Raw genomic sequence first — 125,280 nt, 5'->3', positions numbered from 1 at the left:
CTCGGGAAACGGCCAAGTTCGCCGAAGAATGTCATCGAGGATGAGTCAACCGAACTTATTGCGTCAATTCGGCTGGCGTCTCGACTCTCAAGTAAGTCGTTGCGCCCGGACTCGGTGCGGCGGATGCGGGGGTCCCATCTGTCGCCTCAAAGCGCCCGTCCCGTCTTGGGGAAAAGGTGCAGAAAAGAGCGCTTTTCAAGCCTCCTCTCTCTCTCCCCCCCGCACCGCTTTATCGGTTGGAGGCTGCGTTTTGCCAGGGATGAAGAATTTCCTGTGGCTGAATGCAGAGTATCGTAAACGTATTTTCCCGCAGCGAAGAAAAAAAAAACCACCCTTGCCCGCTGGTGGTGTGTCACACAGGGCTTGGCTAATTTTTTTTTGTTGCTTCTTGCTTGCTTGTGTCGGATGCTTTACCGACGCGACCTCCCGCGGGCGGTCTCTGGTAGAGGGTGTGCGTAATAGCTTCCATCCTCAACGTATGGTGAATGGCCATGGCCATATGCACTACCTTCATAGAAGGGACTCTCGTGGTCCGGGTAGCCTGGAGTACGCTGGTCGTAAGGTGAATCGGTGACAGTTGTGGTCGTGAGGACGGTAGGTCTTATGGCGTACGACGTAGACTCGGAGCGCTTGGTACGGGGACGGGTCGGCTCCACGATGGAAGCGGGCCGAGGAGCGCTGGGGCCCATGGGCTCAATGTAGCTGCCCTGCTTGCTGCCCCTCGAGCTTCCGCTGGAGGTGCTCTTGTCGTCCTTGTGCTCGAAGCGGCGGCCGAGGCGCTCCTTGTCTTCCTTGCAGCGCTTCGCAAGCTCCTTGTCCTCGGTGGGCTTACGAACCTTGCTCTCCCCGCGGGAGCGGTGCTTGGAGTCGCTGCGACGCAAAGCCTTTGACTCCTTGGGTTCCTTGTGTTCTCTGGACTCCTTGTATTCTCGGGGCTCCCTGTGTTCTCTGGGCTCCCTGTGCTCTCTCTCCTTGTGTTCTCTTGGAGAGGGCGGTTGGCTGGGAAGTGCGCCCGACATCTTTGTCGACTCTCGAGAGGGGCTGTGGCGTTGTGCCTTGCGGAGATCCTCCCGTAGGACCTGGTTTTCGGTGCGCAAGTTTTCCTTTTCGCGCTCCCAGGCTTTCTTGTCGATCTTGAGAACCTCAATGTTGTTCTCCAGGGCAGCGTAGCGAGCTTTAGTTTCGCTCTTGAGCCGGTTCATATCGTCCAGCAGCTGATTGTACTTCAGTTCAAGGTCGAAGTAGTCCTGGGCGGAAGGGCTTGAGCTGATCACGGAGATGCTAGAGTCGCTCGATTGGTGACGGTGGCCCTTTGTGGTCTGAAAGGTGACGCGAGCCTCTTTTTTGTTGGCGGTAGACATGGTTGGTGGTTATTGGGCGGCGCTGGGCGGCCGGGGGATTGTCGATCAACGGTGGGGTTTGTGAGTTGACGGTGTGAACCAATGTCCAAGGCAAGGAGCCTTTTCGCCGTAGACAGGCGCGACGAAAGTGAGAGCGATATATTCGTTGTGAGCGATGCGATTGCGATGTATGTATTTGGAAAGAGTAGAATTGAAATTTTTTGAAATTCGATGTGGGTGGTGTGGTGGTAGGCGCGGGTTAATACTTGTCGTATGTGTGTGCCTTGTCGAGATGAGTCAAGTCGGGTATATAAGGGGTTGAATGCTGCCCAAGATGGGACCGGGTGTTATTTTGGTCTGGGATAGAGAAAATAATAGCCGCACCCTGAAATGAGCAGGTCAGGTAATAACTGAGGGATGAATAGGGAGGGGGGAGAAAAAGGCAGAAGCGGCGTCTTTTGACATTTTATTTATCCAGATTTGCAAAAGCAGGTATTGCAGCCTTGACGGAGAGGAAAAGTCGCAGCCGGAGGCGGAGGGAGAATGACAGATGGGATTTGGTGTGGGTGACTGGCAGTGGATTGCATTACTGCCTCCGGAGCTAAGAGAGGCAGACAGCAAAGTTGCGATGCAAAGGGAGAACGAACGAATACCTGACCCCTGCAACCACAACCACAACCGCAACCGCAACCGGGTACGTAGCCACACTGAGATACCTACCTTACCTACTCAATACATGCCGTACATTGACATGTCCATGCCATAGGCATAGGGTACGGGAACGGGTACATTGGTAGTGAGGTAGGGTAGGCATGGCATGTACTGCGTAGGGTACGGAGGAGGGAACTCTTGGACGCTCCGAGGCACAAGGAGATTAGCAACATTCCAAAAGTATTCCTTCGGTAGTGGCCATGTAGGGCTGGAGCTGCTTAGCCCAGTTTGGTTGCCTCTTGGCTGCAGACTTTTGCGACTGCTGCGATTGCGCAGTGTGTGAGTGAGTGCGTGTGTCCGAGGTGAGGTGAGGTGAGTAGGAAGAGTCATCGCGGGTCACCAAATCCCCTCACCTCACAGGCTCACTCGCACACTTCAAGCCTTCCATCCTTCTCCTACTCCGTACCCGCAGTAGTTCGCTAGGCAGGACGGACGGCGGAATCGCGGGTTCACCCTTCGAGCAGGGATGTCATGACGGGAGGGACTGGGACTGGGCTGTGGTGCCGTACAAGGGGATACAAGGGGGGACACTGACAGGGGTATAGGGTCAAGAAGAGCGTGTGGATGGGAACGGGGACGGGAGAAAAAGGGGAGCGGGACTCGGGAAGAGACTCGACGGTGACAGTGACAGTGACAATCCAGTGGTGACAGTCAGAGAGAGGTGTGAGTGAGTCCGTCCGGTACCTAGCCTAGGTGAAGCCAGAAAGCAAAGTGGAAAAAGAGGTTGACCAGGAATCAACTCCCATTTCTGCTGACTGTTCCCAAGATGGTCCCCTTGAGCCAACCACAGGCCACCTCAGTCCCAGCCCAGACAGAGTCTGACAGACCGAAGAAAAAAAAAAAGGGGGGGGGGGGGGCATTGCTCGAGTTCAATTGACCAAATTTCTCGGTGGCAGCCGTTGCTCTCATTGGCGTACTTTTGGCAGATGGGCGGTGCAGGTGCCAGCAGGGCCAGCAAGCCAACAAGGCAGAAATGCACTTTTTCCCCGTTGCCTCGTTTTGCTGGATTTTCTTGTGGGACGCCTTATTTTCCCGTGTGTCTGTCGCTTTTGTGTGTGCCAATGTGTCTCCGGAATGGTTCGCAAATGCGGCCTGCCACGCCTGCGTACCCGGGAGACTGGTTCGCCCGAACCCACGTCTCACTCAGTCTCTCTCTCTCCCTTTCCCGAGGCAGGCTGCGTTGCCGCTGCGTTGTCCATACAGCGTTTGGCCTCCCGCATCTTTGCTTTTGCAGTACCAGGGTCCAGTAGGTACAAGGGCAGAGGGCGAAGCTCTCGTTTGCGTGCGTCGCTAGTCGAATCCGGTCGCAGCACCGTAAGGTGAGGTGAGGTCAGGACGCAGCTCGCAGCGCGCAGCACGCAGTCCAGAGTCCTCACGACTGAGGCCTCAAGTGAGGGGCCTGCCGCAGACGGAGCCCCTCCGCCGCCAGAAAACATCGCCGTTGCGCACGACAAAACACAAGGACGTCAACGGGTCAACGGTCGATGGGTTTCCTCTTGGCGCTGTGCGGTCCTTTCCTGCGGGCCCTTTCTGCGTCTGCATCTGCGTTTGCGTTCTGCGTCCATGTATGTCTGCGCCCCCGAACCTGTTTCTTTGCTCCCTCGTCCGATCCCCAGGATAATGATGTGCGTATCTCGTCTTCATTCCTAACCTCGCGGCCAATAGCTTCGCCATGATCGTGGGAGAAAAGTGATCGTCGTATGTAGGCTACTGTGAGGCCATCGCGAAAGACCCCACCCCACCTCGCAGACGGAGGGAAGGTCATGGGGGGAGGAGGGACTCGAACGCAGAAGTCGAAACTCGCGTCGTGAGTCACCCCGCATCAGAACGCGACTCATTCGTAACCTTGTTGATGATTGTTTGGTGGCTGAGGCCAACGTATTCCTTTCATGGGCTCGATGTAGAAAATGGCCAGCAATTGCGTGCTTCTTTTTCGCACATTTTTCTTCCGATGATCGATCCTGATCATGAGAGGGCACCAATAGACGACCTGACCATGAACCGATCAAATCCGATACGATGAACCGTTCGCTGATGGACAGGAACGTCGCGAGCCGTACCTCCTTGCCATACGGTGGTGATCAGGCTGTAGGCTGTAGGTTGTGGTGCAGGTGGTGTTGACTGAGTGACGAGATGATGAAGTGAGGTCCAGTGGGGAAAGCTGCTGCGGTTTGTGGAAGTCCAAGTAACTAGGTACTGCGTAAAGCACAGACTAACGGAACACCGCCCCACGGGCTAACCAACGGAAGGTAGCCCACAGGGCAAGCAGGGCAGGCAGTCCCCTGCCAAACACAATCTTGACAGCCCAGCATCGGACGACGACCAATGAAGCTTAACTGTTCTTGCTGCCCTCCAAAAAGAGTGGTAATGTAATTGCTGACAACCTCAGTCCCTCAGGGCAATGTACCTTGGCCACCTCTCTGTCTATGATAGGTACGTGACTTAAGGTAAGGTACTCCGCGATCAGGACTCCCACTGGTACGTATACTATACTACCTTACCTTAGACTCCAGGCGCCAGCCGCCCAGAACCCGGCCGCCATCCTGTCTTGGCAGAAGGTGGAAGAAGCCGGACGCATCTCATGCCTAGGCCTGTCCGTATCCGTAGGCAGAAATCACCAACCTTAGTCTCGGTCTCCAGTTATAGGGCTGCGAGACACGATATTGCTAAGCCCAAGGGAGGTAGGCCAGATCACGATACAACCCCCCCCCCCCCCAACACACCCCTCAAAAGCGTACATCAGGTTTCAGTCAAAGACTCGAAGGATGAAGAATGCATATTTCAGAGGGCATGTGGCGTACTTTTTACACTTTCCCATGAACTGAATCTACTAGCTTCAACGGGATAGGCAGTTACCCCTTATCCACGATCTCGAGATGTTCCTAGATAGCGATATCGTTCCCTTGGCGGCAAGGCAATTCTTGGCCTTTTTTTGTCTTTCTGAAGCAGGACTAGATCGGGATGAAGCCCGTACAACCCGTACAGGAATACTGAACGCCAACTACATCACTGGAACGAGAGCTTTGTAAGCGCGCGCGCAAAGGTCACAGGAAAAGCCTTCCCGTCCAATTGAGCTTCCGCACCTCCCCATGGCAGCGGGCCCAGACAACGGGCCGCCAGCCTTGACTGAAGGGTGTCCCTGAGTTCGCCGACTACGTAACTCTAGCGTAGGATTCCTTCCTTCCGTTCATGCTGGATAGTCACCTGCTTGTGCCTCGTACCTCGCTCACGCTCAGACGCGGGATATCCAGGGCGGATTTGTGCTCTTCGAACAAAAGAGAAGAGAAAGCATTGCGTGTTCTGCCAAGGCATGTTGATCCTCTTTTGAGTCTCTCCAAGTGCCAACAAGACATCCTCACTACTCGGGTTGGATCCGGTCGAATCCACTTCCCCCCACACCGCGTGTGACTCGGCTTTCGGGGAGATATCGGGCATGCATAGGTACGACGCGTTGGTTTGTGCTGCAGCAAGCAAGTTTCAAATCATCTCTGAGAAGTACGATTTGACAGCTTGGTTGAAATATGGATCGATCGTATTTGGGTTTACGAATCTCGCCTGAAAGGATGTATGCTTGGTACTTTTATGGCTTTGCCTCGGCAGACTGGGAACTCTGCGGCATTCTTGCCGCTCTAACCAAGGTGCACTTTCCCACTTGGAGTGATTATCAGCATCGAGATGTTGACATGAAATGATGAGCGACATTCGCGTCATCGTGTTCTTCGATGTTGAAGGCATACCCAGTCTGGTGTGATTTTCTCACCCCGGAAGACAATGAACACTTATTTAGGCCAATGAAGTAGACCTGATAGCTCACGAAAAGCCAGGTAAAAACAATAAGAGAGTTTATTCATACAGGAACAGTGTCATCCTCCTTCATGTCTGTATGCCAAGGTACCTACCTTGTCGAAACTCGTACGGAAGCGTCCAGTGCCTATTCTCATCCAAAAAGAGATTAGAAATCATTGGTGGACACAGGAAGGGAACCATCATGGGGAACATTGAGAATCGCCAAGTGCCGACAACATTCTCCCAGCACTTTGTAGACATTGGACTTTCCAATCCGCTTTGGAACTCCATGGAAGTGGAGGGGCAGAGGAGACGGAAGAAAGGAAAGGTGTAAGTTGATTTGTCGACGGAAGAAGAGTGGGGTACGGGGCATGGGAAACCCTTGACGGTACGTATCCGAGGTATCCACCCAAAACGTTCCCCATCCGCCAGCGACTGAACGGTGGTGAAAACGGCTGCCGGTTTTGCCTTGGTCACGCTTCCAGCTTCATCCGTCTTCGGACGTAGAAATTATCGTCCGTCAGCTTCAAGGTATATGCCACCTCGGTTCTCAGCGGCTGGCGATACTGCCTGTGTCGAATGTCATCGAATGAGAGATCGTGTCTAGCAATAGCATCCCCCTCGGTTGTCCGTCGTTGACATGGGAGGTAAGCGGGAGGGAGCCCAGCTGAACGTCTGCTTGTCAATACCTCCCAGGAACAAAGACAATACAAACCTAGAGGAACGTGTGGAAGAGTTTGATTTCCTCAGCCGCAGAAGCATGTTTTGGGTGCTTATCTCACTCAACCGCTCCCATCCCTGTCGTTTCTGTGCCTCGCGGATAACTTCCCTCTTCTGGTCCTTTGCGCGCTTGCTGAAGCGAGAGACGAGCATGAGCAGGTCATTTATTGGATTCCACGGTTCCGATTCACGGCTGCAGCTGCGGCTGAAGTCCCAAGGATGATGACCGTGTCCCGCTCACCTCGGTGTTAGCACTCTAGCGACAAGGTGAGAGGGCACAAGGCATTCACGACCGCCCCGACCTTGGGCACGTTAGTTGAGGAACTGGGATACGCAACCCCGAACACACTCCATCAAGATAAGGTGTTAGTTATCTTCCGTTATCTTGCTATTCTTCCTCCCCTTGTAAACGGAATTACTGAGCCGGAGAAACAGTCTGTTGACTGAAAGAAAGAAAAAGGTGGCTCAGGTGAGGCCAACAACATGGGTTCCGATCCTGCGGCCGTGGCCCGTTGCAGACGCGCATACCTGCTTGCGCGCAACACTTTTCTTGCGCAATCGCGCGTTGGCGCGCTGTCCACAGCTTGTGTAACGCCAGTCTCTCCCACTCGGTGCCAAGACGATGGCTGCAGCCTTATGCTGCACACCATTACGTCTGATTTGACGTGGCCATGGGGGTAAAACGGAATTGGCACAGCGACGGAGTACACGAATGAAGAACCCTTGTATTTTTGACAGAAGTATTCGTATCCCCAAAATGGAATCCTGGGCTGCTCGGTTCGCTTTACCTATCCATGTACACCGAACTGCGGTGGAAAGTGCGAGTACCAAATTTGGAGGTGCAGAGTTTTGGAGAAAGGACGAAAGGACGGGATGGCGTCATGAGGCCTGGCCCGACCAATGTCTGAGTTCGGAGACAGCTGACTTGGTGACCCGGTGCCGACGCTTCGTCTCACCCCTCTGCTGACAGCCACCACCGCACAATGAGATTGTTTGTGTGTGAGAGACTCTTGGGTTTTGCTTCATTTTTTCCGAAATTTTGGTGGTTTCTATTAAAGCTTGAATGTGAACATAATGTTGAAACTGATACCAGTTGGATTAAGGCGAACTCCTTGATCCCATGCGCCGATACAGAGAAAGACCAACTCCAATTAGAATCTCAAAGATTCTCAACCAAGAAATCACCAGTTCAAAACTAGGTAAGAGCGGTATATTTGAATGCATGCGCATGTTGGGTTACGTCAATGTCTTCACCGAAGAGTGCTCTATTACCTACTTTCTCCACGCCAATTTGGCGCATTCAAGTGCAAGCGATAGGAGGGCCTTTGAAAAGCAGTTTATCGGTATTTCCAGTTGAACACATGATCGAAGGCTTGGAGGATGATTGAGTGATACAGCTAGTACGAGTAATGACTACCAACATGAAGGGCAACGTAGTATGAGATGACAATCTCTATATCAGTCCATCACTTCGCCCTAAAACAATAACCTTGATAAAACATTCCAAAGCCCAAAGTCATATAAGATTGCCAGAGAAGTTCATTGTTGACAAACGAAATATGTCGTAAACGAAGGTCAGGGCTGCGATGCTCCAAAAAGAAATGTCGTGCCCAATGATCGTCACGCAGTGCCTTGCATGACGGGGTATCCAATGAAGCATCGTCAGCAAAAGTCTATCTCAAATCGAAGCCAATGAAAATGATGCCCTGCAATTTCTGACGAGAGCCTATGCCGATGCTAATGTCAGTTCTCATATCCAAGGCATGATATCTGGAAAAGAAAGGGGGAGAGAAACTCACGCTGAGGCTTGCCCATGCAATATCATCCAGCCAAACGGGTTCCCTCCTACCAAAAAAGAGACTCTCTCAAGCAGCTGTCGAAGACACTTATCCTCAACCGCGCCGAAAGTCCACATCTCGTAGAGAGATATAAGAGAGGAAAACAAAGAGAAAAACGTATATCCGTCATATCCATCCATAACCCCTCTCATTCATACCGTATAAACCCATGCCTCCTCAAAATCCTCTCATACTCCCTAATCCTCTCATCCCGTCCCGCAACAACACACCGCTGCTCGTGCAACTCCCTCCTCAACCGCCGATTCTGCTCCTCCACGCCATCATATTTCCCCTCCCACGCACGCACAATCCTCCTCAACTCCTCAATCCTCTCCGCCACCCCGTGGCCCAACCCATGTCCAAAGTGATGGTGATGCCCATGCCTCAACCGCGCCGCCAGTTCTCTCTCGACCTTTTGCAGCTTATGCCTCAGCCTCTCCACCTCCTGCAGATACTTCCCCGCGTTCCCGCCCGAGCTTTCGATAGTCCGCCGCAAACTGGCGTTGTCCTCGCGCAGGAGCTGGTTCTCCGCCTGCGCGGAAATAAGCAGGGCCGAGAGGCGGCGGCCCTCAATGTCCGAGGCTCGGAGGTCGCATTTTAGGGTGTAGTTTTCGCGGGCGAGGGCGTCGTTTGCTTCGCGGAGCTTGCGCTCGCGGTCTAGGAGGTCGTTGTATTCGGGCGCGGCGATGTGTGCGCAGTCGTCGCGGCAGCAGTGGTGGACTGGTGGTGGAGGTGGAGGTGCTGGGGTCGGAGTCGGACAGGGGGCCGGAGCCGGAGCTGGGTCTTCATGGTGGTGATGATGGCGGTGATGATGGTGGGAGCGGGAGCGTTTGAGGGAGACGAATTGGTATTTGCCGTCTGGGGAGGTTTCGAGGTACCACCGGCGGGTGGCCATGCGGTCTGGAGGGGGTTGTGGTCGTGGACTAGGTGGTATGTGATTTGTTTCTCGAGATGTTTGGCGAGAGGGGAGAGACTGGAGGTGGTGGTGGTCGTCGTCCGTATAAGTCGAAAAAGGTTTGCTGTGAGGCTGTCTAAGCTTGAAGTTGAACTGAGAGGTTTCGCAAGAACAGTATTCAGAGTTTTCGGTTCAGGATATTGGACGAAGACGAGAGAGGGCCGGGAACCGACAGGAGTTCAACAAGGGGCGGATCGAGGCCTTGATATGGAGATCTGAGGGATAAAGACAGCAGACCACGAGAGCCCCGGGGCTGATATGCAGGTGATCAGCGCAGAAGACTACCCCGTCTCGCAATACCAACAAGGGCCCATAAGACGGGGGCTGCATGGCGGAGCGGGAGCGGGTAGGGCTTCGTCTTGCATTTTCTCTAGGTTTCCTAATCTGTTCTACCTTGTTTGATAGGATGCCTCCCTAATCCTAAGGGGGTGTTTACTGTGTAAGTGTGCCCTGGCCTAAGGAGGAACTTGGGATCCCAGAGCTCTGGGTACGTTCGTCACTAGACTGGAATCTCGCCGTCTTTCGTACATTTCACGAGGGAAAAGTAGGCGCAGGAACGGCTGCGAGTCATCGGAGGATGAGGCAACAGGGCACGAGGCTCAAGCGCGTGGGCGGGAGAAGGGATGGGCGCCGACTCGGTGGCTGACGCGCTGCCGTTGGAGGTTGCGGACGGATGAGGGAACTGGTACGAACTGGACCCTGAAGGGTAGTAAACAATACAGATAGACTATATTCGTGCCTTAGCTATAGATGGACACCTATTTTTCCTTTCTTCCTCTTGGCTGCTCATACTAAGGCAAGGTACCCTGCAAGGCAGATGGTGGGTGGAGCCGGGGGAAAGAGGTCGGGTGTGGTGTACAAAGTTGAGGCGCCCTCGACATTGAGGAGGATTTAGGTTGTCGGGTGCCCGTTTGGCTGACCTAGTTGTGAGTCCGAAGGCGAGGTCATGTAGACGGCCTCACAAGTTGTGCGCGGTGAGACTTGGGTGGTCGTTTGTGGTGAGCGCATGAGTGGCATGTCTCACGAGCCAGAAGGGGGGTGGAGGGGTCATTCGGGGCCAGCTCCGGGGGGGACTGAGCTTTGAACCTGGCGGCGGTTCATCCCGGGAGGTTTGCTTGCGGGCCTCGCGGGATTAGCTGTTTAGTCAGAGGTCAGGTTTGGTCTAGGCTGCTTGAAGGCTGCGTGAAACGGAAAAAAGGGCATAGAATGAGGAGAGTACAAGGGCGGGGTTGATTCTTTGTGGTCTAGATGTTGGTCCGTGAAGATGTCGAAGTTGGAGGTGTGACAGTGGACAGTTGGGGTGGAATTGGAGATCTCAAGGGTACCTTACCTTAGGTACGTACAGCCTGGTTACGTTTTGGCACGTGGAGCAGGCGCATTGCGGTAAGCAAGCGCCGCCATCGGAGAATACAGTGCCTAAAAGCGCCTTTCTACCACCATAATCCAGTCACAACACCGTACAACCCTTGCTGTTCACCGCGGCTGCGCTTGGGCTGCCTCTCCACATCCCGGTACGTATCTATTCTTCATGACCACCACCACGAACAACATTCTTTGGCAATGGCCCTTTTGTCTTACACGGCCGAGTACACCGCCTCCACGAGGCTGCCATATTGAAACTCGCAAGTTCGGTCAGGCACACTCATATTAGGATTGTACACTTTAACCTTGGTTGGCTGGCTACTTGGATGACTTGCCCGTTTTCCAGTCATGTCATGTCTCAGAGGACTGGCAAGGGTGCTATTCCTATAAACCTTGGATGAAGTCGTTAGGTCATCTGCTACACTTCATCAAGCGAGGCAACCAGACAAATGTATTCTATTCTGTCGTCACGCTTTTGGATTCTCCTACTTCTTCGCGCCGATGCCCTCTGTAGTGAGTCTTGTTGCCTGGTACTGAGAATTCGCTATTCTGTAGCCTTGTGAGCGGTGGCGAATACACCATGACAAGTTCTGATATTTGGGGGCCATGAACGTCTGGTGTCATCTTTCCGAGCCTCCCAAATGTGATGACACCCAAACTGGCTCCATGAGGCGGAGCGAACATGTGGCCATTGCTCGCTTCCCAGGCATTTCCGGCAAGGAAATCAGACTTGACGATGCTGTCAAACCCTTTCTTACCTTTCTCGACCACTCTAGACATGACATTCTAGCGAACTAAGAAAGGATATGTGTCTTACTTTGCGTGGAGATGCCTTGAGCAGAGAAGTGATTTATTCCGGTTAGGCCGCTGGTGGCCTCTTCCTTCCTCGTAATACGCGAAACAAAGAGGACGTCAATACTTCTCGGCCACGGGAAAAGCGATAACCAACTTTCTAAGCACCGTAAGTTGGCTATTTCACTGTGTCGATGGAATGAGAATGGAGAGAGCGCCTGTGAGCACATCCCAGAGACTCGCCATATCCCGACTACACGACGCAGACACTACCTCTGTATACCAAATATGCCATCATTTTCCACAACCAGAAGCTCTCATCCCGTCAACCCCTAAACTTTCTGTCTTTTTGGGAATGCATGAAGCCACGATATGCAAATATTCACTTCACTCAATAAAAAAACAGTCTTCCATCACAAGGCCGACGCATGAAAACCTTTCTCCAACATTTCACATCACACCACGTTACAGCATCCGCAACCGCCAGATTCCCTAACTTAATCTTATTCAAGAGCTAGGTAGATGAATAATCCATACATGTAAGTTTCACCGTTCAAGCGAGCGTCGAGAAAAGAAAAGTAATCAGGTTTCATCCGCGGGAAACCCACAGGAATCTTTAGAACCCCCTTCTTCGGCTAAGGCCATCCAAGAAGCTGTCCTACTTCTTGCCAGCTTGCTGTCCTCCCTGACCAGCACCAGCGCCAGCACCGCCCTGTCCCTGTTCACCGACCCCGGCGTTAGCGTTTCTGTCGCCCGCGCCTTGGGCTCTGGCGGCGAAGCCGCCCGAGGACATGTCTTTGCCGCCCTTGTCCTATATTGAAAATCGTTGAATGTTAATATCAGTAGACCCAAGTCTTCACCGAATCTCGTCCAGCTAGCATCAAGACCCTGATTATCTCAGGCAGTGAGGTAGAGACCACGGGAGGAGGGGGGAGGGGGGAAGTGACGGACCTGGCTGGACTGGATGCGGGAGGCATCGTCTTTGGTCATCTGGTTAGGCATGATGACGGATTTCGCGTTGTAAACGTTGTAAAGTTGATGGAATATTTGAGGAGAGTGTGATGTCTGGATGATCTATCAAGAGGGCTGTCCACCGAGACAACAGACGCAGCTTCTTATAGACATTTCCGTCTTCCTCTTCTCATCACATGAAATGCAACAAATACCTCAAGCACGTAAAGCAAACTTCATCACCATCGCGCCGTCACTATCCCACCGTCACCTTCCCATCGTCACCATCATCATCGCCATCTCTTTCACCGCTTCATCTCAAACTCACAAACGCAACTAAAAAGAAACGAAATCAACGTCGTCCACCACTCCTCTCCAGCGTGACACTCAAATCAACCAACTGACTCCGGCGGCTTACCCTCCCCTCCTCTGGCGAGACATCGCTGGAAGGCCTCCGGCGCCTCAACGAAACGCCACGCCCGTTCCGCAAATCCGGTTGGCTACAACCTAAAAATTTAAGCACTCCCAAACGAATTTCACATCACACAAACAAAGCGCTGAGAATGACGCGGAGGGCGGGAGGCGGGAAGCAGCGGTCAATCAGTGGGGTGTGGCCCTCACGGGAAAACGGTTTGACATGTGCCGTTGCTTTGATGGTTTGGACGACAACTACTTCAATTATGGCCATCCAAACCTTAGTACCTGATTGTACCTTGCCCCAGCTTCCATCTCATATCCCCAGCGCGGGGTATGTTATCCGGCAAAGAGGTCATCCATCACTGAGTAAAGATCAAGTATCGTGTCATTCAATGGACGCTCGCCACTCTACAAAAGAAAGAGTGGTATAGGAGCAGCAGTACTTTGGTTTGCTTTTGTATTGTTCAACACATTCAGGGGGTGGAATAGCAATGACTTTCAAGCCAAGACAAACACCCATGCAATGCCTAGTAAGTGCGCCCTCTCTCCCTCTATCACTCTTCCGCCGAACCCTTTTGCCATCCGACGACATCATCGCACGCATGCCAGTCCCTAAAGCCTCCTCCTCCTCTATGGGCATGACGAAGGAAATCAAGACACCAAGGCCGTACCGAGGAGGCCTCTAATCGCAAACCACAGGTAAACCATTCCGGAAAGAAAAAAGCGCCCTCTCTTGTTTGGTGCTCTGGATTCCCTTCTCAACAAGACTTCTCGTCTTGTGGAAAGACGAAAGGTCCCGCATGGAAGCCAGGCCAACAACCTTTGCATGCTTCTAATGTTGTTTTTTATATGCTCCCACACTCTCATGGTATTCCAAAACCTTCCCTTCAGCTTCAGCTTCAGCTCTCGGCAGCCTTGAGCTCCTCGTCGACCTGCGCCCTGACAACCTCCCGCACCTTTTGCCAATCGTTGACAATCTCCGTCACCCTCTTCTCCTTGTCCTCCAAGCCGACGAATTCTGACGGCAGCACCTTGGCCTTGAAGTCGAAGCCCTCCTCGTCCTTGAGAGCCAGGTCGACGGCGCCGGCAAACTTGGCCGGGTGGGCCGTGGAGAGCGAAATGTGCGGCACCTCTGCGCCGGCGCGGCTGACGGAACGCTCCGAGGCGGACACGCCAATGGCGGAGTGGGGGTCGAGGACGTAGCCAATCTTGTTATAGTAGCTCTTGATGGTCTCGACGGTCTGGGGGTCGCTGACGCGCTCGCTCTCAAAGTCGCGGCGGGCCGAGTTGAGCACGTCCTGGTAGACGGGGCCGAAGCCGCCCTTTGTCTTGAGGTCCTTGAGCCACGAGGACACCTCCTGGCCGGCCTGCCTCTTGTTCCACTCGTCGTCCATTCCCGCGCTAGAGGCGAACTCGTAGGCCAGGAACCACAGCAGGCGCTCAAAGTTACTTGAGACGAGAATGTCCATGGCGGGGCTGAGCGTCTCCTTGACGCCGTCCTCGTGCGCCTTGACGCCGTCTTGGGCCAGGCCACCGGCGGCTTCCGCAGGCGGGGCGGGCTGCTTCTCGTACTTGCCGGTCGTCCAGAATCTGTGCAGGATGTCGTTCTCGTTGGTCGCGATGACGAGCTTGTCGACGGGCAGACCCATGCGGTAGGCAAAGTAGCCGGCGAGGATGTCGCCAAAGTTACCCGTGGGCACGACGAAGCGGACTTTGTCGCCGAGGTTGAAGGTCTCGGAAGACTTGACGAGGGAGAAGTAGGAGTGGAAGTAGTAGACGATCTGGGCCAGGATACGCGCCCAGTTGATGGAGTTGACGGCACCGAGGTTGTGGGTCGAGTTGATGTCGGGGTCGGCGAAGAGAGCCTTGACAATGTCCTAGGTGACTCGGGGTTAGGGAGTGCCGTTCGACAAGGGGTTATGTAGGCGCGCGAGAAAAGACTTACTTGGCAATCGTCGAACGTGCCAGTGACAGCCAGGTTGTGGACGTTCTCGTCCAGGACGGTAGTCATCTGGGCCTCCTGGATGGGGCTCACGCGACCCTTGGGGTGGAGAATGAAGACGGAGACATCCTTCTTGCCTCGCAGACCGTAGATGGCGGCAGAACCGGTGTCACCGCTCGTGGCACCGACAACAGTCAGATGATGTCTGTCTGCGCAACGTGTTAGCTAGTCCCCACATGTGCCAATTGCCATTGCATGGTATCTTTTGAGGCCGTGGCGGCCCGCAAGGTTCCGGAGACGAAGAGGCGCATAGCATACCCTTTCCAGTCCTGCCCTCGTTCTTGCGCACCAAGAAGTACTCAAACAGGTTGCCGAGGAACTGCAGAGCAACGTCCTTGAAGGCAAAGGTGGGGCCGTGGAACAGCTCGAGGAGGTAGAGGTTGTCGTTGAGGTGGCGGAGGGGGGTGGTCTCGGGGGCTCTAAAGGTGGAATAGCTTCGGTCGATGATGCCCTTGAGGTCGGCGGAGGGGATCTCGGAGGGAGAGATGTACAGAGACAGGATCTTGTGGGCGAGGTCGGGGAAGGCCAGGTCTTTCCAGGATTGCCAGTCATTGACCTGGGGGATGTGCTCAGGGATGAACAGGCCGCCATCGCTGGCGAGGCCCTTGAGAACGACCTCCTCGAAGGAGAACTGGAATTGTATGCGGTCAGCAGCTGCGTGGCCTCGAGCGTCATATCTAGCGGTGCGCGCGCGCGCCGAGATGAAGCTGGCTTTTGGAGGAAGGAGAGGTATGCGCAGGCGATGGAGGGGAGAAAGGGGCAATATCATACGCCGCTGTCCTCTCCGCGGGTGCTGAGATACCGCTGGGAGGTAGTGTGGGTGGTGTTGGCGGCGGCTTCGCCTTTGGTACCGTTGGTGGCCATGGTGATAGCTGCGTCTGCGTGTGCGTCTGCGATGTGCGGTATGCGGTGAAGGAGGGGGAGTTGAGGTGGAATGGGCAGAATGAAAGATGGGGGGCGGGGGAGAAGCCCAATGGCAGCACAGAAAAGAGGGAAAGAGAGGGGAGAAGACGGCAAGAAAAGCTCGTCTCTTGTCTGCCGAAAAATGCACGATCTCTTTGATTTAGAGGGAGAGAGAGAGAAAAGAGGATGGCGTTGAGATCTTGGAAGCATTCGGACGAAAAGGGCAAGAGAAAAAAAAAAGAGAGAGGGCGAGTCACACACACACCAGCGGCACTGCGGTAGCAACGACCTGGAGACAAGCGGCCGAAAGTCGGTCTCGACGAGTCGGTCACCCCTCAAAGGTGGCCCGGTGTTGTGGGCGGTCCCGTTCCTCCTCCGAGTTCACTGTGACTGTGTGACAGCGTCTGCCCCTGCCCCTCCTCTCTCTCAGTGACTGAGTCCAATGTGAAAAATTTGCCCCGCACCAAAAATGAAGGGTGCCAAAGAGGCGCGGGGTTGCCCATGTCCACCTTACACCTTGGACGGTGTACTACAAGTATGGTACATACTTAAGGTAGGTACTTAGCAAACTGACATAATTCAACGATGACGGGACGCCAAGGGGCTGGGATTGGTGGGTTATGGAATGCTCAAATCGCGCAGTCTCATTGGTCAATGACTGCCCTGGCGTTTCCTTCCAGATGGCGCCTTCATCTGTTCGTCGACAGGGGACCGACCGCTGACCGTGCGTGCTCCTGACCATCCAACATCCAACTTCCACCCTGCCCGTCACCACCATCTGCTTTCAGCTCGTCTCATCCTTGAAAGAGGCATGATAGCATTCGCTTTCGAGAAGTGGCACGTCGGCGCTGCAGAATTCATTCAGTCGTGCCGCCTCAGACATGCAAAAGCGTATGCCCGCCGACTGTCCACCAATATCCCTAGTGACTACCCCTCCATCACCCCTCTTTCCCAATGGGGCTCGTGGCATGTCAAAAGTCAATAGAACCATCGCGCTGCTGCACGGCGGCTGATGGTGCCATTTGCTTCCCATTCCTTCAGTATGACTCGGCTGGATTCCAAGCCACATGTGTTGCCAACTTGAATTTGCGAAAAAGAAATCTCAAAAACATCTGGAGAGGCCTTTGGAACCGCCCAAGCGCATTATCATTGTTTCGTAATGTGATACCGCAAGACATCCTGTCTCACTCGATGGTACTCGACTGCGAATGTGGTCTATGGAGGCGTGCCGCATCACCCGATAAAATAGCCAATCGGCCTAATTGACCTCGACGAATACCCCCGAAACATGAAGCATAAGGTACTGCGTGTCATCCGGATACCACCCGAATATTCCTTATATCGCTTGCCCTCTAACGCCTGTTGCCCATATCATTGGGTATCTTGTGAGAAAATGAGGTAAAAATATCACAGACCATGGCGCCGTCCATCCCTTGAAAACCGCTGCAAGGCTCAATCGATGCCCCTTCACTTTTTGAGCGACTTGAGCAACGGCGCAATCCTCGACCTCTTGCTCAGTCCCACCCGATAGATGGGCTTCGTCGCCGATAAAGACGCAGGCGTCGACAACCTCTGCTTTCCCTCTGTCTTACCCGACGTCCCAGACTTGTCGCCATCCGCCTGCGCAGGAGTCTCCTTCGTCGCCGCTCCTTTCCCCTCTGCTGCCGCGCTCTTTTGCGGTCCCAGTCCGTCGGAACCAGACTTGCTGAGCGCCGCATTAGGCGTCACTGGCTGCAGCACCCGATCGCTGCCGCCCTGTTCTCGGGGCCCGCTACCCGCATCTGCTGTGCAACCTTCCTGCTGCTGCGCATCGACGTGCTCGCCGCGGCCCTTGGAGCGCTTTGCCGCCTTGCCTGATGGGGCGTCACCCGCATGCTCCACTTCAGGTGCATGCGGCTTCTCAGTCGCTTGCTGCACGCTTTCTGATGCGTTGTTGTCTGCCTTCTTTGGCCGCCCGCGCTTCTTCTTGGTGGTCGTCGGTGTGGCTGCCGTTGCGGCCTCTGTTCCTGCGGCAGCATCCTTCACCGTCTCGCTTGTATCGGTAATCTGTGGCATAGTTGAGGTCTCGGCCGGTGCTGGGCTCTCTGATATAGCCGTATCCGACTTTCTCGGCCGTCCTCTCTTTTTTGGTTTCGTCGTACTCGTTGAAGCGGGCTCTTTTAGGGAAGCGGGCTCCTCGAGGGGCAATTGCGCGGCTGGGCCCATATCAGCCACGGGAATCTCAATCTTCCCTGGCATCTCAGCCTCGTCCTGTCGGCTAGAGTCACTACCTCTGCGTCGACTGACACGAGGCTTGTACGATTCTCGATGGAAACCAATGTCGTCGGAATCCCAGCCTTCGTCTTCCCGGTGAGACTCTGTCGTCTGTGGCGGTTCGTCCCTCACGTTTCTTCTTTTCCGACGGACCGATGCTGCAGATATGATATCCGGGGATGATTGTATCTCTATTGTTGCCTCTGGATCGACTGATGCCCCGAAACCTTGCTGAGTCTGCTCTTGAACTGTGTCCAGTGTAACATGGCTTTCGGCATGCGCTGGAGGCAAGCCAATCGCTCTCGTCTGGCTCGGCGTAGAGTATGCGATAGTCGTGGCCCCGCTGGACCTAGCCGCAGCTTGCATGGTCGAAAACGGCTGCGTAGGTGTAGGTCCTGGATCTTCCGGAGACGGGCCAACTGAGTGGTATTCATATTCCAACTTTTGGCTTGCGCTCAGTGTTTGAGACACGATGTACATCGAAACAGGCTTCTGGCCAGAGACGAGGTCGCCAAACGACGGTACCGCGGCTGCGTGTGGGACCACCACCATGTCAACGTCGTCTTCCTCGGCCGGTAACGACGAGTCCGGGTTCCTGAGTTTGGCCCTCTTCCCGTTCTCCATCCTCGCGGCGGCCGGGGTAGTGTCGAATGGCTGCGTGGAGCCCTGCGAAGGCATATCGATAGCCACCGGGGACGTGAACTCCACGTTGTTCACTCGCTTTCTTTTCGTCCCGCTGGTTGAGGTTCTGCTCTTTGCGAGACTGGCGAGAGGCGCTCGGCTGTCCCCGACGGGGCTGCTGGGAACATCCCACATATCGTCGGGAGTTGCATGAGCAACAGTCATCTTGGGCGACGCTGTGACTTCCGTAAGGTCCACCACCTCTGGTTCCCTTTCCTCGGCGCTGTCCAACCCCGTAATGAGATCGCTGGCTGAGGTGAGCGAGGAAGTACCAGTGTCGTTCCTCTCCAATTGCGGTCTGTCCGCTACTGGCATAGCTGGTATAGAGCTGGGCGCTGCACCGTTGGATAAGGAAGATTCGTCTGGTTTTCGCAACGTGTCGCTGGCCACTGCCGCACGCTGTTGCTCAGTGTAGATGGCCTGGAAGAACTTGGGGTCGGTAGAGTTGGTCGCGACACTAACGGGGTCGGAGGAGCGGCCTTGGCTCGGTATCGCGGAAGTCGTAGTAGGTTTCGAGGGACTGTTTGGTGATTCGAAATCGTCGTCGGAATCATCCGAGTCCGCGATGATTCGGGCCGGAGCCATTATCGCGGTGTGGCGAGAAGATCGCGACGTGGGGAGGGTCGAGGCACGCGCCTAGCTCGGGGGCGAATTATGAAAGGTACTGTTGTGTACGGAGTACATGGACAAAGTTCCCCTCAACATGCTAGAGTGCTATCGTTATGACGGAATACCCTTTTCGGATAACGCGATATCACGTGATACGTTATATACATATTATGCTGCTATATGATTTCTGTGAGTCGGGTGTACGGTCCCATGAGTCTGGCCGTTCTACCTAGCCCGGATCACTTTAACACTTCGTTGAACCCTTCAATAGGGTTCTTAGCTAGAGGAAGATAAGACCAGCCAGCAGGATTTCCAGAATTTGACTTCCTTTTTGTTCTCAATTAGGAGGCAAGTTACGGATTCGCTGACTAAACTACTCAATCTCTTCTATCCTAGGACGCTTCGTATTGACAGAAGGGAGTGATCGGTCTTGGTCGATGGTCAAGCCTGCCAGTCTCCCAATACTTGGTTCTCCCGTATTGTATCCCGAAGCGACCATGGAGGACAGTTGCCAATTCTCCAAACTCTCAATCACATCTCGAGCGTGCTGCTGAACTAGACCATCATTGTCTGTGACTGCAACGTATTTCAGAGTCCTCATAATGTCCTCCCGGCTCTGGTCGGTCAATCCGAAACCGAGCCTCCTACCTGATTGTTTGGCAGCATCAAGGGCCTTGACGAAGCCCAGAACAGCCAAGATGGCTGCACGCCGGATGATCCCTTTTTCGATTTCCCGCTCCAGCGCCAGCACATTGATGCAGAGGTCCACTGCGATGGACACGAGGTCAGGCCCAATGCCCGCAATATTGGTTTCGAGGCCGACGGAGAAGATCGAAAGAGCAGATGCTCGCATACGGACGTCTTCGCTGCCTCTCTTGCTCTCCCACCCCTCAACAATCTGAGTCAGTATCTCGTTCTTGGCCAGCTCTTCTTCGGTCAGATCATCACTGAGATCTGGAACATCCCCTCCCCACGCATCCTCCGCCTGCTTCTTCTTCATGTCCTGCAGGCGTTTCTCCCGGGACTGCTTTGCCTCCGTCTTTGGCCGATGACCTCGCCTTCCAGCAATCGACAGCAATGTTTCAGACACACGCCTCGCAACGTCACCGGCAAAAGTCTCGCCGAGGCGCTCAATCACTTGAACCAAGGCCTCTCCGAAGCGTAAGCGGACATCCGTTGACGAGATTTCCTTCGAGTCCAGGTAATGCTCAAGGATCTCCTGTGTAGTTGCTTTGGGGTGTTTGTTCGCCAGTTGGGTCAGAAGCTTCACAACCCGGAGATTGATAAAGTCTTCGCTGTCTTGAAGTAGAGACGAAAGGAGAACGAGGGTGGCTTGCACGTCCAAGACAGAACTATCAGAGGCCACTAGGCCCGATATCAAGTTGATTCCCTCGGAGCGGATCGGCGGAGGATTATCTGCTTGAGTAATGTACTCCAGCGCAAGCTTGTACGTTCGCCTGTCCTCAATTTGCTTATCGGTAGGCACAAAAGCGCCCTCTTCTGCGGGATCGATAGCCTCACGGTATCTTAGCAAGAGCGTCAGGTTCTTCGCTGTAGGAGAAACTTCAGGGCGTCCCGCTGCGCCAAGTTTAGCAAGGGACGTTTCAAGAGCTTGTAGGACTTCAGTCTTCAGGTTTGACTTTTTGAAGCTTGGGGCTGTGATGACTAAGTTGAACAAGCTTAAAGCAACCGCGATGATATCGTCAGACTGGTCTTGGAGGCCGCTGGGATCCAGGATCTGAGCCACCAGCTCAGTAACTTGCGTTACGCGGCTGATCAGCTTGTCTGGGATTTGTTCCAGCATCTTCTGCAAGATTGTAATCTCGAGAAGTTGCTTGATATCACCCTGATCCTGGCTGTCTTCCGCTTTGGTGAGAATTTCTGGCTTTTGAGTTGTGACCGTCGATTGGAACCATCGGCCAAGGAGGTCTAGAAAGAAGGTCGATGTTTCTTCGGGTGTGCAACTCGCCGTCAAGAGACGTATGAGAGCCTCGGAGCGTGTCTGGATCTCAGTCCAGTCTAGTTCTGGGGCTTGTGATCCCTGGCCCAGCCGAATGGCACATATTTGAAGATCGCCGTCAGAATTCGATTGATATCGCCACTGTGGTATTTTGGTATACTCTCCTTGATATAGCAGGTTTTCGACGACCTCATGTAACTTCGACACCGAAACACTTAGTTTCAGGAATGTGTGAAGCAATGATCTCGATGGCTTCGAATATCGGTCCTCGGTTCTTTTGTTGCCCTTGCTCTGACACGATATAGCCCATAGTTGTGCGAGAACCGGGTCAAGCATTCTTTTGGTCTGTGCTGGGTACGGTGTGGAGTTAATCATCGACGACATGCGGCGCAATGTGATGAAGAGATCGTCGGCAGTAACCAGGACGGCCTTTTCACTCAAATCAACAATCTCGGTTTCTTCGGTTTTGATATGCAGCGCAACATTGTTGCTTTTGCGAGATGGATCCAAGTTGCGCAACAGAGGCTCAACAAAGACATTCCACCCAGGTGTTCCTGAAGCAGCGTCAGCATGGCTTCTAGCCTCTGGATGAAGGCAAGGCTACTACCTGGTGCGCCAAATTGTTTCCTACCCAGTACTCCAAACATGATAATCTGTGCCGCTGCTACACTAAGTTCTGCCCCTTCGTTTCCGTCCAGCAGCACAATCAACTGGGGCGCAACCTTTGAGAACCAATCTTCAGGTGGTACAGTTGCTGGTGGGGAGGTGAGAATACGAGTGACGACAGCCATGGCTTCCTGGGTGATATTGGCGCCTCTTTTCTGAGGAGTGGCTGCCTCGGATGCTTTAAGGGTGCTGCTCGGGTGCACTGAGAAGATGAACTCCATGGTTCCTCTCACGCCGTCAGGTCGGAGAGGAACCAGGGTCAGTATCTTCATGAGCTCTGGTCGTAGCCATTCTGGCGCAATTTTCGGCTTGATCAAGGCGTTCAAGACAGGCAGTAAGTTCCAAGAGCCATTCCTAGTCCCTCGTCAGAAGGTTTCGCCTGACATGGGGCCTCACTGCACCCACGTACCCGTCGATGAGCTTTTGAAATTCTTCTTGGGCGGCTGTTCGAGAAGCAGCGTCGGATGACGGATTAAACGCCCGCTTACCGGTGCTGAGAATTTCGTCGACTAATTTGGAGCGAGGGTCCTTTTCAGGTGTGTTTGGTTCCATCTTTGCTGGATGCAGAGTTGAAGATACTGGATTTACACTTGCTTTAGTAATTCAGCTTCGGTAGCCAGTAAAGTGCATACAGTGCGGTTCTAACTTACACTGTATGTTCCTTCCGAGTGTCACGTGTCTGCGCGTGCGCGACTACACCATACGCGTCGTGTCAGTGCTCCTTCCCCTTCGTCTGGCACCCAGCGTGACCTTGGATTTCCACCTCACTTTTACAGCTCGGTTCCTCCTCAACACCTGCTGAAAAGCCAGCTTGACGCGTCTTCAACAGCAAGAATCACCACCGGATACGCAGCTTCCACCGGAGAATAATTCGAGATACGACCTTGGAAAACAGCTGCGTGCGCCTCGTCGCAGTCGGCAAAAGGAAGTTCTCTCGCCTGACATCCACTGCAACTGGACAAGGGCTCGCCTTCGCACGACACCTCTCCATCAGTTCTCCGACTCTCATTTTCCTCGGAATGTCTATCGTAGACCTCTCAGCCAGGGCTGACACCCCGTGATGCGTCGCATCTCTACCTGAATCAGGACATTGAGCTTGCCGCGGATGGAATCATCATGGCTTATGGTTGTCTATACCAGACAATTCAGTCCAGCTGAGAGAATGAGCTTCGGAACTTAACCCTAAGTATCCTTTTGGTTCAAGTCTTGCGCCCGCAGTCGTCGAATCTGTCTTTTAAATCCGCCCTGCTCCTCGATGCTACGCCGCTGAAAAGTGGTAACGCATTCGAGGGTCGTGGTGGATGGACTGGCAGGGAACACATTCCAGTCACCGTTTGGTGCGCGAAAGGGGGTTACTATGAGTCGTATGGGTAAGAGCCTCTGGTCTGAGGCCACTCGTCAGGACCTATCCGCTGGAACCAGAGCTCTGGCCAAGAATAGGTCGCCCGGAGAAGATGGCAGACTCGGCTTGCGGGGTCGAGCTGGCAACAGGCTATTGTCTTGGGGTGTTGCTACGGACAAGCGGAAGGAGCATTGCGTTTGCCACGAACGGTCAACATCGAAGTTTCAATCCATCTACAACCAGCCTTGGACTCCACTCGCCGGTCGTACGAAAGTACTGCGATGTTTCCAGGCCTACAAACAGAAACTTTTCGATCTGACGAATCTCATCGCCACGCCCAGCTCTCGGCACCCACTTGTTCAGTGCACCACCCCGGGACTCACTCAGCAGCCAAGAAATTGCCAGCATCAGACTCAGCAGCCAGTCGGCTTCTCTCCGAGCCACACCCACGGCAGTTGCCACGGATGTGACATGTCCGCATGTGATCTGGCCAGGCGCATCAGCCTCCAGTCGTGGGTTCTAACCCACGGCATCGGGGGACGCCAAGTCCACGTTGATCCCGCCGGGACCCAACAGTTGCCCGGTGATGTTGCTCTAGCAAGAAGCACCGGATGAGAGCGCGGTTTTTCATGGATGTCTTTTGTCCGCGCGGAATGCCCTCCATTGCGTTTCGAGCACGGAGAGGAAACAAAAACTAGTCCAAGGAGGTCGTGCGATTCAAACGGAGAGAGCTTCCGCCGAATGCCTGAGAGTACACAGACTGGGATCCAATTCGCCGAACTCTGGGTGGCTGTGTAAATGACGGTTGTGGCTCGTGAGTGGGAGACAACTCGGGCGACACACGCAAAGGCTCTGGGTGGGAGGGATGGACTGGCTGAACAGGTCTGAAGCGATACCGGGACCCATCTCGTGTTGGAGTCAAAGTTTTGTGCTTGTCCGGGATCGTGGAAGACCTGCATTGGTGGTCTATTCCCTGCCTCACCTAGGCCTCGGCACTCGTTGGACGAAAAAGGGCAGGCCTATGGACGGCAGTCCTGGTTGCCGTCTCTCCAGAAATGGCGAGATTGGCAACCCCCTTAACGCCTGGGGATAAGTCTAACCAAGATCCCCCAAGAGACAATTGATTCGGGTGCTAACATGGCTCAGGGCTGGGGACGGGAAATGAGTGGAGGGGAAAGGAGCTGGGTATACCATGGGTTGGTGCGTGCTATGCGCTCCGGGGTTTGATGACTGATAAAAAGAGAAACAGGAGATTGATCTAGGCCACGGCGTCCAGACCTGATTTGAGGAATTTTTGAAATATCACAGCAGAGGCTTCACGGACAATCCTTGAAACAGACGCTGTGCACCGAAGAGAAGCATTTTATCTGACCTCAGACCAAGGGGCATCCCAATTGTTCAGTGCCATTTCGATTGTGGCTCTGGGCTGCAGTAATCGCAGGTTACGCGGAGCTATTCGCTACAGCATGTGCTTATAGCCCCACCTAAGAAGCTTGATTCGCTGCCCCATTGTAGATCTGAAACCCACCAATGTGTCAATCCCGGACTATGCTCTTCCCAGCCACTTGACGTCACAATCTGCAAGCTAACCAGAACAGGCTTCATCTCACAGCCAACTCAGGGCAACTGGGAATCTGGGACAAGAGAAACAATGGGCTGCCACCTGCTATCTACGGAGTGCGGTCTACCTTAATTAAGCAGAGGTAAGCACGGTCATCACGCCTAAAGAGACTAGGTGGGAGACAACGACCGCCGATCTCAACATTCTCCCACCCATTCTTTTCTTTCTCTTCTCCGCGCCACAGCCGTTTCTTCCGAACAACCTCAGCACGGAGTAGTCGGTTTTGTTGGTTCTGGGCTGGTGCCTCGAGTTATTCTTCTGTGATTATCGTTGCCATTGTTGCATCTCTAGCTGCTGTCACCGCTCGGGACTGACATCATCGTCGCTACCTTACCAAACGCGGTGATCACAACATCGCAAACCACACAATCCCATTCCGCCATGGCCCTGTTCCGTGCAGCTCTGCTGCCTCTGGCGCTCCTCCCAGCCGTTCTGGCTGCACCTGCACCGGTCGATCCCGCCCACCCAATGATCACACCCCCGCCGACGCGTGTGAAAAGAGAGCCTAGCTTGACGGACGACATCGACAGCTATGTCCACAGTATCCTCGGTGATGCTTCCTCCTGGGTAGCTTCTGGCATTCCTGCATTCTTCCAGGGCTTCCCAACTGGCACCGCGGTCCTCAGTTCTCTTGGTATCAGCGATGGTGACCTGGATGCAAAGCCTACCCAGATCTTGAATCTGCCGTGAGTACCAATAACCTGTCGCTGTGTGTATGTTTACAAGCTAATTCTGGGTTTGCAGGGCCTACGGAAACTGGACCGATGAAGGTTGGAATGTCCGCATTCACGGCAACGTCTTCAAACAGCCCAATATCAGCCAGTCCAAGGTCGACGACTTGGCCAATGTTTTCCTTATCGATGTCGACATCAAAGACCTGCCTGCCGACCAACAAGCCCAGGCACGCAATGTCACCGAGTCCATTTTCGTCGTCCAACAAGATGACCAAAATGTCACCATGAACTTCGTCAACGACGTCTCCGTGAGACCTGGTGCCAGCGGAGGAGCCGTCAATGCTCGTGGCGGCGCACAATCGATCAACTTGCCCTATTTGACAACGGCCGAAGGTGACTTTGACGCGTTTGTCAAGTTGCGCAACACCACAGGCTCGACGGGCGGCCACATGTTGCCAGGCAATGCCACATCGTCAATCCAGACTCTCAACATGTACGCCAACGGCACGTTGACGGGCAACGCGACAGCCTATCTCGTCCCTCCCACGGGCTTCACCATCATCTCCGACATTGATGACATTCTCCGCGTCACCAAGATCTACGAGCCCAAAGAGGGCCTGCTCAACTCCTTTGCGCGCCCCTTCACCCAGTGGGAGAACATGCCCCAAATCTACGCCAACTGGTCGGCATCCATCCCCGACTTCCACTTCCACTACTTGACTACGACCCCCGAGCAGGTCACGCGCAACTACATGGAGTTCATCTACAAGACGTATCCCCTGGGCAGCTTCGACACTCGTCCTCTCAACTTCTCTGATGTCTCAGCGACGCTGTCCATCCGAAGATTCCTGCTCGACAAGATCTTCCAGACTTTCCCGCAGCGAAAGTTCGTCCTGGTAGCCGACACGACCAACTCCGATGTCATGAAGGCGTATCCCGCGTTGTACAAGGACTACCCGGGCCAGGTCCAGTGCATCTTCTTGCGAAACACCAGTGCCACCGACTCTGGCAACAAATTCCCCTACAACACCGAGGGCTTCAAAGATATCCCTCAGAACAACTACATGTTCTTCAGAGTGCCGGATGACTTGACAAACCTGGACATTGTAAATGGGCAGTGTTATAATGCCACTATCCCGCAGAACGTCACCTTCAAGACGCAGGGCCTGCCGTTCGGGCTGGGCAACGCAGCAGGTTCTTTGGCGCCACCGAGCACGTGGGCGGTGGCCGTCGTCATGTTTGGTATGAGTTTAGCTGCCTTGTTGTAGCGGTAAGAGGGAGAGGAACACAATGAACACACACGAGTAATGTTTTAAAGAGGAAAAAAAAGATTTCTGGTTTCACATCATGTTGCGGTCTAGGCCCTTTCACCGCCTGTGTATTGTCTTGAAATATAACGTTTTTGCAATATGCACCATCATGACACGAGCGCGGCATTTCTTTCCCACCCCCCAAGTGAGATCAAGCTAGACGGGTGGCCTATAGACGTTCATCTCACCGCCAATGCCACTCGTCGGAGTTGAAGCCGGGCGATGTGAGTGTACGGTTTTGTGTCGCGGCCCGGCTGAGGCTGTGCTGCAGATTTTGGGTTTTCTGGTAGGTAAGGAAGGGGTAGGAAAGGGGAAATTGGTGGCACTTTAGTGGACGGCATTGGAACTCCGTGGGGCTTCTGGCGAGAGGGAGTTCTGACGACTTAGCATCGGGCTGTCTGTCACTGCTAGAGAGGGAGGGATCTTCTGCAGGTCAACCAACGCATATAAGGTACATGCCTATCCAGTACGTTCATGTGTACAAACTCCGTAAACACACATGAGAAACCACGGCTGGAATACTGTTCGCTTTTTGCCTCCTTGCCTAAACATCTGCGCCACCGTGCTTCTAATCTAGGAGCAAAAGGAGATTCGATAAAACTCCATGTCAAACAATCACATTATTACAGCATATATTAATTAATGTTGAACACTACTGTTTTGAGACATGTGTCGAGGTATTAGGGGTATGGAACAACCTGTCTCCCTGCCTTTGAACTTGTACATTGGTTAGATGATGCTTATTTCCTTACTACGTACTCCCTCCCTTGGTTACTTACATACTGAGAAGGTGTACGTTGTCGCCCCCACCCTTCATAACAGAACCAATACATATGCATGCGCAACTCTTGAATCCATGGAAACCTCAACACTACTGCTTACCTACGTGCCAACAAACGCGGGTTTGTCACTGAACATTGACCAGGCTACATGTAATACGAGCAGTCGGGCATGTCGGTTCTTTGCCGCCTACCTCATTTTAACCGACATCTTTTTTTTCTAGGCAAGCCCCCATGTGAAAGAGGGGAAACTGGCCCGAAAGGGATGATGACATGACTTGAGGCGCATCAGGACGAGCACCGCCAGTACACAGTAGCCAGCAAGCCCGAATACAATGAGAACACCATAACCGTCGGAAACCGAAGAACTGCTTCTTCCTTTCCGATCGAGGTGCCTCGGTCCATATGCTCCGGGCCGATAAAATCGACCTGTACCTCCGGGGGCGAGAGTCGGGACGGGGAAGGGAGGGGGAAAAGACCAATGTGGACGCAGGATAAACGGCCTCGCATATCGGCTGCCTTGTCGCCGCCGCCACCACGTTATAACACGCAATGTGAAGAGGTGCTGCGCCCAAGCTTCCAATGTCAATGGGGAATCAGATTAGTCAGGTGGGGGAGAAGAATAAGGAGCGGTCGATCGAAAGAGGCTGACAGGCATCAGCTGGGTAAAGTGAAGGTACTGTAGGTGTAGACGACGAAAAAGGTGGAGAGCCCTTTTTTTTTTGTCAAAGGTTGGGGCGGGATAGGATGTCATAGGCTGGTGTGGAGGAGGGGATAGTCTGTAGATGTGCGTAGGGTTTGACATCAGATGAGATTGATTGTCAAGGACGATGAATGAGTCGGAGTTCGGATAGGTCCGTGGCGAAAGAGTCATGTTAGGCATCTGTGAGACTGTAGACTGTAGACTGTAGACTGTAGACTGTAGACTGTAGACTTTGTAGATGTATGGCGTATTGCATTCATCGCGTACACGTAGACAGCTAGCTAGTGGCAGCATCGTAAAGGAAGCCTCGTATAGAGCCGAAAACGACGTTGCCGTCATCGATAGCGTCAAGTGGCTGCTGGTCGTCGCATCTCACCTCACCTCGCCTCTGCCACTGTCTCTGCCTTGTGCCGCACAATAGCTGTGGTAGTCGTCGCGTGCGCCCGCCCCCCCTTCTTTCCCCTTATGATCCATCACAGCCACGATGCGTGCTGACATGGCTGTCTGCCTGTACTGGAAGAGTTCACCGCATCTTGGCAACCCACCTGACCTTATCGCGATTCAAGTGTGTGTTTGGATGCTTGGCCGCCACCCAGGGTCCTGATTTTGCTGCTATGTGCCAGATAGTATCCCAAATATTCGACAATGTCTGGGTACGGTACCTTTGATGTGAAGGTACTTACGAAAGGCGGATACCTGGTGTGGGACCATTTTCTAACGGTCGCGCCCAGATCAGACGGGATGCGCGCAGGGGTGAGGGGATGGTATGGGAGGGAGTACGTATTTGACGGAAAAGGGATATCAAGTCGCAACCGAAAGGGCGGGTTTCGGGGGTCTAGCGATGGTTGCGTTTGCCGTGTACGGTCAAGGTGTAATATTAGAAAAGTTGTGTGTGGGAAATGGAAATGAGAGACTTGGCTTGGGTGGTGAAGGTACGGAGTACTTGGAAGGGGGGAGGTCCAAGAATCTCGGTCCAATTGAGAGCTCCGGTGACATTGCGGATCCGGGTTGCCGACCCCACCCGGCCGCATGTGGTCTGTGTCACCTCAACTCCACAGTCCCACCGTTCCGTCTCGTCGTTTCTTGGTGTGCCGTCCATCTCCAGCTACCACAGTATGTACATACGCCCAAATGTTGAAACAAGCCACCAGCAACAACACCACCGAATCCTACACTATGTGCTTCTCTGATAGTTCAGTCCTGCAGTCCAGACTGTCCAGTCCACCTCGTCCACCACCCTCCACCGGACCAGGCTCCTGACTCCTCCCTCATCCTCGGCTTTACCTGCCTGCCCTTGCAACCCCCTTCCCTGTTCGGTTTCTGCCTGCCGGCGGATGGTGGGTAGTTACCAACTTGCGCGAGTCGATTTGCAGCATGTCTTGCGGAGCTATCCAAGCCGCACTTGGGGTCTTCTACAGCATCCTTGCTCCCTCACTGTTGACGATGTCAGTTGAGACATGAACCAGCATGAAAACGGATTGGCGCTTGGCTGTGGCGCTTAAGGCGATGCCGTTACAGCGTCACTGATACCTGCCAGAGGCCATGACCGCTATTGAAATAGGCTGAATTTTCTGACAGAGCCATGGAAATGAGCCCATTACCCCATTACCTAGCTATTCACGCTATTGTTGCTGGTCAGGCCTCTCCTCCTTCACTGCATTAGCACCTGTCGGTGTTCCCATATCCCCGTCTGTGTTACCGTGACCATGTTACCGCCTTGAGTGAAAAACAGCCCCCAAGACCCCAAATGACCCTTGGCCCCCTTCTCCAGAGTCCAGATACCTATCTAGCCACCTAGCGCATCGAGTGACATATCGCTAGTCGCCTTACCTAAGTCGCTCACGATCGGCTGTCTTTAGTCTGTGCTGTTCATGAACATCATGTCTTGGCATGACTAGATGGCTACCCTTACTATCATGAGTCGCTCTACTTCCTATGCTCAAGACGATTCATTTTGTTTCATGATATGCATTCTCAAAGTCCTGCGAGTGCCTCCTCTGATCTCAAATTGGGTTTCCTGATTTAGAAGGCCGGTGATACCTAGGCAGGTCTCACTCACAATACATAGTGCTTGCCTGTCTCTGGTCCACGAATACATTTGCCCCTTGATGTCTCCAATTTCCAATTCTACGTGGGCAAGCGAGACCGAGACGGAGACGTTAGCATAGCAATGGAAGGCAGCAAGGCTTATTGCCAGTTTCCTAAAAGGATACGGGTTTAAGACAATGGTACCTGAGGCCGCGCATGGCAAACATTCTGAGAAATGAGCTTGGCACCTTCCGTGCCAATATATCCTTGTCGTCTTATTGCATTTCTGTCATCCACGGATGCAGTGCAGTTCTTTCTTGTCCACTGCCCAACTCCAACTCCAATCCAACACCAACATCAATGCCTGACGTCGAAACGGTCAACACAAACCCGTATTGGCTCCGAGTCGTCTTCCATGCCCTCCCTTCCCTGCCTTGCCATATATCTCCGTTAGCAACAGCATCAGGCAGGCGACCTGTCACAATACATGACTTGTTAGCCACACCAGCAACCTCGGATCATCTTTCGCATACCATGCAGCTGCGTGAGGAGCCAGCAAGCTAACGAGCATCAGCATGACCTTGACCTTGTCGACAACATCCAAGAAAGAAAAGAAAAGTGGTAGCCTCGGAGGCAAAGTTAGTTTCTTTCATGAGCAGACAGGCTCGTTTACAGGTCGGCCATCTCCAATCACATCTTGGCGATTGAGCATATCCCATCGGCAGGACGACTTCCAACATCATAGTCATGCCATCGAATGACTTGCTTCATCCTTCAATACTGTGCCACGAGGCACACACCCTCGAGCTTCCGCTGCAGGTGTTCTGATGAGATCATCGAGCCGGACCAGTCCAACTAAGCTCGAGTCGTACAAACTTGTCGAATCCGGTACCAGCCTCAGCCCGTATTGGTAGACGAAAACGACAACTGGCTGTGCAACCCATGGTTCCCATGCGCAAGACCCTGGCTCTGCTAGCTTGCCGGCATGACTTGGGATCCTTCGCCTGCTACCTACTATCACCACCAACTCGTCTTAGGTAGTGCCCGCCAACGAACGTTGGTTGTGGTTTCACTGGCGATTTGGTTACCCATTCGCAAGGCTCGAGTCGGGCCAATGCAGGCGCCCGTTGACCGCTGATGGCCGTTTTGCGCTCGAGTCGCAACGGGATGCGCTGACCCCGGCCTGCTGACAACGACGCCGCCTACTTCCGACTTGGTAGACGACATCCGATTCCAGAACCCCGCTTACCCGCGAACCTGGGCCCATGGCATTGGCTGTCTTTGCGGTATTGGAGTAGTTCTTGTCTGTCCAATCAAGACCTACTCACTCCACAATCGTAGGGCCAGGACCACGATCACGATCGCTGCCCATGCAAGGCCACACCCCCAGTGCCTGCACGCATGCCCTTTCCTGGTCGTTGCCACAGCGTGGCGAGTTGCTGGCCTGCTACTCCTGGCCGTTAGTAGGAGTTTCAATCGGTCTCACCTAGCATCCAGAGGGCCAATTTGCCCGACACCAGTCCTTTGGCACTGCTTTATCGGTACAAGGCCGACTTGACAGGTCGTGGACTGCTGGGAAATGGCCTGGACTATTGAGGATACCCTCGGACGCTACCACATGGCTTTTTTCCCGACTCATGTTCGACATGGAAACAATCAGCCACAGGCCGGATCAGGCATACACATTTGCATTAGTCCCGTCGATCCAGGAAACATCCAAGAGAAAGAGCGTTTATTGCTGGCTACTGATGACCACTCGTTATGCTTTCAAGCCATGGGAACTCCTATCGATGCCAAAATTACCGCGAAAAATCCATATGGGCCAAAATCTTTGCCCGAGACCTGCCACGCCTGCGGTCACCCCGTCCTGTCAAGTGCCGATCGCTTAGTCCGTTCCATCGGCTCTGCGACAGCCTAGTCAATGGTCGAGACCGTCTATTCGGTTCCACATTCGGCGGTGGCAGACTTTTTGGCCTTTTTTGCGGCTCTATTCCTGAAATATCCCTTCTTCGTTGAAGTGTCCCGGACGGAGTGAAGCTTTCAACCGACTCGGAGTTCACCGTCTACCGGTTGTACTGAGAACCTGTTAGAAATTGTTCCCGCGTTTACGATTCCTGCTTGACTTACGACGACACAATCTTCGCAGCGTGCACCATGAACGTTGACCCAACCAGGGCAGTCAACGCCATGCTTGTATCTGTTGACGCAGGGGTATCGGTCCATATTGAATGGTTCTTCGGAAAGGTTCGAGTCTGAAGGTGTTCGCTGAACAGCTGAGCGTTGTTGGTATGAGAGTCTGGATGAAGCTCGAGTCGTATTGCTGGATGTTTGTCTGTGTTTCGGAACGGACAAGCCAAGTTCAGCAACGAGTTGCGAGAGGGCCCTCTTTATACTTTCGAGGTCGGCCTTCGGCTTCTGGAAATCGCACAAGTCCTTCTAGTTGCCTACGTCTGCCTTGCACACTTGCAGGACCATGTTTACAAGAACGTCGAAAAGGTTGCAGTCTGCATGCTTACTGCACGCAGACTGCTAATTACGGCAGATTCTCCTTTGGACATAGAAAAGTCAATGACCCTCGCCTTGGAGCAACTACTCCATACCCACTTGATACTATACACCCGCACGAGGCGAAGCATGACTTCAACCGTGGCCCATGCTTCCACTGAAAGCAAATGTCGCGGATTGGCTGCTTCATAGACGTGGCTTGGAGAGAGCAAAAGAGGAAAATGAAAACTGACAGCAGAGTTGCAATGTCAGTTAACAACTTTCGCTACCCGGGTTTCCCGGTGGAGGGTAGTCCTATCCCCTCCTCGGCGACGTGCTGGCCCCTCAACCTTCTGGGTGGATACGCCAAGTATGCCTCTCAAGTCAAAGTCAGACATAATACTTCCATATAGGCGAGCTCGAAAGGATCCTGGCCGCTGGATCTCAATTTTCGGCTTGCTGCAGGGTATCGTCCAGAACGGACCCCGGAAGCTCGTGCGACATGAGACGCATCCAGGACGCCCATGAGGCTCAAAGGGGTGCAGTGATGGGCATCGTGATCTGCAGGAGCCCGCGACCTGACAGGCGGGGAGGGACGGATGTGAAGCCGTTGACACCACCAAAGACGCGGGCCAAGGTGTACAAGAAAATCCGTCTTACCAAGCACTAAACCAACCTTCAACAACGTTCACGCGGTCATTCTAGGGGTCCTTTCTGAACTATATTCCATCAAAACTCAGCCACTGAACGCCGTCCCGAATAACCGCAGATTTGGATGGTATGCTGCGGTACGGTACCAGGACGATGCGGAGTGACGGGCGGAGGGGTACCGGCGGCATATGCAGAGACTAATGTACTATCTTCTCCATGGCACCACAGCAGCTGCATGCCGGCCTTTTCAGTCTCGCTGACCATCCTGGTTATTCAGCTAATGCAGAGTCGTCCCGAAAGAGTCGAGCCGTCGAGGATCCTTCGCAAGAAAACCACGCGCCACGTTGTATCAGACAAGGCAACGCCGCCGTACTTCCCCTCATTCAAGGTTTGGAGCACGCAAACGTATGCACCATAAACTTGGGATCGAGAGCGGACGTAAGAAATCAGGAGACTTGAGGACAAGTTATGGCCGATACAAGTTTTCTGGCCTCTGTTGCCATAATAAATCAACTCGTCTATAGAGTTGGCCTATACAGCTCCATGTTTCACCGACGGTAACCTCGATTATGTTTTCCGTAATTCGAATTGGCACGGGACCAAGATGCTGCCGACCAAGCGACGTCTATCCATGGCTAGGGGAGCTTACTGGATCATTCATCAGAGTCAACTCCCAATCAACATACCAGGTAGTCAGCTGCGCAAATCGGTTCGACAATCTCCATCGCGTATCTGTACCTGGGTTTAACACGATGATCCTCGTACGAGACGACCACGTCGCTACACATGGAACAGCGGATCCCCATGATAGTCTGGCGGGAAACAGTGGGACAGAGCCCGTTGAAGGTATGCGTGTGGGTGTGAACTGCCTCGAAGGATACTTTGGGTATCTCCAGCAAGTCGGGTGGGACGACTCACCTCCGAGTACTGCGCAAAGCATCACGAAGCATGGTCTCCGCTTTCAACTGCCCTCAGAAGCGGTTCCATGATAGACGCCCGGATTCTTCTCGGTAACGTAGCCTCTGGACGGGAACTAAGTTCCGGGGAGTCTAAGCCAGACCCGTCCTGAGTTGCTTTGAGCGCCGTGGAAACTCATAGACGGCCCCTGAAATTTACGATTCGCCCGTTCCAGGTGTGCCGAACCAGCATTGACAGAGAGAAGAATGTCTGCCCAGCCAGCCATGGCGGATCGGCCGAGGCGTTTTTGTCTTTGACTTACGGGGCGGATGGCCGGAACATTTCGCGGGGCGCCTCGACAGCTCGTCATCTACTGAGGAGCTTTCGAGGAAGCCTCCCAGGAATTGCTGATAAGAACGACTACATGAGGAAAGCCGAAGTCATCGCGCAATTCCCATGACACATCTCGGGATAGAGCCTGGGTAGCTGGCAGCTTCCCCACACGGGCTATTGCTGTGTCACTGCCACTCTGGCCACCGGAACTACCCATCAACGACGGAGGGAAGTGTGAGCTATCACCAATGTCTTTGCTGGCTCGGGGACAGAATGGAACGCTCTGTCGTTGAATGGCACCTTGATCCGTTGGCTCAAAGATGTGGCGGTCCCAATGTGCGCGTAACTGCATCAAGCAAGCTATCCTAGCGGTGGCGCCAGAGCAACATGGCGTAAGTCATTAACTTGACGGCAGGGTGACGCCCCCCGCAAGATAAGAATGCAGTCTTTTCTGAGTTGGGAAAAGAAACTGTGATCTACGAGACATAGCATCATGCAGATATGGTCTCGACATCTTGGCTAGCATGCCTATAGGCAGGCTCCTGCTCATTCCTCCCGAAGAGGATGTAGGAGCAAGTAGCACTTGTCTGCTGGAATGTCTGGCGAACTGGAGCATGGGGGAAACGGGCGCGATGACACTATTCCCATTCGGACTTTATTTATATCTCGGCGGTGATTCGTCGACAGCACCTCAACCCCTCTCGTTGAACGTCGCCTGGATGCCGAGCTCTTTTGTTTTCAAGCATGGGCAACGTGCGTGTTGTATGGGTTGGCCGCATACTCCGGGGCTTCCTGCAGATTCTCAGGCTGACGCGGTAGACTCGAATACCTCAAACTTGCCGACAAAAAAGAATTCGCGGATCGCCCCTGTACGAATGGGTCGCGAATGTCGGCAGACGCTCTGCTGAGCTCAGAATTCCTTAACCCAGTGGCCATGAAGACGGGATGCAGACGGCTTTACCCGAAAGCATGGCCGAAGGCTTCGACAACGCTAGTCGGGATGTCACAATGACATGGCCTAGCGTTGTGGCTCTGTGAAAGTGATAAAGAGCGTTCCTGGCGTTTCAGTGGACAACCATCAGGGATAACCTCTGCTTTGACTCGACTCCTCTCTCTGGCCCCGTTCAAGTTTCAACTCACGGGTCCACGACTTCGGTGCTAGGTGCGTGTGGAAACTTGAGTACTTGGGATACAGGAGCCTTGGGCGCAGTCGGACAGAGACGAGGGGCCGCCGTCGAGACAACAGAAGAGAGCCGACCTGGCGTCTTCTGCCTTCTTTCCAGAATGTCCAGCTGACGTTACATGTGCAGCAAGCGGCGGCATATTAGTGCCCACGGCTCGGCGAATGGACGGAACAACACTGGGTTGGTGTTATCCTTGGGACGAAGGTTGGGCTACCGGAGCACCGACTTCGTAATGTCCACAACCGGTAACATGCCCGTCGTCTCTTCTGGCCTCGCCAGCAATGGTCTCTGATTAACTTCTGGGTAAACTCGCCCACCCCTGAAAGCAGAAGCTCCATAGTCTTCGGCAAGTAGGCGAAGACGAAGCAAACAGCAAACGGTGGAGAGGTTCCCTTGCTAAACAGGGCGCCAAGCTCACCTGAAGAGTTGCCTTCGATGATACATCTGTGAAAGGTGAGCAACCGGGTTCACGGGGCTTCAAGTTACCACCCGTGGTCACGACGGGTCCGTCTGCGGTTGAGGGCATGGCCCAGGCAGGTCTAATGGCCAGCAGGTCGCCCTACAGTCCGTAGGAACCCGGGCGCGGAGACCCATGCATAGGCTATAGTACCAGCAGGACCTACCTTGGTGCGGCCCACGGCTCCCAGGAATCATCCAGCACGCACGATGCGCAGGACTGGAAATGGTGTCAAGAAAGACTTTTCACGCCCCTTCCCTTGCCTTATCCCCGCCGACTAGAGAGGATCCGCTCAGTCTCTTCAACCTCTTAGAAAGTCGACGGAGTATACCCCGACCCTGGTTTTTACCGAATAGAATTTGAGTTGCAAAGAGGCAAGAGACAAGCAGGAGACAAGAGCCTAGCTTCAACTAGAGCGGCTTCGTTTCTGCAACCCGCAAAGTATGTTGAGGTGCCGAAGCGACTTGGCCTGGCACACACCTACGGATACCCATTGCAGAGGATCACCGGGGCTGTTGGGTCGTCCGCTCGCCTGTCTGACTTGCAGCGGAGGAGGAGCAGCGTCCTTACCTAGGAGAAGGGGCAGAAAGGCTGAAGGGGCAAGGAGGGGCCCATTCGTCGACGACCCCGGGACCCGGGGCTATGTACTGCGTGCAGCCATGCTAAACGGGACCAGAGACTTCCTACTTTAGCGGCCGCTGCATCCTGGCCAAGATTTGGGACGACTAGGTTGGCGTTGGTATCTCGGATCCGGACGGACGACAGTGGATTCCAAGAGACATGGGGACTCCGCCGTCTCTATGTCGCAGTTGCCAGGAAAGGGACAGGTTGAGTTGATCATTGACGTGGGCAATCAAGAGATCGAAGAGTTTTGACACTATGGAAATTCGGTGGGGGCTTTGGAGAAAACCAAATATTGCCCATGTCTCCAGTACTGTCCAAGCGATAGTTTGGTGGCCTCTCTTCTTCAGCAGCAGGACTCGGAGCACAGTCTCTCTCTCTCAATCCTTCCTCGCCTAGCTGACTGACACCTGGATACCCTCTCGAATCTGCTCGGTACCTTTACGGCGTGGATAGCAGGCGTTTACGAGGCGTCGTGGCTGGCACTTACATCAACACTCGAGAAGGACCATCGAGATCCCCGCTCGCTGGCTGTTTTTTTCTTGTCTTCTGCAGGTTTTGCCCGGCAAAAGAGGGGAGAGGAGTCAAGTAGGAGGATCTGCAACGCAACTAGGGAGCGAACGCGGAAAAGGGGACCTTGCATCTGCCCAGAATTTGATGCGTGCTTTTTGGTGCGCTTCCGGCTTCCCTGGTGTTTCTCGCCTGAGTGGGTTACTGTGTATGTTCCAACGTATTATGGCCCGCCTCAAATGTGGCTCGACAGCGTTGGCTTCTTCCTCTGCTGGCTGTTCTTGGTCCGTCATGGGACGCCGGCCGGCGGGTGAACGGTAGACGCGGTTCCCTCGCTCACTCCGCCGCGCCCACGTCAGACGGTCAGACGCGGGCCGTCTCCGGAGCGCCATCAGGCCAGCCTGGAACGATGTGTCGCCTACCTCGCCTGCGCTATCGAGATGAAACGAGTTGTTGAGATGGTCACCTGCGATCGAGCACGTGTCTGAGCTCGAGGAAAACGATACAACAAGCGGGTTCTTGGCGTGATATCCACAGTTGCGAAAAGCCTCGTTTCTTTTTTATTTCATGTTCTCCCACGAAAAGACCAAGACACAGAGTGATACCGTTCTGCGAGTCAGACTGCGAACCGGGGGCAGATGTTCTGCCTTGTTCCGACCCGAGAGTCACCCATGGACGATGGACCTCAGGAGAGTATTGTGGATTTGTGCCAATTTCATCACAGTTTTCTCTTTTGACATTCTGGTCACCGAGGCTTAGCCAGGTGCCCCCATCGCCATTGCATGCAGAGACAACTGGTAGCTCGTCTGTAGTACGGAGACACATGTTGGCTGCTGCATCCACACGCTTCTGTTACTGCCTGCCGCACGAACATGGCTGGGAATTGGCTTGCTGTATCTGTACGGATACTGTCCCACATTCATTAGAGGTAACGACATGACGCTCTGATTCGCCAGGGCAAGGGGATTGGCCGGTCGGCACCCAATCACTCGGTGCCCCCAGACGGAGCGGTATGCTGCCGTACGGCGTGCCACACGGTTACACTCTGTCCCTGCGAGCGGATTCAACGACGGCGACGGTAATAGCTTTTTTTTGCCATCAGGAGACAAGGACCCAGAGGGAAAGTGGACTTGAGTTGACGTAGGTAGGTCATAGCCTGCCGTTGCATGAGGTGAGGAAATGGATCCTCACTCGTAGCAGCTGTCGGGTCTGACAAAACGGGCAACGAGAATAGCCCGGACGAGAGACGCCCGCCCACCGGGCAGAAACTTCCTCGGATTCTTGAGACTGCCGTGGGTGGTTCCTCAAGTCCTGATACCAGGGAGCGTGTTCTTTGACCGCTCGATATGAAGGACGCATGGTAAGGAGGAACGACGCGCGACGATGCCGTCTGATGGGCGTCTTCCTCAGCATCGGCATCGTTCCACATTGAATGTGGGCACCTTTTTTTGTTTGATTCAGTGACGATGGTGTATCATGTATGTCCATGTGCGTACAGATACATCGGCCTCGACATACCGTTTAAGAGCTTTACGTAAGTCCTTGAAACGGAAGGTGATACGATTCTCAACGTTCTAGCCTTCTCGGACCTTGAGCTTCTTTTCGACGAGTGAGCCTAGACTCTGCGGCGGTTGGCTTGATGGTTTCTTTTTTTGCCTTTTCCCGCATGTTCGTTCGTGTAACTGCCACGCGATGCGTGCGATGCAGTTCTCAATCCGCCGAACAATCCAGCGGGCCGTCTTGAAGATTGGTGTCCAGGTATCGAGCAGCAGCAGCCCAACGCCGAGTATGGCTGAATCAAGAGAGAAAAGCAGCAGCTTGCGGCATTGGCAAATCGCTTGGATGCCGTCAAAAAGCCCGCCGCGGCGGTCCCTTTGGTGAGATTTGATGCGCTGTCGTCCAACTCGAGTTTAGACCAGACGATGTGGGAACGGGGATTCGTCGGTCATTCCAAGTGACAGGCACGCTGGGCCTCGGGTACGTCACCAGCATTTCCATAATTTTCCTGTCTTGCTCGTTTCCGATTGCTTCCCTACGTGCCTACGGAGTACCAACTCCAACTTACCAAGTACACACCCCTCCCTCCCCTTACATGTACCCTCGAACCTCAACCCTCAGTCCCTCATTCCCTCATCTGCCCGTCCAGACTAAAGACTGGAACGACGGAGGTGGTCCGTTGAGATCCATTTCACTACGAAGAAGGGATCCTCTCGATGTAACCACTAACCAAGTAGCTTCTTGAACCGAGTTTTCGATGCAACTGGACCATCTTGCCCCCCCCCCCCCCATTACCTAAGTACCTACCTGTCTACCCGGCTAGATACCACGGTACGGGACGCATATGTGGGCAAACAACTGAAATCTAAATATTGCTTAGTCAGGTCGCAGTTCGTCAAGGGACTTTGTTAGCCGTACGGTCCGTACCAAGAACCGCGCAGAGTCTATCTGGTTTACCAAGCAGAGATGAAAGGTTTAACCAAGCGCATGGTACCTACGTTTTCGTCATGAGCTGGCCCCTCGATGGATGCTTGTGTAACCGAGACCCTCCCCAAAAGACTAAAAAGACCCAACCATAAGGTTCAACCGTTCGAGAGAGGGCAATGATGCAGGGTCGCAGGGTTGATTCCTGTCCCTCAACTCCCCGTGTGTCTCTCTCTCTCTCTCTCCATATCGTGCGCTGACATTCTCTGAAGCGGGGGGTGGGGGGATAATACAGCCAGCCGATACAGCCAGCCACTTCGGCCCCCAAAAGGTCTCTGGGTGATTCCAGAAAAAAGAGAATCTTCCCATGCATCAATGCGGACCATTATAGCGCCGCCGATGGATGGGAAAACGTGTGTATGTACACTACTTGACTACAGTACCTACGTCTGTCGAGGCCCAGCTGGGGGTTCCTGCTCACACCGATTCGATGCCGCTACTGCGGTGAAGAGATGTGCGCCCAGATCTTAGGTGTGTGGCCATGCTCTCATCCGTCATCATGGCGCGATTTCTCCTGCGATGGTTGTGTGGTTGCAGGGAAAAAAGAAGACATTTCTCCTTCAAAGTTTACACTACCACGACTACCTAGTGTCTTGTACGCCTTTTTCCCTTCCATCCATCCAATCCATCCATCCATCCTCTTGCCCACCCCTGTTCCCTTTCGCCCTGCAACACGCTCGACCCGACCTAGTCTTCTGCCCTGCCAGCGCGCCATGCCTTTCTTTGATACCAGCCTGCCAGGGGGTACTCTTGCACCCTTAAGGGTCCAAAGGCAAAAAAGTCCCTCGAAGGCATCTCCCTGTACCTACACCGTTCCTGTGTAGCGAGACAACGTCTCTCTTTCTCAATCTCTCTCTGTCTGCCGCTGCCGCTACCGCTGCTGCTGCTAAGCTGGTCTACCACCCTGGCGGTGGCAGCTCCGATGGTGTGGTCTAGACTCTTCTATTTCGCGCAGCAAGTGTGGCCACTACTGCGCGAATGGGTGCCACCGCGGGATCCCGGAAGAAGGGGCCCTGCTAGGCTCTCCGTCTCTTCTGGAATGGATTTTTTTTTCGTTTGGTAAGGTACTTGATGATGTGTATGGCGAAGCCAGACTGGATGAGAGTGTAGATGCAAGTTTGCATCATGATACATGATATGTGGCTTACGGGCTTTTTTTTTTTTCCTCTTCACTCTCACGACTCCACGAGTCACACTCACACTCTGTTCGCTCAGATCATATGCCATGCGGGCTGCGGACCTGCTATAGCCCACGCATACATACATACTGTAGATCAATTGTATGGAATCCTTCCCTCGCTCGAAATGTCTCAGTTGCTTTCGAGGTCTCCCTCCGGCTCTAGTCATGTCATGCTAGACGAAAAGCATCTTGTCTGGAAGGGGTCGCCGGCGTATACGAGAAGCGCCTGTGCTGCTGCTGTGCATGATTCTATTCCCCCCTTCCTCTGTTATTTCACTCAAACTTCTGATATACCGTCCCTCTTGGGGGTTTTAGAGGCAACTAAACACTCGTGGGCGCGATGTAAACGGCCGCCTGTCCTTACATCAGCCACCAAAACGCGGCCATGTGTCTTTGTCTTATCCCCCGCCGGAGGGCTAAAGCAAGCATACAAGTCAGTGTTTGTCGTTTCTCACTTTTGACGAGAATCGTCATATCACACCACACACTTCTTCACCCCCTTCCCCTGGTCAGGGCGGCGCCGCCAACTATTCCTAATATCGCTCTTCTTGCGGGATGAGATGGACGGGACGGGGACTGAGAGATAATTTGACCTGATTTTGCCCTGATTGAATAAACTGCCAGGGCAGAGAAAAACAAGAGTGCCGAAGCCTCGTGTAGTCTAGTCTATCAGACGAAGATGAAATAGCTTGCTGAATACCTGGATACCTGGGCAGCTGAGAAGCCCTGGGTTTTGACAACCAGAGAGACTACCTACGCAGTATGTAATGTAGTCTTACATCAGCATGTAGTAGATTGATACTATTACGCTATCGACGAGATGGGTCAAGTGCTGTTTTCCTTGGCTTTGCTCTTTTCGCCGCCCTCTGTTTCGCCCGTGCTCACACGCACCGTAAACGTAAACTTTCGTTGAGTGTTTTCCTTAGGTCCTTACCGCCGATGTGACCGATGTTCGGTTTTGCTTACCTTAGCTTTGCCTCACTTTCTGGTGAACCCCCAGTTTGACTAAAGGAACCCTTGCTTGGCGTGCGTAGTGTTTTTTCTTTCCCCCAAAGACGGGGGGATGATGAGTGCGACGGAGAGGCGCAGACATGCACACACGCACTCTTTCCCTTTTTCCTCTCACCGCGCTAGAATCCTGCAGAAGGGCGTTCTCTCCGAAACTCCGAAAGGTTGTTGAGTCTCCAAGGCGGGCGTTGGAGAAGAGTTAAGCAACTTTAGTGTACCAGAGAGAAGGGTGGTGGTTTGGCTCCTGCATAAAGAGGCTTTTGCTCGGCTGGCTAGCGGGTTAATTGGTGGTTTACGGTGTGTGTGTGTGTGTGTGTGTGCTCGGGAATCGGGATAATGTTCCTTCAAAAGGTGAAGACTTGAACCGACCAAGAACCATGGACTGCAGAGAGTCACAGACTGACTTTTTTCTGTCTTTTCTTTTTTGCATGTGTAGTTCTGTGTAGTGTCTGCGAGTGTGACTGTGCGTGGTCACGGTGGTGTGGTGGTGGTTGCTGGCTGAATTTATTCCCGATACGTTTCTAATTTGTGCCTGTGTAACCTCTCCCGCGACTAGCGATCGGTGGAACCGTCGAGACCACGCGCGTGACACGTGTGACGGGATCCGGGTCGGGGATCGCCTCGCATCGCCCGCGTACCGGATGCGACGCTCTCTTGGGGGAGGTTGTTTTGCTCACTGTGAGGTTTCGGCAGAAAGGATTATGTTTACCCAACCGAATACACTACCTAGGACAAAACATTAGATACATCTGCTACTGCAAAACACACCGCTCGTGTAATACTTCTTCTTTCCCTTGTTTTCACAAAAATAAGCGCTATAGCTGCTACGGTAAATTTTCTTTGCTTAGCGTGGTTTATGTTGTGTCATGTCGTTGTCTGTTCTCCCCATCTACCGTCTCAACTCATGATCGCAGATCGTAGAACTATGGAATCATGGAATCATAAGGATACCCTCTCACAACCACAGACGTCCTGGTATACGTCTTGACGCCTTAGTAGTTCTCGTGTTGGGGGCATAGCGTCCGATCGACGATGTGGCGTCCCCGTGTTCAGGGGTTTTTCCTCTCCCACCCAAGCCCTCTAACTTCTAAGAGTAAAACTACACGAATAGTGCACTGAAGGGTTTTTGTCTTTTGAATTTTCCTGGGACCCAAGGTCCCAAGCAGCGCCACGCACGACCACGGCAAGCCAAGGACAGGAGGGACAGGACCCAGATCCGGAAGCGCCGCGCCGTTGTGTTCAGTTTGCGGGAGCTTGCGCCGACAAGGTTTGGCGCCGTCTTGCGATCGTCTTACACGGCACGGCACACACGGACACGCGCCTGGCTCATTGACCCTGTCCCAAAGATACGGTCTGGCAGTGGTCGGGTGCTGCAGCGCGTCTGCTCGGACAAAAGTCCGGGCGTTTTGTGCCAAATGACAAATCAAATCCGAATGTGAGCCTGGAAAAAAAAAATCCCGTCTTGATGATCCTTGCGGTCCGATGCGGTCCAGTTGAGATCTCGTCGCAAACTTTCGTGATGAGCAAAAGTTAATGAAAAGAGGGCAAATAATCAGTGTGTATGATGATGTATGATGTACCTCAAAACTTGGACCTTCCAATTGTCGGGCGATCGGGATGTCTCTTTTTCCATGAAGCCTCGCAATTTCCCTGCCGTTTGGAGTCTGGAGTCTGGACCTGCTCTGACTCTCTTTCAACCACCACACCCTGGTTCATGCAATTATACCCAAAATGCTGCTGAGAAATGATGCTGGCAATGCTGGATTCAGAGCACACACATGGAATCCACACTTGATGACACGGCACATCTCCCACGGCACACCCAATGCTGCAGCATTTCGCGAAAGTGGGCTCTCCCCTCCTTTTCGATAACCGGCTACATCCGTCATGTTCTGCATCTGCACCCATCTGCCGGGACTACATACAACCACCCACGGATAATTTTGGCTCGTAAAGATGGATGGGTTGCAAAGATCAGAGGGGGCAGGGAGGGGGGGGACCGAGAGGGTGGTGACATGAGGCGGGGACAGACGACAGAGAGACAGACACAACGAACGAGAGGCTACTGCTGCTGAGTGGAGGGAACAAGAAAATGTGGTCTTCTATTTGGGCGCACACGATCACTATGTGCAGTTGATGATGCTTCTCTTTTGTCATACCTGGGACGCCATACCACCATGAAGAAGTAAAAAATAAAAAAAAATCCGGTCCCAATGAGCCCCTGCCAAGCCCGCCCACACACGTCTCTTCATGTCGGATCATCGGGTTAGAGAAGAGCGACTGACCATGACATCTTCTCCAAAGTGATTTGCCCGCTGTGTGCCCTGGTCCCAGGCTGTGTAACAACAGCAAGAAAAAAATTGCTGAAGTTCGTAGTCGCAAGACGGGGGAGAATTTCTCCCCATCACAACCGAAAAACTGAGCCCCAAAAGGGAGGCTTTCGAACAACACACGCACCCCCCCTGGTCCGGTAGGCCGGTGCCCCCGCCGCGATGGAGGCGACCCTCGCCAAAAAATCACGATCGAACTGGGGGAAGGGGGGGCCTTTCGGGCCTCCAAAATCCCAAAATCGGATCACTCTGAGTTTTTCTCTTCATTAGGTCCCCAGGGCCTTAGCGTAATCGCAACCTTGGCGAAAAAGGTAGGGGTAGGTAAGTGGGTGGTGGTGGGTGTAAGATTGTGAGAATTGAGCTCTTTGGGACTTGGGTTTGCCGTTTCTGCGCTCGAATCGAGCGGAGTGCATGACCGCGCGCTCGCGCACGCTGGCTGCTCACCGACCATTCTTCATGGCCTCCTTTCTGCGCTTCTTCTCCGAAGCCCGGATCAAGGCGGTCTTGACGATTCCGTCGTCGAACGTGTCAATGTCGTAGTAGACGGGTGCGATTTCCTGGTAACATCCATATTAGTTATGGGGTTCTCCGATGCAATGGATAGGACGAGGCAAGTGCCGAAGAATGCAGGACAGGGGGGGCTGAAAGAAGCAAGAGATCGATCGTAGGAATCCACATGGGAGTAAGCGGCAAGAGGAGGGAAAAGGCAAGTGGTATTGTTCGAATGGTAAAAGGGGCAGGGGCTTTGCTTACAAGTAGCCACTCTGGCCTGATTCCGGTGCATGTACGAATGTACTGCTTGGAGGTGAGGACGAATTCGTTGTAAAGGACCCATTCGTAGTCGGTCTTGAGGACCGTGGAGGGATGCATCATGACTGCCTGATCGTCCTTGATGGTACGGTAAACCTTGCCCGAGCTCTCCCTCATGGCAACCTGCATGAAGAAGCCCGAAAGGAGCGCACGCCGGATGTTGGTGTAGTAGTTCTTGTCCTCAAAGGGGGTCGACACGAGCTCGAGGTCAGACTTCTCCATGATGCGCTTCAGCTGCGCACGAACGTTGTCGGCACTGCTGAGGTGACGGAAGGAGAGGAAGTGCTCGTGACACCACCTCTTGGGGTCCACGTCGGGCTGGTTTGCCGTGCCCTTGAAGGCGTGGTACGCGTTGAGGAGCGTGAGATGATCGCCTTCAGGGTGCGAGAATTGCGCCTTCATCTCGTCGGCACGCTTACGCTGAGCGGCGGGGCGGACCCAGATCTGAGGAATAGAGAGGAGAGAGACGATAGACAGAATCTCGTTGGAGCAGTAGAATTCGGGCGAGGAGATAAGCATGACTGCCAAAGCCGGGTCCAAGGGGAACTCGGAGGCGAGACTTCCGAGGGTGGTCAGCTCACCATCATCGTCAAGGCATGCGAGGTAGTTCAGCTCCTCAAGGGCACGCATCATAGTCTCCGGCGCAGGAGGGTCCATGAGATCGAAGTGAACGAGATCCTGGACACCAAGCTTCTTCAGTTCCAGAACCGTGTTGGCCAAGTTGGAACGCAGAATCTCGGGATGTGTCTGCTCGATGAGCTCCTTCTTGAAGGCTTGCTCGGTGTAGAGACGGAAGCACTTTCCGGGCTTTGTACGACCAGCACGACCGGCACGCTGCTGGGCGGAGGCCTTGGAGATGGGAGAGACTAAGAGAGACTCGACACGGATGCGCGGGTTGTAGATCTTTTGCTTGCTGAAGCCGGGATCTACGACATAGACGATACCGTCAATGGTCAAAGACGTCTCGGCAATATTGGTTGCCACGATGACCTTGCGTCCTGGCCGGCCGCCCTTCTTGTACGGAGCCGGAGCCTTGTCGAAGATCTTTTGCTGCTGGTGCGGTGGCAGAGTACCGTAGAGCGGGTAAACCACCAACGGGCCCGCGTCTATTTCTCGTGTCATCTCGTCGGCCTCGAGGTTGATCTTCCGGCAGGCATCCTCAATCTCCTCCTCACCGGTCAAGAACAGTAGAATATCGCCCTCTCCTTCGGAGGCATGGATCTGCAATACTGTTCGAATGGCAGCCTCGACATAGTCCCTCTCGGGCTCGGGGGTGTAGAAGATCTCGACGGGATGGGTACGGCCGGGAACGGCGAGAAGCGGCGCATCGTTGAAGTAGCGCTGGAACTTTTGGGCATCGAGGGTGGCGGACATGACCACGATCTTGAGGTCGGGGCGGCGGGCGGCGATCTGCTTGAGCAGGGCCATCAGGATATCGGTGGCGAGAGTACGCTCGTGGGCCTCGTCGAGAATGATACAGCTGTAACGCGACATCTCGTGGTCGTGGATAGCTTCTCGGAGAAGCATACCGTCGGTCATGTACTTGAGAATCGTGTTGGGGCTGGTTCTGTCCTCGAAACGAATGCTGTATCCGACCTCCTCGCCAAGATTAACGTCCATCTCGTCGGCAACACGCTGTGCGACGGACATGGCGGCAACACGACGAGGCTGAGTGCAGGCAACCATCTTGCGGTTGAGCTGAGGGAGCTCGTCAAACACGACATATTGGGGGATCTGGGTCGTCTTTCCGGAACCGGTCTCACCGACGAAGACGAGGATTTGGGTAGAGTGGTACTTCTCGAGGAACTCTTCTCTGTTGGAGGGATGGTCAGTAAGATGGAAAGTTTTCTAGATAAGACTCCGAGATAGACGTACCTCTGCTTCGTGACGGGAAGATCGCGACGCGCTTCCAGGATCTGGAAGTACTTTTGCGAGTGAGGGCGACCGGTGAAGGCGTTGTCGTCGAGGTCTTCGATCTTCTCATGCTGCTTCGATGTTGTGGCGCGTGGTTTGAAACCGTAAAATGGTGAGCTGGCATCAATGGTGCCCTCCTCGGACTTGACGCCGTTCTCCTCCTTCATATGCGCCAAGTAGGGGTTGTACTTGGGCTCGTCCTCTTCCTCCTTCTTGACCTTCTTCCTGCTTCCTTCTCTGTCGGCGCTCAGGCGCTTCGATCCCTTATCCTCGAAGTCGGCCATTGTGGTCGCAAATTCCCCGTTTCGGTACGAAAGGGTGGTGGACGGGAAAGGGGTTGAGAGAGATGTTTGGTTGAAGTTGCGGCCCGTGAATTCGACGTCGACGAGGTCAAACTCGGGAGGCGATTCCAAGCGAGGCTCCCAGAAACTTTTTGTTGTCGCGGGAAAAATTTGGGTGGATATGAGCACGGGCCAATAAGAAGGTGGGATGATAAGATAAGCTAAACTCATGCATTGGACGTACCGTACGAAGGATCTCACACACTGATCATGAGACATTGAGTGACTGAGAGCGTGAGACTTTACATGGCTATAAACCTGACAAAGAATACCTTAATTTTGCTGGAACTCATTCAAAATCATCTCGAACATATTTGGTATGTAATATATCTCACTCTGAGTGATTTACTAGAAGTTGCCCTCTCAGAGAAGGTATATCATAAACTCATTGGATAGACCAAGATGCAAGAATGTAAAGTGTACTTTCCTGACAGCGGGCACTGTCTCCTCTCTCACTCTCTTCAGGGTCCAGAGTGCAACCAATGGCACCGGGTCGCATCTCGCAAAATCTGGTGCTTTTTTAACCTCTTGGGGGGGTAACCAACAGCCTGACTTCTCAAATCACACAACATCAGGTTGCAACTGCTCTGAGTGCAACTTCTGCGATCTCTCAGCCTATCGTTTTCCTGAGCACAAACAAACTATCAAGAATGATTTGCTGACCACAAATCGTCTTGTACTCCCTTGTCATATCCTCTCTTTACCAAAGCGCCAGGGTCTTGACCAGCTGGTAACCGCTTTTTGCACAACCGCCGCGTGGGGTATTTGTGCGCTGAGCAATTACACCATTCACAAGTCCTCCTTAGGCAACACAAGGCACTACAGCCTGAATAGTCTCAATATCTACCATGGACGGCAGCAACTTCAACCAAATCCGGCCTGTTTTCAGCCTTGGTCAGCATGATTCTCAGAGGGATCAGCCTCTTGATGATCTTCAGTATGGCCAGATTCTGAACGCTGGTGTAAGTCCATTTCTGAGACTCAAATTTCTTTCATTTTCAATTGTCACTCACTAAGCTTTGACTCCAGGTCAACTTTGTGACGGCACCCATCACCAACAAGCACTTCCATACACGGGTAAAGGACCTTGTTTCCCAGCATCTCGCCAAAGCGAAGAAGGGACTCGCTTCACTAGCGGACGCCGTGGTGCCTCCTTTGACCCCCAAGGACACCTCCCTCTTCCCCAGCCATGCCGTCACCACTTACATCGCCTACGCCAGTCCCTGGATCGACTTGGCCTCGGTCGATCCTGCTGTTGCCAGCATTTCTCGACAGGTCCTAAATCTCGAGATTGCCTACGCCAACTTTTGTGGTGTCCGAAGCATCATCATTCCCGGCCCCAGGAGAGACGCCTCCAAGAATGGCGGAAACCAGGGTCTGTCTCAATATGCCAGAGCTGTGCAAGAGGCAATGACCATTGCGTCGCGCCTCAACTTCATTATCCACTTCCCCATGTACCGGGAGCCGGGCCTGGAGGAGAGCGTAGAGCTCCTGTCGACTTTGTCAGAGGTGCCTCACCCCGAGAACAGCAAGGAGATCGACATCTACAGCGCATGGGACTCTTGGCACACTGTCCGCTCAGTCTGCGAATACAGCATGCGCCTGTATGTTGGTAAGACATCTTTTTCTCATTCTGTTATCCTAAAATTGGACACTAACTAGCATCAACAGCCATTCGCGTTCCCAGAGCTCTGCCTGAAAAGTCTCTCCAGGAGAAGTGGTTCGCCGAGCCCCTGCACTTCCTCTCCCTCAACGGGAACGCATTCTCCAAGAACAAGACCGGACACCCCGCCCTGCCCAAGGCCCATCAGGACATGATCTTCAACTACATGCGCCTCAAAAACGCGCCCTGGCTGCTACTTAGCGACGTCGGTCCGGATACCGCCTCGCTGACGGCAGAGGCACAGCTCCAGGCCGTCAGTCTCGGAAACCAAGTCCCTACCTCCGCAGACTTCCCTCCCCTGGGCGAAACTCCCACTCTCGCCACGGACTCTCTCAAGTCGTTCCGCACCTACGTGGTGTACCTCAAGTGGCTCGAGATGCAGCAGCGCCCGCTGTCCTACCTGGAGCAGACCACGCTCACCAGCTTCCAGGACTGGCTCCAGTCGCCCCTGCAACCTCTGTCCGACAACCTGGAGTCGGCCACGTATGAGGTGTTCGAGGGTGACCCGGTCAAGTACAACCAGTACGAGGCTGCTTGCACGGAGGCTCTGGCAGAGTGGCACCAGCTGGGTAGAGCTACCTCTTCCAAGGACGGCGCCGTAGTCATTGCCGTCGTCGGCTCCGGCCGCGGTCCTCTCGTGACGAGAGCCCTCAAGGCCAGCGAGGCGACCGGCGTCCCTGTCCAAGTCTGGGCCGTGGAGAAGAACCCCAATGCATACGTCTACCTCCTCAGACAGAACGAGATGATCTGGGGCGGCAAGGTTACCGTCGTCAAGACAGACATGCGCGCCTGGAAGGGTCCCCTCGTCTCGGGCACCCCCGAAAACAACCCGGTCTACGGCAAGGTGGACATTCTGGTATCCGAGCTGCTCGGCTCCTTCGCAGACAACGAGCTCTCGCCGGAGTGCCTCGACGGCGTCCAGCACGTCCTGGCGCCCGGCGGCATCTCGATCCCCGAGTCCTACACGGCGCACATGAGCCCCATTGCGACGCCGCGCATCCACGCCGACCTCCTCACCAGGGTCCCCACGGAGCCCAACGCCTTCGACACCCCCTGGGTGGTGCGCCTCTTCGCCCTTGACTTCGCCGCCATGCGCGTGCCCGGTCACCCGCGCTTCCAGCAGGCGTGGGAGTTCTCCCACCCGGTCTCCGAGGCCACGCTCAAGCAGATCGAGACGAGACGCGCCGGCGGCGTCATGGGCGGCGGAGGCGGTAGCATGGCGGGTGCTGTTGGCGCCAACGACCACAACTCGCGCTTCTGCCATCTCACGTTCGTATGTCCCACGAGGGGTGTCATCCACGGTTTGGCCGGGTACTTTGAGTCTGTCCTCTACGCGCCCCAGACCGGCGACAGAGAAAAGGTGGAAATCAGCACGCATCCCGAGCTGATTGACCGCAAAAGCAAGGACATGATCTCGTGGTTCCCCATCTTCTTCCCCATCAAGGTAAGCAAAAGACACAATTTCCCTCATGTAATTTGGTCAAATTTCACTGACATTCACAGCAACCGATCTACTATCCTGCCGACACTGAATTGGAGATCACGATGTGGCGCCAGACGGATGATTCGCGGGTGTGGTACGAGTGGCTCATCGAGGCGTACACGTGGGTGAGCGAGACACAGCGCATCAAGGTAGCGTCGTCGGATCTCTGCAGTAGTCGCAAGGTTGCTTGTCTTATGTAAGTATTTGCGGAAAAAAAAGTGGTGGTACCAAAAGGGGGCACTGGAGGCGCCGACAATGGTGTACGCCCCTTTTCTTCTTCTTCTATAGTTGCTGTGAAAGGGGTAGAGAGATGGTTCTTTCTTGCGCAGCGCGACCTGGCGGTATTCAACCTGACTTGGGGGGGACACTGCAAACTCCGTTCCATCGCCGGCCTTTTTGTGGATTCGTTTTGATTGCTCCAAGCTCATCGTGAAAATCAATATCCCTTTCCGCCCGCCCTTTTTCTGAGTCAAGACCAAAGTACGTGAGGGCGTTTTCCCAGGTTATGTCGATGTTTGTTCCGCTCGTGGTCTTTCCGCTCGTTGTGGGAGGGATGCTCTTCCCGCTCAACCGTCCATCTTGACGTCGCCGTTCTCGCCTTGTTTCGCGCCGCGGATCCAGAGAACGTTGTTACACCTGTCAGTGCGTTCAGTCAGTCAACACAACTTCGTCTCGAGGGGGTTATCGTATGTGACATGGGAAGAGAGGGGAAGTGGTTCGTGTGCTGTCGAATGATGGTCGCGTACCGAATCAAAACCTGGCCCAAAGCTCCCGTCATCTTCTGGTCAATGTACTCCTCGGCGCCGCTGAGCTGGACGTTCATGTAGCTGTCGATGCTGACCAACTTTCCCTTGTATTCGGTCTCGCCCCACTTGAGTCTGATGACGACGTCCTGGTTGACACTGCGCAGGTATGAAATGTTAGCACGCTGGACAAGCTTTGTCTATCGAGGAAAGAGGATGCCTGGCGATCGTGAAGGGCGTTGGCATTGGAGAGGCGCGTTTCGCAGACGTACAGGTCTTGCAGCATAGGCCGCGGGTTAATGGGCACGAACTGCGAGGCAGAAAAAGTTTGTTAGCTTATTGCATCCTATAGAATGTCGAAATTGAAGGGGAAAGGGGGGTTGCATACGCTCATGGTGGGCGATTCGAGGGTGAGATACAGCCCATGTAATGTGTAGATGGGGGGAAGTTTGCGCGAGAGTCGAGGCTGCGATGCGTGAGGCTCGTCCTTCTCTCAATTGGGGCCAATTTTTAGGCGGGCACAGTGCACCTGAGGTTGCTACAGTGGTGTGAGGCTGTCGGAAAATCATCGGGTCCACTGTAAGGGACCGCCTGGCGATCAAGCCAAAAAATCCGGGGGATTTTGGAGCACTGGCCTCATTTTGTTTCTCCTGTCGCAAGCTGTTTATTGACCAGAGTCTGATGGTCTCATTCGAGTCTTCGTGGCACATATCGAACCTAACACATCGGGCCATCTGAGATCAACCTTTGATCCTCACATGATCGAACGAACACCGTGTGAACGCTTACCTTTAGGCGTATGCTCTGGGTTTATGTGGCGATATCCTACCTCATAGCTTGACTGACGTCTGCTGCATCTGTATGTGGACATCAAATCAAAGCTAAGAATGATGATAGATCACGAGGTAAGTTGAGGTTTCGGATAAGGGTCGGCAAGATGAGATTTATCAGGGTGTATTCGAGACCTGAGCAATCGACGCCTTGGAACCATAATGCTCTCACTAAATGGTATCTTGTGAGAAATTTTCGTTGGCGCGTGGAAGCTTCTTCTTTCCATGGGCAGCTAAATTCATCGATGTTGAGTACATCTATCTTACCTGCGTAATGTGATCTGTGCCTTCGCCTGAGATGCATAAAGCAAATTGGCTTGATGAACTGAAATCGCGATGAAGGTTGTGAAAAGAAGGATGCTACAGTGTATATGTCTCGAAAAGAAAAACACCACCCTGGTCAGATGAGAAAATCTCAATCAAATCGCTGCGGGAAACTTGGTTGGTGAATGCTTTGAAGCTCATGAACTCCAATCCAGCATCGTCTCGTGTCCTGATGCTGCTATGAAAATTTCGCGGGTACAGCCGAACCTCAGTCAACCTCCGCCTTACAACAACCACACCCCCAGTGACCACACAAAATGGCCACACAAACATTTGAGACCAACGGCGTCCGAATCGCCGTTGAGGGATGCGTAAGCCTTTGCAATGAACACATCTTACACGCAAATGTTCTCCCACTGACAAATCCTGACAGGGCCACGGCACCCTCAACGCCATCTACGCTGCCGTCGAGGCCTCCTGCACGGCCCGTGGCTGGGACGGCGTTGATCTCCTCATCATCGGCGGCGACTTCCAAGCCGCCCGCAATGCCGCCGACCTGACGGTCATGTCCGTCCCCGCAAAGTACCGCGAGCTCGGCGATTTCTGGGAGTACTACGCCGGCCATCGCACCGCGCCGTACCTGACCGTCTTCGCGGGCGGCAACCACGAGGCCGCCAGCCACATGTGGGAGCTCTTCTACGGCGGCTGGGCCGCGCCCAACATCTACTACCTCGGCGCCGCCAACGTCCTGCGCCTGGGCCCGCTGCGCATCGCGGGCATGAGCGGCATCTGGAAGGGCTTCGACTATCGCAAGGGCCACCACGAGAGGCTGCCCATGGGCCCGGACGAGATCAAGAGCTTCTATCACGTCAGGGAGGTGGACGTGAGAAAGTTGCTACTGTTGAGGGAGCAGGTTGACGTCGGTATCAGCCACGACTGGCCACGGGCGATCGAGAGGTGGGGTGACGAGAAGGCGCTGTGGAGGATGAAGCCGGATTTCGAGAGGGAGTCCATGGATGGCACACTGGGCAACGTTGCAGCGGAGTATGTCTGCGATCGGCTCAGGCCACCGTATTGGTTCTCCGCGCATTTGCACTGTAAGTTTGCGGCGTTGAAGATTTACAAGGATGAGGAGGCGACTACGAAGGAGGCAGCAGAGGGGGCTACGGCCTCAGCTACGGCCCCGGCTGCGACACACGAGCCGGTTCAAGCACCGGATAATCCAGACGAGATCGACCTGGACGGAGACGAAGAGATCACGGACGCACCCGCCGTTTCGGCATCAGCACAAACAAATCCCAACGAAATCGATCTCGACGACGATGACGATGACGAGCAGCCTACCGCACCTACACAAACACAGCCCAGCAAAGAAGTAACAGAAAAAGCTCCCAACACCAAAACCTCCGTCCCCGAAGACATCCGCGCCCAACTCCCCGCCTCCTTCGCCAAGCCCAAGCCCCAGCCGAAAAAGACACCGGGCCAGCCCGTCCCGCCAACAATCACGAACAAGCAGGTCAACTTCCTCGCCCTCGACAAGTGTCTCCCGCGCCGCCACTTCCTTCAGCTCCTTGAAGCCCGCCCCCACGACATCCTGTCCGCCGACCAACCGGCCCCGACGCGGCCCTTCCGCCTGCAGTACGACCCGGAATGGCTCGCCATCACGCGCGTCTTCCACCCCACGCTCGTCATCGGCGACGAAGCGGCCCACCACCAGCCGAGCCCAGACCTGGGCGAGGAACACTACGCGCCGCTCATCGACGCCGAGCGCCGCTGGGTTGAGGAGAACATCGTTCAGAAGGACAAGCTTGACGTCCCGCTCAACTTTGAGATCACGGCGCCGCCGCATGTAGAGGGCGAGCCCGAGTCTGTGCCGCACCAGCCGTTTGAGTATACCAACCCGCAGACGTCGGCCTACTGCGCGCTCTTGGAGGTTGGGAACCTGTGGGATGCTAGCGAGGAGGAGAGGATGGAGAGGAAGGCGAGGGGTCCGCCGGCTGCGGAGTTCAGGGGACACCGTGGCGGTGGTGGTCGGGGCTTTCATAGAGGTGGTGGTGGTGGGCGCGGCGGTGGACGTGGTGGTAGGGGCCGGGGTAGGGGCCGTGGCAGAGGCAGAGGTTGGAACTGAGTTTTGTTGAAAGTGGATGCAAACATTTCATGGCGAATTCTATGGTCAAAAAGGTCACAGTTGCGAACTTTTGCCTAGAGCTGTCTCAAGGTTGCAAGATATCTCTGAGAACAATCCAACAGAAGGCTTCACACCATATGAGGAGCATTCATCCAAGATTAAAGAATTTGGTTTATTCAGCTATAAGTGTGAATTTGTGTGTTTACTATAGTTGATCTGTATCCCAACAGAAAAAGCGTAGATCTCAATGGTAGAAAGTTGAGTCGAGCAGAGTGAGTGGAATATAGTTCTTCTTCCATCTTTAATAGACGTTCAACCCACGGAAGAGTGAGGGGAGGAACGCATATGCTAAGATGGGGGTTGGTTTTTTCACATGTGGGGTGACAGCGTGGGTCACCATCGAGAGATCATGGCAAAGAACAGAACACATGCCTTTCTTGGCATGGGATTTCGTCATAGTGTCATAGCAATGGTATCGTGTCTGGTAGTACCACCCTGAACGCTCAACGCCCCAAACTCCGTCATGAACAATGAAGCCAAAATGCAAATGGTCATTAAGCGTCATTCAGACAGTGCCGGTATTTTTCTCTGTGAGAAACGCGTCAGAACGGCTGGGTGGTTCCCGTGAGACAGATGCCGTCGCTCTGGGATCAGAGGAGGTTGGGGATGTCTTACTGTCCAGACCCAGGAAGTCGGCTGCGACCAGCAGTTCCAGGCACAGCTCGACAGGAATGTCCATGTCAGGAACGTCCTCCCGCTCGCGGTAGCGGTACCAGTATTGGAAATACTCGCAGACTTTCTCAAGCACAACGCCACTGCCGAGAGAGAAGACGGTCAGACGTTTCCAGAACTTTTTGAACAAAAGAGAAACGAAAAGGAATGAGGATTAGCCTTGTGAAGTGGCTGGGAAACAAGTAGTGTGAGGAAAAAGAAAGAATGTTGCTTGTTTCAGATCAAGTGTAGTTGGGCAATCAAGCAGACCAGCCGTTAGAGCGGTGGTCTGTCAGTGAAACTCATCGATAAAATCGGAGTTCATCATGGCAACAGCCGTAGAGAACGAAAGGTGGCAGTGAGAGCGCTGGGTTGTGCTGGCTTACCTGATCTCTTCAAACACGCAGCGACCCAGAGCAGCCTCACGGAAGTTGTTGCGCGTGTCCAACATGCCTTTGATGGCAGGGCTGATCATGGCGGCGTCCCGCAAGACGACGAACTCGTAGCCATCACTCGAGACCAGAGTCACGTACTTGCTGTCGGTTGTGCCGTTGGGATCCATGATTGCGGACGTGTGAGATATGCTGCGTGTTCCGTCTTCTGAGGGCTGAGCAGATAGACAGACTGCTGCAAGTTGGAATGGTGGCTTCCGTGTGTCGGAGTCTCCGTGTCTCTGATTGTTTCGCAAGTCACAGCGGTGATGCTCGTGGCGAAATATGAGCCTTCGATGAAGGTCGACGACGCGTTCGTTGAAGACGGAAGTGAAAGACTGAAAAATTCACGTCGCGATTTTGAGGGAGGCGGTGGTGGGGTTGGAGCTTGGGCCACCTCTCTCTCGTCCCGTAGTCCTGCCGGTGAAGGAAAGAGCACCGGAAAAACTCTGACGGGAGCTGTCCGCTTTCAGACTGCAGGGGGGACCTTCCTTGGCCAGGCCACAGCCAGGGGTTCGATTGATCCGCCTTAGCGCACTTTCGTCAGCTCCACTTTTGCGTTGTCGTTGTGGCTCCTCTGGCGCCTGCCGTCATCACCCCGGCAAGAAGTGGCTGGTTGCCCCGTCGACTTGTTTACAATTGCCCTCCTTGCTCCCGCTCCTTCTCCTCAAGAACACAGCACAACCCGCCCATCCACCTCGCACACAAACCCACCCCCATACAATACACCATCCCAAGCCAGACCAAGCACCTTTCCAACATTCCTCAACTTCAAAACGCCGCAACGTGCCAACGTCTCTTCCCCGTATTGCATGCCTCGCACTTAACCATATCTCAACGGCATTCGACTGAACACGGCAAGTAGCTGAACACGAAGCGAGGAGGCTCGTTTGAGGAGAAGCGGCGATATCAGTATCGGCAGTATTCCTCCATCGCAACAAGAAACAAGCAGCATACACACACAACCCGGGAAACATCGCATAAAAGCACAAACCACTCAAGTCTCCCCAACAACCCCCCCCTTCCACCCCCAGACGAGCGCACGCACCGGCCCCCGGTATCTATCTTACCCATCATCACATCAACCCATCTCGCAAACACGCACGAGGGGCCACGCTGCGAATCGACCTCCCTCGTCATCGCATCACAGCACCTCAAACACAGCTCGAGCCTGCCGCATTATGGCGTCCTCATACCAATACCGCAACTCATACCACAACTCGTCTCAGAACATTAGCGAAAAGTACGACGACGGCCGCCCGGCCACTTCCCGCCGCAACACGCGCCTTAGGAGTAGCGACGGCACCGTCAGCACCACAATGAGCTCTTCAACAGGCCGCGAGAGCGCCGCAACCCACGTCACCGAAGGTCCTGCCTATTCCAAGAAGATTGTCGTCGTCGGCGACGGCGGCTGCGGCAAGACATGTCTCCTCATCAGTTACAGCCAAGGCTACTTTCCAGAGGTAAGCATCCAAGCAGAAAAAAAAAACCAACTCCTTTCGAGCGCAACATTTTCGTCATTTGCGTGTTGCTGGGGAGCGAAATGAGCCAAAACAATGCTGACTCTGGCGACAACAGAAATACGTCCCCACTGTGTTCGAGAACTACATCACCTACCCAACGCACCCACCGTCTGGCAAGACGGTGGAATTGGCGCTATGGGACACGGCCGGCCAGGAGGAATACGACCGACTGCGACCGCTCTCTTACCCCGAGACCGACTTGATCTTTGTGTGTTTTGCGATTGACTGCCCAAACTCGCTTGAGAACGTCATGGACAAGGTAATTTGACCACCGCCCCTCAGATAACATGCCCCTCCTTTTTTGGGGCAACGCCATTTGACACTAATGCTAATTTCTTCTCCTACCAGTGGTATCCCGAAGTCCTCCACTTCTGCCCCTACACTCCTCTGGTCCTCGTGGGCCTCAAGTCCGATCTCCGCTTCAAGAAAACGTGCATCGACATGCTCAAGACACAGGGCCTCACGCCCGTGACCCAGGAGCAAGGTCGCGCTGTTGCTCGCAAGATGGGCGCCCAGTACGTAGAGTGCAGCAGCAAAGAGATGACTGGCGTGGACGAGATCTTTGAACAGGCCATCCTGACGGTCGTCGCCAATGATCGGAAAAATCAGGAAGCCCAAGCTGCCGCCTCCCCGTCAACACCCAGTGGCCCGCCTGGAAGCAGCGCAGGTTTCCCTGGCGTAGCTCTTAAGAAGAAGAAGAAGAGGAATTGCAAGATCCTGTGAGATTCCCACCGAGGACCTCAGGGTTGTAAGGAAGAGGCATTGGACACCGGCGGAGGGCGTAATGAATGACTTTTTGTTTTATCTGCATGATCTCGTCACGACCTGCTACTATTACGATCTGGAGAAAGCATGCGCCACCATTAGCGAAGGGGGGCGTCTCCTGCTCTAGGGCTGGATGAACTCTAGACCGGAGACGAAGTTTTCCCTCCACCAGGGATGTTGAGAGAGATTTTCTTCTTGTTGTTTGATGAAGAAGAACGAATGGTATATAAGTGGGAAACGAAACAAAGGGAGTGGGAGGGGAAGTGAGTGGTTTTCTCATCCGAGTCTCTAGACTCATCCATACCCTTTATTTTTTACGCCAAACAAACACACACACACAAACGGAGCGGGTACAGGGGAGACTTTGATCGGTTTTTTTCTGTAACCATCAGGTAACCTCTTGGACCTTGAGGGGTAATTTTTCTTATTTTCTTATTTTCCTTTCTCTTTTTCCTCTCCTGTAGCAGCATGGGGTTTTCTGTCTTGATAGGGCATTCCTGAGGGATAGGAAACATGAAATGTTAAAAGCATCAAATCAATTGTTACGTTGTGCCCTGAATGTGATGTATGAGATGAAGTGAGTGAATGGGTAAATCAATATCGCCAAATCTGGCGAAACTACCTACGAAAACTGCACAGAATTTTGAGTTTCCCAGTGCCGTGGTTCAGTAGTTCTTGAGAATCAATTCAGCCAGCAAGATCAAGTTGGGATGCAGTCCAAACGAGGCATCGGAGAAAGGTCCGATGAGAGACTGATATGAATGGGATTCTCTAGAATGGGATGAACTTTTCATCAATCCGACTACCAAACCCAAAACCCCAAATCCTGAAAAAATTCCTCGAGTCAACCGGTTTGCAATAAATTGACACCAGCCGATCGTTACGCACCATGGACTCTTCTGCCCAGGCACGCCAGGTTCTGATCGCCGATCTCCCGCGAGAAGGTGATCTCGCGCATCACACCAACGACGGGCGACCCACCACACGGGTCCGAACCGAGAGCAACGTCGTTGGCAGCCCAAACCCAAACCCAATCTCAGATCGAAGCCCAAGCCCAGATTTAAGCCTACATCCCGAACATTCCGAACCCGAGCTGCTATCATCCGTCGACGTCGCAAGCCTTTATGCGCAGGTTGCTAAACTCAACGACGCGCTCGCTGCGCTGGGAGATGAGGTGCGCAGAGAGCCTTACGTAAACTCGGAGAAGGAGTGCCGAGGCGCTGCGGGTGATGTTGAGCAGCTTCTCGCGAGTTTGGCGCAGCGCGCTGCCGAGAAGACGGGGCTGGAGAGGTGGTTCCCGTGTACAGGGCGGAAGAAGAGGGATCTGCTTAGGAGGCATGTCTGTGTTGTGCAGGAGACGTGCGGGACTGTTGGTATGACGCATCTGAGGGCCGCTGATGCGTTTGCTGGGCTTTGTGGGAGGGCGGATGGTCTGGGTGAGGATGGGGAGAGGTTGCGTCAGGTTGTTGGTGAGGCGAGAGATGGGTTTGAATGGGAGATGGTGAGGTGGAAGGTGCTTGGGTGGCGGGAGGGGATTTTGAGGGATGAGTTGGAGGGGTTTGAGGCGCGGATGTCTGCTGTGAGCGGCGACAGCAGCAGTGGCGGGCTGGTTCTCAATGGACATGGGGGCGGTATTGTTGATAATGCGGCTACGACTACGACAAATGAGCGAGAGGCCACCGTCGTCGAGATGCGATTTGAGACGGAGCAGCTGGCGACGCTGCCGTCGGAAACGGAAGACTACGCACATAACCCCATAGAAGACGATCTTGGTAATCTTGTTGAGCAGCTCCAGCACATTGAAGGCGACCGCGACGCGAGGAGCCCCGGAAACGAGAGGGACGAGGTCCGCTTGGAGATCATGGCAGCTTCACTCGAGTCGTTGTTCCTGGTGGAGCACGGAGATCTCAGCGCCGATTTGCAGAGAAGGGTTGCAGCGCTGCGAGAGGGTGGGAATAGGTATCTCGACGTCGCCGAGAGGCTGGAGAAGCTTCGAGATGCGGATTATGGCGATTTGGTGGCTGGGCTGGGTGAGCTTGCGAAGAAGCCGGACGCGGAGAGTAGGCGCAAGGGTGTTAAGAAGGTTAAGGCGACTGGGCGTTTGGGTGCTTCTTATCGCGGGGTGACGACGGCTGAGTACCTTATGATGAGATGAGCCCGGCAATGTAGAAGTTGGCATCGTAATGCTGCGCGTGTAGAAATAACATCATCATTCATAAAAAGTAGGTATTTCGCTGCTGGTGGGTATCATGATCTCTGCTCGTTCTTCGTCTCGCCATCGCTGCCCTCCTCGGTATCGCCCTGCTTGTTTTCCTCGGGTTCTTTCGCCATTACGTTTTCGAACTGCGACCACAGCGCCTCGACGGAGGAGAACTCGTTTCCGACCTGTGATGCGGTGTCGACCCGCCCCGAATTAGTGCTCGAATCTATTGACGGCCGGCGTATTCGTAAAGGAGAGAGAGGAAGGCTGCTTACCGTAATGACTGCCTCAAGCGAACGATTCAGCTTATTGATGTTGGCGAGAACTTGCTCAAAGTTCTGGATTTCCCCGTCAGCATTCTCCTGTTGTTTGTTTTTGTTGATGCTCGTCGCTTCGGCGAACGAGAGGCCGACTGGGGGAGGGCTTTACCATTGCGATTTCGCCAATGAGTTCTTCGCGCTGTTGCTCAAAGTAGGTCTTTTCCCTCGTTCCCGATTGGGATTGCGAATGGGAAAAGGTCCGCTGATGTGACGACATGTCGTTTGTTGGTGGCTCTCTGTTTTTTGGAGGTTTAAGGAAGAGGTCGCGCGTCGCGTTGAGAGGAATTGGAGTTTTGGCGGTGATGGCGGGGTTTGGATGGAAGGTCACTGCGGTGGGGTTGTCTTTACAGTTTCTTGTGTGGGCATGACACTGTACGCAACACTGTGGGTGTCTCCAAGTATTGTTGATCCACGTAGCGTACATTTCTCACTCTTCACGTATTGCCATGTTATAAAGGTAGTGAAATTTAGATCAAAAGATGATTATATGTATGGACGATGCCCTAGACCACAGGGAAAGAGAAAGCCTGTATCCATGCCAAAATGTTCCAGCAAATGACCGTGAGGAAGGGTATCAAAAAAGGGTATCATAAACGAAAGCCAGAAGAGAGTCCATATCCCATCATCCGCCATAACCAACCTGTCTGCTGTATCCTTCAATCAGACGCTCTCTCTGGGCTTCACTGGCGAAGCCCCCATGACGCTAATGGCATCATCATCAATAGGCTTCGCCTGGAACGTCGACGCACTCTTGTCCACAGCAATACCCGTCTGCCCCTCGGCTCCCGATACCTCCCTTCCGTCACGCAGCTCCCAGCTCCCCTGGCGCTCGTGTCGCACTCCGCGCCCAGAGACAGCCAGGTCCGGGTCGCTAGCCATCTTCTCCGCGGCCTTGAAGCCTCCGAGCCCGGCAATCCGGCCATTGCCGTCCTTTCCTCCTGCTCCGCCTCCGGCACGATGAATCCGGAAACCGCCGAGAACAGCCGCCGAGACAACAACCAGCCCCAACACAGCGAGGACGATGATGGCGCCAATGATACCCGCGACAACGGGCTTCTGCACGGCCGAGCGAATGGCCTCGCCGACGGTCGGCGTCGTCTTCGTGGTCTGCCAGTCGCAGAACGACTGGATCGAGCCGCAGATGCTGCACCACGTCGCCGTGTCGATGCCGAACTTGGCCATCTCCTGCTTGAAGTAGCTGTACGTCACGCGGGTGTCGCCCTCGGCGAGGCCGAAGAGGGGATACTCCAAGAAGGGGGTGCCCGGCTCGGCGTTCTCGCGGTAGAGGAAGCGGACGTAGAGGTTCTCCTCGGTCGGGTAGGTGTCTGGCTCGTTGGGCTGGTCGCCGACGAGCTCGAAGACCATGGCGGCACCGTTTTCGGGGAGGCTCCAGAAGGGCGTCGTGGAGAGCGTCTGGTTCGGCTTCTGGAGCCCCGCGAGGGAGAAGAAGGAGAGGAAGGGCTCCTGGGAGCTGAAGAGGAGGGTCAGCTTGTTGGAGTAGCCGGCGAAATTGCCGTTGGCCTCGAGGGCGTCGACGACCCTGCGCGCAAAGGTCCGGCCGGCGATGGTGCGGATCATGTCTCCCTTTTGGAGGCCCGAGACGGCTTGGTTGGAGGTCATGTTGAGCTGCTGGAGGCGGGCGTACATTTCGAGGAACTCTATGCGCTGGGCGTACACGTCTTGGAGACCGTCGTAGACGGCCTGCTCGTGGGAGTAGCGGTAGCGGACGTAGTCGTAGATGTCGTAGGCGTTCCAAAAGTTCACATGTGCGAGGGAGATGTCGCCGTCGTTTAGTGGCGGCGTGCTGAAGAGGGATGTGTAACCGGGGCGGGAGGCTTGCTCGAGGGCCTGCATGTACGGGTCGAGCTGCATGACATACGTTGTCGAGATCTTCCACTGCGGGCATTCCGTGTTGCCCCGAACACTTTACGATGGCAAGTCAGTTCAGTCCCAAGGGGCATACTATGGTTAATGGAACTTACTCAATCGACCTATCGTCAGACAGTCCCAGCGTCTCAATGATAGGATATTGGTAACCGCCCAGGGGATACTGCGTGGTGTTTCCAGAGATTGTCGAGTACGAGATGTTCGTCCCGCCAGTATCGGCCGCAAAGGCCTGCGTGATGGGCGGGTAGAGGCCCTGCATGAAGGCAGCAGCGCCGGCGGCGATGTGGGCATCGGGGAGGGAGAGGATCGAGAGCTGCTCATGCTCATACACGTTGCGCGCAATTCCCTTGATCGCGGCGCGGGTCGTGATGCGACCCTCGGAGGTGTTTGTGGGTGTTCCGCTGGCCAGGTAGCGACTTCTAAAGGCATTTCCCTGGGCGTACATCTCCTGAGCACCCAAAGGAGTCAGGGTATCTTGGAGCCCGCTGCGCACCGGCGTGCGCTCACCGTGCATGATCATTGCGACGGACGCCCATACTGAAGGAGTCGAGGGCGCGGCCGAGGTCGCTGCGATCAGGGTCCCAATGAGGACAATCAGGGATAGGGTAGACATGACGGGCGAGAAGCCTGGGTTGCGTGTCATACGGTTGCAAGATTTGGGTGATTGAACTTGCAGTACGGGCTTACACAGGCAACAGAAAGCTCGAGGCAACGGAGAGATCAATCCGATACAGACGAACGGCTGCTCGGTACAGAGAATGGAGGGGAGAGCTCGGCTTAAAAGAACATGACCAGACCACCAGTCTAGAGGCAGAGGAGAGCTTGGAAGGACCGGAGCATGCAAGGCTCGCATGCAGCAAGGCGGCGGTGGGAAGCTAGCTGGGCTTACACCATCTTCACCTCAGAGGGGAACATGAGTGACAGCTTCTCACCGCATGTCGCCTCGATAAGCCATCGAGTGTCTTTCCTTCCTTCCTTCCCCCAAGACGCTTGTCTCGGAGGGATGATGTAGGCAGTACATGACGTGCTTGAGGCCCAGAGCGACAGAACGAGTCAGGGTACAAGGCCGGACATGGCAGACGGGCGGCATTGTCTTTCTTGGCTACCGTTGCGACTCCAACAGATGGGTGGTCGACGATGGCGGTGGTGACGGATGGGGCCGACGCGGGATGGCGTGGAAAGCGCAGCAAGGATCTACAATGTCTGCATGCTAGCAGAGTGGAGATGGCGGCACATGGCTGACTTTCAAGTAGGCCGAGCCAAGTAAGTTATCCAAATCAGGGAGAGGTGAAGGAAGTTGGAGGCAGTCGAGGTGATAAGGTGAGAGACTGAGAGAGTTGTGAACGGAGAGCCGAACTCAAGAGGCCAAGGTGCGGGGTGACTGCATGGCGCGATTGAGCTCCAAGCTACGTTATCAGCTATCCTCGATAGCTCCGGCCAATGATGGAGCAAGCCACTCATGCATTTGACGCTTGGAAGAGAAAAGGCGAGAGGGTGCGATGGGATGCCGCAATCGGCTGCATCGGCCAGAAGAAGCTGGTTGCAGCGGCCGTTTTTAACGTGCGGTAGCGACGATCAGGCGGGGGAATTGGGCTGGATTGAGACTGTCTGACATGATTGCCTTGCTCGTTCCTTGCTCTTACGCGACATGTCTTGGGTTTCTAGACGATGATCTGTAATTTGCCAACCAACATAAGGTAGCCAAGGTAGTCGAGACTGGGGCAGAAGAGTATGCGTATGACCCGACAACCTGGGTCTAGATGCCGCGAGAAACTAGAATAGTCCACATCAACGATCCGTTCTGCTTAGTCTGGAAAGATGAAGATGAAGAAGGTATCTGGGGTGGCTGGGAGCAGGCGATGGGGCAGTAGGAGTGCTGTTTAGCTTCCAGCATCAGTTCGTGCTATCAGCCACCCCCGGTCAAGTCTGTCCAATGGGCTTACACCAAAGTGTTCACATGCCTCGTCGACAAGGGACGGATAAGGAACTGTTTGGAGATGGTCCAGTAAGCTTAAAGTCTTTCGAGGCACCTTAGTCCAGCCGGGCGTCGTGGGCTAAAAGTTCGAATCTCAGACATCCAGCAAAGAACGGATCGAGTCGAGATCTGCGGCGAAGCCAGTGGCTTTGAGGAGCAAACGGAGTGCGGGTTCGTAAGGCAAGTCAGGAAGTCAAGGTGAGGACGGAAGAAGTGTGCACAGTGAACTGAAGACGAAGAAGAGGACTGAGGAGAACACCGCTGGTGGTTCAATCGAGCAGCTGGTCACAGCTGGCCGCAGCTGTGTATGCTTCTTTCGCCAGCTGTAAACCCACGATGTCTTATCTTATCATCAAGGTGGTAAGGTACCTATTATCTTATCTATATCTTATCTACATCTCACCCCAGTGTCCCAAGAGGTTTATAGCGAACTCTCCAAGTCAACCAAGTCCTTGAGCACCGCATCCTTTTCTCCCTCAAACTTTGCGCTCGCAACGAGGCCAAGCGGCCGCCTGCTCCGTCCGCCACCATACCCGAAGTACCTGTCCAGCGCAGCCTTCAACCCGGCAACGCCCAGCTGTACCAGCACCCAGTCCGCCCGGCTCAGCTTCGTCTGCAACTCGATCGCCTCCTTGAGCTTGCCGGCATCGTACAGCTCCAGCAGCTTGACGTGCACCTTGGGCGTGAAGTTGGCAGCCGCCGCGATGACGCCGTTGGAGCCCGCCACGAGCCCGTGCAGGAAAAAGTCCGACTTGCCCGCGAACGCGGCAAAAGGCTGAGGGACGCGCTCGTCGTGTGCTACGCGGTGCAGCTTGCCGAGGTTGCCACAGGTGAGCTTGCAGCCCACGACTTTAGGGTTCGAGGCCGCCAGGTCGGCGATGAGGTCTGAGTCGAGGTCGATGCCCGATGTCACGGCGGGGAAGTTGTATAGGAGGATGGGGATGGGCGATGCCGTTGCGACGTCGTCAAAGAACTTTTGGATCACGGGCTTTTGCATCGCACCGGCTATAATTATTCACAAAGCGGGTCAGTAATCTACACATCCGGATGTTCATCTTTGACAGCTTAGTGGCCCAAGAAAACTCACTCCAGTAACTCGGCGAAAGGACGAGAGCGTAGTCTGCCCCCGACTCCTTGGCTTCGGTGCAGAGCTGGATGGTTTCCCGTGTGCTCTGCGCGCCGCAGCCGGCAATGATGACGGCCTCGGGCTTCCCGTGTTGCTTGAGCACCTCGGCCGCCGTTGCGATGACCTGCTGTCTCTCCGAGTGGAGCAGATGCGGTGCCTCTCCGTTGGATCCCTGGATGACCAAGCCAGCCACGCCCGACTTAGCGAGCCGCGTAATGTGCGTCTTTAGAGCTTCAATATCGAGAGTCTCGTCTTCGTGGAAGAAGGCCACGACGGGGGCGTAGATGCCGCGAGGGGGTGCATGAGGGGCCATTTTGTCTGATCTGAGGTATTGTATGCAGTGAAATAAAATAATCTTAACAATACCAATCCATAATACCTACGAATTCCCTCATGGGAGGGATCGCTAGCTACTCTTATTTGGCCCATTCATCCCCATATCGTCCCTCCGCTGAAATGACATGCTTCGGTATTGACCCGTAAGTTTCGGAGCATTTGATAATCTCAAGATGGAGCACTCCATCAAAGTGGACTGCGACCCCGCGGGCCCCTCATCCGAGCTCGACTCACGCCGGTGCCGGACCCTTGACCGGGTTCCAACTCCGAGTCGGCTGGGGTCCCGAGATCCCTGGTCTACTATTCATACCTCGCCGTCGCGACTTTTCGTCTCTCGACGAGAGAATCGTAGCTTCACTTATTCGCATTTTCACATCGATTCTAACAACTAGCCAACAATGGGTTCAGTCAAGCAGCAAACGTCAGCTTTCGAGCAAGCAGAGTTCATCCCGCCCGACGCCATCTTCGATGTCACCAGGCGCTACGTCGCTGACACGGATCCGAACAAGGTCAACCTCGGTCAAGGCACCTATCGCAATGAGAACGGTCAACCGTGGATCTTGCCATCTGTGAGACTGGCAGAAGCATCCCTTGGAGAGCCTGGGCATGAGTATCTTCCCATCGCGGGATTCAAGCCCTTCCGCGATGAAGCCGTCAAGCTCGTTTTCAGCCCCACAAAGGCATTCGCAGAGAACCGTGTAAGTGTTTGCATCAAGCTACCCATTTCACCATCAACTGACCAACTTCACAGGTCGCATCATGCCAATCGCTCTCCGGAACAGGCGCCCTCCTCCTCGCCGGCCTCGCCCTGAAGAAGGCTGCCGCACACATCAAGACAATCTACATCACCGACCCGACGTGGTCCAACCACGAACTCCTCTTCGCCTCCCTCGGCTTCGAGGTGAAGCACCTGCCCTACTACAAAGACCGCGCCTTCGACTTTGACGGCTACATCTCGACCTTGAAGAGCGCCGAACCGTCTACCTCGGCCGTCATCCTGCACGCCTGCGCACACAACCCCACGGGCTGCGACCCCTCGCAGGAGCAGTGGAAGCAGATCGCCTCAGCCATCATCGAGAGGCAAATCTTCCCCGTCTTCGACTCGGCCTACCTCGGCTTCAACTCGGGCTCCGTCGACGACGACGCCTGGGCGATTCGCTATTTCGTCGACGAGCTCGGCCTCGAAGCCGCCGTGTGCATGTCGTTTGCCAAGAACATGGGTCTGTACGGCGAGCGCGTTGGCGCCGTCACGTTTGTGGCCGACACGGCGGAGAGGACGAAGACGGTCAACTCGATTCTGGAGAACGTGCAGAGGGCGACGGTGTCGAATCCGCCTGCGTACGGCGCTCGCATCGCGGCGGCGGTGCTGGGCACGCCGGATTTCAAGGAGCAGTGGGCAAAGGACCTTATTACCATGTCGGGCCGCATCCGCGCCATGCGGAAGAAGGTGTATGACGAGCTTGTTCGGCTGCAGACGCCGGGTGATTGGTCGCATATCGTGAAGCAGAGCGGCATGTTTGGGTACACGGGTATCACTAAGGCCCAGGTTCAGCACCTTGAAGGTTTGTCGTTCCCTCTTACAGAAACTATCGGTCTAGTTTGCGAGATACTAATGTTCGATTTACAGAGAAATACCACGTCTACATGGCCGACACATCACGAATCTCAATTGCGGGTTTAAATGAGAAGAATGTAGAGTACTTTGCAAAGGCTCTTGATGAGACGGTTCGGAGTGTGCAATGATCGTGTATTAGCCATGATGTAATGGAATTAGCATAGCTCATAATGATCACATTACACTGTTAAAGAATAATCTCATTTCAACGTCCGAAATCGCTGTGTGGCCGAGTTTCTCTGAATGAAATGCACCGAAATCACAATGCCGACGATCACTCAGACCTATAAGACCAAGGATAATGCTACCTAACACATACCGAAGGTACTTACAGCAGTGACGCCGCCGCCCTCAGAGCGGAGCTCCGCCCTTCGGCTGCCCCTCCCGAAGCTGATAAGCCGAACCACCGACCCCGCCGCCCGTCAATCATCTCTCCGCGGGGGACGCTGAGGGGCAGAAGGGGGATTCTCGCCCGCATCTCATCGCTTATCGGATCCCCAAATGGCAGATGACAAAGGAGCTCTCCATCCCTCCTTTACTCACTCCGCCTCCACTTCGTCCTTCTATCCGTACTTTTCCATCTTGACTATGAAAATGCACCAAGTGGAGCATCCGCGACCAATGTAGAACGGGGATAACTGAATTCAAGTCAACGACTCTCTGGCTTTCTCTCCGAAGACACCTGCCGAGGGGAGCTCCGGCGATGAAATTTTGTGGGGGAAGGCTTCGGGTGTTTGCCGTTTTGGGCTTATCGAGTGGTTGCCCGCGACCTTCGTGGGAACTTGTATAATCATCACGAATTCCAGCTTCACTGAATTTCATCTCAATCCGATAGTACTCATTTCCATTCCGTTCATCTTCACGAAACCCTTGACATCTCTGAGAATCTGAACTTAAGACTTTCAGATGCTTTCTTTTCACATTCAATAATACCATTATCAACTCAGAGCACTAATCATCATGGGTTCACTTCCGGGCCCTGTGGGGGGAATCAGGATTTCCATCGACCGCGGTGGCACCTTTACCGATGTGAGTCTTGGTCATTTGGAAAGGGCCTGAGGTGATGAAGTACTAACGTCTCAGTGTGTTGCATCTGTCCCCGGCCAAGATGATATCCTCGTCAAATTGCTTTCAGTCGACCCCAGCAACTACCCCGATGCCCCAGTCGAAGCGATCAGAAGAGTCCTGGAGAAAGCGACAGGAAAGGAGTATCCCAAGGGAAAGAAGATTTCTCTACGAGGTGTTGGTACGTGAAGGATGACTTCGCCGGGCTAGTGGCGCGTCCGCTGACAGTGGTACACAGAGTCTATCAAAATGGGAACTACAGTAGCCACAAACGCCCTCCTCGAGAGGAAAGGAGAACGCACAGTATTTGCTGTGACGAAGGGCCTCAAGGTAAGACCAAGATTCAAGAACAGAACCCTGGGGACTTTAGACTGACAATCGACTTTCAGGATCTCCTGCACATCGGCAACCAGTCAAGGCCAAAACTCTTCGACCTCGCCATTCGCAAGCCCGACGTACTATACTCAAAAGTCATTGAAATCCCAGAACGCGTGACACTGGACGCATGGTCAGAAAACAACAAGCCCGAACCTATCGATGTCTCTTCAGACCCCGCGCTCGTCACCGGCGTCACCGGTGAAGCAGTCCGGGTCCTCGAGCCTCTCGGTTAGTGGTCATCTCTTGAACAATCTCCCTCGCAAGGCGAGCACAAACTAATATATGCCCACATTTACAGACATCGAGGCATCCAGAAAGGCCCTACAAGAAGCCTACGACGAGGGCTACCGCTCCATCGCCGTCTGCCTCATGCACAGCTACACCTTCCGCGACCACGAGGCGGCCATCGCCCAGCTCGCCGCCGACATCGGCTTCACCCATATCTCCCCGAGCGCCGAGCTCTCCCCCGTCGTCAAGATCGTGCCCCGCGGTAACTCCTCCACCGCCGACGCCTACCTTACCCCTGAGATCAAGCGCTATATTGCCGGCTTCGAGTCCGGCTTCGAGGACCTCGCCAACAGCGGGTGCCGCTGCGAGTTCATGCAGAGCGATGGCGGCTTGGTCGAGTTTTCTGGTCTGTCTGGTTTGAGGGCCATTCTCTCTGGGCCTGCTGGCGGTGTCGTCGGCTATGCGAGAACGTGCTATGACGACGCGGATAAGACACCTGTGATTGGATTTGATATGGGCGGCACGAGTACTGATGTTTCAAGGTATGGCGGATTGAGAATCACTTCGTGAAGGCGATACTGACACATTGCCCTAGATACGCCGGCGAGCTCGAGCAAGTCTTCGAGACCACGACGGCCGGTGTCATGGTCCAGACTCCGCAGCTGGACATCAACACCGTCGCGGCGGGCGGCGGCAGCATCCTCAGCTGGCAGAGCGGCATGTTCAAGGTCGGACCCGAAAGTGCCTCCGCTCATCCCGGCCCGGCCTGCTACAGGAAAGGCGGTCCCCTGACCGTCACCGACGCCAACGTCGTCCTCGGCCGCGTGAGGCCCGAGTTCTTCCCCAAGATCTTTGGTCCCAACGAAGACTTGCCCCTGGATGTCGACGCCAGCAGACGTCTCTTTGAGGAGCTCACAGCGAGCATCAACAAGGACGAAGGCACCACCCTGACCGTGGAGCAAGCCGCAGCTGGGTAAGTGACACTATGATACCGAGTCTCATTTGCCGCCCCTGGACTGACAAGGTCACGCAGCTTCCTTGACGTCGCCAACGAGTCCATGTGCCGCCCCATCCGCACCCTCACCGAAGCAAAAGGCTACGACGCAGGCCTGCACAACCTCGCCTCCTTCGGCGGTGCCGGCGGCCAGCACGCCTGCGACATTGCAAAGACGCTCGGCATCTCCCGCGTCCTCGTCCACAAGTACTCCTCCGTCCTCTCCGCCTACGGCATGGCCCTCGCCGACGTCGTCAGCGAGGAGCGCAGCCCCTGCGCCCTGACCTACACCGAGGCCAACCTCGCCACCTTCGCCTCGGAGCTCGACAAGCTCGTCGAGAGAGCGGGAGACGTCCTCCTCATGCAGCGTATCCCCGAGGAACGCATCGTGAGCGAGCGATACCTCAACATGCGCTTCCAGGGCAGCGATACCCCGCTCATGATCCAAGAGACGGCGGCGGCGCCCGGTGGGGGATACCTCGAGGCCTTCAAGGACGCTCACCAGAAGCAGTTTGGGTTCCTGCCCGTCGGCCGCGATGTTATTATCGACGACTACCGCGTCCGCGCCATCGGCAAGACGACGGTGCAGCTCCCCGTCCCTTGGCCCAAAGAGCTTGCTTCCGCGGAGGCGACGGCCGCGCCGCCCGCCAAGACGACAAAGCAGGTCTACTTCAAGGGTTTGGGCTGGTCCGAGACGCCCGTGTACGGACTCGCGGGCCTGACGCCGCATACCAAGATCGCTGGCCCGGCACTCATCATGGACGACAAGCAGACGATTGTGGTGATCCCCGACGCCGCGGCGACGGTGCTCTCCGAGACGGTGGTGATTGACGTCGCGGTCGGGACAAAGGAGACCATCTCCACGACGACGATTGACCCGATCCAGCTGTCCATCTTTGGCCATCGGTTCATGGGCGTCGCGGAGCAGGCCGGTCGCGCGCTGCAGAAGACGAGCGTGAGCACTAATATCAAGGAGAGGTTAGATTTCTCGTGCACCGTGTTTTCGCCTGATGGCGGGCTTGTGGCTAACGCCCCTCACGTCCCTGCCATGGTAAGTTCCTCAAAGACAGCCCAGGTGATGGTAAATGGGAAGGCTAACATGATTTAGATCGGAAGTATGGCCTTTGCTGTGAAGTGGCAAATCGACCACTGGGGCGACAACCTCAAGCCAGGAGACGTCATCCTCTCCAACGCACCAGTCTGCGGCGGCACCCATCTCCCCGACCTCACAGTGATCACGCCCGTCTTCAACGCCGAAGGCAGCAAGATCATCTTCTGGACCGCCTCCCGAGGCCACCACGCCGACGTCGGCGGCATCCTCCCCGGCTCCATGCCCCCCAACTCCAAGGAGCTGTGGGAGGAGGGCGCCGTCATCAAGGCTTTCAAGGTCGTCGAGGGCGGCGTCTTCAAGGAGAAGGAGCTCACCGACCTGCTCATGGCGCCGGCGCACTCGCCCGGCTGCTCCGGCACCAGGTGCCTCCGCGACAACATCTCCGACATCAAGGCGCAGGCGGCGGCGAACCACCGCGGAAGCCAGCTGATCCACGCCCTGATTGAGGACTACGGTCTCGACGTCGTTCAGTTCTACAGCAAGTCACTTCTATTCAACCACAGCTTTAAAACTTCCCATACTGACACCCCAAACAGTGGAAGAGATCCAAGGCGCAGCCGAGCGCGCCGTCCGCGACATGCTCAAGACGATCCACGAGCGCACGGCAGGCAAACCCCTCGAAGCAATCGACTACATGGACGACGGCACCCCGATCCAGCTCAAGGTCACAATCGACCCCACCACCGGCGGCGCCGTCTTCGACTTCCACGGCACCGGCCCCGAAGCCTACGGCAACTGGAACGCGCCCATCGCAATCTGCAACTCGTCCATCATCTTCGCCCTCCGCTGCATGGTCGACGCCGAGATCCCGCTCAACCAGGGCGCCATCCGGCCCATCGACGTCCAGGTCCCCGAGGCCTCGTTGCTGAAGCCCACAGAGCACGCCGCCGTGTGCGCCGGCAACGTCCTGACTTCGCAGCGCGTCGTCGACGTCATCTTCAAGGCGTTTGGCGCGGCCGCGGCCAGCCAGGGGTGCATGAACAACTTGACCTTCGGCACGGATGACCCGGAGACCGGGTTCGGGTACTACGAGACCATCTGCGGCGGCGCGGGCGGCGGACCGAGCTGGGATGGTGTCAGCGGCGTGCATACCAACATGACCAACACGCGCATTACGGACCCGGAGTCGCTTGAGCGGCGGTACCCCGTCATCCTCCGGCAATTCTGCCTGCGCGAGGGAAGCGGCGGAAAAGGAGCTCACACGGGAGGCGACGGCATCATCCGCGATATCGAGTTTAATATCCCGATCAAGGTCAGCATCCTCAGCGAGAGGCGGGCGTTTGCGCCGTACGGTATGGCGGGCGGCGAGGACGGGCAGCGGGGCCGTAATGTGTGGGTTAAGAAGAGCGGGCGCGTCGTCAACCTCGGCGGGAAGAACACGGCCATGATGGAGGCGGGCGATCGCATTGTGATCATGTCGCCTGGTGGTGGCGGGTATGGACGGCCCGAAGACAGGGTCGAGGGGAAAGCGAAGCCGGCGGCTGCGTTTGTGGGTGTTGCGAATGGAACGGTTGATATGATCCAGAGCATGGGAGAGTCTGCATAAAGAGAGCATCTTGGGACGGCGTTGGGTTCATTTTTTATGGTAATATATGGGGTTATCTTTTGCCTGATGCTGTCACGAAATATTCTATCAAACATTTGCACGTTATTCGAACGTCCAATGATGTTTACATGAATGTCACCATTGGGTTCTCTGACTACAGTCTCAACATCTTTAAAGCTTCAAGTCAGGATTCTCAAGTCTCTTCAACCCAGACTTACGAGAAGCCTAGCTTTCGAGTTCATTTAGCCTTTAGTCACAAGGTGAAGTCAAGTCACTCAAAGTAGCAAATATCAAGCCTTGCAGTAAAACCCTGCTCTGTATTCATTCCTTTTTCGCTATGCAGTCAATTCTCTGTTCCGGGCGTACTAAAAACAAGGGCGAAAAACTCGCCACCGTCGCCTTAATCCTCTCGGTCAATCGTGGTATCATGAGCAAACAAAAAATCGCTTTTTGGTGCCGCCCCTTTTTCTTTTCTTCTTGCCTTGCTGTCCCGGTCCCTCCCGTCTCCCTTTTTTTTCTACTCCAGAAACTGCTCAGTGTGGACGGAAAAGCATGCCGCCCCATATATAACAAGTGATTTTCGTGGTCAGATTATCGACTCTCGGGTTGACAACCCTCTTATACACAAACCCCCGGCGGCTTTTGTTGACGACACCCTTGGTCTAATATAAGGCGTAGGATGGTGGTGTCGCGAGTAACACCCCCGGTCAGAGTAGCCATCCCCAAGGTGAAGCCTAATTCTCCAAGACCTGATCCTTCCTCACTGTAAGTCCTGGATGCCGTCGTGGTAGTAATTCTGGTGATAATCGTTGATAACGGCGGGTTGATGAAGATACGAAGCCATAATTAGGTCGTCACTCTATGATACGCTAGCGCTGGCGCTTTCGCTATATGCTTCAAGCTCCCTAAGACTCTGCATAAGAGCGGCTTCCTTGAGATCTTCGGTCTCTTGACTGTAGACCGCAGCTGATGAATCGGTCGTGTAATTGGGCGCAGTCTCAGCAGCCTGAGAGACCTGCGGCTGGATGTGCTGCTGTTGAGGTTGGTGCTGCGGCTGTTGAGCATGGTGTTGCGGCTGTGGCGTTCCCGGGTGAGAATGATGCTGGATGTGGGAATGCGTCGGCGTTTGTGGCTGAGTTTGTGGCAAGCTGTGAGATGTTTGTAATTGAGCAGCGGTTGCGGCATACGGTGAGGAAGCTGGCAAAACTCTAGCATGGCTCGGTGTTGCTTGTACTGGCGTGGCAGGCGGGCCCGCTGCAGCAGCATGCGTCGGTGTCGTCGCATGGGCGGCCATGTGATGCGAGACCTGGGCGGCAGACTGTGACGGCGTGCTCGGTGCAGTCGCTGGTGTCACGCTTGCTCTATTTTGCTGAAGGTGCTGCGCATGTTGTGCGTGTTGTACATGCTGTGGATGCTGCGGGTGTTGTGCATGTTGAGGGTGGTGGGGATGCTGAGGATGCTGTAATCCGCCCGCAAGTGTCATGATGCCCTGTACCCGAGCTTGCTCCTCCTCTGAGTTCATCCTAGCTCGCTCCTCAGCCTCCTTGCGGGCAGCTTGTGTAGGTGCCCTTGTCTTGAGCTCGCCTGTGACGGCTTGCAGATAATACGGCATCTCGGAGTTTGTCTTTAGGAAGAAGAGCTTCAAGTTGCGGGCCTTGTCTTTGAGCTGGACTTGCGTTCGATCTTTCAGTATGTTGGAAAGAGTGCCCTCTGCACCAAACAGAGACAAAATTTGGCTCCAGTGAGGTCCCTGGACCATATCGAGACCAGTCATGAGGGCCTTCTCCTCCTCTTGAGTCCATGGGCGTCTTGTCGAAGTGGTGCCTTCCCTTCTCTGCTGGTTATTGGTCTTGCTCAAGGCAGCTTGGCGGGCCCTGTCGTAAAGCACAGCACTAGGTAGGCTCTGACTAGGAGGCAGCTTTTCGTTACTCTCATGAGCCGTAGGCTGCGGTGGTTGTTCCACTGGTGGCGGGTATCCGTAGTATGGCGATTGTTGCTGGGTTTGTTGCAGGTGTGAGAGGTATGTCGTCTGCGTGACCGGAGCGGCGCCCGTCGGTGTGGGTACGGTTGGCTGATAGGGCGCTGGAGACAGGTTGTTTAGAGTAGTTCGAACGTACTCCTGTGTGCTCTGTGCAACAAGGGCGAGAATATCATTCGTCGCGTCTTGAGTTTCAGTTGTGGTACCATTTGTGGTTGGCGCCGGGGGAGCGGCTTCAGGGGCAGGCGCAGGTGGTTCGGGGGGCGGGACACTGCTCTCAGTCGTCGGAACTGGCGGCTGTTGTTCGGTAGGTAATCCATCGACCGGTTCACTGGGGAGATATTGCGCAACAAGTCCATCCGTAGCCTCCAGTAATGATGAGATTCCGAGGTCGTCGAGATCGGGTGGCATCGATGCGTCGAGGTCTCCGTTGGTCATAATCTGAGGAAGATCGATGCCGTGCCTCGAGGCCAGTCCAGAGACCGACTGTAGCTTTTGGCGCAGGTACACATTCAGTTGGTGAAATAAGTCTTCCTCCGGGTAGCCGATCTTCAGTAGAACTAACTCAATGTATCAGTCATGGGCCCCATCAGCCTTTGCACTCGACAACTTACCAGTATCTGGGAGTCCTGACGCGTAAGTAATCAGGGACGTTTTGCGCTCCTCCACAGATGTCACCAGGGCTCTCTCTTCAGCAGTCAAGTCAGATCCTTCGTGTCTTGCTTTTAGCTTATCTTCCAGGCTGGACGAGAAAGCCTGGGCAATCAACTGGTCAACAGGCCCAGACTGATTCGCTGATGTCACGGACTCGATGACTAGTTGTGTCTTGACTGCGAGGAAGAGCTCAGAGATATCATGCGAAATGCCCTCGGTGCCTGGCGGGAAGACGGTGAAAAATTTGTCCTCCAGAGCCAAGAGCTCGTTCGAGCCGAGTTGGTGTTCGCCGTCGAAGGTGAAAAGTTCGCAACAGAAACTGGCGAGGTTGGCGACTTGGATATCGGTGAGGTTATCCGGCGCAGTCAGATCAAGCACTGCGGGGTCCAAGATAAGGTCGGTCGTGGAGTAAATCGATCGAGTTTGCCGGAGCAGAGACTTGAGTGTGCTGAAGGACTTGCAGAGGTCTGATTCTCTGTCTTGTAACTGCTGATAAACGTCGTGGTAGACATGCTGCGACATGATTACGAGAAGTTGCATAGCCTGAAGATTGAGATATGATTAGCAGCGCCTCCAGAGCTGACGAGACCGCCACGTACAAAGTTTGACAAACAGGAGGTGGTGATGCGCCTCATCAAGGCCGAAGGCTCAGAGAGAACAATGGCATGTGTGTCAGTTGACGGGGCAGAGTCTTGCGACACAGACGCCAAGTGATCTGCCGTCATGTCGACATCCGTGACGCCGTCCAGACCCTCGACCTTTCCTATCTCATTGTTCATCTCGTTGCTGATGTCCATCATCACACCCTGGATCATGGCGTCCATGTCAAATCCGAGATCGAGAGCCGCATGGTCGTCGTGATTCTCCTCCTGAGGTTGCTCGTGAGTTTGCTCCTGTGGTTGCTCTTGGGGTTGATCTTGGGGCTGCTCTTGGGATTGCGCTTGAGATGGCTCTTGAGATTCTTCGAATGCTTGTTCGAGTGATCTCTCGATCGACTTCTCAATTGACTTCTCGAGTGATTCCTGGAGTGATTGCTCGAGTGATTTTTCAAGTGATTTCTCAAGTGATTGTTGCTCCGGGGTTTGTTGGGGTGGTTGATCGTCGTCAACTTTCAGCCTCTTGGACTCGGCCTCGGGGTCGTCTGCGCTCGAATCGCGGGGTCGCTTCAGTGGGAACTGAGGGGTCTCGCCCAGATTGGTGGTGACAGTCGGGGACTCCTGTTTCATTTCTGGTCCTACTACGGCAAGTCAGCCTGGTTTGCGACGCTTGCGAAAGCGTGCCTCGGGTGCGTGCAAGTTGGTTCGAGGCCGGGTGAAGATCTTTTGCTTGGTGGGATGGCGGGAAAGGCAAGCGCATACCTGTCGGCGAGTGCGCCTCAGGCTTGGCGGCCTGAGCCGACTCGGCAATAGCTTCAATGCCCTCCATGAGCATCGAGAAGCACGGAGACAGCTTTTTGGGGTCAGTCTGGTCGCCGTGCAGCTCAATGGCGGGGGGTCAGTCGTGATCTTGACGGTTCTTGGACTGAGGCGGAAAAACTTTTTGGGAGAAAATCCGAGCGCCGATGCCCTTATAATCTGCCCCAAAGAAGATGTCACTCCCGATACACAGGAAGGAGCGATTTCTCAAAAAAATTCACCGCTGCTTCCCAGTAAAGAATGACTACTGATTGGCCAGCGCAATCAAAATGCAACTTGGTCCATGCGTTCGGTCTCCACTCTGCCACTTTATCGCAACGATTTTTTTTTTCTTGTCCCCTGCCCCTCGGAGCCGCGTCCACCTGCACGCCGAATCCAGATGGCCATCCCAACCCCTCAATTTTTTCCGTTCTCGAGACGGGAAGCTCAAAACCTTCTAGGTTGGCTGTTGTCGAATTCTTTTCTGCCTCAGAGGAATGGGCCAATAGAACCACTCAAGCCTCACCCTATCTGGATAGTAAACCATATATCTTGTCTTTCACCGCATACTTTCTTTTGTAAATGCTCAAATCATAGAGTCTGTCACCCAGCAACGGACCTACCTTTTCTTAAGGGACAATCATGTTGCTGCCATCCCGCATGACGTCATTCCCCAGATTCACCCCTTTCAGTCTGGGGTTCTTGGAGATTGATGACCAGGGGATCAACATGATATGTCACTGGCCCATTCTGCCAATCACGACCGCCAGGGATGAGTTCCTTCTCACAGTTTGACGAGCCTTCTCAGCTGGATACACGTGATCATGTCAAGCATTCTCTTGAAAAGTGAGCGTTCATCAAGAGTATGGACTATAATTCTCATACTCGAGACGTGATGTACAGTACGTGTAGTCGGTGGCAGTAGCATCGAAGAGTCTTACTCCATCTCTCAGTTTGGAGCCTGGAGTCAGGCTCAGATGGCTGTCTGCTTCAATTAAGCAGGTACGAAGGTCATTTCAATGCTATGATTGATGCTTCACCCACTCGGTCGTTCCTTCATCAAGATGAAAGACCAGCCTGGCGTTCTTTCCTCCGGGCGCGATTCAAGTTCGGACCTCGTGCCTCCCACTTTTGCATCGTTTCGTTTCATTAGACAAGATACCTACCTACCTACTCTCGATCTTTCTCTTGCCGCTGACACACCAGTCCCTTCTCCTCCTTCGCGAGTGATCAAGGTACCTACCTATCTACCTAACTAAGCATCGGAAAGCACTTCGACATGTCGGCCAGAAATGGTGCTTCGGGCATCAGCAAAGAGGGTCCCGAAGCAGACAAGAGGCTGCTAGGCAAGCGTAAAGAAGTTCTGCTAGGAAGATTGAGGCGTTACCTGAACCATCCGGACACCAAGCATGATCACATCGACGCTTTACGGGATGCTCTCCTTCCCAAAATTTCTTATCTCAGCGACATTGACGCAAGACTTGAACTCGCCAAGTCTTGGTGCCGCAGTTCGCATTCGGCCTATTGCAAGCATCATAGAAGAGACTTTGAAGTTGTGGACAAACTGGCGTGGGCATCACTCATGATGGCGCCGATGGAGGCCATTCGCAAATTCCACGATGAAGAGTGTACGGACGATGGATGTCCTTCACAATCAGATACGTGCTACCTCGGAGAGTCTGCTATTTTCTCTCCAGGATGATTGGAGAGTGTGAGTTGCTCAAAACACCTTGCAAGAGATCAGCGAGCCAACACTGGTAAATTATAGTGTTTCCCAAACGTGGTTATCTTCCGGCTCACCATTACGAGCCCAAGGATGGCCTCAACGCGGTCGAAGTAAAGGACCATCTGAGAGGCGATATCAAACAAGCTATTGTAAGTTTCCGCACGGCCCACAAGCATATTTGTGCAGGTACTGATCTGTTCAGTCCGCTTCTTCACTCCGAGACGAGAGCACTTGCGTTGTCACAAAGTCTGCCGACCCCAGGGTTTGTCTGGTCCTTCCTTTTCCTACTTCGCAAACTGCTGCTTCGTTGGAGTATATCTTGCATAAAGATTCGGGAGACATTTTTGGCTTTGAGATTCGCAAGTATCTCGCTGTTTTACAGTCGCTGGCTACCGTCTTCTCTTTGGTGAACATGATCTCCCTCAACGAGATACTCTCGAAATGGTGGGCGAAGGCGTGGATTGCCCTCGAGCCTATCTCACAAACCGACTGCTCCATCCGGCTCCGGCTTAGATGGCTCCGAAAAGCCATGTTTGATCAGGAAAGGGATCATAGAGTTGGCAGGCTCGAATCTGTCCGAGGATCCTACGCCAAAGTGGTGTGCATCGACATGGACCCCCGCATGGTCTCTCGGGAGAGACTCACTCAGTCTGGAAAGTCTCTTCGCATGGTCCACTTTGAAACACGTGAGTACGTCGAGGACGGCTACGAGTTCGACATTACTGCGGCCAGGAAGGAAGACCTCCCAGACTTTGGACTGCTCAAGGTTCGGTACATCCTTTCGATAGCTTTGTCACTGACGGGCGAGGGGTTAGCCGAGGACGATCAGCAGTGAGTTGCGAGTCACAAACATGGGGAGGAGATACGGATAGCAACCGAAATGGATGTAACATCAATATTTATGGACAATAACGCTGGGGGTTACAAGGGAAGGCTTGCTCAAATTGACCACAGAATAGGAAATCCTGCTACTTCTCACGGCCACAATGTTCACTGACACTGACCGCGACAACTGACTCGAAGAACACTTAGTGCGATGAGCGTAAAGTTATACTCTGATATATGTCGATCCATTGCGACTTTAGTTCGAGCTCAACAGCCTAATCAGTCCGGATACTCGATGCGGTAGAGGAGATGCGGCAGAAGAGCATTGCTCGCCACTTAGTACCAAGCCCCAGCTTCCGCCAAGTGACCTGGACTCGCGAGTTGTATTCCATGTCAAGTATTAAAACGACCAGAACGACTTTCCATTGGCTACAAAGCTACGAGGATTCCTAGACAAAAGGTACCTGAGAGCCGCTTGAGTCCTTGGGAGCCAGCATGTCGGTACTCTTACCTACGGGGGGCGTGTCCGAAGACAACAAACATCCTGTCTTCAACCTGATTCGTTGGGCAAACTGCTCAGAAAGGACCCCTGAACTGACATTGTAGTTCAAGCTGCTTTGCCGTTGACGGTGTGAACCCTTGGCGAGGATCCTGCCTCGGCGTCTGGATCTTATCGTCCATGGTTCTTGGAGCAAGGACGGCGGCCGTCACGGTCATTGTCACGCAGCCATTATCATCAGATTGTATGAGAAGATGAGCTTCCCGGATTACTCCAGCTAACAGATCAATCAGTTACACTGTCTTCAGTTCATATGGCGGGCTCCGGGCGAGCGGTTCTGTGGAAGGGTCCCCCGCAGATGCCCGCAGATGGGGCCGGCCGGCTGCATAACTGACTTACACCACGAGCGCAGGGCTTGGTACGCCAACAGATGTCACAGTTCATTCAGCAAAACTGACGAGCATCACGCTGCTCTGGATCAATAGCGTTCAATGGCATCAAACCAGCATATCGTCAAACCCAACAACAGCTGACACAATAAGCTCACGTCCGCCCCGTACGGACAGAGGGAACAGACGGCGGTCACGGGGGTAATCTACGTATCCTAAAGGAGCCGCAAAAGTGCGGGGATCCGGGGATCAAGCAGATGGCCAAAACACCGCCCGGCGGGCTTGTGGAGGGCGGCTTAGCTTAGGACCATCCAAGTTAATCCCAAAAAACGCCAACGAGGGAAACAGTGAACCAGATCGCACCGCGTCTATTGGACCAAGAAATGAGAATAAAGTGAGTGGCGCCTAGCAACTTTGGACCATTGACAATTTGAGCAAGGGTGTAATTGGGAGCGGCAGCCCCAGAAAATAGAACTCGATGAGAAATCGCGGCCGACGCTTGTGGGAAATGCAAGTGCGGATCCGCACAGGTGAAGCAAGGCGGCGGCGGAGGCGGCGGGCGAGTTCGCAGCCTCACGGGACTTGGGATGGGGCCCATGGAAGATGGGGATGGAAAGGGGGGGGGGGGGTTCGAATGTCTCGGCTCTTGGCGTTGGCAAGTTGGGGAACGAGTTTCTCTTCCGGACACCAGGGCCCGGTTCGGGTTCCGCGCGAAGGAATTCCTTTTGGGTGCATACAGAAATGGCAACTGCTCTTCGGAACGAATTTGGGAGTTTTTGATGTTTGTCGGAACCGAGGGTGGAAAGAGTGATTCCGACCAGTTTGGGGGCGAGTGGTTACATAAGAGACTGGGGACTGTAGTTTATGCAGTGTAGGACGAATACAGTTACGTGCAGGGCTGAAGACATATTTTGGGACCTATTTCGTCTCAAGGGTCAGAAGGCTGACTTTGCGTGAGTATCTTGATTCATAGCTATTGACACGATACATGCGATTCAAGAAACTTTGATAGATGGGTTGTTACCTGATCTATTTGCGGTCCCGCGTTCAGCTGGAGTAAACGCTATAGAGATATGCCAGGGTACGATTACAGACAAAAGGCAATGAATAAGCTCCGTGTAGCCGCTGTGAAACTGCCATCAGACCGAAGAGACGGACAAAAGCTCACCCCACAAAATCCCCAACAGCAAAGCACTCAAGCAAGCGCTTCGGCCAAGAGGGTTCGTCGCTGTCGAATGATGTCGGGGACAAGGAAGGCAGCAAAGGAAGTGCGACAGGGGGATTCGGGTCGGGGGCGCGGCAGGAATTCGATGGAGGGGCAACGAAGGGAAAAGGGGGCGTGCATTCAATATCGGGGGATGTCGATATATCACTCTGCAAACGCCGCAAAATTCCCATCCCACTGTCCTGAGACCCTTTTGCGGGCTTAGCTAATAAATCTATATCCACCTTTTGGGTTTCTTCGGTGCGGGGGATCTCTGAGCAGAAGGGCTCGCTTGCATTTGCACCGAGCAGAGAGGCCCGGGGAATGGGCAGTAAAGACACCCCGAGAGAAGAGGAGTTTCAGTCTTTCAGACCTCAAAAGCTCGTGGTAATTAAGTACCGTAGTCTTCTCCCGAGTAAATGTTTAGTATTTCGAGCCCCGTTATCTTTACACCTAATGTCATTGCTTAACGCCGCACGACGGAGCTACCCTGCCCCCCTTTGGAGGTGTAGGAGTTAAGATGCCGCGGATGATCGAGCCAAGACACCGTGAAGAAAAAACTTGGAGATGTATGTACATGAGTGTGGGTCGGGGGGGGGGGGGGGTTAGGTATCCTGTGTCCGCGCCCCGGTATCCAGACTCCAGAGTGTGCAGAGCCCGGTATGGAGAAGTCCAAAGAAAAAGGTAATCTCAATCTTACCGGCAACCTTCAAGGTGGCAGGTCGGGGACCCGGGGCCCCAACATTTCACGGCCAGCCACCGAGTCGACGTAAGGTACGGCGGTACGTCTGTAGAGAACGCGTGCGTGTGTCGTCAAGGTGGGAATGAAAAGGTGGGGTGGAGGGGAAAGGTGCCAGTTATGCCAGGCGGAAGTTCTGGGGCACCCAACGACCAAGTCAAAGTGTGAGGAATTGTGTTTCGTCCCATACTGCTTATCCCATAATGCATATGCCGGGCTGGAACGGGACCGTCATTCTGACTCGATTGTCACGGAATGGTTTGGGTATCACAGTACGTTGGGGGTGTAGTTCAACTTGCTGACTGCAGGCAATCCGGTCGGAAAGCATCTGAAAACACGCGCCGGCGAACTTCCGCCCATCCATCCAGAGCTTACATACTATGTACGGAGTACAACTGGCAGCAAACAATGGAACGGGCATCCAATGGTTCATCGTCTGATCATCTCTTGGAGGATGGCTTAATGCCGAAAGAATCCGGGGTTATAGTAGTTAGACTTCTTTTGATTCGGCATTTCTAAGCGTGCTATGGCTACGACACATTGGTCCCGAGCTCGAATTCCGATGTGTTTGATAGCTGCTCAGCTACAGTAGCATAGTTGCACTGTAGCACGGTAGTTGGCAGGGATCGGCGAGGAGTAGCTGCAGCGCAGAGCCCGTCTGTTCCCTAGGTGATGCCATTTGTCATAGTATCCTAAGCAGGACCCTCGGGCAGATTCAATAGCTGTGGGATAATCATAGTAGAGAGACAAAAAAGAAGATGTTTGGTGTGTGTGATGAAGCGCTTTGAAGCGGGTGTGGCTGCTGCATCAAGACAAGACCAGCAATTTGGAATGTGCTGATTGGTTGGGTGCCCAATGGAAGACGCAACTTGTGATGGAGAAAATGCGGGGTCGACAAACTGCAAGAGAGGGGAAGCGGAGAGAGAGGGGTTTGTAGCTCTGGGGCGTGGCAACCTCTCATATTTATCTCAAGAACAAAAGCAAACAAAGCATGGTAGATATTCAAAGTATAGAGGCAAGAAGAGAGAAATCAAAAGATGGCAACAGACATATGGTCGAGCACAACTTACCTCAGAGCCATCTAGTCCAATATCATCACGACAGTTTCGCGATTCTTCTTCCTAACCTGGGGCCCCGGGGAATGGGAACGCGGAACTCAATTCCCACCGAACGGAACCCACAGTGACACACACACCCCTGGGTGGCATTCTGGTAAATTTGGGCCGAGTCGAACAGGCATCACCTAGTGGCAGTCTTGATCTACCTTACTGGTAGTCTCTGAGTCCCAGTGAAGACCTGCTGTCAGCCAGCACAGCACAGCAACGCACCGGTGGATAGCGTATTGCTCGTCCGGCGTAAAGGGAACGAGGGAAAGCAAAGGATAGGAAAGGAAAGGAAAGCCAGGCGTTGGCCCGAAGCGGCGCCCACCTTTCCCCGTTTACCTTAGCTCGAGGTCCCATCTTGCATCCATCCCTTGCAAGTTGCTGCCCCTCCATTTCTCCCCTTCTCCTTCTCCCCTCCAACACTAACAAATCGATTACTGTATGGGAGTCCACCCTAGCTTGTCAATATCTGGTGTAAGTACGAAGTACCCCCCCCCCCCCCCAACCCTGTTCATTGACAGCATGCAGATGCGTGTCTGGCCCCCCAGTGTGGAGATCTCAAGTCCAGTCCAGTCCACCGAATGACCGTGTTTGACGTTGCTCCGGCCCATGGGGGGGATTCTCTCACGTTCCCTTTCATCCCATGCCCATCCAATCTGCGGTTCCGATACCAAGTACGGATAGACCAGGCCTCGGTTTTAGTGTTAGGTTACTGTCTTGCAGACACTCCAGTCTCCCCTTCCCCTCATCCTTACGCAGTACCTACCCTACTCTGGGTCTGGAGTCTTCCCCTCCATCCGTACACCCTCCTGCCCCCCGGGCCCCACCGTCGTCGAGCAAGGTATCGCCTTCGCCTCCTTGACCCTTCACACTCCAGTCTCTAGGTCTCTGACATTTCGTCCCCTCCACTGCCTTTGCGCCGCGCGGTATACCGTATCACTTTCGGACTTCTCTCCCCCAGCTCTGCTCTGCTCTGGCTGCTCTGTGTGCTCTGTGCCCCCCCGGACCCCGCTTTATATACAGTCTGTGATCCCCAGCTTCGTCTTTCCAGTTTCTCTCCCTCCCTCTCTCACTTCTCACTACTCTCAACTCACAATCCCATCCCAATCCAAACTTTTTCTTCTTTCTTCCGTGATACCAAATACCCTTCCACGTTTCGTACTTGTTTTCCACAAAAATCACACACAATGGGTTTGTCCGTTGAGCTCAAGACCCCGGTGACGGGCGCCTACAACCAACCTACTGGACTGTGCGTATTTTCCACCCCTCAATCCTTATCCCGCCGCCGCTTACCCCGCGAGCAATGACGACCTCGAAATCACCAAGTCTAACATATCGTGATTCTCTAGCTTCATCAACAACGAATGGGTTGAGGGTGTTGACAAGCAGACTTTCGAGGTCATCAACCCCTCCACCGAGGAGGTCATCACCTCCGTCCACGAGGCCACCGAGAAGGATGTCGACATCGCCGTCGCCGCCGCCCGCAAGGCCTTTGAGGGCGAGTGGAGAAAGGTTCCCCCCAGCCAGCGTGGTTACCTCCTGAACAAGCTCGCCGATATTGCCGAGAAGAACACCGACCTCCTGGCCGCTGTCGAGTCTCTCGACAACGGAAAGTCCATCTCCATGGCCAAGGGCGATGTTGGTGCCGTTGTCGGCTGCTTGAGATACTACGGAGGCTGGGCCGACAAGATCGAGGGCAAGACCATTGACGTTGCCCACGACATGTTCCACTACACCCGCTCCGAGCCTGTAAGTCGCTGTCATTCTTGGTACAATCCAGAACCGCCAGCTAACAAACCCTCTCCAGATCGGTGTCTGCGCCCAGGTCATCCCCTGGAACTTCCCCCTCCTCATGCTCTCCTGGAAGATCGCCCCCGCTCTGGCGACGGGTAACACCATCGTCATGAAGACCGCCGAGCAGACTCCCCTGTCCGCCCTCGTTTTCGCCCAGTTCATCAAGGAGGCCGGCTTCCCCCCCGGTGTTTTCAACCTCATCAACGGTTTCGGCAAGATCGCCGGCGCCGCCCTCTCCGCCCACATGGACGTCGACAAGATCGCCTTCACCGGCTCCACCCTCGTCGGTCGCCAGATCATGAAGGCCGCCGCCAGCTCCAACCTCAAGAAGGTCACCCTCGAGCTCGGCGGAAAGTCCCCCAACATCGTCTTCAACGACGCCGACATTGAGCAGGCCATCTCCTGGGTCAACTTTGGCATCTACTACAACCACGGCCAGTGCTGCTGCGCCGGCACCCGCATCTTCGTCCAGGAGGGCATCTACGACAAGTTCCTCGCCGCCTTCAAGGCCCGCGCCGAGCAGAACAAGGTTGGCGACCCCTTCCACCCGGAGACCTTCCAGGGCCCCCAGGTCTCCCAGCTGCAGTTCGACCGCATCATGGGCTACATCAAGGCCGGCAAGGACGAGGGCGCCACCGTCGAGACCGGCGGCGGGCGCCACGGCGACAAGGGCTACTTCATCCAGCCCACCATCTTCAGCAACGTCCGCCCGGACATGAAGATCATGCAGGAGGAGATCTTCGGCCCCGTCTGCGCCATCGCCAAGTTCAAGGACGAGGAGGAGGTCATCAAGCTCGGAAACGACACCACCTACGGCCTCGCCGCCGCCGTCCACACCACCGACCTCAACACCGCCATCCGCGTCAGCAACGCCATCAAGGCCGGCACCGTCTGGGTCAACTGCTACAACATGCTCTCCTACCAGGTGCCCTTCGGCGGCTTCAAGGAGTCCGGTATTGGCAGAGAGCTCGGCGAGGCTGCTCTGGCAAACTACACCCAGAACAAGTCCGTCGCGATCCGTCTGGGCGGAGCGTTGTTCTAAGCCGTGGAAAGGCTTGGTTGGAAAGGTAATGAAAACTGGGGCTTATTCCGGCGCAAATGTGTACATGACCTTGATGTAACTTTTTTCTTCTCGTTTCAAACATCACGTTGAATGATACCAATAACACAAAAACAATCAAAATTCTCCTGTCCTATATGAATGCTGTGAATGTGATGAATGATCCGACCAAGTCCAAAGCCGACGGCCGGAACGGAACGGCTTGCTCACGACGCCTTGATCCACTTCCCCGATATACCGCCGGCCGGCATCCTAGGCGTATCATGCGCCCTACGGTATCCAAACGGCCCGCGAGCAATCACGTTCCATCAAGCCCTGGTTTCTGGGGCCCAAAATGCAAGTTCTTGTAAGTGTATACGCTGTTGTTCATATTTCCCAAGTATTACATTGCTCGGACAACAGTACTTGTTCCAATCGCGCGTCTAGTGGAACCAGCGAATGGCGTCGCTATATTCTCACTCGAACTCATAACCATCGGTAATCGATCTGGGTCTTCAGCACGACATGTTTACAAGACCTACGCAACCCACAACCGACACAACACCGCCTCATTCCGATCAACCGGGCTCCCAGGCCCACAAACCACCGTAAAATTATGCCAATCTCTAGTGGCATCAACATCCAACCCCTCCACAGCCTCATACCTCTGCACCATCCTCGCAATCACGTAACCCGCCTCCGTCAGCGCGAGCTGCTGCCCGATACAAATCCTCGGCCCGCCGTTGAAAGGCACGAAATGCCACGCCGCGCTCGCGGACCCTCTCTTCGCCTCCCATCTCTCCGGCACGAACTCATCCGCGTCCTCGCCCCAGAGGTCCTTGCGCCGGTGGAGCACGTGCGTGCTGAAATTGACTTCCGTCCCCGCGGGCACGAAGATCGGGTCGGTGCCGTGGGGGCCGCCGCCGGCGGGGAGGGTTGTGTCGATGAGGGCGCGGCGGGAGTTGAAGGGGACTACTGAGTGGAGGCGGAGGGTTTCGGAGAGGATTGCTTGGAGGTAGATGCACTGCTTTAGTGACGCGAACGTCATTGATGTTTCTGAAGGATCCATGGAAGAAGAGTAAGGTCCAAAGGTTGATGTTATCTCCGCGCGGAGCTTGGCGAACACGCGCGGGTTGCGAACGAGGCAGTACCAGACCCAACTCATCAGCGAGGCGGTGGTATCCCGCCCCGCGGCGAGCAACCCCAACACCTGCTCGCGAACTTCTTCGTCCCCTCCCCCGCCGGCGCATCGTTCTCGAAGAACATCTAGGAAATCGTACCGCGCGAGGGAGGAACCCTGTGCTTTCGCCGCATCTGAGGCGGCGACGGCGGCGTCGACGAAGGCGTGGAGCGTCGCTACGCAGGAGCGCAGGTCTTCGTTCCCGTAGAGCCAGTAGAAGCTCCGGAGACGCATGCGCGTGCCGAGCACGGCGAGGAGTTTTTCAAAGGCGTGGTTGAAGGCCGTTCCCGGGTGGGAGTTGTCGTTGTGAAGGCGGGCGGAGAGGGTGCGTGTGCTCTGGCCCAGGAAGAGTTCTGTTGCGGAGTCGAGGGTGAGGCAGGGGAACAGGGAGGCGAGGCTCACGGGGGCGGACCACGTTCCGTCTGCGGCGTTCGTGTTGGCGATGGTTGTCGTGGTGGTCCCCTTTTCGATGCAGAGGAACAGCGTCTGGACGTGCGCCTCGAGCAGATCCAGCCTGGAGACGTTATCGCGGCTGAAGAGAGGCCTCATCACCTCCCTGGCAGAGCGCCACGCCGGCCCGTCGGCCGCGAAGATGCTTCGGCCCAGGACGGTCTTGAGGTTCGTGCTGCGGGCGAGGCCCATTCCAAAGTCGCGGAATTGCGTGGCGAGGAGGGCTTGGATGTTGCGCGGGTCGGCGGTGACGACGTTTGTTGTGCCGAGCAGGGACATGCGGAAGGTGTAGACGCCGCCGTTGGCGTTGGTGTTGGGTTTTATGTTGCTGTTGTTGCTCTCACCGTTGCGACGGAGGGCCGCGAAGCGCGCGGCGACGTGGTCTGGCGTGCGCTGCTCGCGGTCGGCGCGGAGGGAGGCGAGGACGACGTCGAGGCCGAGGGGCCATTTTGAGGGCTCGAGGGGTGCTGGGTGACAAGAGAGGGTGCGGGCGCGTCTGGCGTGGGAGATATTGTGGTGGAGGATGAGGAGGAGGTGGATGATGAGCAGGAGGAGGGGGATGAGGGTATAGAGCGGGATGTTGTGAAGATGATGATGGAGTTTGAGACTTGGGAATTGGGCCATTGCGGTGATGGAGAATGTTCGAGATGCCATGTTACGTTGAGTTTCTATCTGGGGTCTGCGGGATGCTTCAGCTGAGAGACGTACAATTGGTCTCTTACAGGCACGATGACTTAGGATGATACCATCATCATCACCATCACAAAATTTCAGCTTCACGATGATTGCTGGCCATCTTGATGGGAAGCGTGTAATAAGACCCCTCCAGCGTCTGCGCAGTTTATTGGTCAAACGGTCAATATCTCTCAACGTCTCTGACTCCGATCGACCCTCGGCCAACGTGCTCTAGAGGATGCTTGGCATTGGTCCGACAGCTTGAGCTGGTGGAAACGACATGGGAATCTAAGCAAAGGCTCCATCGCGCAGTGGAAGACGTCCCTGATCCGAGGACAGGGGATTTTTCAGACGAGAATGAACGGGGGAATGACACATGGGTACACCCTGGATGCGGCCCGCTGACTCGGACGTCAACCATTCTGCTGGTAAGTGACAGCTCGGGGGGTCGACACTACGAGGCGATTGACTCGCTTTCATGAAGATGAACTCGTCCAATCATTTATGATGTGTTTGAAAGAGCATTTTGTCGTTGTGGTTACTCGATGGGTGCGGGTTCTGGTCAACGTAAAAGTGAAGATTGTTGCAGTAGGCTCCGAACGAACTGCATTGAGATGATTGCTGACAGAGTCATATCAATGATTGTTTGATGATGGAAAAGTGATCACCCTTGAGTAAAATGTCTGTATAATCAGACTCTACAATCTACAACAGCCTTCTCAGAATTCTATAAGTCTAGGCGACTTATCTCGAGCAGCTTTGTATATGCTCAAAACGATCAAGCAACTATTCTAGGGCGTAACTTAATCATCAAAGGAGTCTTCTCCCACATGATATACGTTCCTTGCTTACTCCACCAATCTTCAGCAGGATTCTCGAGTTCAAAGTCGAAGTTCCAAATCATCTTTGCCATAGTCAGGCTCATCTCGGCGTAAGCCATCCTGAGAGATTGTCAGCATTCACCCCGGTCTAATATCTCTTGGCATCTAATTTTGGGAGGACTCACGCTCTTCCAATACAAATGTGTTGTCCATAGGAGAACGGCTGGACTGCCGCCCGGTCATCGTTTGCGAACTCGGACCCAGGGCCCAGCTCAAGCCATCTCTCAGGAATGAACTCTTTAGCCCGGCGGAAGTTATGCTCAGAGTGTCCCGCCGCAAACTGGTTCACCGCAACAGCATAGCCGCCAGGAACCCATCCGCCATCAATCACCTCGCCCTCCCCCGGAACCCATCGAGGCAGGGAGCCGGGCGTGGGAGGGTACAACCGCATGCCCTCGTCGATACACGCGCGAAGGTACCTACAATTCTGCGCAGCAACCATCGTGATCTCCTCGTGCGTGCTAAACTTGCCGCGAATCTCCGCCTTTACCTTTTCGAGCTTCTCCGGGTTGTGAAGCAGCAGGTACGTGAGGCCAGACATACCGCCGGCGGTGGTACCGCTACCGGCGACAATGAAGGTGCCCGCCAGCATCGTCAGTTCGATGTTGGTGAGCTTCTCCTCCGTGTTTTCGAGGATGTAAGACATGAAGTCCTTGCCCGGGTTCTTGGCCTCGATCCGCTGTCGGACCTTGGCCGCCGTCATGGCGATGTGCTTGCGGCGGGACTCGGTCACGCGGCGCGGCGCGATCCAGGTCAGGAGGTCGAAGACGCCGTATTGGACTGTCAGTTGGATCCAGACGTAGGCTTTTGCGCGCGTGTTGATGAGGCGGAGCCAGGGCTGGTCGGCGTTGTTGAGGCAATTTTCAGAAGTGCCGAAGGCGAGATCTGCTTGGACAGCTTGTTAAATAGGAAACAGGGCTGATGGATCTTCACGAGGGTTCGAATGTGCTGTGAAGGCAACAGTAACGTACCATTGAGAATGTCGAAAGCGAGAAGATTAAACCAGGTAGAGATGTCCACGGCACCCTCTTTGCAAACCTTCTTGAGTTGGCTTACGAGAGTATCCGTATAATTCTGAAAGTAGTACTCCTGTTCACGCAACGCGCGCTCAGAAAACGCCGGGTTGATAGCGCGCCTGAGCTTCGCGTGTCCCGCCTGATCCTCCGTCATCAGCGTCTTGCGACCTCCCATGGTCGGCGGCGCGATACCGCGGCCGTCAAGGGCCTTTGGGAACTCGCTGGGCGCGCGCTGTCCGTAAATCTTCTTCCAAGCCGTGGAGCTCGTGTAGGAGAGCTCGTCGGGCGCGATGCGGACGACCGGGCCGTATTGTTCGTGGAGCTCGTGGATACGCCAGGAGATGCGGCCTTTCATGTTAACGTAATTCCATGGCAAGCGAGAGATGGCCCAGAGCTTGGGGCCTGGATAGTGGCGTAGGGGGCTGAGGTAGAGGTAGTAGAAGCTTCTGCAGAAGATGTATATCACGATCTGGAGGATTGGTGAGTTTTCATTCTGAGAGGATTGTTGGGTACTGAACTTACTAGGCAGAGAGAGGTGATAGCAATGTTGAAAGGCGAGAAACTTGGGAACTTGCTCAGGTGGGCTTGAACCTGCTCAGGTAAGTTGACCGTAACCATCGTGATGATTGAAGATCCCTCAGCTCGACCACGGTGTCAGCACTTGTTTGAGCCAGATTGTCTGCATCGCGCTTCAACATCAAGAAAGTATCTCGAGTCTTGACCACCGAGCTTGGCTCCTTTACTCATAGCTATGGTGGAGAGCTGGTCGGAGCGCGTTCCGCGGCAACACGAACACGACGAGGCTCTCCGCGTGTGACGGGACCAGGGGACTCATGAGATGAAGTGAGTAGTCAAAGCAAGCCTGCCAATAGGAAAACAACGTTGTTGCACGTTCTCAAGGACCCGCATCGAGTCATCGTGGGATCCATCGTAGAGGAACGCGATAAGAAGGTCGCTGCGGTTTCCGAGGGCTCGATTCATGCTGAGCGGGCCGCGATGCTAGGGACTCCCTGACTGCCACCTCTAACCCCCTGTAGGTCGGGCCGGGCTGCTCAATGAATGCCGAATCTGTCGTCCAGGAACGGAAGTCTTGTATTGGACTAGCTGCAGGAGAGAACCTTATATCCCGAGACATCCTGGAGCCGGCCCCACGAAAGAGCACGAGTCAATGCTTGTTTAGAAAACAAGCTCATTACCCCGGTCTTGGCCGTTGAGTCTAGGACCTCGAAGTTCGAGGGGTTGGGTTCACGTAGACCTGAGAACCCCAATTGGTTTCATCCACAGCACGTGGGAACGGTCTGCCAATGAGGAATCTTGCATCCTGAATCTCCTGCTCTGCGATAGTAGGAAAATTGCACTCTCATTGCGCCCGTAGGTGTTTCTATAGACCCTTGAGTTGGCGAGGGAGATGTTGGGAACTTGGCGGAATTAAGCCGACGGTTCCCTTAGAGAAAGGACCATGATTTACTCGAATTATGATGCGTCCGAAACCGGCTTCCAAGCCATGTTCAAGCAACCTGACGGACAATTGCCATCAAATTTGACAAAAGTTCTGGTCGCCAGCCTGGAGACGACTTCACGTCAGATTTCAAAACATTAGCACCATGATGAGAAGAACGAGCCCTGAGACCATCCGGGAAGAACTGAGGCCTAGACTCTCAGCCGGAGCCTGTATCCACCTTGCCGAATCCGAAGAGTTCGCGAAATCAAACCTGCGATTCACAGACTATGAGCGTCCGGTAAGGCCGGAGCAAGCATCGTCCAAAAGACTCACGCTGACTGCTGGTTTCTATAGACGTATCTTGCGGCTGTTGAGCCGGCTTGCGAAGAGGATGTGATCCAAGTCATGAAATATGCCCGAGAAAAAGGCATTCCGTTTGCGCCTCGGTCGGGACACCATGCTGTCACTACGTCGATGCGGCACCTGAAAGACGGGGTCCTCATCGACATGCGTCCGCTGAACAAGTTAGAATTTGACGCCGAAAAGCAGCAAGTCACCGTCGGTGGAGGCATCATAACGGACAACTTTGTCAAGTATCTTGAGTCGGTTGGGATGGAAGTTAGTAAGTAATTAGTCGTTGCTGAGTGTCACATCTTCAAGAGGCATGCTGATATCGTGGCAGACGTTGGGTCCTGCCCGACTACCGGTGTCATAGGAGTCGCGTTCGGAGCTGGCCTCGGCCGTCTTCAAGGAAAATACGGCTTCTTACACGACAACATGGTGTCTTGTAAAATGGTGCTCGCCGACGGTAGTGTCGTTCTGGTTTCCGAAGACTCGAACTCCGAGTTATTCTGGGCCATCCGTGGAGCTGGTCACAACTTTGGCGTCGCGCTAGAGGCTACGTTCCGCGTATATCCACAAGCAAACAAGGGCATCCACTATACTTGGGACCTGGAGTATACTGTTGAGCAGTGTGATTCTGTCTTTGAGACTCTCAACAGCGTTCATGAAGTCATGCCCGCCGATTTGGCCATCTTCGTGCTGTGGGTTCGCCAGAGTGAGGGTGGAAGAAAGGTCAAGAGTCTTCATCCTACCGCGGAAAATCAAGACTAACATGTCTGCGCAGCATCACATACTCGTCAATCTTGTTTGGTCTGGTCTCGAAACCGAGGCAGATCCATGGATTCAACGATTCAAAGGCCTAAACCCGGTTATCAACAGCGAGAAAGTAACGACAACCTGGGCTGACCTCCCGTGGAAAACATACAAAGGCATGAATAACGTTCTCAGTAAGCCAGAGGTCTGGTCTAAAGCGCCTTATAAGATGATGGGGGCTGCCTGCGTCGAGAAGTTCGACCTCAAAACCACTCGGTCATTCTTTGAGAGTGTGAGATCCATGAACGAAGAATGGGCGGGCAAAGGCTTCTTCGGGGCCATGTTCGAATGCTTGCCCCACCGAAAAGTACGAGAGTTACCCAGCGAAGCGACGGCGTTCCCCTGGCGCTGGGGATCGAATCATTTCCTGTGAGTTGATGCTACAATGATGTTGTTGCTTTGCCTCGTGACGAGAAGCGCTGACTTGCATCAATAGAATGCTCATGGCGACACCGTTGAAGCTTGAGTCTAAAGAAAAGTTCGAGGAGCACCTTGACCGGTGGAAGAAGGAGTTCATCGCAACATCGGGTTATGGTCGACTGCAGCAGTATGTGAACTATGGCAACACGACATCTACAATGAAGGATCCTCCAGAAGCGTTGTATGGTTATGAGCCTTGGAGGCTGGAGAAGTTGCGCGCCTTGAAGCAGCGTTACGACCCCGACAACGTGTTTTGCTGGTACCAGCCTTTGGTGGAGCCCGAGGCTTCAGATGTAGTAAATGTCGCTTGACATATCTTTATTTTCTTCCGAAGTCCTATGGAGATTAATCGGAAGGGTCTCCAAATTGATTGATGTGTGATACCCATATTTAGATGTGCAAAAACCAAGAAAACAGATAGCTGTCTGGCAACGAAGAGTAAGTAGGTGTCCGTAGTTCGAAGGTCAGCTACACGCTCTGCCATCGGACCCAAGGGTACGTGCGCAATCGGCCGAGATGATTCGCATTCTCTGAACGCTTCGGGGACGGGCCTGGGTTACTCCCCGCGTTCATTCATACCAAATTCGGCCGGCAGTACGCGTAATGAATACATTATAGCGATACCGGCGGCAACTCGTCCCGGAAAAGTCTCTTCACATGGACAAACAAAAGAGCCCACGTGCTGTGAGATTTGTTGTAAAGACTCAATTGTATCAGCATGGGTATATTTGTTTGCCAATCGCTCCAGGGTACAGCTCAGCTAGGATAACCTAAGACCCGAGTCAGCGGCACCGCAAGTGCTCCGCAATACAATATCAGATGTGAGACCCATCTATTAGGGATCCATTACAGCAACCCCTTGATGACTGGGGCCGGTTGCTGTTGAACCCATAAGTCCCCCGGATTCTTCCCGTACTTGGCAGGACCCTTGGCGATCAGGATGTGGAAACGCTCCGGCCAGAACATACACAAGTGTCTCTTCTATCCTGTCGGGCCATCACCGCTTTTGCGTAGTCCCGCTGCGCCCAATATCGGAGGACGGGAGGCCACTGACAACGTGTCTGTAGGATATGATGGTATTGGATGACTTGTATTATCTAGATGGAGCCCTTCGGACTCTGTTCGAGGCAAGCATCTTCGCTCTTATCTGATGGCATGGATGGACCTCACCATGAGATATTGCTATTGTGGAAGGAAATGCGGAATACTCCGATCAAGATCGTTGGAGGCAGACATATGACACCTTGACCTCTTGCTGTTTTTCTTCGTTTGCTCTTTGATTCTCCCTGACACTCTCGTTCTAGCCAAATACTTCCACAATTCTACCAAGATACCCAAGCGCTATACTCATTAGTAATTCTCCTTCTATTGTCCCCTATTACACGAAATGCCGTTCATCGACGAGCCCACCCGTGCTGAAAGCACATGTCAGCCCATTGCCATTATCGGTATTGGCTTGAGAGCCCCCGGCGATGCATCTGATCCGGAGAAGTTCTGGCAGATGCTCTTGGACGCTCGGTCTGCGCGATCCGAGATTCCCAAGGATCGCTACAACATTGATGGCTTTTACCATCCCGACCCTGAAAGGCTGGGCAGCATCCAGCCCAGGTAAGCCAGATCTCCTGAGAATCCCTTGAAACTCACCGTCTCATCGTTCTTTTAAGGCATGCGCACTTCTTAAAACAGGACTTCAAGGTGTTTGACGCACCATTCTTCTCTGTCACTCCTAAGGAAGCCAAGGCCATGGATCCGACGCACCGGATGCTCCTTGAAGCAACTTACGAGGGATTTGAGAATGGTAAGTCTACGGCAGTCTAGAAAACCTGAACGAACACCTCGCTTACTAATTTTGCGTTAGCTGGTCTGAGACTGGAAGACGTCTCCGGAACTCAAACATCATGCTACATTGGTACCTTCACCGGAGACTTCCCCAACCTGCAAGCTCGTGACAATGAAGGGCCCTCTATCTATCGTGAGTATCCGTTTCTGTCACGTCATGTTCTATTATTGCCGTTCTGATGCCTCATCAAAGATGCCACCGGTCTCTCCTCATCCCTTGCCTCAAATCGGCTTTCGTGGTTCTACAACCTGAGGGGCCCCTCAATGACCATCGACACTGCATGCTCGTCTAGTCTGACGGCCTTCCATCTGGCTTGCCAGAGCATACGTACAGGAGAGGCAGAGATGGTAAGTGAAAATTGAGCCCATGGAAGAATTCTCGCTCCAGAGCAAAGTAACTGCTGACACAAAACTTTCACGACAGAGCGTTGTCGCCGGTGCCAATCGCATGTTCGGACCAGACATGTCTATCCTGCTCGGTGCCGCCAAAATCCTCTCTCCCGAGGGAAAGTCCAAGATGTGGGATGCGAACGCCAACGGATTCGCTCGCGGAGAAGGGTTTGGTGTCACAATTCTCAAGCCCTTGGATGCCGCGCTTCGTGACGGCGACACCGTCCGCGCTGTTGTGCTGGCCTCAGCAGCAAATGAGGATGGAAGGACCCCTGGTATCTCGCTGCCAAACAGCGAAGCTCAGCAGGAACTCATCCGCACTGCGTACCACAAAGCTGGAGTTGATCCCGCGGAGACCGGCTACGTTGAGGCACACGGCACGGGAACGCAAGCCGGCGACCCCCTGGAAGCACGTGCTATTCTCAAGACGATAGGAGACCAGCCCAGCCGCAAGTCCGAGCTGTACGTTGGCTCGGTGAAGAGTACGTTTTTCTCCATTTACTGCCTCTTTTCCAACAACTGCTAAAAAATTTCTCAGCCAACATCGGTCATTTGGAGGGCGCTGCTGGTGTAGCTGGTGTTATTAAGGCTGCCTTGGCCGTCGAAAGGGGGTTGATCCCTCAGAACTTGTGGTAAGTTCTTCTCCCGGAGAACATCATATCGAACGTCTGACTGATGCATGTCTCTGCAGGTTCGAAGAACTCAACCCCCAGATCGAGCTGTCAGATAACGTCAAGATTCCCACAACTCTCACTGTGTGGCCTCATAGCGGCCCGAGACGTGCTAGCATCAACTCTTTTGGTTTTGGAGGAGCCAACGCTCATGTCATCCTTGAAGATGCCGCATCCTACCTCCTCCGTCATGGTCTCTCAGGACGTCATGCGACAGTTTCCAAGCCAAGACTACCTCAATCTACTTCCAGCAATGCCAGCGATATCGCCTCTGAAACCGAGACCACCAGCAGCATCAGCCCAGAAGAGCCCTGCTCCAAGCTCTTCGTGCTTTCCGCGAATGATCAAGAGGGTGTCAAACGCAACGTTGGAAGGATAATCGACTACCTTGCCACTAAAACCTCTGGCCAACCGCTCTCAATGACCGATCTTGCCTACACCCTCTCTTCGAAACGGACAACTTTACCCTGGAAGTCTTTCGCAATTGCTTCCGACATCAACAGCCTTTACCAGAGTCTTGAGACTATCCCCGCCGTTGTTCGATCGTCCAACTCGTCTGTGCCGGGTGTCGCCTTCGTATTCACTGGCCAAGGAGCCCAGTACTTCAAGATGGGCAAAGGACTCTCCGTGTACAAGGCTTTCAGAGACAGCATGCTGCGCTCTGAGACGATCCTCAAGTCTCTTGGCTGCACCTGGACCTTGACCGAAGAACTGGATCGCCCCGAAGCCGAATGCAACCTACGCCGGACGGAGTACAGCCAGCCAGCATGCACTGCCTTGCAAGTCGCGCTCGTTGATCTTGCCAAGGAATGGGGTGTCAAGCCTGTCGCCGTTGTTGGTCACTCCAGCGGAGAGATCGGAGCCGCCTACTGTGCAGGCTTCATCGATCATGAGGCGGCGGTGAAAATTGCGTGGCTAAGAGGTCAGGTTTCCCAGACTGTCTCCAAGAACGGCGGCATGTTGGCCGTGTCCGCAAGCGCCGAGAGCGTCAGCGAGTACCTTCAATCCCTCAAGCTCGGAAAGGCCATCGTTGGCTGTATCAACAGTCCCAAGGCTTGCACAATCTCTGGAGACGATGCTGCAATTGGCGAATTGCAGGAGATTCTGAAGGAAGCGCAGATTCCATGCACTCGTTTGCCCATGGATGTGGCATATCATTCTTTTCACATGGAAGCCGCGCGAGAGAGATATGAGACTGCTCTGGCTGGCATACCCCACCGGTCTTCTGACATTCCCATGTTCTCTTCTGTGACAGGAAAGCTTGTCACTTCTGAGAAAATGACACCTTCGTACTGGGTGGACAACTTGGTTTCTCCCGTCAATTTCGTGGGTGCCGTTCGTTCTCTCTTGCACCATGCGCAAGGTAAAGTCCGATCCCACGACAGATCTGCTTTTGCCAGTGTTTTTCTCGAGTTGGGCCCACATTCAGCTCTGAGAAGCTACCTGCTCGACACATTCTCTACTGAGGACAGGTTCTCAGACCTATCCTATGCCACAATACTACGACGCAAGTTCGACGGGGCTCACACTGCCCTGGAGGCGATGGGACAATTGTGGACTAAGGGGTGCGACGTTGATATCAACCGCGTTAACGAAGTCACATCTGACACCAACATGCTTGTGGACTTGCCACCGTACGCATGGAACCATAAGCTCTCCTTCTGGGATGAGTCCTACCTCAGCCGCGAGTACAGACTCAGAGAGAAGCCGCGTACGGATCTGCTTGGGTACCGAATCCCAGGTACTCCGGATCCTACCTGGCGCAACTTCCTTCGATGCAACGAGAACCCTTGGATCCGCGAGCACAAGGTCCAGGGCGACATTCTGTATCCTGGAGCGGGTATTGTTGTCATGGCTATTGAAGCAGCCCGTCAGCTTGCGGAAGAGAACCCCACGGAGGAGGTCTACGGATACGAACTTCGCGATGTTGCCATTGACACTGCCCTTAGAGTGCCGGACACCGACAAGGGTATCGAGGTGATGATCCAATTGCATCCTCGTCGCACTGGTACTAAGGCCGGTCCGTCTGCTACCCTCAACGAGTTTGCTGTCTCTTCTTGGTCTGAAGACATCAAGGAGTGGACGGTGCATGCGCGAGGACTGGTCTCTGCCACCTACGAGTCGTCTCTCTCCCCGGCCATGCAACGCGAATTGGCCCTTGAGAACGAGCGCTACGCGCAAACCTTTGCCGAAGCCAAGGAGATCTGTCAGAAGCCTGCAAGGAGCTTTCTTTACGACACCGTTGAGACCATCGGCATGCAGTATGGCCCGACTTTCCGCAACATGACCGAGCTTTTTGCTGGGCCTAGTGCAAGCTACGGCATCATCAGTGTACCGGATACCAAGGCCGTCATGCCCAAGGGTTTCGAATACCCGTTCGTGGTCCACCCTGCGACCCTAGACTCTGTGCTGCATCTTCTCTTCCCCTCTATTAGTGGCGAGGACCAGTCTCTTAGCGAGGCAGTCGTGCCATTCTCGTTTGACAGAATCTTCGTCTCTGCCAAACTCTCAACAGTCCCTGGAACTAAGCTTCACGGATGTTCCACGGCTCAGAAGACCAGCTACACCACTTGGAAATCTTCCATCACCATCTCCGAGAATCTCCCTGAACCCGCGATTATCATGGACGGGCTGTCTTTGGCTTCCGTTGGAGAGGGAGAAGCTTCTCAAGCTCAAGAGACGAGGGCCTCCTGCTTCGGACAGACTTGGCACGAGGACTCTGACTTGCTTGAGCCCTCTCAGATCAAGGAGCTTGTGTACAAACGTACTCTCAAGAGCAAAGATGACGACTCTGTCCTCGACAAGCTTGAGTACGTCTGTCTAGTTCATATTTACCGCTGCCTCGCCTGGCTTGAAAGTGAGGAGGGCAAAGCTTTTATGCCTCAAGATGGCTTCTGGAAGTCCTATGTCGAGTGGATGCACGACACTATCAAGCAATTCCCACCTCTTGCTGCCAGCGAGGAAGAAGTTGAAGCCGAGCTGGACGCCGCGCGCAAGAGAATCGTTCTGTCCGAGAGTGGCGACATCACAGTGCAGATGGTCGACCGCATCGGAGAGAACTTGAGCAAGATCTTCTCTCGCGTGGTAGAGCCGTTGCAGGTCATGACCGAGGGCGATCTGTTGTACTCCTTCTACCGCGGCGCCTTTGGAACCAGCTTTAACACCAACGTTGCGGAGTACGTTGGATTGATTGCTGACAAGAGACCCGGCATCAACATCTTGGAGATTGGTGCTGGTACCGGTGGCACCACGTATCACGTCCTGGAGCGCCTCCGCAATGCCGATGGAACTTCCAAGGCGGCAAAGTACTGCTTCACGGACATTTCGCCGGGCTTCCTCTCCAAGGCAGCCGATCGCTTCTCGACTGACGCATCCATCACGGAGTTCACTACCCTTAACATCGAAAACGAACCCACCGAGCAGGGCTTCACTCCCGAGAGCTACGATCTCATTGTCTGCGCCAATGTACTCCACGCCACCAAGAGCATCCAAGAGACCCTCGCTCACTGCAAGTCGCTCCTCAAGCCTGGCGGTCGCCTCGTGCTTTCTGAGGTTACGATCAAACGCATCTTTAGTGGCTTCATCATGGGCCCCCTTCCTGGATGGTGGCTTGGGGAAGATGACGGCCGCAAAGGAGGTCCTCTCCTGGATGTCGAGGAGTGGAACACTGCACTGAAACTAGCCGGCTTTTCGGGTGTCGATGTCGACATTCGCGGCGATCGCGAGGCTTCTATGGAGCCTGTCTCCTTGATCATCTCGACGAAGCCAGAGAAGCAGGTGTCTGGCTCCTCTCAATTCGTCGTCGTCAGCACAGGGTCCGAACTATCTGAGAAACTTGCAAAGGCCATCAAAGAGCAGTTCGTATCCGCTAGTCAAGATGTGTCAATTGCTCAATGGGATGGGATTTCGGAGAGCCAGGTCAATGGCAAGTACTGTCTCTGCCTCGCTGAATGGGAGGAAGCCATCCTGGCCAACCTCACAGACGAGAACTGGGAGAAGCTGCGCCAAGTCATACTGGGCTCTGCCGGGACTATCTGGATCACTGGTGGTGCCGCGATGGAATGCTCTGAGCCGATGAAGTCATTGATGGTTGGTCTGTCAAGAGCCATTCGTAACGAGGACGCAGGCGTTCGGCTGGCTACCCTCGACCTCGAGACCGCTAGCAACATCAATCTCGAAGAGGCCGCTAGGAATGTCCTCAAGGTGGCGCTGGGCCACAGTCGTGGCGACGGGTTCGACGGCGAATTCGCAGCTCGCGGTAGCACCGTCTACATCCCGAGAGTAGAGAGAACTCTCAGCGTCGACGGCTCCCTTCGTAAGTACGAAGCCAAGGGACAACCGGAGCTTGTCTCGTTCAAAGGATGCGGACGACCGCTCAAGCTCACCATCAAGACACCTGGTCTTCTCGACACCTTTAGATGGGAAGAGGACGAGACGTACTACCAGCCCTTGCCTGAAGACTGGATTGAAGTCGAGGTCAAGGCAGTGGGTCTCAACTTCAAGGATGTCCTCGTCGCTTTGGGCAACCTCGCCGAGAACAAGCTCGGTGTCGATGCATCTGGAGTTGTCACTCGCGTCGGCTCAGCGGTCTCGGATTTCAAGCCCGGTGATCGTGTCATGACTGCCTCTTGCGACACTTTTGCGACCTACGTCCGCTTCCCGGCCAAGGGTGCCATTGCCGTCCCTGGAAAGATGACTTTTGAGGAGGCAGCGTCGATGCCCCTGATCTTCCTCACGGCTCATTACTCCCTTGTAACCGCCGGAAGCCTGGTCAAGGATGAGAAGATTCTGATCCATGCCGCTGCCGGAGGTGTCGGTCAAGCTGCAATCATGATCGCGCAGCGCAAGGGCGCTGAAATCTTTGCAACTGTCGGCTCGGACGAGAAGAAGAAGCTCATTATGGAGCAGTATGGAATCCCTGAAGATCACATTTTCAGCAGTCGTGATACCAGCTTTGCCAAAGCTGTCATGCGGGCCACTAATGGCCAAGGCGTGGATGTTGTTCTCAACTCCCTGGCTGGTGAAGCCCTTCGTCTGTCGTGGCACTGCCTCGCTAAATTCGGTCGCTTTTTGGAAATTGGAAAGGCCGACCTCTTCGCCAACACGGGCCTCGATATGAAGCCCTTCCTCGACAACAAGAGCTACATCGGCGTCAATCTTCTCGATTTCGAGAACAACCCCACTCCCCGCGCAATAGCTCTCTGGGAAGAGACAGCGAAGCTCATCCACGATGGCTCCGTCAAGTCCATTGCACCGATCCAGCTCTTCTCCATGGCCGAGGTCGAGAAGGCCTTCCGTCATATGCAGGCTGGCAAGCACATGGGCAAGGTAGTCGTTCGGGTTGACGATTCGGACATGGTCCCCGCCATCCCCCGCATGCCGAGTGTGGACATTCAAGCAGACGCAACCTACGTCGTCGCCGGTGTTGGTGGTATCTGTAAGGAGATTGGACGCTGGCTTGCAGAGAAGGGTGCTAAGCATCTCGTCTTGCTTTCTCGCTCGGCCGCCAGCAGTGAGGAGAACAAGGCTTTCGCCTCTGAGCTTCAGAAGACTTATGAGGCCAACACCTATGCATATGATTGCGATGTTGGCAACAAGGCTGCCCTTCAAGAGGTGTTGGAGGACTTGAAGGCAAAGGGCGTCCCCGCTGTGAAGGGATGTGTGACCGGTGCCATGGTTCTCAGAGTAAGTCAAAGCTCCCAACCCCAGCAGGATAATTTCATTGCTGACAACTCACAACAGGATACCCTCTTTGACAAGATGACTGCGGACTACGTCCGCACAACTGTCGGGCCCAAGGTCCACGGAACCTGGAACCTGCACGAGCTCCTCCCGCGAGACCTCGACTTCTTCGTCATGCTCAGCTCCCTCGCTGGAGTCATGGGCCACCGCGGACAGGGCAACTACGGATGCGGCAATATCTTCCAGGACTACTTCGCGGCATACCGCCGCAGCCAGGGCCTGCGCGCCATGACAATTGACATTGGCTATCTCCTCAGCGTCGGCTTCGTGGCAGAGCATGATGAGTACGTAGACCACGTCAAGGCCATGGGCCTCAAGGTGATGCACAAGAGCGATCTCCACGGCCTCATGGCCACGGCGCTCGAGGGCTCCGAAGCGCATCCTCCGCAGGTTATGTGCGGACTCCCTTATAACGAGCACGACGACGCGTGGTACTGGATCCAGGACCAGCGGTTCGCTGGTCTCAGGAAGACTGCCGCGGGCTCCGGAGCGGGCGGGTCTGCCACTGTTTCTCTTCGCGAAGAGCTGGCTCGCTGTGGCAAGGCGGACGACGAGGCTGTGCATCTGATTACCTCTGCTCTGGTGCAGCGCCTGGCCAAGTTGATGATGATGCCCGAGGACGATGTAGACGCGGGCAAGCCACTGAGTGCTTATGGCGTCGACAGCTTGGTTGCTGTTGAGGTCAGGAATTGGATTGCAAAGGAGATTGCGGTTGAGGTTAGTGTATTCGACATCATGGCCAACATCCCCATGAGGCAACTCGCTGCGGATTTGGCTGGGAAGAGCAAGCTTTTGGTTCAAGAAGCTTCATAAAGTGCTTGATGAACCGTTCAGGTCGCAGGAGATGGGAGTTTGGAAGGGATCTGATTTAGCTTTCTTTGACTAAAGACACTGTAGGTAATTATGGTTCACCGTGTGCATGCCCTATGATCGGCTCTAAAAGATGTTCAGAGACAAGCCAAGCATAAATAGTCTGTTGTACGAAGAGAAACGTCAACGTACAAGTTCTTGACTGCTTCTGAATACTGCTTCCAAGGCCTAGTGTTCTCGTTCCTCAAACATAGGTCTTGAAAGACCGACAGATGAAGCATGACTTACTGCTGACACTATCGAAGATACATACTACGTTGAGCAGGGTAACTCACCGGCGTATTTCAGTGGTACTGATAGCATAACCCCATTGTGGTGATGCCCACTAGCTCCCATGAACTACTCGATACCCGAAAGATTGAGGGGAATACAGTGCTGAATGTGTCTATGAAGTAGAGTAACCTGGAAAGACAGGGTCCACTGGTAACAGGGGCTTATACTGACAAGCTTCGGCGAAGTTCATGACTCGCCCCCTGAAGACCGGGGGTCCCTCGGCGGAAACACTCTCGACAGCAGGACCTCAGCGCCTGTCACTTGTCCACGTGCTGGAAGCTGTCTATTGATATCAATGATCGTCTTTGCTTCTTATCTCAATGTTTTTTTTTCAGAGGAAAGGACATTGATTCGATTGAGATCGAGTTTTAATTGCCTCCTAGTTCAGTTATCAACTTCACACCGTAACCAACTCTTCTCGCTCTTAGTCTATCATTGCTCACAACAGAAGCTTCAAACGCTCGCCTTTGCTGTAAAATAATCCAGCAACAATGGCGGCCCAGACTCCTGGGCCAGCGGCTTCAGCGCCTCTGTCCGCTAAAGAGATGAAGGTCCTTTCGTTGGGAATGACACGGACTGGTTCGTACCCAAAGCGTTGTAACTTACACACGTCTCCAGTGGACTAAACAACGTCACAGGCTCTGCTTCCATCACTAAAGCTCTTACAATCCTGGGCTTTCAGGGAGTCCACCACGGTATCCAGGCCATCTCTTCGCCCCGCGAATGGGCGCTATTTTCTCGCGCTGCGGACTCCGTGTTTCCCACACTTCCAACTCATAACGGCGCGCCCTTTACACGCAAAGACTGGGAAGCTCTATTCGGCTCCTACGAAGCAGTCACTGACATGGGCTCGTTTTTCGCCCTACAACTCATTGAGGCGTATCCAGAGGCCAAGGTCATCCTCATTGAGCGCGATGTCGACAGCTGGTTCCACAGTATGGACGAAGCCATCTTCAAGACTACCTGGGGCTTGCGCGCGAACCTGATCATTGATTTTCTGGGGCCCGCATGGGGCTTGAACGGCGGCAGGACTCTTAGGAAGATCCTGCTGGGATTCTACGGCGTCCGAAACGTAAAGGGGATGAGAGATGTCGCCAAAGACCGTTACAGGCAGCACTATGCAGAGGTCCGGGCTGTGGTGCCCAAGGACCGGCTTCTGGAGTTCAAGTTGGAGGACGGTTGGGCGCCGTTGTGTGAATTCCTGGGTAAGGACGTCCCGAGCGGCGTCGATTTTCCCGTGGCGAACCAGAGGAAAGAGCACCTTGAGCGTGTGCGAACGAGGCAGAATCGGTTCTTCAAGCTCGCTTTCTTCACTGGCTTGCGGAAGGTTATGCCTTGGGTATTTGGTCTTGGGGTCGTTGCAGCGGGTGCGTACGTTGCCGAGCCGACTTGGAAGCCAACTCGGTTGGGATGGGATGAACTGAACCGGGTCTTCCAGACAATCCTGAAAGACCTTCAGCTTCGGCTGAAATAGGACATCGTCCCCTTTTCACTATATGTCTTTGTTCGGTCTATATCCTGGGATAAATTGAAGATATTGTCCGCAATTCGTCTACACATTGAAGTCATTTAGGGAGCACATATCGCAGGGATAATGCAGTTCGATTTCTAACAAGTGTTGTGGGGTCGTCTTATGTATATTGATTCCACCGCAACAAATTGGATGCAGGCTCACACCAAATGCAAGGTAGACTCTTCCTACCTCAAGTATCTAACTGAGCCAAAAGCCATTCGGCGACCCCTCCGGCGCCTAGAGCCGAGGCCAAGCCGTAATGGAGGGCGATAATCGGCAAGACTCACCCATTTCGGCCCCACTGCTTTCTCCGCCCGGGTCCGGCGTTTGGCGGTATCCCCCGCAACACGTCAGAATCCTCCGAATGACAACATCAACTCTAATCCGCTTCAATGCATGAGACCCCTGATCGCCACATCTTGGAAGGATATTTTAGGGCTTGGCAAGCCCGACAGAACGGTCATATCGCGGCGCGGTTCCTCAGCTCTACTCCTTTCCTCGATCGCGATTCCGTTTCAGGTTGCTGTATTCTCTGCGGTTAGGACTTTTGCGCAAATCATATCACTGAAGAGCTCTAGTCTCATTAATGGAGTCTCATCGGGAAACAGTTATTCACTGGCTCGGGAAACGACCATCCTCGAACCCAGGGGTTACATTTGGGGTGCCTTGGCGGCAAGGAGTCTGCCATCCCTCGAATACCGCATTCATTTGCAGAACAGAAAGTGGGAGCGAGATTCCACTACAGACCTGGCCAACCGCATTCTGGCCCGACGGATCTGTGAAATGGACAAGCCATGCGATTGCCTCATCAGCGACAGCAGAAGAGAGCTACCGCGTCATTGCAGCTGACTCGTCGGACGCCAAGCTACCATTTCTGGATGAGCTCAAAGCCGAGGAAGACTCCAACTTCATCTCAGTCAGCACTGGGAGCTTGAAGGTAACGTTTTCAAAGACCGGGAACGAGATCATCAAGGAAGTTGTCAATGCTAAGGGCATCACGGTTGGTGTACAAGGCAGATTGGTTCTCCTTTCCCAGGATCGTGTATATGATCCCGATAAACCAGACTCACTTGTGAAGCACCATAGTTTCCAGGGGAGCATAAGCTCGGTGGTAATTGAGCAAGTCGGTTCCATCCGCGCTGTCATCACCGTTCACGGAGTCCATGCCGAGGTGCCTCAAGAATCCGAGCCGACTATCAAGACCCACGAACCATGGATACCTTTCACACTTAGGTTCTATCTACATGCCGGATCTAGTCACATTCGAATACTTCACACCATAACATACGACGGCGGGAAAAACGACTTTGTTCGAGGGATCGGAATCCGCCTCAAGGTACCTCTCCAAGAAGAAGCGGCCTTCGATCGTCATGTACGATTTTCTGGAGCATCAGGGGGTGTTCTTGCCGAGGCTTCTCAAGGGCTGACTGGACTTTGGAAGGATCCTGGGCGAGAGATCAGGTCCGCTCAGGTGCAGGGCAAGCCTTTGCCGTCTCCTGATAGTTGGAACCCGGAGCTACCTCAAGCTTCTCTGCGCTGGGTGCCCATCTGGAATGACTTCAGTTTGCATCAACTCTCGCCAGATGGGTTTACGCTCGAGAAGCGACTGAGGGAAGGTCATCCGTGGATTAAGACCGCCAGTGGTACCAAGGCGGGAGGAGTTGTTTATGTCGGTGGTGCTAATCGCGGAGGATTAGCCATCGCGTCGAGACATTTCTGGGAACGATACCCGACCGGAATTGACGTTCGAGGCCTTGGCGCCTCTCAAAAAGACACCGAGGTAACACTTTGGCTATACGACCCCAAAGCCGGGCCCATGGACCTTCGGCCTTATCATGACGGCTTAGGTCAACAAGGTTTTGACGATCAGCTAGACGCCCTGAAGATCACTTACGAGGATTGGGAGCCAGAACTCGGGTCGCCTTACGGGATAGCGCGCACAAATGAGCTGATGATATCGGTGACGGACTCAACGCCAGATAGCAATGAGTTCTCATCACTCATAGACCTCGTCCGAGATCCTCCAAAGTTATTGCCTAGCCCAGAAGCCATTCACCTTAGTCAAGCTCTCGGTACATACTGGTCTTCATTGTCGAATACGTCTGCCAATGGCCTTTCAGCCACCGACGAACGCCTCGAGTTCCTGTTTCAATTCTACGAGAAGCAAGTACAACAACGGCGTTGGTACGGGTTCTGGGACCATGGCGATATCATGCACACGTATGATGAAGACCGACACACCTGGCGATACGATGTTGGCGGATACGCCTGGGACAACTCTGAGCTATCACCAGATCTATGGCTCTGGCTGTACTTTCTGCGGGCCGGTCGAGCTGATGTGTTTCACATGGCGGAAGCATTGACTCGTCATACTGGAGAGGTGGATGTTTACCATCTTGGGCGTTATAAGGGTCTCGGTACACGACATGGCGTGCAGCACTGGAGCGATAGCTGCAAACAAGCCCGTATATCGAACGCCTTGTATCGCCGCTTCTTCTACTACCTGTCTGGCGGTGACGAACGTGTTGGAGAACTTCTCGAAGAGACCCTTGATACGGATCAAAAGTTTCTGGTCCTCGATCCGTACCGAAAGGTCCGAAAGGACAGAGAAACCTACAGCCCAGATGCGCATGCTGTCGAGATCAGCCTGGGAACTGACTGGGCATCGCTAGCAGCCTCCTGGCTTGTCGAGGTTGAGCGACGAGGGCCACGATGGACTGAGGCCAAGAGTAAGCTATTCCGGTCAGTTGAAGGGATTGGCGCCCTTGCCAACGGCTTTGTTACCGGGAATGCGACTTATAATCCGTCAACCGGAGCCATCTCACCACCCGCCGCAGATCCTGACAATCAAGGGGTAGTGAAGGTTTCCCACCTATCAGCAATGTTCGGGTTGTTTGAGGTGGCGGTCGATATCCTGCAGCAGTTTCCAGAGAAAGCAGACGCAACTGGGTTCAGGCATGCATGGCTAGAGTATTGCATCTTCTTCAACGCTAGTCTAGAGGACCAGGAGAATCGATACAGCCAACCTGGCTGGGGCAGACTGCAGCTAAGACAAGGACACTCTCGCTTGACTGCCTATGCGGCGAAGGAGCTCAATAGACCTGATCTGGCTAAACGCGCGTTGGAAGAATTTGGGAATGGGGATGGCTTTCGGGACTATGGTCCGAACGCTGTCTGGAAAAGCACCCCGGTGAACAAGAACCACGTTCTAGAGCCCGCAGATGAGGCTCTTGGGGTTTCTACCAATGTCACCGCGCTGTATGGTCTGGCAGCTATTCAGAACCTGGCATTATTGTTAGATGAGGCAAAAACAAGAATTTAGAATGATGTTCAGGTTAGCGTAACTGTGCCAAAATGCACGTCCAAGTTTCTCATATGTTGTCGACCCCGCAGTTGTCCAGGAACCTGGCATCTCTATACGCGACGCGTATCGCTTGCAGCAGAGTGCGGCGAGGCTTTCTTGTTGATCCTGACAAGCGATACCGACTGTTCTACCACAGTAGAAAGCTTGTTGTGGTTGTGTGGAACAAATAAGGTTTTCAATGACAACTCAAGTTGAGTGGGATCAGAAACTCAGTCAAGTAGGGTCTTGGAATTCCCGGGTTCGTCCGGCCTAGGACACGGATGATCAGCTCATCGAGAAGCCTGAATTGGTGACAAATTAACGAATCAACAGAGCAATTTGCCGGAACATCCCAACTTTCAGCCAAACGCGAGTGCTCGCCTCGTCGGTTTCGGCTCCGTCCCGTGCGTTGGTAACCAGTAGGAGAGACGTCGATGGTTGCAAGGAGATGGCATTGAATTTGAGTTTGTCCCGCAACTTGATCGAAACTGTTTCGTCTAACAAAACTTGTCGATCAGTGCACTCTAAATTGCTAGTCGTCTTGTTCCCGCCGGCAGACTTCCCTGCAACATGGTAATGCTACCTTCCTGCAACAAACGCTATCCGGCATGAAGCTCCCACGGTCCAATCTCTGAGTGTCCACAACAACGATCCGCGTAACCCTCCACTACGAATAGCCTTTGAAACTGACCGAAATTACCGAGCTATATGAAGCTCATGTCTGCCCAGGCCTCTTGCAATAAGGCCAGTTTGTTCGTCTCAACGGTAGATTGGCTGCTTTATTCAGCCATACTGCGCTCGTCTGGTCACAACTTTCGAGACCCGGAAGATCGCACGATGCGCGTCTGGTGTTGATACCGTTGAGATGCGTATGCGCTCGAAGAGTCTACTTGCGCCACGGCGCCCCGTTCGCTTGGCTGTCTTTCTCGCCGCAGTTTTCGTCACAGTCTTCTTACTGTTTCCTCCATTCGAGTCTAGACCGATCCTGTTATTCCCCAGCACCAGCAGCCAGCCTGAGGAGATGACATTCCGCAAGAGTTCTTTCGACTGGGCGACAGTAGAGCAACACCACCCCGTCACTTCCTTCAAGCCTCTACCAACAGGCAAACCACTAAGCCTTCCTTCAATCCAGCACGAATTCGGCGTAGGCAATCCGCATCCAGAGGCCCCGAAGCGACAGAAAGCTGTCCGTGATGTATTCATCCGGAGTTGGAACAGCTACAAGAAGTTTGCCTGGGGTCGGGATGAGTTAGCGCCCGTAAGTGCTGGGGCCAAGGACACATTTGGAGGATGGGCTGCGACACTGGTGGATTCTCTCGACACACTCTGGATCATGGAGCTCAAGGACGAATTTCGCGCAGCGGCCAACGTAGCCGTGAAGTTGGATTGGGCCAACACAACAGCCACCAGCGTGAACATGTTCGAAACCACGATAAGACATCTGGGCGGCCTACTTAGTGCGTACGATCTCAGTGGCGAGCCTGCCCTCCTCGAGAAAGCGAAAGAGCTGGGGGACATGCTTTACATGGGATTCGATACGCCAAACCGCCTGCCAGGCTTTTGGGTCAACTTTGAAGACGCTAGGAATGGAACTCAGCTAGCTGGCACGCACGATCCGTCAGCTTCCCCGGGCTCGTTAGCTATGGAGTTTACCCGTTTATCCCAGCTGACGGGTAATCCGAAATACTTCGACGCCGTGGATCGCATTACGAGGTTTCTGGAAGGAACGCAGTTCAAGTCTAAGCTTCCCGGGATGTGGCCGAAGATGATTAATTTCAGAGAGGAACGAGTCGATACGGACAACAGTTTCACGCTGGGAGCCTTGGCGGATTCACTCTACGAATATCTACCCAAAATGTTTGCGCTACTCGGCGGCCGAGATCCATCCTACGAAAAGATGTACATTGGGGCCATGGCAATAGTAGAGCAACACATCCTTTTCCGGCCTATGGTACCAGATCGGGACGACATCCTATTCGCTGGCGATGCCTTCATCTATGCTGACCGAATCGAGCACGTATCCGATGGCCAACACCTCGCATGCTTTGTGGGCGGTATGCTTGGTCTTGGGGGCAGGCTCTTCTCCGTCGACAATCACGTTGCTCTCGGTGAGAAGGTCGCACGAGGGTGTGCATGGGCGTACGACGCGTTTCCTTCCGGCGTGATGCCGGAAAACTTCAATCTCATCCCTTGCGAGGCCCGGAAGACCGGGGACACCCAAAAGGACGACGAATGCCTCTGGGATGAGCCAAGATGGAAGAGCGAGGGGGATCCAAGGCTGAAGAAGGGTTTTCGGAATGCACGCGACCCGAGATACATTCTCCGTCCCGAAGCTATCGAGAGCATATTCCTGTTGTACAGGATGACGGGCCGACAAGATCTTCAAGATGTTGCCTGGCGAATGTTTGAGTCGATTCTGAAAGCAACAGAAACAGAGCACGCACATTCAGCTATAGCTGATGTTACCGTTCCGCCGGATCAGACGAGAAAATTGGATGAGATGGAGGTGAGCATTGGCAAACGTCCCGCGACAGATCTCTGCTTTGCTTGTTCTTCATGTTTGAGTGACACGAGTTGCTAATTCATTCCTCTACAGAGCTTCTGGCTTGCTGAGACCCTCAAGTACTTCTATCTCATTTTCTCACCACCGGATCTCATTAGCCTGGACGATTACGTTCTCAACACAGAGGCACATCCGTTCAAGATCCCCAAATAAGCAAAGATCGCAGAGATAAAAAAGGACTTCGGCGATTTAGATTCCGCACATACACATATTGGTTCGGATGATGATGCATGTCATGATAAGTATATTTAGAGGACCCTGTGTGCGACGGGATGGTTGTGAAATAGCTATAAGACTGAAAGATACAAGAAGTAAGATATAAACACATAATCCAGGCGACTCCTCCTAAGACAGTTGATGCAACAAGCTCGCAGCTTGATAGTGGCTCCGCTTAGACACGTGTCTAGATACCCTAGTAGGTAACCAAGGTATCGAACCATTGAGCAAATAACTCAATCTGGTCGTCCTTGGCGATAGGGAGGGCTTGGAAACCATCACCAAGCTCCATTACTGTCGCACTGGCATTGCTCGCAGGAGTCCACTGGTTCAAGCCATCTCCATTCGGATCGCCAGTCTTAATTAAATTGACCCAGTAACTGTTCATGATCTTGGCAATCTCGTAGTCCTCGCTAGTCCATGGTGAGTCGGTTCCGTAAAGATTGTTGTGAACGTAATTGATCTCGCTCATGTGGAACGCGCCCCGAGTCTGCCCAGGTGGGGCGTGATCCCAGATGTAGTTGTAGACCGACGACGTAGCATTGGCTTGCCACAACTGCGACCAAAAGAATGTTCCTACTTTTGAGCGGTCAGTCCATTGGGAGTTCTCAGCTGCCGAAGCGGTGGCCGAGTCGTTGGCAGGGTATGCGGCGAGGAACTTGTCCTGCCAAGTGCTGAATGTCTCGTTCAAGTCAGAGATGTATGTCGCCAGAGTGATGTTGAGGCCGTATTCCGCCCCGCTCTCGTCTTTCGTGTTGCCCGTCATGACAGGGACATCCTGGGCGATTCCCTTGTCCAGAGTATTGATGTAAGTGTCTGGCATGGCGTAGTAGTCGAGTGTGGCCGTGAAATCGAATTCGGAGTTGAGGAATTCGGTGACAAGATCTTCCATCGGAAGAGCGCGCATGCATGCGATATCAGAGCAGTTCATCGAGGCCATGTATCTGCTCGCCGTCTCCATGTTCACGTCCAGACTCCGGTAGTTTTCTGCCAAGCTAGTGCACAGGGGGTCGTGGGGGTCGCGGACACCAGACTGGATGATGGCACCATGGAGAGGAACGCCGTGTAGAGGGCCGTTAAGCATATGGTAAGTAGCCGCCGAGCCGGCGGACTGACCCATGACTGTGATGTGGTCCGGATCACCACCGAAGCTGGCAATGTTCTCATGAATCCACTTCAAAGCGGCGAACTGGTCCAACATGCCATAGTTGCCGGAGCTGTTCGACCCAGCGGTGCTAAGTCTTTCCTGGTTAAGCTCAGGCGTTGCAAGCCATCCGAAAGACCCGGTGCGGTAGTTGTAGTTGACGTACACAACGCCCTTGGCGGCGATGCCTGCTCCGTCGAAAAGCGGCATCGCTGCAGTCGAACCAGCCGGATAGCTCCACATGACAACAGGCAACTTGGCATCAGTCGAGTTTGCTGCGCTCCATACGTTGAGGTTCAAGCAATCTTCGCCAACGGTGTAGGCATCTGTTCCACTGCCCACGGCAGAAGGGCAGATACTGCCGAATGACTTGGCGTCGAGAGTTGAGTTCCATGCGACGATGGGTTGAGGAGCCTTGAAGCGATTGCTGCCTGCGGTAGAGGCAGCAAAGGGGATGCCCTTCCAGACGGTGATATCTGCCCAATTATCAAGAGACATATTCGCCGGAGAGCTATTGAAGGCCGGGTAGCCCTGAATCAGTCCATATTTTGTCTGAATTGTAGTATCGTAAAGAGCTGCGCTTGCGGCCTGAGCCAGTGCAGCGCCGATGACGGCTTTTTGCACCATTGTTGGTAAGTGGACGAAACAGTCCGGCAAGTCAGAAAGGGTGTAAGAGTCGAGAGTATGGATGGAATGGGTATTGGTGAATCGGGAACCGTGATTCAATATATGTTTCACAGCAGATAGTGCGGTTATACATATTTCATTCCAAAGCTTCTACAGCATTTGCGTACATGTATAATTATGGCCGCAAGACATGGCTTTTCGCTACGCTTGTAGCCAGGATCGGTGTAGCCGTCTAGGTTCAAAGCTCAGAACATGGCCTATGGGATGATGGTCCCCAACGGATATAGCGGCTTTACTAGCATTCCGTTGACCAGAATTATGGCTGAGTCTTGAACGCCTGGGGTTGCATTACGCGGCGACAGTGCTGGCGATCGTCGCCTCCCCAGCTTTCGTAATCCTCGTCTAAGTCGTCGTGGGGCTGTTCCGAGAAAATACCACCAAAATGTTCAATGTGCTCACCACAGAACGACCCATTCGGCCGCAACTACGGGGAACGCGGTGAAAATAAGTAAAATAGCACCGCCGAAACCGAATCCGAAGCTATTTCGAGATCCTGATGTGATTTTCATACCATAGTCGTCCTGGAGCCAGTGAGTGAGGTAGGTTGGGATTGCGTCGCCCAATGACATCATGTCGCGTCTAGTCGGCGTGAGTTGGCATTGAAGCAGCACAGACATTTGCTCCGAGACTTCTGGTAAAGAATCACACACATGCAAACGTTAGCTTGCGTGAGTTCAGGCCTGATCTGATTCCTGGTTTTTAGCCCACGGGGTTTCCCATCGACTTGTATGGTTCAACTTTTGATGGAGGTCGTTCGCGAGTGAACGGAATTTGAAGAACTCGTCCTTGCTCGAATGGGGTAAATGATGTGAGGACATTAAACTGAGCTCCTAAATCAGTTGATCATGGCTATTATAGTCCTAACGTCCGAGCGGTCTATTGTATGGTCGTTTACAAGAAGCAAGCGAAATGCTCCATGCTTTGGTGGTAAACTCCAGCATGTTTTAGTGCCTATGGTCCTCGTTGTGCAGACACAAAGACTAAGGTAGGTCAGCCGGGACAGGACATTTTGAAGGTCGTTCATCTCATTTTGGAGAATTACTTATTCGTGACTTTGAATCCTGTCCTCTGACTAGAGTGCTCAGGTCCTCCACAGTGATGTTGGCACTTACACCATCTCTACCCCTTGACCATCTTAGGGAATATCGTTGATAACGCTGAGTTCATGGGTAAGACGATCGAATGGAGTAGATGTCGTTCAGGCAATTGTGCTTCTAGAAAGTCAGTCTTCTATATACGATGAAAATTATATATAAGAACGATGGCAACACTAGCAATACGTGAGATAAGTAGGGCAGATAAGGTATCTAAGTAGTAGGGTAGTCTAATGTAGGTGATTTAAGTTTTGGTCCGGTCAAAAAAGCCCCGAAACCTAATTCCTTGTTTGTTGCTATGAGCAACTCAACATCGTCTGATGGGCAGACAAAACAAGAAGGCGTCAACCTCATTTAGTTTTCTCTTTCAGATCACATATGCATCGTATGTAAAGCAAAAAAGCATTACATCTCGATGGCCTACTTATTCGCGTTTCATTCGCATGTACCTTCAGTGCTTGAAGAACTTAGAAGTCACATTTTATCATACGCCCAGAGATATTTCCCCGAAAGTCTCTCAGTAGTGAACATAGCGTGCTGTACGATGGAAAATTGAAGACACATGTACATTACACGTACATCAGGCAGAGCAGGAAACGCAACCGATACAACCGAAATCCCGATCGACAGAGCTCTACTAGCTGCTGTAAAAGTTATTCTAAAGATATGGGTGTCTGGTAGCGTGCATCTGCCTGAACTTGTTTCCCTTCTTATCTACAAGAAGGAATTGAAATTAGGATGCATTACTTATAGGTAGCGTTACTAGCGTTCATAAAACAATACGCCAGGAACTGCTGTTCGTGTTCGACGTAATATAAAGCAGCACGGTTTTCTATCTTGTGTTTCCTTACTGCACAGAGCAGATTATTAAAACTACAGTTGTTCAAAGTATCCATGTTAACTGTTTCTTCTTTACGTATTTTCTGTAGAATTGTAACCGAGAGCCATGACGTGTTTTTCTCAGCGTCATGCCCAAAAGATCCTTCTCCCAGCCTTCTAAATGCAACTGGACTCTAGTTAGGTCTTATGTTCTCCATGCATCTGATCGGGAGGGCATTTAGGGCAACGAAGGCTGACATCACTGATCCGCTATCATGACCACCATCCTCAGCCTGCATGATTGAGCCCTTCCATGATCCATCAAGGGAAAGCAGTCAACATTCAACTATCTCCCGGTCTGCTTATCATGATAAACAGCTCATAAAATGGCAGTGGACAGATCGCTTCCAGAATCTCTAAGAGACCTTCTTCTTTTGTTGTGTGTCTCCGATGCACGAGCATGAGCTTTCACGTAATGGAGGGTGCGGTTTTGCAGAATACGAGCTGAACAGCACAACAAGACTTGCGAAATTCCAGCATCGTTGAGCTTGGCTGTTCGGAAAAGCGATTTGCCCGCGCGGGAAGCACTGTCGAGTCAGGAGCGGAGGTGAAGGTATTTATCGCCAAGAGGAAGCCAAGCAGAAGCCAAGAGACAATAAGAAATGAGCTGCAGCATTCACGTACCGCGCCCAGAAACTAGTTTGATTTCCACTGGCTTGCTGTTCCCCTCGCAGCTCAAAAGCCGAGCCAAAGAAGGAAGGTCTGTTGGAGTTCCCAGGCTAATATATGGGGAGAAGCACAGCATGGTCTGCTGTTTTCGGAAACCATTTGTCGCGTGTTTTTCTGATGGTTTGCCGAGCCAAGTCAAGGCACTCAACACGCGTGAAGACTTGTCAGGAGGGGCAAATTGAGGCCTGGGACATGTTGTACGTCGAATCTGCTGAACTGATCAGTCGCAGCCAGTCGGCACACGCATAGTTGCTTTCTCGGCAAAGCTACCTTAATGGCTTTAAGGTACCGAGCTTACCGACCACGCATTGGCAGCTCCCTCTTTGGGTCAACAGCTCACAGTCTTGCAGGTCAAATACAACTTTGGGGCGATAACTCAAAAGTAGCGAGCTCCACCAGCGTCCACATAATTCTCCTATCTGTTAACCGAAGTCATCCGACTGCATGTTCCGCTCCCCTCATCATTGGTCGGCAGGCGCGTTTTTTTCATACATGTCAGCCAGCTGATGACTTGACCATGGCCGACCTTCGTTAAGTCCAGAACTGCACCGGCAGCATTGGCAGCAGGCGAAGAAGTCGAGGTTTCATTCTTTTTTTCTCTCCTTCCTCCCTCGAGCTAGTCTCCGGCTTGTGCACTTGGCAACCCCTTGGCATCTCATGTTTGGCAATATCTTATTGGAGATTGGTACTTGACGTTGATTCTGGGCCTCAACGATCACCAGCTTTGGTTGCAGCCTTGGTGTAATTCAATTGGCTGCTCGTAAGTTGGGTTAGACTACCGAACGCGAAGAGCCCCTGACTTTGCGACTGGACACGGCAAGGAATCACCAACGGCGGAATAGCCCGTCCGGGGTCCCGGTTGATGATGTCCCAGTTGGCGGAGTTTGATCGCGAGGCCTCGTTGCTTCTATCACTTCTTTAGCTCAAGTGATTCTCCCTGGCGGATTTTGGTATCACTAGAACAAAGTCAACACGAGATAGCCGACCCAAAAAAAACACGGGGGTAACGCTGCACTTATTGATTACATTGAAGAATCCGCGATGGCAACGGAGATTTAGGAAGAAGCAACAATTTCACCAATATCACCAATATCACCAATGCCTCCTTGGTGCCATGTGCTGTCTACCTTAACTAGTGTCATGAAATCCTCGCACGACCAATGCGGGGTTGTGATCGGCAGGGCTGTCTGGATGTAGACAATAGATGAGGTCAATGCCGTCAGTTCTCTATCTACTGGACGGTTGCAGAAAGTCTTGACTACCGTCCCGGTTGATATTAGCTATCTTGGCATCGGTTAGGCTTGCCCGTTCCACCTTCCACGCTTTAGTCCCAAGTCCGTCTAGGCAGTCTGGGCGACGTTCTATCTTCCTTTTTCTGCCTAGCTCAGACATGATGAGACTTTGATGCAACTTTATCGACAAGCAGTGTGAGATATACTCAGAAGGAGACCAAAGATGAAGTCGAGGAAATCACTCAAGTATAAAGAGACGCAGCTCGACCTCCATCTAATATGCCCTTTTTGTCTCACTATCCACAACTCGATCCTCATCGACAGCCTCTGCTCTTGCTCTTCCGGTTCTTGCAACAATCATGAAGTTCTCCATTGGCGTTTCTCTGCTGGCGACCTTGGCCAGCGCCGTCAACGTTGACATGGCCAAGCGCGACACGTCCCCACTTGACGTCAAGCTTGAGGCTATTGGCAACTCTGGTGTCAAGGCTGCCCTCACCAACACTGGTGACTCTGCCATCAAGCTGTTCAAGACCGGCACCTTCCTTGACAAGGCTCCCGTTGAGAAGGTCGAGGTTTTCGCCGCCGGTTAGTCTTATGTCTATGATCTAAGGCTGGACCTACGCTGACTCAATACACGATAGGCAACAAGATCGACTTCGATGGCATCCGCCTTCAGATTGCCACCGCTGGTCTGACTGAGGAAGCTTTCCAGATCGTTGCTGCTGGCGAGACCGTTGAGGTTGAGTTCGATGCTGCCGAACTCCACGACCTTAGCACCGGCGGCGCCGTCGAGATCGTCACTCAGGGCTCCTTCCTCTATGCCGATGCCGACTCGACCGAGATTGCCGGCGCTGTTCCCTTCAGCAGCAACAGCATCAAGACTGAGGTCAACGGCGAGGAGGCTGCCTCTGTTCGCACCGCCTTCATTGAGAAGCGCACGGCCGTACAGGCTGACTGCACCGGCACCCGCCGCACTGCCACTGTAAGTCGCTTCTCCTTGCTCCGACCGATGCACGGACCAGCTCCGTGCCGGAGTCCACTTCGGGCCCGGATCCGATCCAGACTAACTTGCCGGAAATAGGTCAATGCCATCACCCGCTGCCGCTCCCTTGCCGTTGCCGCATCCTCAGCTGCTGCCTCTGGTCCGGCTGCCCGCATGACTGAATACTTCAAGTCCTCTACCACTGCTACCCGCAACACCGTTGCTGCCGTCTTTGGCAGAATTGTCTCGGAGTGCGGTAGCACTACTTCTGGTGTCTCTCGCCAGTACTGCAGCGATGTCTACGGCGCCTGCTCCAGCAACGTCATCGCATACACTCTTCCGTCTCAATCCTACATGGTCAACTGTAAGTCTCTTGCTCTGTTCAGACCCGTCTCGGGATTCTCGTCAGTCCACCAAGATCTAACGAAATTCTACCTATGACAGGCCCCACCTTCTTCACCATGCCTGCGGCCTCTTCAACCTGCCATGCTCAAGACCAACAGACTACGTGAGTCTAGTTGTCTCTAACGAAAAGAATGTGATACTAACCAAAGTAGTATCGTTCACGAGATGACCCATCTGACCCAGATCCGAGGCACCTCTGACTACAACGGATACGGATACAACTTCGTCCGCAGCTTGACAGCTGCTCAGAACCTTAACCACGCCGACACTTACAGTGAGTCTCAATCTCTTTTCTCACTTAAGTTTGATACTTTATCTCGATTGAATGCTAATGTTGCTCTTTAGCCCTCTTCGCCCAATCCATCTATGCTGGCTGCTAAGTGCCTGGCCTCTTTTAGCGATGAGAAGGATCCCGAAATGCCGAACTCAAGAGAGACAAGCACAACAGTGAAGAGTGGGAGCTTTCCTTGATGAATTTTGAGGATTGTTCCTTGGCCTAGGATGTATGATTTTGTCACAGGACAGAGGGCTTTCTTGTCGGTCTTTACCACATGTGTACCTACTTCGGTGTATCGTGTGGAGATGAGGATAATCGAATGCTTCAACCATTGACTTTCTTGACCCTGCTTTTGTGATATTTATGTTGGCATCGAGAAACTACTATTACGCAAAGCAGCATTTGAACCACTCGACGGAACGGGATGCCGGACTTGGTATTGAGCCAACTTCTTGGCACTTTAAGAATGACTCGTCTTTTCGCCCTCAATCCGACCTTTGCAAGGAAGCTCCGTGGTGGCTCGATTTCAATTGTTGACTAAGTACTATTGCCTTGGCTTTGGTGAATAAAAATGCAACCGCATCTAGGTATTCCAGGATGAGTGAAGCGAGGCTGCTTTAAGGTACATATCGTGAGAAATTCCAAGCTTGGGTTATTGGGCAAGGGGATCACGGGGTGACCCGGCGATCCGAGTCAGTTTTCAGTACTACTTCAGTTAGTACGAGGAAGAGTGGTTCGTTGGAGGAGCTCGTCGTGAACGGTAAATAGCACAATGGGATTCTCGTGTTGGAGCTTGGAAGAACTGCCTTGTGGCTTGTGAAAGGCTCGGCCAGTTGAGTCCACAAGCAATGGACACCTGGCGTGCCATTCAAATTTCTTACCATGGAGTCACCGGGATTCCTTGGAGACCCGGAGGTCGGCGAAGTAAGAACACAGCCAAGCTATGCACAGCTACAGATTTCAAGCCCCGTGAGCCACGATGCCTCATCCTGTCGCAAGTATTGTCGAGCAGCGCTCTTTCAATCGACGACTTATAGATGGCAGTAGCGGGCGCCCACAGTGGAACACTCTCTGTAAACTCCACAAGAACCACACTGATAGAACATCAAATTTTACTTCATAAATCTCCATGATCAAAATTTTAAGCATAAGAGTTGGAATGAACTCTGTCGTCACGTCACCAGACTGCAAGACTCCCTTTCTTCTTTCGGCCGCTTTTGTTTCATCCCTTTTCATCTGGATTGGGGCTGGACATTTTGTTCTTTGCTCGCTTGCATCCGAATTGATTGCGCAACGTGGATTTCTCCCAGGATCCTTGGACAGAAAAAGTAGAGCTCGGACCTATAAAGAGCAGCGCCAAGAATTAAGATTAATTAAAGTTGTCCTCTCCCGTCGGTCGGCTGGGCTTCGCTACCAGGGAGAGGCCTGTCTTTCCTGTGTTTCATGACCCGTCAACACTCGGTTCGAGTTGTCTGAAAGATGATGACGAGGCCCATGAACGCCACACCGTCGCAACGAGCTGCGGAAGGATGGCCGTGAACGCGAAAAATATTGAGGTTTCCAGTTTTGTTGTCTAGGTTCTTCGACTTGTCCATTCATCATCACAGAAGACCTAAACGGAGCAGTGCTCCGCGAGGAGACAACAGTATCCATCACTAAGCCCTGGGCCCGTCTCATGCGTCATGCAAGCAACTACCGGCCAAATTGGGCGCCCCCAGATCTTCCGTCACATTGGAATTTCTGCTCCCACTTCATTACCAAGTCTTGCGCCAACTCTACTTGATGGCTCGGTAGAACATCAAGTGAGACTCGACGAGTTCACAGTAGAGTGTCAAGTGCACGTTTTGAAAACACTACAACCAGTACCGGCAGCTGTAAACAAGCGGTCGAGACGTTGGTGCCACGACAGTATGCGACACCAACAAATGAATTAAGCCAAGCTTTTGAAGTATAGATGCGGCGCCTCCTTAAGTTTCGATTGCCGCTGGTCGGGGCCGCCGCCAGCACCAGGCGTTGGTCTAACATTCAACTTGAAGCGTCGGGGGGCTGCCCATGCGGACTCCCGGTAGATGATCCCGACTGCCGCCCAGGTCTATCAGAATGGCCCAGGCTCAGAATCAGACCCGTGAGCTGTCTCGCTCCCACCAATGTGGTCGTCCGCGTTCCTGTTCCGCCAACTAATCCAACCACGAGCCCCGTCCCCGATGTGACCGCCGATCCCGCCGAGACTTTGTTACCCACCGCCCCCGTGCGAAATAGATTGATCTGTCATCCATGTGGCCAGTCTCCGGCGCTCCGCCTTTGTGGTCCGTCCAATGTTTTCGCGGCCAACCTCAGTGGCCCGAGCCCACGCGTACGGGGGGACGTTCTCCGTTGTTCGTTATCGCCAAGACCTCAGCTTTCCTTTTACAAGAGAAAGACTTGTTTGAGCCAAATGGAAGACGCTGGAGCTCGGCAGTAAGGGGTTTGGGCGTCTGTCGAGTGACAAAGAAGCCTTCCGCCTCTCGCTGAGCTTCGCGATAGTGATGTCGACGATTTGCGGTACAAGCTGAAAGCTAGAAGTCAGAAGCGAAGCTCTCATAAGGGAATACCAAGACTTTAGACATCTTCTGAGACCTCTGCCACCTGTTTGGGATCTGATTTGGTATGTTTACTGGGATTATGCTGAACACGGGCTTTCATCGAGTGACATGGAACTACGGACTTGTTTGTCCACACCCTCGTTCCCCTTGACGGGACGTCGGGCCACTGCTCCACGATGTGGGATGCTTAGCATCTGAACTTTTGTCTGGACAGGAAGGTGTTGGACATGAGTATAAGAAACGCCTCGAATCCAGCTTCTATCTCTCCTTTCCCTTAACCAAGCTTTCCACTTCGTCCTTCACTTCACCCGCATTGCTCTCCAGCTCCTACCCTTCTTTGACCCAATTCATTCTTTGCTCTGTGAGCTGTTCATCCGTTCTTTCACCACTTGATCCACCTGTTTTTGACAAACAAACCCCAACAACCATTCAAGATGTACACCAAGGCTTTCCTCACTGCTCTGGTCGGCGCCACCGCCGTCTCTGCCCACGGCTACGTTGAGACCATCACCGCCGGCGGCAAGACCACCGACAACTACAACCCGACCACTGCCCCCTACCAAAACCCCGCCCCTGATGTCCCCGGCTGGGCTGCTCAGCAGCAGGATCTCGGCTTCGTTGCCCCTGACGCTGCTGGCCAGGCCGACATCATCTGCCACAAGTCCGCCACTCCCGGAAAGACCAGCGTCACGGTCGCCGCCGGAGAGACAGTCACCGTCAAGTGGAACACCTGGCCTGAGTCTCATAAGGGTCCTCTCATCGACTATCTCGCCAAGTGCTCCGGCGACTGCTCCAGCGCCACCAAGGCCGATCTCAAGTTCTTCAAGATCGCCGAGAAGGGTCTGACCGGTAGCAGCTGGGCCGCCGACGAGCTCATCAGCAACGGCCTCAAGTGGGACATCGCCATCCCCAGCGACATTGCTCCCGGCAACTACGTTCTCCGCCACGAGATCATTGCCCTCCACAGCGCTGGCCAGGCCAACGGCGCCCAGTTCTACCCCCAGTGCATCAACCTCAAGATCACTGGCAGCGGTTCCGCCAACCCCTCCGGCACTGCTGGTACCAGCCTGTACACTGCCAACGACAAGGGTGTTCTCTTTGACATCTATAGCGGTGCTACCAGCTACCCCATCCCTGGACCTGCTCTGTACAGCTCCAAGAAGCGCCGCAACCACGCTCGCGACCTCTTCCTCGTTGACTAAATGGTTCCATGCTGTGTGGAAATCATGGTATGAAAGACTCCAATATAAACATCACTGCAAAGGCAGACGGCAGGCCTGTCATGTTGATCAAGGGGAAGTCGAGCATTCTGGAGAGAATGCCTCATGGTCCGTCAATGACCTGCACTTGCATGGTTGTTCGGACAGTTTTGTTTCTTATTCACTGTACATCAGTTAGCCTCGACGATCGTCCCTCGGCACTTTGATCGAGGGGATGGGCTTCGGCTGGAGGCAACCCGTTAAACAGAGCATCGTCAGTGTATATACCCGTCTTTGGACGCATGAATAGATATGCTCTTAGACACCACCTGAAATCCTCTTCCTTTCTTTGTGAAACTTTCGCGCGGCTCTTAACATCCACGGCATTCCGGTACTTGTGGTTCTGGCGGCTTGGCACGACACGGCAGAGAAATTTAGCGGAGTTTCCATTGCGGCCACTGATATATGGCGGCACATATCCTATCAATCTTCATGAAACCTGGAAAAAAACAACTTGGTGTGCATGCGTCGCATTCAATGCTGCACCAAACAACCTCATCCCAGTTTCCCACGTTGGAATCCATTATCCACCATTCAATACAGATCTTGTTATTGGGGAGCAAGTGCCGCCAAAAGGCTTGGCATGCTGATCCAATCCGGCTTATGAAGCGCCTGCAAGTCATGAACTCTATCCAGGATCTGCTGGACCGCGGCACAACTGCCACGCGGAAGGTGAAGGCACAGGGCACGCTGAGCAACCTGCGGCGTGTGAGTTGATGCGAGAGTTTCGGACCGGCAGTAAGCGAAAGTTTGAATGTTCAATTCCGTCGTTCAAGGTCATGGGAAAGAGGTGCTCATTTGGCATGAACGTCATATTCTCATCGAACGTCTCTTCGATATATTAATCTCCAATTCTACTGAAGGCAAAATGTTAAATCAAGACCAGGCTCAATTTTCGTCACAATGGTGTACATTACTTTATTATGACCGGCCGTGATTGAGGGTGCACTGCCATTTTTGCGACAGATCCCAGGTGAATGAATTCTGGTCGAAAAATTGAACCGTCTACCTAAGGTACTGAGAGCCATGCATTCACTATGAAGCAAAGGTAAGAGAGTATCAGCGCGATGCAGCTCTTTACTTATGCTATACTCGGGCGAATCGAAACAGGACTGAAGGCCTTCAGTGTCTCTATTTGAACCAATCTATACATGCCTTCTTATCAGAGTGATGGTCACTCGATCGAGCCCGAAGCGGTTTACTACAAAGTCTTCTCTCACAAACTACCGCGTGGTCGCCCAAGCTGACATGATGGCGAAGAGAGAAGTCTCGGACTATGGTAGCCAATTTAGAGTGCACATCATATACCTAAGCCGCAAAGACTGCGCCTCCCCGAGCCTTATCGAAGCTTTGAGTGCTTTGCGTTGTCCAATCCTGAGAGACCAACGGGCATTCGAATTCCGTCGAGCTGGTCATCCATTCCGTCAAAATGGTGATGTATGGGTAATGCTGACTGCATACGAGGTAGCCACATTGGGGGCCATCATGTCTGTTCCCGAAGAACACCCCCTGCCTTGGGGCTGAGTGCCGTTTGTGTGATTGGTGATGTTACCCTTGTCCATTAGGCAGACACTTTCTGTCTGCCGATACGACAGCCTGATTGATTTCATTGATATGGCGATCTCGAGTAACCGCTGTTCGTGCCTTGGCCTGTATTACAAGGCTTTGAGCCTCCGTTTCCTCTATGGAATATTGGAGACAGCCTTCAAAACGCGGGACATGTTGGAGACTTTTTACCACAGCAGTGAGATTGGTAGTAGACACAAGAATGAAAACTTCAATCTCATGTATCACCCATCAAAACCTCAGGGTGTTACTATTGTGAGTCCATCTACTCGTTTGAGCTGCTACAAGAGCCTCATATTTGCCAGTGTTTCGCATCACTGATTTATCTGTAATCTTTTTGTTAAACAGCTGACGACAACCTGACTCTAACTCTTATCGTGGGGGCTTTGAAGGCACCAGAACTTGTCTTGGCTATATTTAAATAGTGGCTTGACATCAGGCTGCGTCTGCAGGGTGAGTGCATCCACTCCCAACTAGTATGGTCTGAGGGGGTGGTCATCTCAATTCTGATGGACGGGTCCGTCGGTAGCAGCTGGGTATGATTTATGGACTTCTTGCATATTTATGACTAGCAGCCATGATCCCAATCCAACCTTCTTTGTCTGATATTCTCATCTCTCTCGTCTCTGTTTTCGGTACCAAGGCGTGGTGGTCTTAACCGCGTATATTTGAAAACTTGTCGGCGCCGAGTACTTTCCTCCTTCGGATGCGATGGATCCAACCCAACAAGAATCTGAGCGGCATCGACGCCAGAGCATGTCGCAAAGGGCATGGAGTCGAGGAGTTCCACTCGATAACCAGCCCTCTCCTGATCTTCTAATCAGTCCACCACTAGACCACTATGAGATGTCCCCTCGACCAATCTCTACGTTGTCACGACTGACTGACGAAGATACATCGTGGGACAGGCCACTGCTATCTAGTCGAACCAAGAGTGTTGACGAAGAAACTCAGCGCTCGAGCGGCAGGCGAACGAGTGACTGGTCATATGCAAAAGTCACGGGAGATCTTCAAGGCCAATATGAAGGGGGCCTCGGACCTGCACAGCACCGAGGCAAACAGGATTCCAGGTCTACTTTACCCGGTATGGAAGGTTCAAAGATCTCGAAACCCATCACTCGAACTGAATGGTCACGCTACTTTAACGGATGGATCGTTCACCTCCCTGCTATACTGGTGACGACATCCGTCCTACTCATTGGTTCAATACAATTCTACTGGTATCCGGAGATAGGTCCGCTTGTGAGCGGTTATCGACTGGACACCGATATCATCAGCAATATTCTCCAGTTTGTAGCCAAACTGCACGAACTTCTAATCGTGGCATCATTGTCTTCGATTGCTCTTGCGATGTAAGTCAACATACCCACTTCCTGGCACCCCCCTGTTTCTGGCACCACAAAAACGATGGGATCACAACCCAACCTCCTCATTACTATTAACTATTGATCCTCAACCACACCCACTACAATACAGCTGCCAGCCTCACTAGGGCATTCAGAGTCGCTGGATTCAGCCGTGATAACCTCCTTTTCACCCGCTTCGATTTGAGCCCGATGGATATCCCTGATGTTCGCGAACTTCGTATTGGGATCG

General features: G+C 53.7%; 39 protein-coding genes across 39 annotated transcripts; 19 read left to right on the top strand and 20 right to left on the bottom strand.

The window, feature by feature from the left end:
• Nucleotides 1-410: 410 nt before the first annotated feature.
• Nucleotides 411-1,361, bottom strand: CTAM01_02145 (uncharacterized protein; the record flags this gene model as incomplete). The annotated part of the gene is made up of 1 exon (XM_060518184.1): nucleotides 411-1,361. One exon carries the CDS (start codon nucleotides 1,359-1,361, stop codon nucleotides 411-413), a length of 951 nt encoding a protein of 316 aa, XP_060386817.1.
• Nucleotides 1,362-3,190: 1,829 nt separating this feature from the next.
• CTAM01_02144 (uncharacterized protein) lies at nucleotides 3,191-3,487 on the bottom strand (the record flags this gene model as incomplete). Its single annotated transcript, XM_060518183.1, has 1 exon — nucleotides 3,191-3,487. One exon carries the CDS (start codon nucleotides 3,485-3,487, stop codon nucleotides 3,191-3,193), a length of 297 nt encoding a protein of 98 aa, XP_060386816.1.
• A 2,552-nt stretch (nucleotides 3,488-6,039) lies between these two features.
• On the top strand, nucleotides 6,040-6,344 carry CTAM01_02143 (uncharacterized protein; the record flags this gene model as incomplete). Its single annotated transcript, XM_060518182.1, has 2 exons — nucleotides 6,040-6,167; nucleotides 6,239-6,344. 2 exons carry the CDS (start codon nucleotides 6,040-6,042, stop codon nucleotides 6,342-6,344), a joined length of 234 nt encoding a protein of 77 aa, XP_060386815.1.
• A 2,199-nt stretch (nucleotides 6,345-8,543) lies between these two features.
• CTAM01_02142 (uncharacterized protein) lies at nucleotides 8,544-9,290 on the bottom strand (the record flags this gene model as incomplete). Its single annotated transcript, XM_060518181.1, has 1 exon — nucleotides 8,544-9,290. One exon carries the CDS (start codon nucleotides 9,288-9,290, stop codon nucleotides 8,544-8,546), a length of 747 nt encoding a protein of 248 aa, XP_060386814.1.
• A 2,872-nt stretch (nucleotides 9,291-12,162) lies between these two features.
• CTAM01_02141 (uncharacterized protein) lies at nucleotides 12,163-12,506 on the bottom strand (the record flags this gene model as incomplete). Its single annotated transcript, XM_060518180.1, has 2 exons — nucleotides 12,163-12,315; nucleotides 12,456-12,506. The coding sequence occupies 2 exons, from the start codon at nucleotides 12,504-12,506 to the stop codon at nucleotides 12,163-12,165; spliced, it is 204 nt and encodes a 67-aa protein (XP_060386813.1).
• Nucleotides 12,507-13,771: 1,265 nt separating this feature from the next.
• Nucleotides 13,772-15,738, bottom strand: CTAM01_02140 (threonine synthase; the record flags this gene model as incomplete). The annotated part of the gene is made up of 4 exons (XM_060518179.1): nucleotides 13,772-14,749; nucleotides 14,818-15,023; nucleotides 15,133-15,505; nucleotides 15,646-15,738. The coding sequence occupies 4 exons, from the start codon at nucleotides 15,736-15,738 to the stop codon at nucleotides 13,772-13,774; spliced, it is 1,650 nt and encodes a 549-aa protein (XP_060386812.1).
• A 1,506-nt stretch (nucleotides 15,739-17,244) lies between these two features.
• Nucleotides 17,245-22,498, bottom strand: CTAM01_02139 (uncharacterized protein; the record flags this gene model as incomplete). Its single annotated transcript, XM_060518178.1, has 5 exons — nucleotides 17,245-19,347; nucleotides 19,572-19,600; nucleotides 19,969-21,834; nucleotides 21,912-22,300; nucleotides 22,356-22,498. 5 exons carry the CDS (start codon nucleotides 22,496-22,498, stop codon nucleotides 17,245-17,247), a joined length of 4,530 nt encoding a protein of 1,509 aa, XP_060386811.1.
• An 805-nt stretch (nucleotides 22,499-23,303) lies between these two features.
• On the top strand, nucleotides 23,304-23,903 carry CTAM01_02138 (uncharacterized protein; the record flags this gene model as incomplete). The annotated part of the gene is made up of 1 exon (XM_060518177.1): nucleotides 23,304-23,903. One exon carries the CDS (start codon nucleotides 23,304-23,306, stop codon nucleotides 23,901-23,903), a length of 600 nt encoding a protein of 199 aa, XP_060386810.1.
• A 1,387-nt stretch (nucleotides 23,904-25,290) lies between these two features.
• CTAM01_02137 (uncharacterized protein) lies at nucleotides 25,291-26,851 on the top strand (the record flags this gene model as incomplete). The annotated part of the gene is made up of 2 exons (XM_060518176.1): nucleotides 25,291-25,595; nucleotides 25,654-26,851. 2 exons carry the CDS (start codon nucleotides 25,291-25,293, stop codon nucleotides 26,849-26,851), a joined length of 1,503 nt encoding a protein of 500 aa, XP_060386809.1.
• A 5,615-nt stretch (nucleotides 26,852-32,466) lies between these two features.
• On the bottom strand, nucleotides 32,467-32,626 carry CTAM01_02136 (uncharacterized protein; the record flags this gene model as incomplete). Its single annotated transcript, XM_060518175.1, has 2 exons — nucleotides 32,467-32,478; nucleotides 32,531-32,626. The coding sequence occupies 2 exons, from the start codon at nucleotides 32,624-32,626 to the stop codon at nucleotides 32,467-32,469; spliced, it is 108 nt and encodes a 35-aa protein (XP_060386808.1).
• A 527-nt stretch (nucleotides 32,627-33,153) lies between these two features.
• On the top strand, nucleotides 33,154-36,244 carry CTAM01_02135 (uncharacterized protein; the record flags this gene model as incomplete). Its single annotated transcript, XM_060518174.1, has 2 exons — nucleotides 33,154-33,257; nucleotides 36,079-36,244. The coding sequence occupies 2 exons, from the start codon at nucleotides 33,154-33,156 to the stop codon at nucleotides 36,242-36,244; spliced, it is 270 nt and encodes an 89-aa protein (XP_060386807.1).
• Nucleotides 36,245-44,979: 8,735 nt separating this feature from the next.
• CTAM01_02134 (helicase associated domain-containing protein) lies at nucleotides 44,980-47,823 on the bottom strand (the record flags this gene model as incomplete). Its single annotated transcript, XM_060518173.1, has 4 exons — nucleotides 44,980-45,096; nucleotides 45,293-47,162; nucleotides 47,225-47,692; nucleotides 47,810-47,823. 4 exons carry the CDS (start codon nucleotides 47,821-47,823, stop codon nucleotides 44,980-44,982), a joined length of 2,469 nt encoding a protein of 822 aa, XP_060386806.1.
• A 629-nt stretch (nucleotides 47,824-48,452) lies between these two features.
• CTAM01_02133 (PRMT5 arginine-N-methyltransferase) lies at nucleotides 48,453-50,950 on the top strand (the record flags this gene model as incomplete). Its single annotated transcript, XM_060518172.1, has 4 exons — nucleotides 48,453-48,566; nucleotides 48,634-49,216; nucleotides 49,276-50,711; nucleotides 50,771-50,950. The coding sequence occupies 4 exons, from the start codon at nucleotides 48,453-48,455 to the stop codon at nucleotides 50,948-50,950; spliced, it is 2,313 nt and encodes a 770-aa protein (XP_060386805.1).
• A 366-nt stretch (nucleotides 50,951-51,316) lies between these two features.
• CTAM01_02132 (LSM domain-containing protein) lies at nucleotides 51,317-51,887 on the bottom strand (the record flags this gene model as incomplete). Its single annotated transcript, XM_060518171.1, has 4 exons — nucleotides 51,317-51,386; nucleotides 51,497-51,652; nucleotides 51,766-51,803; nucleotides 51,882-51,887. 4 exons carry the CDS (start codon nucleotides 51,885-51,887, stop codon nucleotides 51,317-51,319), a joined length of 270 nt encoding a protein of 89 aa, XP_060386804.1.
• Nucleotides 51,888-52,904: 1,017 nt separating this feature from the next.
• Nucleotides 52,905-54,715, top strand: CTAM01_02131 (lariat debranching enzyme domain-containing protein; the record flags this gene model as incomplete). The annotated part of the gene is made up of 2 exons (XM_060518170.1): nucleotides 52,905-52,958; nucleotides 53,021-54,715. The coding sequence occupies 2 exons, from the start codon at nucleotides 52,905-52,907 to the stop codon at nucleotides 54,713-54,715; spliced, it is 1,749 nt and encodes a 582-aa protein (XP_060386803.1).
• A 565-nt stretch (nucleotides 54,716-55,280) lies between these two features.
• Nucleotides 55,281-55,988, bottom strand: CTAM01_02130 (Skp1 family protein; the record flags this gene model as incomplete). The annotated part of the gene is made up of 3 exons (XM_060518169.1): nucleotides 55,281-55,303; nucleotides 55,391-55,530; nucleotides 55,813-55,988. 3 exons carry the CDS (start codon nucleotides 55,986-55,988, stop codon nucleotides 55,281-55,283), a joined length of 339 nt encoding a protein of 112 aa, XP_060386802.1.
• A 778-nt stretch (nucleotides 55,989-56,766) lies between these two features.
• On the bottom strand, nucleotides 56,767-56,934 carry CTAM01_02129 (uncharacterized protein; the record flags this gene model as incomplete). Its single annotated transcript, XM_060518168.1, has 1 exon — nucleotides 56,767-56,934. One exon carries the CDS (start codon nucleotides 56,932-56,934, stop codon nucleotides 56,767-56,769), a length of 168 nt encoding a protein of 55 aa, XP_060386801.1.
• A 104-nt stretch (nucleotides 56,935-57,038) lies between these two features.
• CTAM01_02128 (Ras family protein) lies at nucleotides 57,039-58,103 on the top strand (the record flags this gene model as incomplete). Its single annotated transcript, XM_060518167.1, has 3 exons — nucleotides 57,039-57,320; nucleotides 57,436-57,639; nucleotides 57,729-58,103. The coding sequence occupies 3 exons, from the start codon at nucleotides 57,039-57,041 to the stop codon at nucleotides 58,101-58,103; spliced, it is 861 nt and encodes a 286-aa protein (XP_060386800.1).
• Nucleotides 58,104-59,034: 931 nt separating this feature from the next.
• On the top strand, nucleotides 59,035-60,300 carry CTAM01_02127 (uncharacterized protein; the record flags this gene model as incomplete). The annotated part of the gene is made up of 1 exon (XM_060518166.1): nucleotides 59,035-60,300. The coding sequence occupies one exon, from the start codon at nucleotides 59,035-59,037 to the stop codon at nucleotides 60,298-60,300; it is 1,266 nt and encodes a 421-aa protein (XP_060386799.1).
• A 92-nt stretch (nucleotides 60,301-60,392) lies between these two features.
• CTAM01_02126 (DASH complex subunit Dad1) lies at nucleotides 60,393-60,882 on the bottom strand (the record flags this gene model as incomplete). Its single annotated transcript, XM_060518165.1, has 3 exons — nucleotides 60,393-60,530; nucleotides 60,621-60,707; nucleotides 60,775-60,882. The coding sequence occupies 3 exons, from the start codon at nucleotides 60,880-60,882 to the stop codon at nucleotides 60,393-60,395; spliced, it is 333 nt and encodes a 110-aa protein (XP_060386798.1).
• Nucleotides 60,883-61,325: 443 nt separating this feature from the next.
• Nucleotides 61,326-63,195, bottom strand: CTAM01_02125 (uncharacterized protein; the record flags this gene model as incomplete). Its single annotated transcript, XM_060518164.1, has 2 exons — nucleotides 61,326-62,589; nucleotides 62,648-63,195. The coding sequence occupies 2 exons, from the start codon at nucleotides 63,193-63,195 to the stop codon at nucleotides 61,326-61,328; spliced, it is 1,812 nt and encodes a 603-aa protein (XP_060386797.1).
• Nucleotides 63,196-63,797: 602 nt separating this feature from the next.
• Nucleotides 63,798-64,013, bottom strand: CTAM01_02124 (uncharacterized protein; the record flags this gene model as incomplete). The annotated part of the gene is made up of 1 exon (XM_060518163.1): nucleotides 63,798-64,013. The coding sequence occupies one exon, from the start codon at nucleotides 64,011-64,013 to the stop codon at nucleotides 63,798-63,800; it is 216 nt and encodes a 71-aa protein (XP_060386796.1).
• Nucleotides 64,014-64,948: 935 nt separating this feature from the next.
• On the bottom strand, nucleotides 64,949-65,966 carry CTAM01_02123 (uncharacterized protein; the record flags this gene model as incomplete). The annotated part of the gene is made up of 2 exons (XM_060518162.1): nucleotides 64,949-65,532; nucleotides 65,615-65,966. 2 exons carry the CDS (start codon nucleotides 65,964-65,966, stop codon nucleotides 64,949-64,951), a joined length of 936 nt encoding a protein of 311 aa, XP_060386795.1.
• Nucleotides 65,967-66,387: 421 nt separating this feature from the next.
• On the top strand, nucleotides 66,388-67,732 carry CTAM01_02122 (aminotransferase class I and II; the record flags this gene model as incomplete). The annotated part of the gene is made up of 3 exons (XM_060518161.1): nucleotides 66,388-66,687; nucleotides 66,741-67,551; nucleotides 67,617-67,732. 3 exons carry the CDS (start codon nucleotides 66,388-66,390, stop codon nucleotides 67,730-67,732), a joined length of 1,227 nt encoding a protein of 408 aa, XP_060386794.1.
• An 832-nt stretch (nucleotides 67,733-68,564) lies between these two features.
• Nucleotides 68,565-72,926, top strand: CTAM01_02121 (hydantoinase B/oxoprolinase; the record flags this gene model as incomplete). Its single annotated transcript, XM_060518160.1, has 9 exons — nucleotides 68,565-68,633; nucleotides 68,688-68,850; nucleotides 68,908-68,999; nucleotides 69,059-69,275; nucleotides 69,346-69,817; nucleotides 69,871-70,248; nucleotides 70,309-71,320; nucleotides 71,378-71,834; nucleotides 71,917-72,926. 9 exons carry the CDS (start codon nucleotides 68,565-68,567, stop codon nucleotides 72,924-72,926), a joined length of 3,870 nt encoding a protein of 1,289 aa, XP_060386793.1.
• Nucleotides 72,927-73,785: 859 nt separating this feature from the next.
• Nucleotides 73,786-76,989, bottom strand: CTAM01_02120 (myb-like DNA-binding domain-containing protein; the record flags this gene model as incomplete). The annotated part of the gene is made up of 4 exons (XM_060518159.1): nucleotides 73,786-75,464; nucleotides 75,519-76,101; nucleotides 76,158-76,792; nucleotides 76,917-76,989. The coding sequence occupies 4 exons, from the start codon at nucleotides 76,987-76,989 to the stop codon at nucleotides 73,786-73,788; spliced, it is 2,970 nt and encodes a 989-aa protein (XP_060386792.1).
• Nucleotides 76,990-77,256: 267 nt separating this feature from the next.
• CTAM01_02119 (uncharacterized protein) lies at nucleotides 77,257-77,616 on the top strand (the record flags this gene model as incomplete). The annotated part of the gene is made up of 1 exon (XM_060518158.1): nucleotides 77,257-77,616. The coding sequence occupies one exon, from the start codon at nucleotides 77,257-77,259 to the stop codon at nucleotides 77,614-77,616; it is 360 nt and encodes a 119-aa protein (XP_060386791.1).
• A 615-nt stretch (nucleotides 77,617-78,231) lies between these two features.
• On the top strand, nucleotides 78,232-79,513 carry CTAM01_02118 (uncharacterized protein; the record flags this gene model as incomplete). Its single annotated transcript, XM_060518157.1, has 3 exons — nucleotides 78,232-78,580; nucleotides 78,721-78,827; nucleotides 78,881-79,513. The coding sequence occupies 3 exons, from the start codon at nucleotides 78,232-78,234 to the stop codon at nucleotides 79,511-79,513; spliced, it is 1,089 nt and encodes a 362-aa protein (XP_060386790.1).
• A 2,073-nt stretch (nucleotides 79,514-81,586) lies between these two features.
• On the bottom strand, nucleotides 81,587-81,736 carry CTAM01_02117 (uncharacterized protein; the record flags this gene model as incomplete). Its single annotated transcript, XM_060518156.1, has 1 exon — nucleotides 81,587-81,736. The coding sequence occupies one exon, from the start codon at nucleotides 81,734-81,736 to the stop codon at nucleotides 81,587-81,589; it is 150 nt and encodes a 49-aa protein (XP_060386789.1).
• Nucleotides 81,737-84,624: 2,888 nt separating this feature from the next.
• CTAM01_02116 (aldehyde dehydrogenase) lies at nucleotides 84,625-86,273 on the top strand (the record flags this gene model as incomplete). The annotated part of the gene is made up of 3 exons (XM_060518155.1): nucleotides 84,625-84,686; nucleotides 84,787-85,186; nucleotides 85,245-86,273. 3 exons carry the CDS (start codon nucleotides 84,625-84,627, stop codon nucleotides 86,271-86,273), a joined length of 1,491 nt encoding a protein of 496 aa, XP_060386788.1.
• A 535-nt stretch (nucleotides 86,274-86,808) lies between these two features.
• Nucleotides 86,809-88,524, bottom strand: CTAM01_02115 (cytochrome P450; the record flags this gene model as incomplete). Its single annotated transcript, XM_060518154.1, has 1 exon — nucleotides 86,809-88,524. The coding sequence occupies one exon, from the start codon at nucleotides 88,522-88,524 to the stop codon at nucleotides 86,809-86,811; it is 1,716 nt and encodes a 571-aa protein (XP_060386787.1).
• Nucleotides 88,525-89,353: 829 nt separating this feature from the next.
• On the bottom strand, nucleotides 89,354-91,090 carry CTAM01_02114 (cytochrome P450; the record flags this gene model as incomplete). The annotated part of the gene is made up of 4 exons (XM_060518153.1): nucleotides 89,354-89,516; nucleotides 89,582-90,341; nucleotides 90,428-90,941; nucleotides 90,995-91,090. 4 exons carry the CDS (start codon nucleotides 91,088-91,090, stop codon nucleotides 89,354-89,356), a joined length of 1,533 nt encoding a protein of 510 aa, XP_060386786.1.
• Nucleotides 91,091-92,076: 986 nt separating this feature from the next.
• Nucleotides 92,077-93,799, top strand: CTAM01_02113 (FAD binding domain-containing protein; the record flags this gene model as incomplete). The annotated part of the gene is made up of 5 exons (XM_060518152.1): nucleotides 92,077-92,211; nucleotides 92,268-92,535; nucleotides 92,596-92,987; nucleotides 93,040-93,437; nucleotides 93,505-93,799. The coding sequence occupies 5 exons, from the start codon at nucleotides 92,077-92,079 to the stop codon at nucleotides 93,797-93,799; spliced, it is 1,488 nt and encodes a 495-aa protein (XP_060386785.1).
• A 1,076-nt stretch (nucleotides 93,800-94,875) lies between these two features.
• CTAM01_02112 (beta-ketoacyl synthase domain-containing protein) lies at nucleotides 94,876-102,943 on the top strand (the record flags this gene model as incomplete). The annotated part of the gene is made up of 8 exons (XM_060518151.1): nucleotides 94,876-95,096; nucleotides 95,153-95,286; nucleotides 95,347-95,460; nucleotides 95,521-95,675; nucleotides 95,752-96,199; nucleotides 96,256-96,349; nucleotides 96,409-102,073; nucleotides 102,131-102,943. The coding sequence occupies 8 exons, from the start codon at nucleotides 94,876-94,878 to the stop codon at nucleotides 102,941-102,943; spliced, it is 7,644 nt and encodes a 2,547-aa protein (XP_060386784.1).
• An 821-nt stretch (nucleotides 102,944-103,764) lies between these two features.
• On the top strand, nucleotides 103,765-108,108 carry CTAM01_02111 (uncharacterized protein; the record flags this gene model as incomplete). Its single annotated transcript, XM_060518150.1, has 3 exons — nucleotides 103,765-103,852; nucleotides 103,912-104,644; nucleotides 105,501-108,108. The coding sequence occupies 3 exons, from the start codon at nucleotides 103,765-103,767 to the stop codon at nucleotides 108,106-108,108; spliced, it is 3,429 nt and encodes a 1,142-aa protein (XP_060386783.1).
• An 886-nt stretch (nucleotides 108,109-108,994) lies between these two features.
• On the top strand, nucleotides 108,995-110,845 carry CTAM01_02110 (glycosyl hydrolase family 47; the record flags this gene model as incomplete). The annotated part of the gene is made up of 2 exons (XM_060518149.1): nucleotides 108,995-110,635; nucleotides 110,726-110,845. The coding sequence occupies 2 exons, from the start codon at nucleotides 108,995-108,997 to the stop codon at nucleotides 110,843-110,845; spliced, it is 1,761 nt and encodes a 586-aa protein (XP_060386782.1).
• Nucleotides 110,846-111,104: 259 nt separating this feature from the next.
• Nucleotides 111,105-112,679, bottom strand: CTAM01_02109 (uncharacterized protein; the record flags this gene model as incomplete). The annotated part of the gene is made up of 1 exon (XM_060518148.1): nucleotides 111,105-112,679. The coding sequence occupies one exon, from the start codon at nucleotides 112,677-112,679 to the stop codon at nucleotides 111,105-111,107; it is 1,575 nt and encodes a 524-aa protein (XP_060386781.1).
• Nucleotides 112,680-116,972: 4,293 nt separating this feature from the next.
• CTAM01_02108 (deuterolysin metalloprotease) lies at nucleotides 116,973-118,380 on the top strand (the record flags this gene model as incomplete). Its single annotated transcript, XM_060518147.1, has 6 exons — nucleotides 116,973-117,198; nucleotides 117,255-117,595; nucleotides 117,695-117,959; nucleotides 118,040-118,103; nucleotides 118,153-118,274; nucleotides 118,346-118,380. The coding sequence occupies 6 exons, from the start codon at nucleotides 116,973-116,975 to the stop codon at nucleotides 118,378-118,380; spliced, it is 1,053 nt and encodes a 350-aa protein (XP_060386780.1).
• Nucleotides 118,381-121,293: 2,913 nt separating this feature from the next.
• CTAM01_02107 (glycosyl hydrolase family 61) lies at nucleotides 121,294-122,061 on the top strand (the record flags this gene model as incomplete). Its single annotated transcript, XM_060518146.1, has 1 exon — nucleotides 121,294-122,061. One exon carries the CDS (start codon nucleotides 121,294-121,296, stop codon nucleotides 122,059-122,061), a length of 768 nt encoding a protein of 255 aa, XP_060386779.1.
• Between the last annotated feature and the right edge of the window lie 3,219 nt (nucleotides 122,062-125,280).

Source organism: Colletotrichum tamarilloi, assembly GCF_030869305.1.
Source record: "Colletotrichum tamarilloi strain Tom-12 chromosome Unknown Scaffold_5.1, whole genome shotgun sequence".
In the NCBI taxonomy this organism is placed as follows: domain Eukaryota; kingdom Fungi; phylum Ascomycota; class Sordariomycetes; order Glomerellales; family Glomerellaceae; genus Colletotrichum; species Colletotrichum tamarilloi.
This window is presented reverse-complemented; position numbering and strand designations above follow the sequence as displayed.